This window comes from Heterodontus francisci, chromosome 1, assembly GCF_036365525.1.
Source record: "Heterodontus francisci isolate sHetFra1 chromosome 1, sHetFra1.hap1, whole genome shotgun sequence".
Classification (NCBI taxonomy): Eukaryota; Metazoa; Chordata; class Chondrichthyes; order Heterodontiformes; family Heterodontidae; genus Heterodontus; species Heterodontus francisci.
Window position 1 is genome coordinate 12,288,737 of NC_090371.1, and position 113,105 is coordinate 12,401,841.

At 48.5% G+C, this 113,105-nt stretch overlaps 2 protein-coding genes across 2 annotated transcripts; one reads left to right on the forward strand and one right to left on the reverse strand.

Moving 5' to 3' along the window:
• Positions 1 to 21,128: 21,128 nt before the first annotated feature.
• On the reverse strand, positions 21,129 to 21,550 carry LOC137373787 (small ribosomal subunit protein eS26). The gene has a single exon (XM_068039203.1). The coding sequence runs from the start codon at positions 21,539 to 21,541 to the stop codon at positions 21,191 to 21,193; it is 351 nt and encodes a 116-aa protein (XP_067895304.1). The 5' UTR covers positions 21,542 to 21,550; the 3' UTR covers positions 21,129 to 21,190.
• Positions 21,551 to 37,751: 16,201 nt separating this feature from the next.
• LOC137367776 (hematopoietically-expressed homeobox protein hhex-like) lies at positions 37,752 to 106,118 on the forward strand. Its single transcript, XM_068028671.1, has 4 exons — positions 37,752 to 38,180; positions 62,010 to 62,188; positions 72,193 to 72,243; positions 103,775 to 106,118. The coding sequence occupies exons 1-4, from the start codon at positions 37,841 to 37,843 to the stop codon at positions 104,045 to 104,047; spliced, it is 843 nt and encodes a 280-aa protein (XP_067884772.1). The 5' UTR covers positions 37,752 to 37,840; the 3' UTR covers positions 104,048 to 106,118.
• Positions 106,119 to 113,105: the final 6,987 nt, after the last annotated feature.

The following is a 113,105-nucleotide window of genomic DNA, read 5'->3' on the forward strand; positions in this document are numbered from 1 at the left end:
GACTGGGGTCATGAGTGAACAGTGCAGACTGGGGAATGAGTGAGCAGTGAGGACTGGGGTAATGAGTGAACAGTGCAGACTGGGCAATGAGTGAACAGTGCAGACTGGGGTAATGAGTGAACAGTGCAGACTGGGCAATGAGTGAACAGGGTAGACTGGGGTAATGAGTGAACAGTGAGGACTGGGGAATGAGTGAACAGTGCTGACTGGGCTGATCAGTGAACAGTGCAGACAGGGGTATTGAGTGAGCAGTGCAGACTGGGGTAATGAGTGAGCAGTGACGAGTGGGGGTATGAATAAACAGTGCAGACTGGGGGAATGAGTGAGCAATGCAGACTGGGCAATGAGTGAACAGTGAGGACTGGGGGAATGAGTGAACAGTGCAGACTGGGGTAATGAGTGAACAGTGCAGACTGGGGAATGAGTGAGCAGTGCAGACTGGGGTCATGAGTGAACAGTGCAGACTGGGGAATGAGTGAGCAGTGCAGACTGGGGTCATGAGTGAACAGTGCAGACTGGGGGAATGAATGAACAGTGCAGACTGGGGGAATGAGTGAACAGTGCAGACTGGGGAATGAGTGAGCAGTGCAGACTGGGGTCATGAGTGAACAGTGCAGACTGGGGGAATGAATGAACAGTGCAGACTGGGGGAATGAGTGAACAGTGCAGACTGGGGTAATGAATGAACAGTGCAGACTGGGGAATGAGTGAGCAGTGCAGACTGGGGTCATGAGTGAACAGTGCAGACTGGGGGAATGAATGAACAGTGCAGACTGGGGGAATGAGTGAACAGTGCAGACTGGGGTAATGAATGAACAGTGCAGACTGGGGTAATGAGTGAACAGTGAGGACTGGGGAATGAGTGAACAGTGCAGACTGGGGTAATGAGTGAGCAGTGAGGACTGGGGAATGAGTGAACAGTGAGGACTGGGGTAATGAGTGAGCAGTGCAGACTGGGATAATGAGTGAGCAGTGCAGACTGGGGGAATGAATGAACAGTGCAGACTGGGATAATGAGTGAGCAGTGCACACTGGGGAAATGAGTGAACAGTGCAGACTGGGGGAATGAATGAACAGTGCAGACTGGGGCAATGAGTGAGCAGTGAGGACTGGGCAATGAGTGATGCAGTGTAGACTGGGGTAATGAGTGAACAGTGAGGACTGGGGTAATGAGTGAACAGTGAGGACTGGGGGAATGAATGAACAGTGCAGACTGGGGTAATGAGTGGGCAGTGAGGACTGGGGAATGAGTGAACAGTGAGGACTGGGGGAATGAGTGAGCAGTGCAGACTGGGGTAATGAGTGGGCAGTGAGGACTGGGGAATGAGTGAACAGTGAGGACTGGGTGAATGAATAAACAGAGCAGACTGGGGTAATGAGGTGGCAGTGAGGACTGGGGAATGAGTGAACAGTGAGGACTGGGGGAATGAGTGAACAGTGCAGACTGGGGGAATGAGTGAGCCGTGCAGACAGGGGTAATGAGTGAGCAGTGCAGACTGGGTAATGAGTGAGCAGTGAGGACTGGGGAATGAGTGAACAGTGAGGACTGGGGAATGAGTGAACAGTGCAGACTGGGATAATGAGTGAGCAGTGCAGACTGGGGTAATGAGTGAGCAGTGAGGACTGGGGAATGAGTGAGCAGTGAGGACTGGGGAAATGAGTGAACAGTGAGGACTGGGGAATGAGTGAGCAGTGCAGACTGGGGTAATGAGTGAGCAGTGAGGACTGGGGAATGAGTGAGCAGTGAGGACTGGGTACATGAGTGAACAGTGAGGACTGGGGAGTGAACAGTGCAGACTGGGAAAATGAGTGAGCAGTGCAGACTGGGGAAATGAGTGAACAGTGAGGACTGGGGAATGAGTGAGCAGTGCAGACTGGGGTAATGAGTGAGCAGTGAGGACTGGGGAATGAGTGAGCAGTGAGGACTGGGTAAATGAGTGAGCAGTGAGGACTGGGGAAATGAGTGAACAGTGGGGACTGGGGAATGAGTGAACAGTGCAGACTGGGAGAATGAATGAACAGAACTGACTGGGGTAATGAGTGAGCAGTGAGGACTGCGGGAATGAATGAACAGTGCAGACAGGGGGAGTGAGTGAACAGTGAGGTCTGGGGGAATGAATGAACAGTGCAGACTGTGAGAATGAGTGAACAGTGAGGACTGGGGAATGAGTGAGCAGTGAGGACTGGGTAAATGAGTGAACAGTGAGGACTGGGGAGTGAACAGTGCAGACTGGGTAATGAGTGAGCAGTGAGGACTGGGGAATGAGTGAACAGTGAGGACTGGGGGAATGAATGAACAGTGCAGACTGTGAGAATGAGTGAACAGTGTGGACTGGGGAATGAGTGAGCAGTGAGGACTGGGTAAATGAGTGAACAGTGAGGACTGGGGAGTGAACAGTGCAGACTGGGTAATGAGTGAGCAGTGAGGACTGGGGAATGAGTGAACAGTGAGGACTGGGGGAATGAATGAACAGTGCAGACTGGGGTAATGAATGAGCAGTGAGGACTGCGGGAATGAATGAACAGTGCAGACAGGGGGAGTGAGTGAACAGTGAGGTCTGGGGGAATGAATGAACAGTGCAGACTGTGAGAATGAGTGAACAGTGAGGACTGGGGAATGAGTGAGCAGTGAGGACTGGGTAAATGAGTGAACAGTGAGGACTGGGGAGTGAACAGTGCAGACTGGGTAATGAGTGAGCAGTGAGGACTGGGGAATGAGTGAACAGTGAGGACTGGGGAAATGAGTGAACAGTGAGGACTGGGGAATGAGTGAACAGTGCAGACTGGGATAATGAGTGAGCAGTGCAGACTGGGGTAATCAGTGAGCAGTGAGGACTGGGGAATGAGTGAGCAGTGAGGACTGGGGAAATGAGTGAACAGTGAGGACTGGGGAATGAGTGAGCAGTGCAGACTGGGGTAATGAGTGAGCAGTGCAGACTGGGGTAATGAGTGAGCAGTGAGGACTGGGGAATGAGTGAGCAGTGAGGGCTGGGTAAATGAGTGAACAGTGAGGACTGGGGAGTGAACAGTGCAGACTGGGAAAATGAGTGAGCAGGGCAGACTGGGGAAATGAGTGAGCAGTGAGGACTGGGGAAATGAGTGAACAGTGGGGACTGGGGAATGAGTGAACAGTGGGGACTGGGAGAATGAGTGAACAGTGCAGACTGGGGTAATGAGTGAGCAGTGAGGACTGGGGAATGAGTGAACAGTGAGGACTGGGGCAATGAGTGAGCAGTGAGGACTGGGGGAGTGAATGAATGAAAATTGAGGACTGGGGGAGTGAATGAACAGAACTGACTGGGGTAATGAGTGAGCAGTGCAGACTGGGGGAATGAGTGAGCAGTGCAGAATGGGGTAATGAGTGAGCAGTGAGGACTGGGGGAATGAATGAACAGTGCAGACTGGGGGAATGAGTGAACAGTGCAGACTGGGGTAATGAGTGAGCAGTGCAGACTGGGGGAATGAATGAACAGTGCAGACTGGGGGAATGAGTGAGCAGTGCAGAATGGGGTAATGAGTGAGCAGTGAGGACTGCGGGAATGAATGAACAGTGCAGACAGGGGGTGTGAGTGAACAGTGCAGATTGGAGTAATGAGTGAGCAGTGCAGAGTGGGGAATGAGTGAACAGTGCAGACTGGGGGAATGAGTGAGCAGTGCAGAATGGGGTAATGAGTGAGCAGTGAGGACTGGGGGAATGAATGAACAGTGCAGACTGGGGGAATGAGTGAGCAGTGCAGAGTGGGGAATGAGTGAGCAGTGCAGACTGGGTAATGAGTGAGCAGTGAGGACTGGGGTAATGAGTGAGCAGTGAGGACTGGGGGAATGAATGAACAGTGCAGACTGGGGGAATGAGTGAGCAGTGCAGAATGGGGTAATGAGTGAGCAGTGAGGACTGGGGGAATGAATGAACAGTGCAGACTGGGGGAATGAGTGAGCAGTGCAGAGTGGGGAATGAGTGAGCAGTGCAGACTGGGTAATGAGTGAGCAGTGAGGACTGGGGAATGAGTGAACAGTGAGGACTGGGGAATGAGTGAACAGTGCAGACTGTGAGAATGAGTGAACAGTGCAGACTGGCTTAATGAGTGAGCAGTGCAGACTGGGTAATGAGTGAGCAGTGAGGACTGGGTAATGAGTGAGCAGTGAGGACTGGGGAATGAGTGAACAGTGAGGACTGGGGAATGAGTGAACAGTGAGGACTGGGGAAATGAGTGAACAGTGAGGACTGGGGAATGAGTGAACAGTGAGGACTGGGGAAATGAGTGAACAGTGAGGACTGGGGAATGAGTGAACAGTGAGGACTGGGGAATGAGTGAACAGTGAGGACTGGGGAATGAGTGAACAGTGAGGACTGGGGAAATGAGTGAACAGTGAGGACTGGGGAATGAGTGAACAGTGAGGACTGGGGAATGAGTGAACAGTGAGGACTGGGGAAATGAGTGAACAGTGAGGACTGGGGAAATGAGTGAACAGTGCAGACTGTGAGAATGAGTGAACAGTGCAGACTGGCTTAATGAGTGAGCAGTGCAGACTGGGTAATGAGTGAGCAGTGAGGACTGGGGAATGAGTGAACAGTGAGGACTGGGGAAATGAGTGAACAGTGAGGACTGGGGAATGAGTGAACAGTGCAGACTGGGATAATGAGTGAGCAGTGCAGACTGGGGTAATGAGTGAGCAGTGCAGACTGGGGTAATGAGTGAGCAGTGAGGACTGGGGAATGAGTGAGCAGTGAGGACTGGGGAAATGAGTGAACAGTGAGGACTGGGGAATGAGTGAGCAGTGCAGACTGGGGTAATGAGTGAGCAGTGAGGACTGGGGAATGATTGAGCAGTGAGGACTGGGGAAATGAGTGAACAGTGCAGACTGGGGTAATGAGTGAGCATTGAGGACTGGGGAATGAGTGAGCAGTGAGGACTGGGGGAATGATTGAGCAGTGAGGACTGGGGAATGATTGAGCAGTGAGGACTGGGGAAATGAGTGAACAGTGGGGAGTGGGGAATGATTGAGCAGTGAGGACTGGGGAAATGAGTGAACAGTGGGGAGTGGGGAATGAGTGAACAGTGCAGACTGGGAGAATGAGTGAACAGTGCAGACTGGGGTAATGAGTGAGCATTGAGGACTGGGGAATGAGTGAGCAGTGAGGACTGGGGGAATGAGTGAGCAGTGAGGAATGGGGTAATGAGTGAGCAGTGAGGACTGGGGGAATGAGTGAGCAGTGAGGAATGGGGGAATGAGTGAACAGTGAGGACTGGGGGAATGAGTGAACAGTGAGGACTGGGGGAATGAATGAACAATGCAGACTGGGGTAATGAGTGAGCAGTGAGGACTGGGGGAATGAGTGAACAGTGAGGACTGGGGGAATGAATGAACACTGCAGACTGGGGTAATGAGTGAGCAGTGAGGACTGGGGGAATGAATGAACAGTGAGGACTGGGGGAATGAGTGAGCAGTGAGGACTGGGGAAATGAGTGAACAGTGGGGATTGGGGAATGAGTGAACAGTGCAGACTGGGAGAATGAGTGAACAGTGCAGACTGGGGTAATGAGTGAACAGTGAGGACTGGGGGAATGAGTGAACAGTGAGGACTGGGGGAATGAGTGAGCAGTGAGGACTGGGGAAATGAGTGAACAGTGGGGATTGGGGAATGAGTGAACAGTGCAGACTGGGAGAATGAGTGAACAGTGCAGACTGGGGTAATGAGTGAGCAGTGAGGACTGGGGAATGATTGAGCAGTGAGGAATGGGCAATGAGTGAGCAGTGCAGACTGGGGTAATGAGTGAACAGTGAGGACTGGGGTAATGAATGAACAGTGCAGACTGGGGTAATGAGTGAGCAGTGCAGACTGGGGGAATGAGTGAGCAGTGAGGACTGGGGAAATGAGTGAACAGAGGGGATTGGGGAATGAGTGAACAGAGAGGACTGGGGAATGAGTGAGCAGTGCAGACTGGGGGAATGAGTGAGCAGTGAGGACTGGGGAAATGAGTGAACATTGGGGATTGGGGAATGAGTGAACAGTGCAGACTGGGAGAATGAGTGAACAGTGCAGACTGGGGTAATGAGTGAGCAGTGAGGACTGGGGGAATGAGTGAACAGTGAGGACTGGGGGAATGAATGAACAGTGCAGACAGGGGTAATGAGTGAGCAGTGCAGACTGGGGGAATGAGTGAGCAGTGAGGACTGGGGAAATGAGTGAACAGTGGGGATTGGGGAATGAGTGAACAGTGCAGACTGGGAGAATGAGTGAACAGTGCAGACTGGGGTAATGAGTGAACAGTGCAGACTGGGGTAATGAGTGAGCAGTGAGGACTGGGGGAATGAGTGAACAGTGAGGACTGGGGGAATGAATGAACAGTGCAGACAGGGGTAATGAGTGAACAGTGTAGACTGGGGTAATGAGTGAGCAGTGAGGACTGGGGGAATGAGTGAACAGTGAGGACTGGGGGAATGAGTGAACAGTGAGGACTGGGGGAATGAATGAGCAGTGAGGACTGGGGGAATGAATGAACAGTGCAGACTGGGGGAATGAGTGAGCAGTGCAGACTGGGGTAAAGACTGAACAGTGCAGAATGGGGCAATGAGTGAGCAGTGAGGACTGGGGGAGTGAATGAATGAACATTCAGGACTGGGGGAATGAATGAACAGAACTGACTGGGGTAATGAGTGAGCAGTGCAGAATAGGGTAATGAGTGAATAGTGAGGACTGGGGGAATGAATGAGCAGTGAGGACTGGGGTAATGAGTGAGCAGTGAGGACTGCGGGAATGAATGAACAGTGCAGACTGGGGTAATGAGTGAGCAGTGAGGACTGGGGAATGAGTGAGCAGTGAGGACAGGGGTAATGAGTGAGCTGTGAGGAATGGGGGAATGAATGAACAGTGAGGACTGGGGAATGAGTGAACAGTGCAGACTGGGGTAATGAGTGAGCAGTGAGGACTGGGGAAATGAGTGAACAGTGAGGACTGGGGAGTGAACAGTGCAGACTGGGAGAATGAGTGAGCAGTGAGGACTGGGGTAATGAGTGAGCAGTGAGGACTGGGGAAATGAGTGAACAGTGGGGACTGGGGAATGAGTGAACAGTGCAGACTGGGAGAATGAGTGAACAGTGCAGACTGGGAGAATGAGTGAATAGTGCAGACTGGGGTAATGAGTGAGCAGTGAGGAATGGGGGAATGAATGAACAGTGCAGACTGGGGTAATGAGTGAGCAGTGAGGACTGGGGAATGAGTGAACAGTGCAGACTGGGGTAATGAGTGAGCAGTGAGGAATGGGCAATGAGTGAGCAGTGAGGAATGGGGGAATGAATGAACAGTGCAGACTGGGGTAATGAGTGAGCAGTGAGGAATGGGGGAATGAATGAACAGTGCAGACTGGGGAATGAGTGAGCAGTGAGGACTGGGTAAATGAGTGAACAGTGAGGACTGGGGAGTGAACAGTGCAGACTGGGAAAGTAAGTGAGCAGTGAGGACTGGGGAATGATTGAGCAGTGAGGACTGGGGAATGATTGAGCAGTGAGGACTGGGGAAATGAGTGAGCAGTGCAGACTGGGGTAATGAGTCAGCAGTGCAGACTGCGGTATTGAGTGAGCAGTGAGGACTGGGGGAATGAGTGAGCAGTGGGGACTGGGGAATGAGTGAACAGTGGGGAGTGGGGAATGAGTGAACAGTGCAGACTGGGAGAATGAGTGAGCAGTGCAGACTGGGGTAATGAGTGAGCAGTGAGGACTGGGGGAATGAGTGAGCAGTGGGGACTGGGGAATGAGTGAACAGTGCAGACTGGGGGAATGAGTGAACAGTGAGGACTGGGGGAATGAATGAACAGTGCAGACTGGGGGAATGAATGAACAGTGAGGACTGGGGGAATGAATGAACAATGCAGACTGGGGTAATGAGTGAGCAGTGAGGACTGGGGGAATGAATGAACATTGCAGACTGGGGTAATGAGTGAGCAGTGCAGACTGGGGAATGAGTAAACAGTGCAGACTGGGAAAATGAGTGAGCAGTGCAGACTGGGGTAATGAGTGAGCAGTGAGGACTGGGGAGTGAGTGAACAGTGCAGACTGGGGAATGAGTAAACAGTGCAGACTGGGAAAATGAGTGAGCAGTGCAGACTGGGGTAATGAGTGAGCAGTAAGGCCTGGGAAAATGAGTGAACAGTGAGGACTGGGGAATGAGTGAACAGTGAGGACTGGGGAATGAGTAAACAGTGCAGACTGGGGGAATGAGTGAACAGTGCAGACTGGGAAAATGAGTGAGCAGTGCAGACTGGGGTAATGAGTGAGCAGTGAGGACTGGGCAATGAGTGAGCAGTGCAGACTGGGGTAATGTGTGAGCAGTGAGGACTGGGGAAATGAGTGAACAGTGAGGAATGGGCAATGAGTGAGCAGTGCAGACTGGGGTAATGAGTGAGCAGTGAGGACTGGGGAAATGAGTGAACAGTGAGGAATGGGCAATGAGTGAGCAGTGCAGACTGGGGTAATGTGTGAGCAGTGAGGACTGGGGAATGAGTGAGCAGTGAGGACTGGGGTAATGAGTGAGCAGTGCAGACTGGGGTAATGTGTGAGCAGTGAGGACTGGGGAATGAGTGAGCAGTGAGGACTGGGGAATGAGTGAGCAGTGCAGACTGGGGTAATGAGTGAGCAGTGAGGACTGGGGAATGAGTGAGCAGTGAGGACTGGGGTAATGAGTGAGCAGTGAGGAATGGGCAATGAGTGAGCAGTGCAGACTGGGGTAATGTGTGAGCAGTGAGGACTGGGGGAATGAATGAACAGTGCAGACAGGGGTAATGAGTGACCAGTGTAGACTGGGGTAATGAGTGAGCAGTGAGGACTGGGGAATGAGTGAGCAGTGCAGACTGGGGTAAAGACTGAACAGTGCAGAATGGGGCAATGAGTGAGCAGTGAGGACTGGGGGAGTGAATGAATGAACATTCAGGACTGGGGGAATAAATGAACAGAACTGACTGGGGTAATGAGTGAGCAGTGCAGAATAGGGTAATGAGTGAATAGTGAGGACTGGGGGAATGAATGAGCAGTGAGGACTGGGGTAATGAGTGAGCAGTGCAGACTGGGGGAATGAGTGAGCAGTGAGGACTGGGGGAATGAATGAACAGTGCAGACTGGGGTAATGAGTGAGCAGTGAGGACTGGGGTAATGAGTGAGCAGTGCAGACTGGGGTAATGAGTGAGCAGTGAGGAATGGGGGAATGAATGAACAGTGCAGACTGGGGGAATGAGTGAACAGTGCAGACTGGGGGAATGAATGAACAGTGCAGACTGGGGGAATGAGTGAGCAGTGAGGACTGGGGTAATGAGTGAGCAGTGAGGACTGGGGTAATGAGTGAGCAGTGCAGACTGGGGTAATGAGTGAGCAGTGAGGACTGGGGGAATGAATGAACAGTGCAGACTGGGGTAATGAGTGAGCAGTGAGGAATGGGGGAATGAATGAACAGTGCAGACTGGGGGAATGAGTGAACAGTGCAGACTGGGGAATGAATGAACAGTGCAGACTGGGGGAATGAGTGAGCAGTGAGGACTGGGGTAATGAGTGAGCAGTGCAGACTGGGGTAATGAGTGAGCAGTGAGGACTGGGGGAATGAATGAACAGTGCAGACTGGGGGAATGAGTGAGCAGTGAGGACTGGGGTAATGAGTGAGCAGTGCAGACTGGGGTAATGAGTGAGCAGTGAGGACTGCGGTAATGAATGAACAGTGCAGACTGGGGAATGAGTGAACAGTGCAGACTGGGAGAATGAGTGAACAGTGCAGACTGGGGTAATGAGTGAGCAGTGAGGACTGGGGAATGAGTGAGCAGTGAGGACTGCGGTAATGAATGAACAGTGCAGACTGGGGAATGAGTGAACAGTGCAGACTGGGAGAATGAGTGAACAGTGCAGACTGGGGTAATGAGTGAGCAGTGAGGAATGGGGGAATGAATGAACAGTGCAGACTGGGGTAATGAGTGAGCAGTGAGCACTGGGGAATGAGTGAGCAGTGCAGACTGGGGTAATGAGTGAGCAGTGCAGACTGGGGTAATGAGTGAGCAGTGAGGACTGGGGAATGAGTGAGCAGTGAGGACTGGGTAAATGAGTGAACATTGAGGACTGGGGAGTGAACAGTGCAGACTGGGAAAATGAGTGAGCAGTGCAGACTGGGGAAATGAGTGAGCAGTGAGGACTGGGGAAATGAGTGAACAGTGGGGACTGGGGAATGAGTGAACAGTGCAGACTGGGAGAATGAGTGAACAGTGCAGACTGGGGTAATGAGTGAGCAGTGAGGACTGGGGAATGAGTGAGCAGTGCAGACTGGGGTAATGAGTGAGCAGTGCAGACTGGGGTAATGAGTGAGCAGTGAGGACTGGGGAATGAGTGAGCAGTGAGGACTGGGTAAATGAGTGAACAGTGAGGACTGGGGAGTGAACAGTGCAGACTGGGAAAATGAGTGAGCAGTGCAGACTGGGGAAATGAGTGAGCAGTGAGGACTGGGGAAATGAGTGAACAGTGGGGACTGGGGAATGAGTGAACAGTGCAGACTGGGAGAATGAGTGAACAGTGCAGACTGGGGTAATGAGTGAGCAGTGAGGACTGGGGAATGAGTGAACAGTGAGGACTGGGGAATGAGTGAGCAGTGAGGACTGGGGTAATGACTGAGCAGTGAGGACTGGGGGAATGAGTGAACAGTGCAGACTGGGGAATGAGTGAACAGTGCAGACTGGGAGAATGAGTGAACAGTGCAGACTGGGGTAATGAGTGAGCAGTGAGGACTGGGGAATGAGTGAACAGTGAGGACTGGGGAATGAGTGAGCAGTGAGGACTGGGGGAATGAATGAACAGTGCAGACTGGGGTAATGAGTGAGCAGTGAGGACTGGGGGAATGAGTGAGCAGTGCAGACTGGGGTAATGAGTGAACAGTGCAGACTGGGGGAATGAGTGAGCAGTGAGGACTGGGCAATGAGTGAGCAGTGCAGACTGGGGTAATGTGTGAGCAGTGAGGACTGGGGCAATGAGTGAGCAGTGCAGACTGGGGTAATGTGTGAGCAGTGAGGACTGGGGGAATGAATGAACAGTGCAGACTGGGGTAATGAGTGAGCAGTGAGGACTGGGGTAAAGACTGAACAGTGCAGAATGGGGCAATGAGTGAGCAGTGCAGACTGGGGTAATGAGTGAGCAGTGCAGACTGGGGGAATGAGTGAGCAGTGAGGACTGGGGGAGTGAATGAATGAACATTCAGGACTGGGGGAATGAATGAACAGAACTGACAGGGGTAATGAGTGAGCAGTGCAGAATAGGGTAATGAGTGAATAGTGAGGACTGGGGGAATGAGTGAGCAGTGCAGACTGGGGGAATGAGTGAACAGTGCAGACTGGGGTAATGAGTGAGCAGTGAGGACTGGGGGAATGAATGAACAGTGCAGACTGGGGGAATGAGTGAGCAGTGCAGATTGTGGTAATGAGTGAGCAGTGAGGACTGGGGGAATGAATGAACAGTGCAGACTGGGGGAATGAGTGAGCAGTGAGGACTGGGGCAATGAATGAACAGTGCAGACTGGGGGAATGAGTGAACAGTGCAGACTGGGGGAATGAGTGAGCAGTGCAGACTGGGGAATGAGTGAACAGTGCAGACTGGGAGAATGAGTGAACAGTGCAGACTGGGGTAATGAGTGAGCAGTGAGGACTGGGGAATGAGTGAGCAGTGAGGACTGGGGTAATGAGTGAGCAGTGCAGACTGGGGAATGAGTGAACAGTGCAGACTGGGAGAATGAGTGAACAGTGCAGACTGGGGTAATGAGTGAGCAGTGAGGACTGGGGAATGAGTGAGCAGTGAGGACTGGGTAAATGAGTGAACAGTGAGGACTGGGGAGTGAACAGTGCAGACTGGGGAAATGAGTGAGCAGTGAGCACTGGGGAATGAGTGAGCAGTGCAGACTGGGGTAATGAGTGAGCAGTGCAGACTGGGGAATGAGTGAGCAGTGAGGACTGGGGTAATGAGTGAGCAGTGCAGACTGGGGTAATGAGTGAGCAGTGAGGACTGGGGAATGAGTGAGCAGTGAGGACTGGGTAAATGAGTGAACAGTGAGGACTGGGGAAATGAGTGAGCAGTGAGGACTGGGTAAATGAGTGAACAGTGAGCACTGGGGAATGAGTGAGCAGTGCAGACTGGGGTAATGAGTGAGCAGTGCAGACTGGGGTAATGAGTGAGCAGTGAGGACTGGGGAATGAGTGAGCAGTGAGGACTGGGTAAATGAGTGAACAGTGAGGACTGGGGAGTGAACAGTGCAGACTGGGAAAATGAGTGAGCAGTGCAGACTGGGGAAATGTGTGAGCAGTGAGCACTGGGGAATGAGTGAGCAGTGCAGACTGGGGTCATGAGTGAGCAGTGCAGACTGGGGTAATGAGTGAGCAGTGAGGACTGGGGAAATGAGTGAACAGTGGGGACTGGGGAATGAGTGAACAGTGCAGACTGGGAGAATGAGTGAACAGTGCAGACTGGGGTAATGAGTGAGCAGTGAGGACTGGGGTAATGAGTGAGCAGTGAGGATTGGGGGAATGAATGAACAGTGCAGACTGGGGTAATGAGTGAGCAGTGCAGACTGGGGTAATGAGTGAGCAGTGCAGACTGGGGTAATGAGTGAGCAGTGCAGACTGGGGTAATGAGTGAGCAGTGAGGACTGGGGGAATGAGTGAGCAGTGAGGATTGGGGGAATGAATGAACAGTGCAGACTGGGGTAATGAGTGAGCAGTGAGGACTGGGGTAATGAGTGAGCAGTGAGGACTGGGGGAATGAGTGAGCAGTGAGGACTGGGGTAATGAGTGAGCAGTGCAGACTGGGGTAATGAGTGAGCAGTGAGGACTGGGGGAATGAGTGAGCAGTGAGGATTGGGGGAATGAATGAACAGTGCAGACTGGGGTAATGAGTGAGCAGTGAGGACTGGGGGAATGAATGAACAATGCAGACTGGGGGAATGAGTGAACAGTGAGGACTGGGGCAATGAGTGAGCAGTGAGGACTGGGGGAATGAATGAACAATGCAGACTGGGGGAATGAGTGAACAGTGAGGACTGGGGTAATGAGTGAACAGTGCAGACTGGGGTAATGAGTGAGCAGTGAGGACTGGGGGAATGAGTGAGCAGTGAGGACTGGGGGAATGAATGAACAATGCAGACTGGGGGAATGAGTGAACAGTGAGGACTGGGGGAATGAATGAACAATGCAGACTGGGGTAATGAGTGAGCAGTGCAGACTGGGGTAATGAGTGAGCAGTGCAGACTGGGGGAATGAGTGAGCAGTGCAGACTGGGGGAATGAGTGAGCAGTGAGGACTGGGGAATGAGTGAGCAGTGAGGACTGGGCAATGAGTGAACAGTGCAGACTGGGGGAATGAGTGAGCAGTGAGGACTGGGGGAATGAGTGAACAGTGCAGACTGGGGAAATGAGTGAGCAGTGAGGACTGGGGTAATGAGTGAACAGTGCAGACTGGGGTAATGAGTGAGCAGTGAGGACTGGGGGAATGAGTGAGCAGTGCAGACTGGGATAATGAGTGAGCAGTGAGGACTGGGGTAATGAGTGAGCAGTGAGGACTGGGGGAATGAGTGAGCAGTGCAGACTGGGATAATGAGTGAACAGTGCAGACTGGGATAATGAGTGAGCAGTGAGGACTGGGGGAATGAGTGAGCAGTGCAGACTGGGATAATGAGTGAGCAGTGAGGACTGGGGTAATGAGTGAACAGTGCAGACTGGGGTAATGAGTGAGCAGTGAGGACTGGGGGAATGAGTGAGCAGTGCAGACTGGGATAATGAGTGAGCAGTGAGGACTGGGGTAATGAGTGAGCAGTGAGGACTGGGGGAATGAGTGAGCAGTGCAGACTGGGATAATGAGTGAACAGTGCAGACTGGGATAATGAGTGAGCAGTGAGGACTGGGGGAATGAGTGAGCAGTGCAGACTGGGATAATGAGTGAGCAGTGAGGACTGGGGTAATGAGTGAGCAGTGAGGACTGGGGGAATGAGTGAGCAGTGCAGACTGGGATAATGAGTGAACAGTGCAGACTGGGATAATGAGTGAGCAGTGAGGACTGGGGGAATGAGTGAGCAGTGCAGACTGGGGTAATGAGTGAGCAGTGCATACTGGGGGAATGAGTGAACAGTGCAGACTGGGGTAATGAGTGAACAGTGAGGACTGGGGGAATGAGTGAGCAGTGCAGACTGGGATAATGAGTGAACAGTGCAGACTGGGATAATGAGTGAGCAGTGAGGACTGGGGGAATGAGTGAGCAGTGCAGACTGGGGTAATGAGTGAGCAGTGCAGACTGGGGGAATGAGTGAACAGTGCAGACTGGGGTAATGAGTGAACAGTGCAGACTGGGATAATGAGTGAGCAGTGAGGACTGGGGGAATGAGTGAGCAGTGCAGACTGGGGGAATGAGTGAACAGTGAGGACTGGGATAATGAGTGAGCAGTGAGGACTGGGGGAATGAGTGAACAGTGCAGACTGGGGTAATGAGTGAACAGTGAGGACTGGGATAATGAGTGAGCAGTGAGGACTGGGGGAATGAGTGAGCAGTGCAGACTGGGGGAATGAGTGAACAGTGCAGACTGGGGTAATGAGTGAACAGTGAGGACTGGGATAATGAGTGAGCAGTGAGGACTGGGGGAATGAGTGAACAGTGCAGACTGGGGTAATGAGTGAGCAGTGAGGACTGGGGGAATGAGTGAACAGTGAGGACTGGGGGAATGAGTGAACAGTGCAGACTGGGGTAATGAGTGAGCAGTGAGGACTGGGGGAATGAGTGAACAGTGCAGACTGGGGTAATGAGTGAGCAGTGAGGACTGGGGGAATGAGTGAGCAGTGCAGACTGGGGTAATGAGTGAACAGTGAGGACTGGGGTAATGAGTGAGCAGTGAGGACTGGGGGAATGAGTGAACAGTGCAGACTGGGGTAATGAGTGAGCAGTGAGGACTGGGGGAATGAGTGAACAGTGCAGACTGGGGTAATGAGTGAACAGTGAGGACTGGGATAATGAGTGAGCAGTGAGGACTGGGGGAATGAGTGAGCAGTGCAGACTGGGGGAATGAGTGAACAGTGCAGACTGGGGTAATGAGTGAACAGTGAGGACTGGGATAATGAGTGAGCAGTGAGGACTGGGGGAATGAGTGAACAGTGCAGACTGGGGTAATGAGTGAACAGTGAGGACTGGGGTAATGAGTGAACAGTGCAGACTGGGATAATGAGTGAGCAGTGCAGACTGGAGTAATGAGTGAGCAGTGAGGACTGGGGAAATGATGAACAGTAAGGACTGGGGAATGAGTGAACAGTGCAGACTGGGGTAATGAGTGAGCAGTGAGGACTGGGGAATGAGTGAGCAGTGAGGACTGGGGAATGAGTGAGCAGTGAGGACTGGGGAAATGATGAACAGTGAGGACTGGGTAATGAGTGAACAGTGCAAACTGGGGTAATGAGTGAGCAGTGCAGACTGGGATAATGAGTGAGCAGTGAGGACTGGGGAATGAGTGAGCAGTGAGGACTGGGGAATGAGTGAGCAGTGAGGACTGGGGAAATGATGAACAGTGAGGACTGGGTAATGAGTGAACAGTGCAAACTGGGGTAATGAGTGAGCAGTGCAGACTGGGATAATGAGTGAGCAGTGAGGACTGGGGAAATGATGAACAGTGAGGACTGGGTAATGAGTGAACAGTGCAAACTGGGGTAATGAGTGAGCAGTGCAGACTGGGGTAATGAGTGAGCAGTGAGGACTGGGGAAATGATGAACAGTGAGGACTGGGTAATGAGTGAACAGTGCAGACTGGGATAATGAGTGAGCAGTGCAGACTGGGGTAATGAGTGAGCAGTAAGGACTGGGGAATGAGTGAACAGGGCAGACTGGGGTAATGAGTGAGCAGTGAGGACTGGGGAAATGATGAACAGTGAGGACTGGGTAATGAGTGAACAGTGCAAACTGGGGTAATGAGTGAGCAGTGCAGACTGGGGTAATGAGTGAGCAGTGAGGACTGGGGAATGAGTGAGCAGTGAGGACTGGGGGAATGAGTGAGCAGTGAGGACTGGGTGGTGAGTGAGCAGTGCAGACTGGGGTAATGAGTGAACAGTGCAGACTGGGGGAATGAGGGAGCAGTGAGGACTGAGGGAATGAATGAAAAGTGCAGACTGGGGTAATGAGTGAGCAGTGACGACTGGGGGAATGAGGGAGCATTGCAGACTGGGGTAATGAGTGAGCAGTGCAGACTGGAGTAATGAGTGAGCAGTGAGGACTGGGGTAATGAGTGAGCCGTGAGGACTGGGGTAATGAGTGAGCAGTGCAGACTGGAGTAATGAGTGAGCAGTGCAGACTGGGGTAATGAGTGAACAGTGCCGAATGGGGTAATGAATGAACAGTGCAGACTGGAGTAATGAATGAGCAGTGAGGACTGGGGTAATGAGTGAGCCGTGAGGACTGGGGTAATGAGTGAGCCGTGAGGACTGGGGTAATGAGTGAGCAGTGCAGACTGGAGTAATGAGTGAGCAGTGCAGACTGGGGTAATGAGTGAGCAGTGCAGACTGGAGTAATGAGTGAGCAGTGCAGACTGGGGTAATGAGTGAACAGTGCCGAATGGGGTAATGAATGAACAGTGCAGACTGGAGTAATGAATGAGCAGTGAGGACTGGGGTAATGAGTGAGCAGTGCAGACTGGAGTAATGAGTGAGCAGTGCAGACTGGAGTAATGAGTGAGCAGTGCAGACTGGGGTAATGAGTGAGCAGTGAGGACTGGGGTAATGAGTGAGCAGTGCAGACTGGAGTAATGAGTGAGCAGTGCAGACTGGGATAATGAGTGAGCAGTGAGGACTGGGGTAATGAGTGAGCAGTGCAGACTGGAGTAATGAGTGAGCAGTGCAGACTGGGGTAATGAGTGAGCAGTGCAGACTGGGGTAATGAGTGAGCAGTGAGGACTGGGGTAATGAGTGAGCCGTGAGGACTGGGGAATGAGTGAGCAGTGAGGACTGGGGTAATGGGTGAGCAGTGCAGATTGGGGTAATGAGTGAGCAGTGAGGACTGGGGTAATGGGTGAGCCGTGAGGACTGGGGAATGAGTGAGCAGTGAGGACTGGGGTAATGGGTGAGCAGTGCAGATTGGGGTAATGAGTGAGCAGTGAGGACTGGGGTAATGAGTGAGCAGTGAGGACTGGGGTAATGAGTGAGCCGTGAGGACTGGGGTAATGGGTGAGCAGTGCAGACTGGGGTAATGGGTGAGCAGTGAGGACTGGGGTAATGAGTGTGCAGTGAGGACTGGAGTAATGAGTGTGCAGTGAGGACTGGGGTAATGGGTGAGCAGTGAGGACTGGGGTAATGGGTGAGCAGTGCAGACTGGGGTAATGGGTGAGCAGTGAGGACTGGGGTAATGAGTGTGCAGTGAGGACTGGGGTAATGGGTGAGCAGTGCAGACTGGGGTAATGGGTGAGCAGTGAGGACTGGGGTAATGGGTGAGCAGTGAGGACTGGGGTAATGGGTGAGCAGTGCAGACTGGGGTAATGGGTGAGCAGTGAGGACTGGGGTAATGGGTGAGCAGTGAGGACTGGGGTAATGGGTGAGCAGTGCAGACTGGAGTAATGAGTGAGCAGTGAGGACTGGGGTAATGAGTGAGCATTGCAGACTGGAGTAATGAGTGAGCAGTGCAGACTGGGGTAATGAGTGAGCAGTGAGGACTGGGGTAATGAGTGAGCCGTGAGGACTGGGGAATGAGTGAGCAGTGCAGACTGGGGTAATGAGTGAGCAGTGAGGACTGGGGTAATGGGTGAACAGTGAGGACTGGGGTAATGAGTGAGCAGTGAGGACTGGGGTAATGAGTGAGCAGTGAGGACTGGGGTAATGAGTGAGCAGTGAGGACTGGGGTAATGAGTGAGCAGTGCAGACTGGGGTAATGAGTGAGCAGTGAGGACTGGGGTAATGAGTGAGCAGTGCAGACTGGGGTAATGAGTGAACAGTGAGGACTGGGGTAATGAGTGAGCCGTGAGGACTGGGGAATGAGTGAGCAGTGAGGACTGGGGTAATGGGTGAGCAGTGAGGACTGGGGTAATGGGTGAGCAGTGAGGACTGGGGTAATGAGTGAGCAGTGAGGACTGGGGTAATGAGTGAGCAGTGAGGACTGGGGTAATGAGTGAGCAGTGAGGACTGGGGTAATGAGTGGGCAGTGGGGACTGGGGTAATGAGTGAGCAGTGCAGACTGGAGTAATGGGTGAGCAGTGAGGACTGGGGTAATGGGTGAGCAGTGAGGACTGCATTAAGAAATGGGCAGATCTACTTTCGGGTAAACTTGCTTGGCAAGTTGGAGATAATGGAGTATGGAAGATGTGAGGCCAGCAAGGAAAGTATTGAAATAATTGAGTTTATCGGTAAGAAAGGCATGGGACCATTTCTTCAAGGAGGTGAGGTTGAGGCAGATGCAGAGACGGGTGTTGTTACACTGGAGGAGGGAGTGTTTGTGGTGAAGAGGATAGAGTATCGGAGGCTGAGCTCAGGTTTGAGTTAGACGGCGACTTTGTGAATGGTTCATAGCCAAAGACAGGGATGGTATCAGTTGAGGGATGGATTTTCTGATGGGATTTTGGAGTGATGTATTTACAACAATAACTTGCATTTATGTAACACCTTGATTGTAGTTAAATGTCCCAAGGTGCTTCAGAGGGGGAATATCAGACAATATTTGATACTAAGCCAGATATAGAGATATTAGGGCAGGTAAACAATAGCTTGCCTCAGTAATGGTGGCATGAAACTATTGTCAATTGTCATAAAAACCCATCTGGTTCACTAATGTCCTTTCGGGAAGGAAATCTGCTGTCCTTACCTGGTCTGACCTACATGTGACTGCAGACCCACAGCAATGTGGTTGCTGCAGTTGTATAGAGCCTTGGTGAAACTACACATGGATTATTGTGTACAGTTTCGTGTCTCCTCATCTAAGGAAGGATATCCTTGCCATAGAGGGAGTGAATTGGAGGTTAACCAGACTGATCCCTGGGATGGTCGGATTGTCCTATGAGGAGAGATTGAGGAAACTGGGCCTGTATTCTCTAGAGTTTCGAAGAATGAGAGGTTATCTCATTGAAACTTATAAAATTCTTACAGGGTGTGACAGGGTAGGTGTAGATAGGATGTTTCCTCTGGCTGGTGAGTCTAGACCAGGGGTTATAATTTCAGAATAAGGGATAGGCCATTTAATACGGAGATGAGGAGAGGGTGGTGAATCTTTGGAATTCTCTTACCCCAGAGGGCTGTTGAAGCTCAGTCATTGAGCATTGAGACAGAAATTGATAGATATCTGGATACTAAAGATATTCAAGGATATGGAGCTAGCATGGGAAAGTGGCGTTGAGGTAGATGATTAGCCAAAATCTAATTGAATTGTGGAGCAGGCTCGACGGGTCGAATGGCCTACTCATGCTCCTATGTTCCTGTGACTCTTTAGATTAGATTAGATTAGATTAGAGATACAGCACTGAAACAGGCCCTTCGGCCCACCGAGTCTGTGCCGAACATCAACCACCCATTTATACTAATCCTACACTAATCCCATATTCCTACCAAACATCCCCACCTGTCCCTATATTTCCCTACCACCTACCTATACTAGTGACAATTTATAATGGCCAATTTACCTATCAAGCTGCAAGTCTTTTGGCTTGTGAGAGGAAACCGGAGCACCCGGAGAAAACCCACGCAGACACAGGGAGAACTTGCAAACTCCACACAGGCAGTACCCGGAATCGAACCCGGGTCCCTGGAGCTGTGAGGCTGCGGTGCTAACCACTGCGCCACTGTGCCGCCCTTAACACCCTCTGAAATGACCTCGTAAGCCATTCACTTGTCAAGAACAATTAGGGATGGACAACAAATGCTGGCCTTGCCAGTGATACCTACATCCCATGATAGAATTTTAAAAAGTGTCTATGATAGGCATGTGAGCCTAGACTATGATGAGAGTTGTCTCTCCTATTCACACTCTGAAGGCCTGCCTGCGAAACAAAAATATAATTAAGCTGTCTGTCTGTGGAATGTTCGTTACCGTCTAATTTGCTGAGGCTGATTGCTTGCTCTGAGCTTGTCAGACTGTGCAAACATAGCAGAGAGGTGAACAGGGTGACTTGGCGTTGGTTTTAAGAGTAGCAAAAGCTCAATCAATCAACCATTTGATGAGCTATTAAAGCCTCAGTTGAGCAATGATTAGGTTCTTGTTTGAGTCTTGCACAGAAAGGCCCCACGGTGGGCAGGAACAGCCAGCTAATATTTAATAAAGGTGGGGGGGTGGAGGTGAATGATTGTCCTGTACTCATAAGCCAATCAACTCTATGCTAACAACTTCAATTACCATTGGCAGTGAGTGGAGTGAGACTAATGGAACTGTTGATATAGCTGCCTCTACATCGCCCCGTTTGTCAGTGTGTGAATGACAGAAATGTAAACTGTTTGCCTTGTGGGCAATTTTCTCAACACCTCTGAAGGTGTTGACCAACTTGCCATAGCTCAGTTCCGCAAGTCCTTCTCATACGTCACCCCAGTGGCTCTGTGTCGTGTGTGGGCCTAGACTGCAAGTGTCAAGGTACAGTGATAGGGATAGCATACATGATAAAAAAAAAACTAGATCTGAAGTCCAGAAGTGGTGAGTTCAATATCCCATCGTGGTATAGTGTAACAATGACTTCCACATGCTAATTTATGTGCTGGCACCAGGAATTGTGACTACATTACTATAAAAACATAATTGCTTCACTAAATACCTTTAGCGAAGGGAAACCTGCTGTCTTACCCATATGACTCCGGTTCCACATCAATGTGGTTGAGTCTTTAAAGAGGCACAGGATGACTAGGGATGGCTATTAAATATGAAATTGGCAGCAAAGCTCACATGCCAAGTATAAATTTTACAATCATAGGTTAACGAAGGGTCAAAGCCATCAAAGTCACTGTAGAACCTCCACACATTAACAACTTAGCACCAACTGTCACTAGAGTGATCAGGACCACTGGTTTAATTTCCCCTTGTTTCAAGGGAATAGGAACCCAATTTATAGCACCTCTACAAACATCCTGTCTGAGATCAGCTGGGAGTGTTTGATGGGGACAGTGTAGAGGGAGCTTTACTCTGTATCTAACCCTGTTTTTTTTTAAGTGGTCCAACATTTTTATTATTTCAAATCAACTTATATGATCTGCTAATGTTTACAGAGGCTTGGGAGGAGGTCCACGTGGGATGTTGGCGCCTGGCCTGAAACGTGGAGGCGGTGTTCGGTCCTTCCTGGCTTCTCGTGAACGATTTCTTACCACTTTGCTGTGGATGGCACAGCTGACACAGTAATGCAATTTCACGTACAGCTTGGGCAGCACGTATGCATCAAAGACGCTGGCCTCCGAAATATCACGAACTGCAGCAGCCTCCACAATGTTACGGATGACAAACTTCTTAATGGCTTTGTCTTTGGGGACGCAGCGGGCACAGTTCGTGCATCTGATGGGCTGGACATGGCCACGGCCTTTCTTGGCACGTCCGTTATTCCTTCGCTTCTTAGTCATCTTGAACACGAGTCAGCTGCCCTGGGAGTGTTTGATGGGGACAGTGTCGAGGGAGCTTTCCTCTGTATCTAACCCTGTGCTGTACCTGCCCTGGGAGTGTTTGATGGGGACAGTGTAGAGGGAGCTTTACTCTGTATCTAACCCTGTGCTGTAGCTGCCCTGGGAGTGTTTGATGGGGACAGTGTAGAGGGAGCTTTCCTCTGTATCTAACCCTGTGCTGTAGCTGCCCTGGGAGTGTTTGATGGGGACAGTGTAGAGGGAGCTTTCCTCTGTATCTAACCCTGTTTTTTTTCCACCTTTTTTTATGTGGCCTTTATACTCCAGGCCCCTTTTATTTTGCTAAGGGGGGTTTTATTCCCCAGGTCCCCTTTATATACATTTTAAATAAATAACTTTATTGTATCTAACCCTGGTTTTTTTTGATGGGAATAGTGTAGAGGGAGCTTTACTCTGTATCTAACCCCTGTGCTGTACCTGGGAGTGTTTGCTGAGACATTCATGCTTGCAACCCAGAAACTAATTGAAGTTTGAAATAACAATAAACTGCTATGAGCTTCCTCTTTTTGGTTTTTAACACTGTCTAAAGCCTGAAACGAATGCTTACTGTTCGCCACTGAATAGTTGGTGGATTCGAGATGAGCTCATTTAGTTTCATGATCTCCTGTGTTGCGGTTGACACCTGTTGCTGCGCCAAATTAAAATAATGCAGGGCATAGAACTAGATTGAAGTGCACTTTGAAGTGTACAAAATTATCAAGGAGTTGATCCCAGTATGTTGTTCATCAAGGGAAAAGGTTTAGTCAGAAAGAGAGAACTTGCATTTATAGAGCACCTTTCATCATCTCAGGACATTCCAAAACTGCTTACAGCCAACCTTTTTGTTTGAAGTGTAATCACTATTAAAATGTAGGGTATGTGGTAGTTAATTTGTGCACAGCAAGTTCCCAAAAACTGGAATGACATAATGACAAGATAATCTGTCTTTAGTGATTGTTGGTTGAGGGATAAATATTGGGCCAGGACGTCAGGGAGAACTCCCCTGCTCTTCTTTCTACTAATGGCTGTGAGATCTTTTACATTCACCTGAGACGGCAGAGGGTGGCCTCAGTTTATGGTCTCATCCAGAAGACAGCACCTCTGACAGTGCAGTGCTCCCTCAGTACTGCCCCTCTGACAGTGCAGTGCTCCCTCATTACTGCCCCTCTGACAGAGCAGTGCTCCCTCATTACTGCCCCTCTGACAGAGCAGTGCTCCCTCATTACTGCCCCTCTGACAGTGCAGCGCTTCCATAATATTGCCCCTCTGGCAGTGCAGCACTCCCTTAGTACTGCTGATCTGACAGTGTAGTGCTCCCTCAGTCCTGCCCCTCTGACAGTGTAGTGCTCCCTCAGTACTGCCCCTCTGACAATGCAGTTCTCCCTCAGTACTGCCCCTCTGACAGTGCAGTGCTCCCTCAGTATTGCCCCTCTGACAGTGCAGTGCTCCCTCAGTACTGCCCCTGTGACAGTGCAGTGCTCCCTCAGTACTGCCCCTCTGACAGTGCAGTGCTCCCTCAGTACTGCCCCTGTGACAGTGCAGTGCTCCCTCAGTACTGCCCCTGTGACAGTGCAGTGCTCCCTCAGTACTGCCCCTGTGACAGTGCAGTGCTCCCTCAGTACTGCCCCTGTGACAGTGCAGTGCTCCCTCAGTACTGCCCCTGTGACAGTGCAGTGCTCCCTCAGTACTACCCCTGTGACAGTGCAGTGCTCCCTCAGTACTGCCCCTCTTACAGTGCTGTAGTCCCTCAGTACTGCCCCTGTGACAGTGCAGTGCTCCCTCAGTACTGCCCCTCTGACAGTGCAGTGCTCCCTCAGAACTGCCCCCTGACAGTGCAGTGCTCCCTAAGTACTGCCCCTGTGACAGTGCAGTTCTCCCTCAGTACTGCCCCCTGACAGTGCAGTGCTCCCTCAGTACTGCCCCTGTGACAGTGCAGTGCTCCCTCAGTACTGCCCCTGTGACAGTGCAGTGCTCCCTCAGTACTGCCCCTCTTACAGTGCAGTGCTCCCTCAGTACTGCCCCTCTGACAGTGCTGTGGTCCCTCAGTACTGCCCCTGTGACAGTGCAGTGCTCCCTCAGTACTGCCCCTGTGACAGTGCAGTGCTCCCTCAGTACTGCCCCTGTGACAGTGCAGTGCTGCCTCAGTACTGCCCCTGTGACAGTGCTGTGGTCCCTCAGTACTGCCCCTGTGACAGTGCAGTGCTGCCTCAGTACTGCCCCTGTGACAGTGCTGTGGTCCCTCAGTACTGCCCCTGTGACAGTGCAGTGCTCCCTCAGTACTGCCCCTGTGACAGTGCAGTGCTCCCTCAGTACTGCCCCTGTGACAGTGCAGTGCTCCCTCAGTACTGCCCCTGTGACAGTGCAGTGCTCCCTCAGTACTGCCCCTGTGACAGTGCAGTGCTCCCTCAGTACTGCCCCTGTGACAGTGCAGTGCTCCCTCAGTACTGCCCCTGTGACAGTGCAGTGCTCCCTCAGTACTGCCCCTGTGACAGTGCAGTGCTCCCTCAGTACTGCCCCTCTGACAGTGCTGTAGTCATTCAGTACTGGCACCGGGACTATCAATGCTAGATTGCATGCTGATGTCTCCGGAGTGGGATGTAGACGCATAACCTTCCAACCCAGTGAGCTAACATTGAAGTAAGGGTATGATTGCTGGAGAGAGCAGACAACCCATTGTCAGCTGAAGGGTACCAACTGAGGAATAAGTTTCCAGGGATGGATGGTGACATGAGCAGCATAAATGGGTTCAAGAGAAACTTAAATCCGAGCAGAAAATGCTCAACAGGTCAGCAGTGTCTGTGTCGATATAAAGCTAGGGTTCACAATCGTGGTAATGGGGGAAAAAAACACTGAAGGGCTAGGAGGGGGAGGAATTCCTGAAATGTACATAGGAGAACTTTCTTAATTAGTATGTTCCCGTCCCGACAAGGGAGGAAGCAATGATGGATCTAGTTCTGGGGAATGAAATGGAGAAAATGGAGGGTGTTTCAGTGGCAGAGCATTTGGGAAACAGTGATCACAATATCTTCAGCTTTAGAGCAGTTATGGAAAAGGACAAGGAATAATCAAATGTGAAAAACAGGAGGAGAACTAATTTTGGTGAGTTGAAAAGGGGAATGGCTCAAGATTGGAATCAAAGACTGGCAGGTCAAAACAGTAAATGAACAATAGGAGGTCTTCAAATAAGAGATCAAAACCCAGGGGAATAAAGGGGCTGTGGCAGTGTGGATATGAAATTGACCCCTCTCTCTTCCTGTTTAGTATTGTTACCAGGCCCATCTCTCTCTCTTCCTGTTAGATTTGTTCTTGGATCCCCCTACATCTGCCTGCTTAGCAAGTTACTGAGTTCTGTCTAAGAGAGAGTAAGCCTGAGGGAGAACAGTGCTGCAGACCCACTGTTAGAAGGAACAGCTCAGGTTGAAGAAGCTGGGGGTGTTCAATTGGAGCAAATGAGATTGAGGGGAGATTTGATCAAGGTATACATGATTATGACAGGTTTGGATAGGGGAGACAAAGAAAAGCTGTTCCCGTTAGCTAATGGTACAAGGACTAGGAGATTTAAGATTTTGGACAAGAGATGCAGGGGTATGTGAGGAAGAACTATTTTTACACGCCGAGTGTAAAACCTGGAACTCGCTGCCTATGAGGGTAGTGGAAGCGGAGGCGATGAATAATTTCAAAAGGCACTTGGATAGGCACTTGAGGGAAATAAACCAGCAGGGCTAATGGGATAGATTGGGGGAAATAGGCCTGATTGATTGCTGTACAGAGAGCTGGCATGGACATGATGGACTGAATGGCCTCCTCTGTGCCTTAATGCCTCTATGACACTAACACTGATGCTCCCTGTTTTCCACTTCTGTCACTGGTTGTTTCAGGCCATGTGACCTGATGGCAGTTTTTCAGAATGGGAATGACGTTCATTGAGTGGCTGCTGGAACCGTTTCTAATTTGGAGGGTGCCTGAGGACAGCAGAGAATGAAAACTGTTCTCTGTGCTCCTCAGAGGGCAGATTTACTCTTTAAAAGAGATAGCTTGTTGGTGCTGATTAAAGTACAAACTGATAGCTGAGAATGAGTTTATTTATGAATGATTGTGCGAATCCCATTTTGGAATAGGTGAGAAGGTGGCTGAAAGCAGCATGCATGGTTGATCTGTGAGTATGCAGGGCCTGTTTAATCAGGTACTTATCTACGTTGGAAGGTTAACCAGAGCAGGAGTCAAAGGTTGAATCAGCTGCTGAAGCTTCCTTTCCAATTGAGGCCATTCCTGCTTATTGTGGAACTGAAAAGGTTTTTTAATTGTTTATGAATTTGCCAAATGGACCTTTCCTTGTCGTAGCTGTCCCCTCCCACACTCCCCATGCAGTCAGTGAGACTCAGTTATAAGACTGGAATATCATAGCCTCCCAAGCTCAGGATCACAACAGCATCAAATCATGTCCAAAGTTTTCCTCATGCAATAGAAAGTCTCAAAGCGTTTTGTCCGTTCACTCAAACAAATCTAGCACAGAAGGAGGCCATTCAGTCCAACATATCTGTGTTGGCTCTTAGATAGAATTAATCCTCCCCGTAGTCCTGTATCAATCCCAAACTAATCCTTCTATCCCACTTTTTCCCTGTATCCCTGCATCAATCTCAAACTAATCCCACTGCCCTGCACTCTCCTCATAGTCTGTATGAATCCCAAACTAACTCCGCTGTCCCACTTTCTCCCCATACCTCTGTATCAACACTGATTTCCCCCCCAAAAATAATTAGAGATTTAGCTTTATTTGGGACTCTTCTACATCGCCTGTGGAATCCTGCACTGTGTAGGCGCCTACCAAATCCCACCTAAAATGGTAATTAAGACTTATTTATGAAATATGACTCTGATTTATATCTTAAAAGAGATGTATTGGCTGAACCAGCAGGTGCTTTGGGCACCTAGAAGTCGGACCCTCTCAGAATATCACAAATGTTAACTGGGCAATAAAGCTGCCGACGCCAGTTTGAGGCTGATACTGTCTTGTTAACGTTAGGGGAAGGGAGTGAAATCAGGACTGCCATCTTATACTGGAGTACCCACTCCATTGGCAATAACATGCTCTCTTGTCGTCACCCCAGGGGTCATTCTTCCTGCGTGGCTTCTGTCAGTCAATAACCACCTTTTTGGATGCTCATAGGCCCCACTCACAGGGACTGCCTATGGAGAAACCAAGACGTTTATCTGTCTGTTCTTGATCATAATCATCCCTTTTAATGTTGGCAGGCTGTTCAAACACAGTAGGCATCGTCTCCAGTCCTGATACTGGACCGTGCTCACTCCCCATCTAAAAGGGTCACTTACTCTTTTACTATCTCTTTCTCTCATGGCCTTCCTGCTGCTGGGAAAAGTGAGGGCCATACATTGCAGAGGGCATTTGGGTGGGTCTTGGCTGAGGACAGGATTAGGCCCCATCCGACTGTGATTATCCACCACCACCACCACCCCTCAACTTTGAGGTCCAGCATTTGCCATCACTCACTGCGCACTTCCAGTAAGGAGCCAGGGCAGTGAGGTTAAAGGAATGAAAGACTTGCTGTTTGACCCAAAGCCCTTTAGAGCCATTGAAGTACTTTTGAAGTGTTACTGTTGTAATGTAGGAAACACGGCAGCCAATTTGTGCACAGCAAGCTCCCACAAACAGCAATGTGATGATGACCAGATAATTTGTTTTATTGATGTTGGTTGAGTGATAAATATTGGCCCAGGTCCCCGGGGAGAACTCCCGGCTTCTTCTGGTAATAGTGGCTGAGAGAGGGTATTTGGGGCCTTGGTTTCAAGTCTCATTTGCAAGTAGGCAGTTCTGACAGTGAATACGAACATACATACAAACATACGAATTAGGAGCAGGAGAAGGCCACTCGGCCCCTCGAGCCTGCTCCCCATTCAATAAGTTCATGACTGAACTGATTACTCCACATTCCCGCCTACCCCGATAACCTTTCACCCCCTTGCTTATCAAGAACCTATCTACTTCTGCCTTAAAAATATTCAAAGACTCTGCTTCCACCACTTTTTGAGGAAGAGAATTCCAAAGACTCACGACCCTCTGAGAGAAAAAATTTCTCCTCATCTCGGTCTTAAATGGGCGACCCCTTATTTTTAAACAGTGACCCCTGGTTCTAGATTCTCCCACAAGGGGAAACATCCTTTCCACATCCACCCTGTTGAGACCCCTCAAGAACAAAGAACAAAGAACAAAGAACAGTACAGCCATTCGGCCCTCCAAGCCTGCGCCGATCTTGATGCCTGTCTAAACTAAAACCTTCTGCACTTCCGGGGACCGTATCCCTCTATTCCCATCCTATTCATGTATTTGTCAAGATACCTCTTAAACGTCGCTTAAACGGAACTTATATGTTTCAATCAAGTCGCCTCTTACTCTTCTAAATTCCAGTGGATACATGCCTAGCCTGTCCAATCTTTCCTCATAAGATAGCCTGCCCATTCCAGGTACCTTCTCTGAACTGCTGCCAACGCATTTACATCCTTTCTTAAATAAGGAGACCAATACTGTACACAGTACTCCAGACGTGGTCTCACCAATGCCCTGTATAACTGAAGCTTAACCTCCCTGCTTTAGTATTCAATTCCCCTCACGATAAACAATAACATTCTATTAGCTCTCCTAATTACATGCTGTACCTGCATACTAACCTTTTGTGATTCATGCACTCGGACACCCAGATCCCCTCAGTACTGCATTGGGTGTGTAATTAGGACTGAAACCCATCACCTGTACCTCAGAGACAAGTCCTGTCCACTGAGCCATGGCTGATACAGGAGAGAATAGGAGACAGACCCATCATGCTCCCAGTTAATGATTGGATGCTTTGCTTTAACAGCAGGCTGTTTTTATTGTGGGTTTGACTGGCAGCGTACTGACGAGGGGAATTAGACTGTCATTAAAACAATGTTATCAAACTGATCCATTGCTCCTGATTAGAGATGTTTGTCTGAGGTCCTACAGTACCTTCACTGTGGCAGACAGTTTAATCACAGCCTCACCCACCCTTGATTTACTCCAGTTCTCTGTAAGCCCCTGATCCCTCGCAGGTCACAGTTCCTCATCGACCTACAGTATCACATCACTTCTCATGTGTGCCTACAAAGAAAGAAAGATAGACTTGCATTTATATAGGTAAATTGGCCATTATAAATTGCCCCTAGTATAGGTAGGTGGTAGGGAAATATAGGGACCGGTGGGGATGTGGTAGGAATATGGAATTAGTGTAGGATTGTGGGTGGTTGATGGTCGACACAGACTCGGTGGGCCGAAGGGCCTGTTTCAGTGCTGTATCTCTAAATAAATAAATATAGCACCTTTCACAACCTCAGGATGTCCCAAAGTGCTTTACAGTTAATTATATAGAGTTTACAGCACAGAAACAGGCCATTCAGCCCATGGTGGTGTTTATGCTCCAAATGAGCCACTTCCTACCCTTATCCATCTAACCCTATCAGCAATACCCTCTATTTCTTTCTCCCTCACGTACTTTTCTAGCTTCTCCTTAAAGGCCTCGATAATATTCGCCTCAACCACTCCCTGTAGTAGTGAGTTCCACATTCTCGCCACTCTCTGGGTAATGACGTTTCTCCTGAATTGCATATTGAATTTATTGGTGACTATCTTACATTTATCTGGTTTTGGATTCCTCCTACAAATGGAAACATTTTCTTTATACCCTATCAAGCCCCTTCACTTTTCTTGAGATAAGAACCCCAGCCTGTTCAGTCTTTCATGATTGTTATAACCAATGAAGTCTTTTTCAAGTGTAGTCACTGTTGTAATGTAGGAAACACGGCATTCAATTTACACACAGCAAGATCCCACAAACGGCAATGTGATAATGACCAGATCATCTCTTTTAGTTATGTTGGTTGAGGGATAAATATTGACCCAGGAAATTGGGGAGGGCAGACAGGACCTCGGTTTAAATGTCTCATCCAAAAATGGTTCCTCAAATGGTGCAGCGCTCCCCCAGTACTGCACTTTGAATATCAGCCTGGATTATGTGCTCAAATCTCTGCAGTACAACTTGAGCCATTATAGATCATTGGCAAAAGAGCACAATAGACTGAATGGCCTCCATCTATATTATAGATCTCTATGAATTGCAACCACTGTTGTTACGTAGGTAAACACAGCACTCATTTTGCACACAGCAAGACCCCACAAAGACAATGAAAGATAAATGACATGTTAATCTGTTCTGGTGGTGTTGGTTGGAAGAGGAGTGTTGGCCGGAACATCAGGAGAACAGCTTGCTCTTCCAATACTGCCATGGGATCTTTTACATCCACTTCAAAATGCAGATGGGCCTTCAGTTCAATGTTGCATCCAAGCAACAGCATCTCTGACAGTGTAGCACTCCTGTAAAACTGCACTGGAGTGTCAGCCTAGATTATGTTCTAAGTTCTAGAACCCACAACATTCTGACCCAGATGGGTAAGGGCAGTGTTTGGACAGTGTGTAGATATGTCTGATAGCTCAGTGCTCAAGAAGACATGTCACCTTTCACTCTCCCATTCCGACCTTCCTCTGTTGTTAAGTGCTGAGTGCAAGGTGCCATTTTTGATTCTTTCCATTCCTGCCTAGCTCTCTGTCTGTGATCCCAGGTAGATCTTACTGAAATTAGCAACTTCTCACCCACCACAATTTCCATTCCCTAGCCACCGACTCCATCCTTCTCTCTGGCAACTGTCTGAGTCTGAACCAGACTGTTCACAGCCTTGATGTCATATTTAACCCCGAGATGACTTCCCACCACATATCGATATCACATATCAGTAAGACCTCTTATTTCCACATTCGTAACATTATTAGATTCTACCCTGACTCAACTCATCTGCTGCTGATACCCTCATCCATGCCTTTGTTACCTCTAGACTTGACTATTCCAATGCTCTCCTGGCTGGCCTCCCACATTCTACTCTCCGCAAACTTAAGATCATCCAAAACTCTGCGCCCATGTTCTTACTTGCACCAAGTTCCATTCACTCATTACCCTGCTGCTCGCTGAAACTACATTAGCTACTGGCTAAGATGCTTTGATTTTAAAAGGTCGACCCTTGTTTTCAAATCTCTCCATGGCCTCGCCCCTCCCTTTCTCAGTAATCTCCTCCAGCCCCACAATCCTCCCACATATCTGCACTCCTCTAATTCTGGCCTCTTGAGCATCCCCGACTTTGCTCCACCATTGGCAGCCGTGCTGTCAGCTGCCTGGGCCCTGAGCTCTGGAATTCCCTCTCTAAAACCCTCTGCCTCTCTACCTCCCTTTCTTCCTTTAAGATGCACCTTAAAACCTACCTCTTTGGCCAAGGTTTTGCTCACCTGTCCTAAAATCACCTTATGAGGCTCAGTGCCAAATTTTGTTCAATGTTCCTGTGAGGCGACTTGGGACGTTTTACTACATTAAAAGGTGCTATATACAAGTTGTTGTTGTTGTTGTTGTTCTACAAATCATCCTGGCTCATCTGACCAATCAGAGGCACCCTCTCTCAATAAAAGGAAAATACTGCAGATGACGGAAATCTGAAATAAGACCAGAAAGTGCTGGAAATACTCAGCAGGTCAGGCAGCATCTGTGGAGAGAGAAGCAGAGTTAACGTTTTCAGGTCTGTGACCTTTCATCAAAGGTTGGAAAAGAATTAGGTTTTAAGCAAGTGAAGCTGGTGGGAGGGGGAGGTTTGGTCGGGGAGGGAACAAAAGAGAAGGTGTGTGATAGGGCAAAGGGCAGGAGAGATTAAATAACAAAGCTGCCATGGGAGATGACTCTCAATGTCTACTCCCCGACAGTGGCCTGTTTCCATAGGAACTCTCTGATTCCCAGACCAGGCCATGGACCAAGTCAAAGTTCCCATTGAAAGTATTTTGTATTTCCAGTGCTGGAGATGGATTCTCAATGGGATTGGGAGGGCATGACCTTCAGGGATAGCCAGATATTGGGATTGGCACTGCGATACAAAATTAAATAGGTAACGTTGTTATCTTATTCAGTGGGCCTGTCTGATCTTGGCATTGAGAAGGACTACATTCGTTTCTCAGGGGTAGAGCTGGATTTGCAGAGCAAAGAACATTTTAAGACTGTCAGATTAAATAAAATTGCAGTCATACAGTGCCTTTCACAACCTCAAGATGTCCGAAAGCATTTTGCAACCAATTGAGGTACTTTTGAAGTGTCGGCAGTGTTGTAATGTAAGAAATACAGCCAGCTCCCACAGTCAGCAATGAGATGAATGGCCAGATCATCTTTCAAAGAACAAACAAAGAACAGTACAGCACAGGAACAGGCCATTCGGCCCTCAAAGCCTGCGCCGATCTTGATGCCTGCCTACTTTCAGTGGGTATTGATTGAAGGATAAATGTTTGCCAGGACGCCAGTGATCTCCTCTGCTCCTTTTCAAGAAAAAACTGTGGGATCTTTTACATCCACCTGAGAAGACAGATGGGGCCTTATTCTCATTGACAAGACAGCGTTCAAGACACTCCCTCAGTTCTCCACGAAGATGTCGCCCTAGATTTTGTGCTCATCTCTGGAATGTAATTTAAACCTGTGACCCGCTGACTCAGAGGTAAGAGTCCTACCTACTGAGCCATGGCTAACATCTAGTTCCAAACTGGGAAGCGGGTTAATTCCAAAGGCCCCACACATACTGAGCACTGGACCAATGCAGATAGGAGCCCTACAGAAAAACACTGCTTTCTCGGGAGTGTCAGTTAATTAAATGAGGTAAATTCCCAGCTCCATTTCAGATAAAATATGCCAAAAAAGTTTGCATTTTTTTATTCATTCTTGGGATGTGGGCTTTGTCAGCATTTATTGCCCATCCTCAATTGCCCTTGAGAAGGTGGTGGTGAGCTGCCTTCTTGAACCACTGCAGTCCATGTGGGGTAGGTACACCCACAGTGCTGTCAGAAAGGGAGTTCCAGGATTTTAACCCAACGACAGTGAAGGAACGGCGATATAGTTCCAAGTCAGGATGGTGTATGACTTGAAGGGGAACTTGCAAGTGGTGGTGTTCCCATGCATCTGCTGCCCTTGTTCTTCTAGGTGGTAGAGGTTGAGGGTTTGGATGAGGCTGTCAAAGGAGCCTTGGTGAGTTGCTGCAGTGCATCTTGTAGATGGTACACACTGCTGCCACTGTGGACTGGTGGTGGAGGGAATGTTGGTGGTAGATGGGGTGCCAATCAAGCGGGCTGCTTTGTCCTGGATCATGTCAAATGTCCTGAGTCTTGTTGGAGCTGCACTCAAAGAATATGTGCAAAGAACGCAAGGTTTTCAGTGCTAGCTTTTTAATAGCTTTTTCCAATAGTGAAGTGAGGCGGAAGTTTTCTAGGGCTCTGGGGCAGAATTTAATGCGGGTATGGTGGCGTGTGGAAACAGAGAATCGCGTCGGAACCAACCGCCTTGAAACCCGGTGTGGTGATGTCGGTTCCGGATTTTGTCAGCGGTGGGAAAGAACCATGGCAGCATTGATGCCTCAACACGGTGGGAAGCTATTTCAAATTGCTGAACTGCGCTTTTAAATGCATTTTAAGGTAATTGTTTCCGATTTAATGATTGGCCCTCAATTTTGTGAACAGCGGGCAGCACACCTGTGCCTTCAGGTTCATGACCATTAAAACCTGGCAGCACTGAGGTGAGAGGCCACATTGTCGTGACAGGGAGGCGCCCTGTTGCATAGGGGAAAGGGAGGATTCGGAGGCCATTGTTAGACTGTGTTGCTGTGTGCTCTGCAAGGGGGTTCAGGGGTATCCAGGCTCTGTTAGGGGCTTCAGGGTCTTGGGGGCTCTGCAAAGGGATTTGGGTCTCGGGGGCTCTGCAAGGGGGTCCAGGGTCTCGAGGGCTCTGCAAGGGGGTTCAGGGGTATCCAGGCTCTGTTAGGGGCTTCAGGGTCTTGGGGGCTCTGCAAAGGGATTTGGGTCTCGGGGGCTCTGCAAGGGGGTCCAGGGTCTCGAGGGCTCTGCAAGGGGGTTCAGGGGTATCCAGGCTCTGTTAGGGGGTTCAGGGTCTCGGGGGTGTGCAAAGGGGTTCGGGCTATCTGGGGCCCTGCAAGGATTTATCATGGGTTGGGGGGCTATTTAGGGTTACCAAACTGCTGTGTGATGTGTTTGGTCAATCACGCTGCTGGAGGAGTAGGTCGGCTACCAGCAAGATCGGGCTCTGAGACCCATCAGTGACTCCACCGAGAGAATTGTGAAAAACTCACTTGCCAAGGCAGAGTCATCTCTGCTTAGACAGTAATCTTTAGGCTCACAGGTCACCTGGTGTGGGTCTCATACACCCTGTCGTTTTGGAACCCCGTGGCATGATGCGGTGCCTCTGATGGAGGGAGGACCAGGAGGTGGCTGCACTTGTCTGCGAAGCTCCACGATGAGAGCAGCCGGCCATGCCAAGAAGTGCCCACCTGCGCCGGTGAGTGTACAGGACTGGAATCAGCTACCTCCAAATGTCCAAGGGGCATTGTCAGCGAAGACTACGGCTCTGCAGGGAGGCCGTCACTGACTTATGTGCCCTGCTGCAGGACGGGTTGCGACCTATGGGATTTGAGGGGCGGGGGGGGGGGGGGGTGGGGGGTGGGGGGTGGTGGCGGTCACCCAATGGCAGTGGCCCTGTAGGTCACAGTGACACTAAACTTTAATGCATCTGGATCTTTCCAGGGATCCACCGGGGGCATGTGTGGGGTCTTCTCCCAGGCAGCAGACCACCACTCTGTCAAGGAAGTGACCAGTGCTCTATCCAAGAGGGCCAGCGACTATGTGCGCTACTGGACTAACCCTGACAGTTGGGAAGAGAGGGCCATTGGGTTCAGGGCCATCGCTGGATTTCCCCAGGTACAAGATGTGATAAATTGTACCCAATGGACTAGCCAGTCACCTTCATCAACAGGAAGGGTTTCCATTTCCATCAACGTTCAACTGGTCTGTGACCACTGAAAGTGTTTCCTGCAGGTGTGTGCCCACTTTCCAGGAAGCAGCCATGACACCTATATACTTCGACAGTCCCAGGTGCCACAGCTTTTGAAGCCCCCCCCCCGCTCACCATCAGGGATGGATTCTCAGGGACAGGGGCTACTCATTGAAGACATGGCTACTGGTTCTGTGAGGAACCCTTGCAATGCAGTGGAGGAGAGGTACGACAACTGCCATGGCTCCACCCGAGTGACCATCAAGCAGGCCACTGGGCTGCTGAAGATGAGATTCCGGTGCCTTGATCAATCTGGTGGAGCCCAGCAGTTTTCCCCAGAGAGGGTCTCACATATCATGGTGGTCTGCACAATCTAGCACTGCAGAGGGGGGAGGCCTTACAGGACAATGAGATGCCTGAGCGATACTCCTCCACTGATGAGGAGGATGCAGAGGAGGGAGGGGCGAAGCAGCACTGGATGGTGAAGACACGACACTGGAGGCCAGACAGGGTGAGCGACGTGTCAAGGAGGCAAGAGAAAACCTCATAATCATCCGCTTCATGCCACCCTGATGTCCACTCACACAGAAACCAATAAACTACCTCAATGCATGTAATTTATTACCTCATTTCCATTTGTGTTCACTGACTTGCGACCGGCTGCAATGTGCACTAGTGCTCATGGGAGAACATATGTTAATGAGGGCTAAGGTCACATTGGCATTTCACTAAGTGGGAAGGGTAAAGTCAGCAGCTCACAATTAGGGCATAATAGAAACTTGCTCTCAAACAACGATCATTAATGATTTGAACAGGTACAATATATGAATGAATTCCCACACATGTGAATCCCCATGTGTGGCCAGCTGGTTTTCTTAATATATTTGCAAGTGTTTTCTATGAAGTGTGATCACAGCAACAGCAGCTTGTCTGGAGGCAGGGCTGCTGATCAGGCTGCCCCTTTGGCCTGGGATAACATCGACTGCCGTCCCCTGACTGCCTGAGGCCCGGAGGGCCCCGGCTGCCTGAGGGTTTCCTGCGCAGGTGGAGGACTGTTCTCAGGTGTTGCGGCTGCTGGAGCTGGGCTCACTGATGACGGGGCTGAGGAGCCGGTGTCCACACTCGGAGTGCCCTCAGGGGAGTCCCCAGCTGTGGAGGTCAACCTCTCCTCCTCCCTCTTAAGGCTCACTTGAACTTCCCTGCTCACCAGAAAGGGACGAGGAGCGGGTTAAGAATCCAGGGGCCTTGTCCTTCTCTCGTCTTGTCACTGTTGCGTTGAGCTCATGGCCAAGTTGATGATGTGCAGATCTGTGTGCCACTGTGGGATCTGGCTCTCCATGAGGGTCGCTAACCCCTCGATGGAGGAAGCCATGCGCTCACCTGCCTGAGACACGGCATGGATGGACTCCTCTATCGTCTGTCCATGGCTGCACATTGCTTCTGACACCTCTGTTTCCTTATCTCTCTCTGCAACTCCAGCACGCTCTGTGCTGTCGACACCAGAGGCTCATCATCATCCTGGGGCTCAGCACAGGCCTGGACACCCACAGTCCTCCGACTATACGAGACCTCGGCTGTCTCAGCCTCAGCTAGCCACTCAGGCGTGCGCGTGGTGCTCTTACCAGCTTGAGGCTCTGATTCTAAAGCCAAGTAGTTACCCATCGAGGTGAAAGTATCTGTGCTGGTGGAAGATGCAGGAGTGTCATAGGATGGTGCAACCTGGGAGTGCTCCTCTCCTCATATAGCAAGAAAGTCTTGCATTTATATAGCGTCTTTTACTCCCTCAAGTTCTTTACAGCCAATTTTTGAAATATAGTCACGATTGTAATGTAGCAAACATGGCAGCCAATTTGTGCACAGCAAGCTCCCACAAATAGCAATATGATAATAACCAGATAATCTTGTTTTTTTTTGTAGTGATGTCGATTGTGGGATAAATATTAGCCAGGAGTGTCCTCCTGCAGCAGCAGTCTCCTGTGCATGCTGAGGTGCGTGAAACAAACATGTGTGGGTTAGGCTGTGCAGATCTCATCATGCTAACAATATGTGGTGTGGGTCTCCAGAAGTGAACTGTGTGTTGATGGAAGCCAATCCTCCCTTCCTTACATAGAGACTCCAGTCTCTCCGTCTGATATTGCGTGGCTGTCCTGAGTCCACACCAATTCCAAGGCCTCTTCCTCGGCTGGGGTGAGAGGAGGCAGATCCGATGTCCTCCACCTGGTCAGGCTCTCTCCCTCCTGTTATGGGCCCTCTTGTCCTGCACGAGGAAGGATGGAGATGGTAAGAATTCTCAGAGAGATCATCATGACAGTTCTGGTAATGACAGCCCCTCGTCCCCTACTGAGGGATCTGATATATCTCATGCTGAAACATGCTGTCAGGGGAGTTAATGGGAGTGAGCTATGAAAGAAGGTGACCTGTGGCTGGGATGCAGCCATGCAACTGTCAGGATGCAATGATGTCTTAGCCCATCGGCCATTGCCAAAGTAGTGTAACCCTCTCCATGTCGCACACCCGCCTGTGTGGTCACATGCGATTCGCAAAAAGGAGAGTGGTATGGATCACTCATCTTGTCTCAACGCTGGAGGTCCTTGACCCTCCTGCGGCACTGGACCCAGTTCTGGTCGCTGACCACCACGGCTGCTGACCTGTTCAGCAATCCCCACCCAGGCCTGCTTGGTCAGGCGGGAGGATCTCTTCTTGCCATCACTGGGGAAAAGAACCTCCCCCTTTTCCCTTGCAGCCTGGAGGAGCAGCTGCAGGGAGGCATCACTGAACTGTGGGGCCACCCTGTGTCTTGTTTTGGCCATCCCGTGCTGCCCTCGTTGGCGGTGTTGGGGGGTGGCGTGAATCAGTGCAACAAAGTTTTCATCAGTACACTGAAAGCTGCCAATGACTCTAAGGCAGGAGTGAGTACAGGGCTGGCAGGCCTTTAAATATGGTACCAGTACGTGCTCCAGAGTCATCTGACACCCCAATTGGCCTCTCGCCTTGCACCCGTGCCACATGATTGCTTGCGTTATGCCATATGGCCACTCAACATGTGATCGCGGTCGGCCATGTGACGGACGGGACATGGCAGCGGCACTAATTGCATAGCCCTTTCAAAGAGCTGGCACAGACACAATGGGCCGAATGGCCTCCTTCTGTGCACTGGTTCTCTGATTGCTATCTCTGGCCAGCAGTCCCCGCCCTGTTCTTGTAGTATTTGCACAGTAAAATAGCTGAGGCAGTAAGAGAGTTACTTGAGTCCAGCCCACTAATCAGTTAACAAGTTGATGTTATCTTCTTCCTATTGCTTGAATTCTTTATTCGGAAGATTGCAATGCAGTTCCACAGACCCCCGGCCCCTGAGATCACCCTGCACGCCCCCTCACCCATTCACCCCACGCCGTTTTACATCGAGGACATTCTGAGCCGGGAGGGCGCGGGTTCCCGTGGCCAGGCCGCCTGCTGCACCCCTTTCCCCGCTGCGCTGCCGCCGCTCTTCCCGCTGCCGCCACCGCCGCCTGGCTTCAGGAGCGGGCTCGCTGGGGAGGGCAGCCCCGGCTTCGCCGATCTGTCTCAGCATCTGTACAGGACTCCGCTCATCCCCCAACATCTGGCTCTCTACAACCCGACTGCTGCCGAACACCAGCATCCTATTTACAGACCACTACCCCTGGGTAAGAGACTGCGGCGGGACTGGAGGGGAGGGGGGGGAGGGAGAAATAGTGAGAGAGAAAAAAAATAAGAGAAACAGAAATGAAAACGAGCAGAAAGAGAAATAAAGAGATACAAGAGGCAGATAAAAGAAACACTGAGATGGAAGAAGAGATAGAGACAGAAAATAAGGAGATAGTTAAATAGATTCGCAATAAGAAAGTTAGGGAAGAGAAGTAAGGGCTAGACAGAAAGACCAGCAAAAGAGTGTTAGGGAAAGGAGAATGAGAAATGAGAGAGGCTGAGGAATTAAAATATAAATAATGAAAGACAGAAATGCCGGGTGATACAATACATGTGTAAGTCGGTCAGCCTGAGTATTAACGCAGGAGGTTGGAGAAAACTGGCCAGAAAGAAGTGGTAGATTTGCGGATAAGGGACTTTCGAAACATTAATTGCTAAAAGAGTATTAAAAACAAAACAGAATGCTTGTAAATTCCAATCGGAGCGGGAATATTGTGTGTGTAAAAAGATCAAACACTCAGACTTTGTTTTAAAAAAACACACAATCCCACCCGAAACAAGTGACAAACGCCCAGCGATTGTTTTGTTTGCGGATTTGACAAACACTTTGTTCCGCTTTCAACAAGGACACTGAATACTTTAAAACTTGTAGGATTTCATTTCTTCTTTTCGTTATTAAAAATAAGTAAAATTAAACACTTAGGAAGTGATGGGACGGACTGGACTTTTCTCCAGGTTGAAACAGAAGCTGCCTTTCGGAGTGAAGACTGGGACTGAAGTTCGCAGCAGTTTTGCAGATGATACAGCGCATCCCGAGGCTCACCTGTCGGCAATGGAAATCTCTGTCCCTCTTACTGTACAACTTATTCAACACTCAACAAGTTTCCTTTACCCTCCAGTATGTGTTTCTCGATTTGCAGCCCATTGCAACTGAATTTTAAACTCCAACTTACTGGGGAGAGATTTGCAAAGTTCTGGGCTTCCCTCTCGATCTCCCAGGCTATCTATGAGAATCATAAAATCATAGAATAATAACAGCGCAAAAGCAGGCCATTCGGTCCATTGTGCCTGTGCTAGCTCTTTGAAAGAGCTATCCAATTCGTCCCATTCCCTGCTGCACCGGGTTCGATTCTGGGTACTGCCTGTGCGGAGTTTGCAAGTTCTCCCTGTGTCTGCGTGGGTTTTCTCCGGGTGCTCCGGTTTCCTCCCATATGCCAAAAGACTTGCAGGTTGATAGGTAAATTGGCCATTATAAATTGCCCCTAGTATAAGGTAGGTGGTAGGGAAATATAGGGACAGGTGGGGATGTGGTAGGAATATGGAATTAGTGTAGGATTAGTATAAATGGGTGGTTGATGGTCGGCACAGACTCGGTGGGCCGAAGGGCCTGTTTCAGTGCTGTATCTCTAAACTAAACTAAAATCGATCAGTAAAAATACTTTAACTTATTTCCACGAGTTGCTTTTTTATACATGTTAAATATACCAGATACAACAGAATACATTATTTTCAGCATGCTTTTTATGATCTGTCTGATAGGGCAGTGGAAGCAGATTCAATAATAACTTTCAAAAGAGAATTGGATAACTATCTGAGAATGAAAAAATTGCAGGGCTGTGGGGTAAGAGCAGGGGAGCGGGATTAATTGACCATCTCCAATACGAGAGAATCTAACCATCTTCCCTTGACATTCAACGGCATTACCATCACTGAATCCCCCACTATCAATATCCTATGGGCTAGCATTGACCAGAAACTGAACTGGAGTAGCCATATAAATACCAGGTTAGAGGCTAGGAATCCTGCGGTGAGTAATTCACCTCCTGACTCCCCAAAGCCTGTCCACCATCTACAAGGCACAAGTCAGGAGTGTGATGGAATACTCTCCACTTGCCTGGATGGGTGCAGCTCCAACAACAATCAAGAAGCTCGACACCATCCAGGGCAAAGCAACCCGCTTGATTGACACCCCATCCACAAACATTCACTCCCTCCACCACCGACGCACAGTGGCAGCAGTGTGTGCCATCTACAAGATGCACTGCAGCAATGCACCAAGGCTCCTTAGACAGCACCTTCCAAACCCGCGACCTCTACCACTTCGAAAGACAAGAGCAGCAGATGCATAGGAACACCACCACCTGCAAGTTCCCCTCCAATCCACACTCCATCCTGACTTGGAACTATATCGCCGTTCCTTCACTGTCGCTGGGTCAAAATCCTGGAACTCCCTTCCTAACAAGAATGTGGGTATACCTACCCCACATGGACTGCAGCGGTTCAAGAAGGCAGCTCACCATCACCTTCTCAAGGGCAATTAGGGATGGGCAATAAATGCTGGCCTGATCAGCGATGCCCACATCCCATGAATGAATTTTTTAAAAATTAGCAAGCTCTTTCACAGAGCTGGAACTTGCACGATTGGCCAAACGGTCCCTCGAGCCTGCTCTGCCATGCCATAAGATCACGGCTGATCTCCCACCTCAACCACACTTCCCTGCACTATTCCCACATTGATTTCTCACCTACATTGGCTTCCAATCTGGCAACACCTCGATTTTAAAATCTCATCCATGTTTCCAAATCCATCCATGGCCTTGCCCCTCCCTATCTCTGTAACCTCCTCCAGGCCCTCCATGATATCTGCACTCCTCCAATTCTGGCCACTGGTGTTTCCCTGATTTCCTTGCCTGACAAATGGTGGCCAATTCCTTCAGCTGCTGAGGCCAGAAACTCTGGAATTCACCCTGTAGTTGGGCAGAGCAGAGGGAAATGGAATTTAATACAGAGAAGTTTGAGGTGATACATTTTGTCAAAAAGGATAGGGAGAGGCAATGTAGACTAAATGGCACAGTTGTAAAGAGTGTGCAGGGACAGAGGGCCTTGGGGGTTCATGGGCATAGATTTTTTTTATTTGTTTGTGGTTTGTTGGCATCACTAAGCCAGGCCAGCATTTATTGCCCATCCCTAACTGCCCTTGAACTGAGTGGCTTGCGAGGCCATTTCAGAGGGCATTTAAGAATCAACAACATTGCTATGAGTTTGGAGTCACATGTAGGCCAGACCAGGTAAGGATGGCAGATTTCCTTCCCTAAAGGACATTAGTGAAATAGATGGGTTTTTACAACAATCGACAATGGTTTCATGGTCACCATTAGACTAGCTTCTAATTCCAGACTTTTTATGAATTCAAATTTCACCATCGACATCTTTGAAGGTGGCAGGACATATTGAGAGAGTAGTTAGCAAAGCATATGGGATCGTGACCTTCATAAATAGAGGCATTGAGTCAAAAAGCGGGGAAGTTATGCTGAGCCTTTATAAAGCTCTAGTTCGGCCCCAACTGGAGTATTGTGTCCAGTTCTGGTCACCACACTTCAGGAAGGATGTGAAGGCCCGTGAGAGGGTGCAGAGGAGATTTACCAGAATGGTTCCAAGGATGGAGAATTTTAGCTATAAGGTTAGGTTGGAAAAACTGTGGTTGTTCTCCTTGGAGCAAAGGAGATTGAGGAGAGATTTAATAGAGGTGTACAAGATTATGATAGGATTGGATAGGGTAGACAAAGGAAAGCTGTTCCCCTGAACTCATGGTACAAGGACTAGAGGAGACAGATTTAAGATTTTAGGCAGGAGATGCAGGGGAGATGTGAGGAAGAACATTTTTACGCAGCGAGTGGTAATGACCTGGAGTTTTCTGCATACGAGGGTGGTGGAAGCGGAGGTGTTGAATGATTTCAAAAGGAAATTGGATTGGCACTTGAGGGAAATAAACTTACAGGGCTACAGGGATCGAGGGGGGGAGTAGGACTGACTGGATTGCTCTACGAAGCTGGCATGGACATGATGGGCTGAATAGCCTCTTTCTGTACTGTGATGATGCTATGACTTTATGACTCTATGACCTCCTTTAAAACCTACCACTTTGACCAAGCTTTTGGCCTGCTGTCCTAACATACCTTTGTATGGCTTGGTATCAAATTTTGTCTGATAATCGCTCCCTTGCTGAACCTGTTACGAGACTAATAATCGACATGAGCATGAGTTCAAATTCCACTATTTAAATCTAAAAAGTCTGGAAATAAATAACAGGTTTCCGTAAAAGTGACCCATGACAGCTTTTGGTGTAAAAACCCAACTGGGTCACTACCGTCCTTTTAAGGAAGGAAACCTGCCGTCCTTAGCCCGTCGACGCCTCTATGTCCCTCCCATCCCCACACCGACTTGGTTGCCTTTTAACGATCCTAGCAAGCCACTCAGTTGTATCAAACTGCTCTGGGGATTTGGGCATCTATGGACGGGCAATAAATCCCAGTGATGCCCACATCCCCAAGCATGCAACCAAAAAAAACCCTCTCTTCTCAACAGCTCCAGTGAGCCTGAATCAAGTATTGCTCTCTGCTGTCCAAAGCATTCGCGAGATGCGTTAACTTTGAGGTTTCCCTGATTCCCAGTGGCAGGTTTTCTTTGGGCCCTTTCGCTGGTTTGATGAAGCAAATGCCGCAAGAATTCAGCAGTTGCAATATGTCCGAACTCTGCACTCGAAACCCACAGAATCCACCTATTTCCAGCCAGTGAGGCTCAAGTGACTGCCTGGTTCCTCTTTCACACTGAGTAGGGTGTGATCTGATGGTGCATGTGTCTCAATATTAACTGTTGAGGCTCACACACTCATCACCCACCTCCTCTTCCATCCCCAGCTTTACTTAGAAAAGTCATTTTGTTTGTTGTAATTCTGGTAATCAGGACGTCTCTGGAGGGAGAAAAATAAAGCTGAGCTTTATGCGAAAATTGATTTATTATTTTAGACTATTTCAAAAGTGCAGCTTTGAATGTTCTTCCGGTTGGTAATTTTTAAAATAAATATACACACATATATATATATACATCAGTAATCTTCAATGCTCAGTATACAGGAAGTGTTTGGAAGTAAGTAACTGGCTGCCGAGGGTTGATAGGGGGACATTTCCTTTCCACTGGGCAGAATATGAGCAATTATAGCAATACTGTGTCGTTTGAGGATGTTGTGGTGAAGTAGGAAATGAGGAACTAAGTGCAAAGTGAGCATTGGGAGAGAAAAGTCACAAACAGCCACTCTGAGGCGGCAGGGTGTTGGGCAATCATTCAGTTAAAGGGTGCTGGAGGAGGAAGACAACAAGAGCAAAAAGAAAAAGGAAAAGTGGACTGTTAATGTGAAAGATGGCCAGAAAGCGCTTCAGATACACACAGCAAGTCACGCCAGTGCCTGAAATAGGAACAACAGGTTAATACTTTGGCCCTTAGAAACAGGAGAAGGCCATTCAGCCCCTCGAGCTTTAGCATAGGAACTGGAGGAAGCTATTCAGCCCCTAAAGCCTGCTTGGTCATTCAGTTAGATAGTTACTGACCTGCATCTGAACTCCATTTTACCCACCTGCGCTTCATATCCCTTGATACCCTTACCCTATAACAATTACATAGACTATGCAGACATTCAGCATAACAGGTCTATGCTGGTGTCTATGCTCCCATCCCTCTTCATCTAACCCTGTCATCTTAACAGAAATGTTCAACACACCTGTTTTTGTTGATGTTGTTTGAGGGAGGAATATTTTCCCGAGCCTCGGCTTAATGCCTCATTTGAAGAAAAATCTATCGATCTCAGTCTTAAAAGCTCCAATTGACTCCCAGCATCCACAACCTTTTGAGATGAGAGAGTTGCACTACCCTTTGTGTGAAGAAACATTTCCTGACATCGCCCCTGAACGGCCCCCCTGTTCTGGACTCCCCCGACCACAGAAAATAGTTTCTCTCTATCTACTCTAGTAACTCCTTTAATCATTTAAACAGCTCAATTAAATCATACCTCAGTCTTCTAAACTAATCCTTAAACCTACCTTTTTCTCTTCCAAATGCTGACAGATCTGTTGTGTATCCACAGAAGGCAAGTTCAAATCCCACCTTCGTAGTTTGAATTCTGGAAAAAAATGGAAATTAAAAAAAAGTGTAAATAAAAGAGACCGTGAAGCTGTTGGATTATTGTAAAAAAGCCCCCAACTGATTCACTAATGTCCTTTAGGGAAGGAAATTTGCTATCTTTAACTGATCTCAAGCACAAGAAGGGATGGGTACTAAATGCCAGTAATGCCCAAGAATTAATATTAAAAAAGTGCAGTATTTTCTATTTTTCCTTCCTAGAAATCGTCCTACAAAAGACATATGCAGAACCAAAGAAGTTTTCAGCACAACAGGAGGCCATTCAGCCCATCATGTCCATGCCAGCTCTTTGCTTGTCCAATCCAAAACTAATCCCACCACCCCATGCTAGACCTGTATCTTCCTCTAGATCAAATCATCATCCCATTTCTCCTCTATAGGTACAATGGTCTCTGACTTAACTATTCCTGTAGTAAAGTATTTCATGCTCCAACAACCCTCTGTGTAAAGAAATTTCTCCTCACTGTCTGGCAACTTTAGATTGATGACCCCGTCATCATTGACTCCCCAAACAGAGGATTGAGGATTGCCTCAATTACCCTAACAAATCTCTTCATAATTTTAGAAACTTCTATTAAATTTCCTCTTAACCTTCCCTGCTCCAGTGGGAACAGTCCCAGTATCTCAAGTTTCTCCTCACGCCTGTGGATTCCTATCCCTAGTGAATTGACACTGCATGCTCTCGATAGCTTGACTGTCCTTCCTCTAATAAAGTGCACCCAGCACTCTAACTAAAGAAAAAGAAGAATATATAATGTATTTTCACACCACAAAGACGTCGCAGTCAATACATTGCCTTTGAATTGCAGTAACTGCTGCTTAGAATGTACAGCACAGAAACAGGCCATTCGGCCCAACAGGTCTATGTCAGTGTTTATACTCCACACGAGTCTCCTCCCACTCTAATTATCTCTTCCTACTCTGTCCCCCACTATATCCCTCTGTTCCCTCCTCCCACAGGGGTGCATCAAACCTCCCCTTAAATGCATCAATGTTGTCTGCTTTAGCCACTCCATGTAGCAGTGAGTTCCACATTCTCACCATTCTTCGGGTAAAGATATGCTTCCTAAGTTCTTGATTTGATCTCTTAGTGATTATCACATTTATGCCCCCTTTGCTCTGGCCTCCCCCACAAGTGGAAACAGTTTCTCCACATTTACTCTATTAAAACCCTTCATAATCTAAACAAGTCTTCCCTCAACTTTCCCCTTTCCAGAGAAAAGAGCCTTAGAGTGCTCAATCTTTCCTGATATCCACATCCTCTCAGTTATGGTATTATCCAAGTAAACCTTTTCTGCACTTTCTCCAGTGCCTCTATCTTCTTTTTGAGACTTGACTAATCCAACACATCCTGACTGGTCTCCAGTTTTGTACCTTCTATAAACTCATCCAAAACTCTGCTGCCTGTGTCCTTAATTGCACCAAGTCTCATTCGCCCATCATCCGTGTACCCCCTGACCGACATTGTCTCCTGGATAAGCAACACCTCAATTTTAAAAATCGTATCCTTGTTTTCAATCCCTCCATTGCCTCCCTACCTCTGTCATCTCCTCCAGCCCGACAACCCTCTCTGTGCTCCGTCAATTCTTGCTTCTTGAGAATTCCCAATTTTAATCGCTCCACAATTGTTGGCCGTGCCTTCACAGCTGTCAAGATGCTAACCTCTGGAATTCTCTCCCTACACCTGCCCACTTCTCTACCTCTCTTTCCTCCTTTAAGATGTTCCTTAAAGCCTATGTCTTTTGGTCGTTTGCCCTTATATCACCTTATCTAGCTCGGTGTCCAATTTTGTTTGATAACACTCTGTGAAGTGCTTCAGGATGTTTTACCATGTTGAAGGTGCTATGTGAAGTAACAGGGAAGGCTGTTGAAGGGAATGCGGTGGATGTTGTCTATATGGATTTTCAGAAAGCATTTGATAAAGTGCCACTTAAAAGGCTGGTGAACAAAATTGAGGCTCATGTAATAGGACTGGATTTTTAAAAAATTGGTTTAAGGACAGAAAACAGCGAGTTGTGGTAAATGATTGTTTTTCAGACTGGAGGTTGGTAGACAGTGATGTTCCCCAAGGGCCAGTACTAAGACCACTGCATTGTCTGCTATATATAAATGACTTTGATTTTGGAGGACAGAGTATAATTTCAAAATTTGTTGATGATGCTAAACTTGGAAGACTAGCAAACATTCAGGATGATATGAACTGCCTGAAACAGGACATAGATAAGCTAGTAGAATGGGAAGACAGGTAGCAGATGGAATTTAATACAGGCAAGTATGAGGTGATGCATTTTAGCAGAAGTGAGGCAATATATACCACACTCGCAAGAGTGTGCAGGATCAGAGGGACCTGGGGATGCATGTTTGAAGGTGGCAGGACATTTTGAGAGAGTGATTATTAAAGCATATGGGATTTTGGGCTTCATAAATAGAAGCATTGAGTACAAAAGCAGGGAAGCTATATCATGTTGTGTGGTGACCACCGTGCTCAATGGGATAGATTTTGAACAGATCTAGCAAAGCAAAACTGGGAATCAATGAGGCACTGTGGGCCATCAGCAGCAGCAGAATTGTACTCAACCACAATCTGGAACCTCATGGCCCGGCATATCCCCCACTCTACCATTACCATCAAGCCAGGAGACCAACCCTGGTTCAATGAAAAGTGTAGGAGGGCATGCCAGGAGCAGCACCAGGCATACCTCAAAATGAGGTGTCAACCTGGTGAAGCTACAACCCAAACAGCATAAGCAGCATGCGATAGACAGAGCTAAGTGATGCCATAAGCAACGGATCAGATCTAAGCTCTGCAGTCCTGCCATGTCCAGCCGTGAATGGTGGTGGTCAATTAAACAACTAACTGGAGGAGGTGGATCCACAAATATCCCCATCCTCAATGATGGGGAAGCCCAGCACATCAGTGCGAAAGATAAGGCTGAAGCATTTGCAACAATCTTCAGCCAGAAGTGCCAAGTTGATGATCCATCTCGGCCTCCTCCTGAAGTCCCCAGAATCACAGATGCCAGAATTCAGCCAATTCGATTCACTCCGCGTGATATCAAGAAACGACTGAAGGCACTGGATACTGCAAAAGCTATGGGCCCTGACAATATTCTGGCAATAGTACTGAAGACCTGTGCTCCAGAACTTGCCGCGCCCCTAGCCAAGCTGTTCCAGTACAGCTACAACACTGGCATCCACCCGGCAATGTGGAAAATTGCCCAGGTATGTCCTGTACACAAAAAGCAGGACAAGTCCAACACAGCCAATTACCGCCCCATCAGCCAACTCTTAATCATCAGTAAAGTGATGGAAGGTGTCATCGACAGTGCTATCAAGTTACACTTGCTTAGCAATGACCTGCTCAGTGACACTCAGTTTGGGTTCCACCAGGGCCACTCAGCTCCTGACCTCATTACAGCCTTGGTTCAAACATGGACAAAAGAGCTGAACTCAAGAGGTGAGGTGAGAGTGACTGCCCTTGACATCAAGGCAACATTTGACCGAGTATGGCATCAAGGAGCTTTAGCAAAATTGGCGTCAATGGGAATCAGGGGGAAAACTCTCCGCTGGTTGGAGTCATATCTAGCACAGAGGGAGATGGTTGTGGTTGTTGGAGCTCAATCATCTCACCTCCAGGACATCACGGCAGGAGTTCCTCAGGGTAGTATCCTAGGCCCAACCATCTTCAGCTGCTTCATCAATGACCTTCCTTCGATCATAAGGTCAGAAGTGGGGATGTTTGCTGATGCTTGCACAATGTTCAGCACTCCTCAGATACTGAAGCAGTCCATGTAAAAATGCAGCAAGACCTGGATAATATACAGGCTGGGGCTGATAAGTGCAAGTAACATTCGTGCCACACAAGTGCCAGGCAATGACCATCTCCACCAAGAGAGGCATAGAACATAAGAACAGGGAGGTTCTGATGGAGCTGTATAAAACGCTAGTTAGGCCACAGCTGGAGTACTGTATACAGTTCTGGTCACCACACTATAGGAAGGATGTGATTGCACTGGAGAGGGTGCAGAGGAGATTCACCAGGATGTTGCCTGGGCTCGACCATTTCAGCTATGAAGAGAGACTGGATAGGCTGGGGTTGTTTTCCTTAGAGTGGAGAAGGCTGCGGGGGGACCTGATTGAGGCATACAAAATTATGAGGGGCATTGATAGGGTAGGTAGGAAGAAACTTTTTCCCTTAGCGGAGGGGTCAATAATCAGGGGGCATAGAAGGGTCAGGAGGTTTAGAGGGGATTTGAGGGGAAAAGAATTCACCCAGAGGGTGGTTGGAATCTGGAACACACTGCCTGAAGAGGTGGTAGAGGCAGGAGCCCTCACAACATTTAAGAAGTATTTAGATGAGCACTTGAAACGCCATAGCATACAAGGCGACGGGCCAAGTGCTGGAAAATGGGATTAGAATCGATAGGTGCTTGTTGGCCGGCATGGACCCGATGGGCCGAAGGGCCTGTTTCTGTGCTGTATAACTCTATTACTCTAACCATCTCTCCTTGACATTCAATGGCATTACCATTGCTGAATCCCCCACTATCAACATTCTGGGGGTTACCATTTTACAGAAACTAAACTGGAGTAGCCATATAAATACCGTGGCTACAAGAGCAGGTCAGAGGCTAGGAATCCTGAGGCGAGTAACTCCCCACCTGACTCCCCAAAGCCTGTCTACCATCGACAAGGCACAAGTCAGGAGTGCGATGGGATACTCTCCACTTGCCTGGATGGGTGCAGCTCCAACACTCAAGAAGCTCAACACCATCCAGGACAAAGCAGCCCACTTGATTGACACCCCATCTCCAAACATTCACTCCCTCCACCACTGACACACAGTGGCAACAGTGTGTACCATGAACAAGATGCACTGCAGCAACGCACCAAGAATCCTTAGACAGCACCTTCCAAACCCATGACCTCTACCAACTAGAAGGACAAGGGCAGCAAATGCATGAGAAAACCATCACCTGCAAGTTCCCATCCAATTCACACACCATCCTGACTTGGAACTATATCGTCGTTCCTTCACTTTCGCTGGGTCAAAATCCTGGAACACCCTTTCTAACAGCACTGTGGGTGTACCTACCCCGCATAGACTGCAGCAGTTCAAGAAGGCAGCTCACCACCACCTTCTCAAGGGCAATTAGGGATGGGCAATAAATGCCAGCGACACCCACATCCTATCAATGAATTTTTAAAAATGTTATGCTGAACCTTTATAAAGCTCTGGTTTGGCCCCAACTGGAGTATTGTGTCCAGTTCTGGTCACCACACTTTAGGAAGGATGTGAGGGTCCTTGAGAGGGTGCAGAGTGGATTTACCAGAATGGTTCCAGGGATGGAGGATTATCGTTACAAGGTTAGGTTGGAAGAGCTGTGGTTGTTCTCCCTGCAGCAAGAGTGATAGAGGAGAGTTTTAAAAAATTCTTTCCTGGGGTGTGGGCAACACTGGAAAAGTCAACATTTGTTGCCCACCCCTAATTGCCCTTGACATCTGAGTTTCTTGCTGGGCCATTTCAGAGGGCAGTTAAGAGTCAACCACATTGCTGCGGGTCTGGAGTTACATGTCGGACAGACCAGATAACGACAGCAGATTTCCTTCCCTAAAGGACATTTGTGAACCAGATGGGTTTTTTTTTAAAGAAATGATCAATGATAATTTCATTAGTACCATTACTGAGACTAGCTTTCAATTCCAGATTTTTATTAATTAATTGAATTTATTAGATTTTAGCAGCTAATATGGCGGGATTTGAATCTATATCTCTTAAGCATTAGCTTTGGTTTGTGGATTATTAGCTCAGTGATAGTACCACTATGCCACTGTGATAGAGGCGTGCTAGTTTATGGCAGGCTTCGATAAGTTAGACAAAAAAAAAGGTTCCCATTAACTGATGGTACAAGGATGAGGAGACACAGATTGAAGGTTTTGGGCAAAAGATGCAGGGGGATGGGAGGAAGAGCATTTTTACACAGTGAGTGATAATGACCTGGAACTCACTGCTCATGAGGGTGGTGGAAGCAGAGACAATGAATGGCACTCACTTATAGAACATAGAACAGTACAGCACAGTACAGGCCCTTCGGCCCACGATGTTGTGCCGAACCTTTAACCTACTCTAAGATCAAACTAACTACCTACCCTTCATTCTACTATCATCCATGTACCTATCCAAGAGTCGCTTAAATGCCCCTAATGTATCTGCTTCTACTACTACTCTATTCTCTAGACAGTTGTTGAAAGGAGCTACAGAGACAAGACGTGTTACCCTTCCTTCCCAGTATTGCTGTATATAAGTTAGTTTCTTCATAAAAGAATTTACCTTTTAGAAAATAAAAACAGAATGTGCTGGAAATACTCACCAATCAGGCAGCATCTGTGGAGAGAGAAACAGAGAACACAGGAACACAAGAAATAGGAGCAGGAGTGGACCACGCGGCTCTTTGAGCTACTCCACCATTCAATATGATCATGGCTGATCTTTCAGTTTCAACTTCCTCCCGCTCCCCATATCCCTTGATTCCCTGCCAGACCAAAAATCTATCTATCCTGGTCTTAAATGTATTCAATGATGGGGCACCCACAACCCTCTGGGGTAGAGAATTCCAAAGATTCACAACCCTTTGAGTGTAGTATTTTCTCCTCGTCTCAGTCCTGAATGATCAGCCCCTTACCCTGAGACTGCCCCTGCGTTCTCGATTCTCTGACCAGCAGGAAAAATCTCTCAGCTTCTACCCTATCAAGCCCTTTCAGAATCTTGTATGTCTCAATGAGATTGCCTCTCATTCTTCTAAACTCCAGAGAATATGGGCCCAATTAACTCAGCCTCTCATCATAGGACAACTCCCTCATCCCAGGGACCAATTTAGTAAATCTTTGCGGCACCTCCTCCAGTGCAAGTATATCCTTTCATAGAAACATAGAAAATAGGAGCAGGAGTAGGCCATTCGGCTCTTCAAGCCTGCTCTGCCATTCATTATGATCATGACTGATCATCCAACTCAGTAACCTGTTCCCGCTTTTGCCCCATACCCTTTGATCCCTTTAGATCCAAGAGTTATATCTAACTCCTTCTTGAAAACATACAATGTTTTGGCCTCAACTGCTTTCTGTGGTAGCGAATTCCACATTCTCACCACTCTCTGGGTGAAGAAATTTCTCCTCATCTCAGTCCTGAAAGGTTTACCCTGTATCTTTAGACTATGACCCCTGGTTCTGGACTCCCCCACCATCGGGAACATCCTTCCTGCATCTGCCCTGTCAATTCCTGTTAGAATTTTCTAGGTTTCTATGAGATCCCCCCTCAATCTTCTGAACTCCAGCGAATATAATCCTAACCGATTCAATCTTTCCTCATACGTCAGTCCCGCCATCCCAGGAATCAGTCTGGTAAATTTTCACTGCACTCCCTCTATAGCAAGAACATCCTTCCTCAAATAAGGTGACCAAAACTGCACACAATACTCCAGGTGTGGTCTCACCAAGGCCCTGTATATTTGCAGCAAGACATCCTTGCTCCCGTACTCGAATCCTCTCACTATGAAAGCCAACATACCATTTGCCTTTTTTACCGCCTGTTGCACCTGCATGCTTACCTTCAGCGACTGGTGTACGAGAACACCCAGGTCTCGCTGCATATTCCCCTCTCTCAGTTTATAGCCATTCAGATAATAATCTGCCTTCCTGTTTTTGCTACCAAAGTGGGTAACCTCACATTTATCCACATTATACTGCATCTGCCATGCATTAGCCCACTCACTCAACTTGTCCAAATCACACTGAAGCCTCTCTGCATCCTCCTCGCAACTCACCCTCCCACCCAGTTTTGTGTCATAAATGTGGAGGCCAAAACTGCACACAGTATTCCAGGTGCGGTCTCACCAAAGCCCTGTACAATTTTATTAAGACTTTTTTTAATCCTGTACTCCAATCCCCTCACAATAAAGGCCATTTGCCTTCCTAATAGCATGCTGCACCTGCATGTTAACTTTGTGCGTTCCTTGTACGATTACCCCCAAGTCTCTCTGAACATCAACACTTGCCAGTTTCACACCTTTTAAAAAATATTCTGCTTCTCTATTTTTACGACCGAAATGAACAACTTCACACTTCCCTACATTGCACTCCATTTGCCATCTTGTTGCCCACACGAGGTAACGTTTCAGTTCAATGACCTTTCGTCTGAACACACTGACACACTGTTACGGCTGACACTATCTGGGCTCACACATGAGGAAGGACATAAAATACACTGGGGAGATTAAGGAATGTAAAATCTGTGGTGCAGAGATTGATGAAAAATAGTCTGGGCAATTCTGAACAGGCGAATGTGTTGGGGGAGATAAGGCACAGATCAAAAATACGCTGGAGATACGATAAGCGATTTTAACCATCAAAAATCAGTTGGCGTGTAGAACAGGCAGCCTATCCACTGCTGCTCACTTTATTACCACTGCAAGTTAAAATCAGCTGTTAAATATTGTATTGTGTATGGGGTGTGGGTATAGCCGGGTTGACAATTCATTGTGTTCAATGAGTGGCGAAGTTGATCAGCGATAATACAACATTGTTCCATCAGTCAAGCCACCGAGAAGAAAGAAAGAACTTGCATTTATATAGCACCCAGCCAGTAAAGTACTTTTGAAATGTGGTCACTGTTGTAATGTAGGAAATGCAGCAGCCAATTTGCGCACAGCAAGCTCCCACAAACAGCAATATGATAATGACTAGGTCACCTGTTTTAGTGATGAATGATCCTGTGAAGTACCTTGGGATGTTTTATTATGTTAAAGGCACTATATAAATGTGATTTTTGTTGTTGTTGGTTGTGGGGTAAATATTGGTCAAGTGCGCAAAGGCTGCAACAGGTATGAAGGCTGCAGTTGCAGTGCCTCTGGGTTTGCAGCACGACAGTGAGATCGGCGGAGGGTGGGCTGAATTTTACTCGCGTGCCGCATTTTGAGGCGGCATGCCCGCACTCAACGCCCACCGCAGAGCCCCCCCCGATATTATGCGCGGGGGCTCATTAGCATGACTGCGACGACTGCCCCCCCCTCCATATTACATGGGGAGAGGCGGGACATCCGGCGCAGTGAGGGAACGTTTGTCAGCTGTGTAGCAGGTGCTGGGGCCCTATTTTAAGCGCCCCAGCACCTGCTTCCTGACAGCTGCCAAAGAAATACTTACCTGACTGCTGAAAAGTGGGGCTGCTGTCAATCTGTCAGCAAAGCAGAAAGTGCTGGAGAAACTCAGCAGGTCAGGCAGCAGCTGTGGAGAGAGAAGCAGAGTTAACGTTTCAGGTCTGTATCCAAGTTCACCATATTTATCCAGGCAATGGAAGCACATTTTCAGCATGCTGCTTGCCTGCTCAATGGTGGCTCTTGTAGCTCAGTATTTCCTCTGCAGCAGTGGTCAAGCTTAAGAGCCGCTGCCAATATAAGGACCGCAGTCATAGGATGTCCACCGAAGCCCATGGGCTGCAGGTCATCATTGAGCAGCGCACAGAGACGTGTCACCACCCTCTCTACCTGCGCAATCTCCTCTGACACTGGTGCTCTGACATCCGCTGGCATGTCATGTGGGGCCTGTAGATACACAGCAACCGTAATGGCGAGCTCCCCTTGGGGCTGCTGCTCACCACCAGGGGCCTCTAAGTGAACCGCACCTGCCTGTTGATTTTTTCTCCAGCACATATGGATCCTCAGGAGAAGGGGATCACACAGTCTAGGATGAGACAAACCCATTTCCATGTGTTAAATGAAGTTGTATCCTTCATTTATTTGAAGGTTCCTAACAGAGCAGGCATTGGTGTTGACGGGTACATCAGCTGCTTTCATGGATCAACTATGTGACGTGGCATGGCATTGCCCATTTTGGCTAACACTCAGTGTGGCACAGCATGACCACATCAAGATCCTGCCAGCGTCGATTGCCCCCACCATCCATATAACCTTAATGCTCCTGCCCTTTCTGGCACCCTCCCCACACACAGGGTGACGAGAGTGCCATTGCTCCTTCACACACACAAACAAACACAGAGCGTACACTGTTTACGGAGGGAGGGTACACAGTACCTCCTTTCATGCCTGCAGAGCTTTCCCACCAGGAATACCAGACCCCCTCCCACTTCCGTTTCATAGTGCAAAGCTGAGACCCCGATCATCCTAGTCCCCTTCCCACCTCCCTTTCACAGTGCGAAGCTGAGATCCCGATCATCCTAGACTTACCTGCACTGTTGTCCCGTCTGGGTTTCATATTCGTGAATGGGACAGCATGTGATATCCCATGTTCAGTGAAAAATGGGGAAGTGTGGAGCAGCAGATAGGGGGATGCATAATCAGAAAAGGTAGGTAGCACTTTACATATGGTAATTGGGGTCCCACCACCGAGCGGCGGAGGGGCAGCTCCAAGGTCCCGCCGCCGCCAGAAAAATGGGGCGTGACCTTCTCTATATCGGGGGTTGAGGTGGGCCTCTCCCCCCGTCATGACCCCCGACGTCAAGGGACTGGTAAAATTCTGCTCATGGATGAGGGTTTCAGCAGCAGATGAGCTGAGATAAGCAGATAAGCCAGAGTCGGGCAATGTTATGGAGGTGGAAATAGGTGGTCTTAGTGATGACACGGTGATGGCAGTGTGGTTGGAAGTTCATCTCAAGTCAGATATAACACTAAAGTTAAGAAAAATGTCTTTGCGAGTGAGAGGGCTTGCAGTACAGTACACTTCCCACCACTTATAGTGAGAGCATTTGTGCCAGTACGATTTTCCTGTTACATGAGATGGCTGTATGAGGTAACCATTTGGATTTCCTCCCACTTCATGCATTTACAGATTAGAACCTCAGATAGATAATCCCTGACCACACTGTGAATTTCCCTCCACACAAGATCAGATGGCAGGTTGTTCAACCTTGCCCGTCTAAGAGCGAAGACCAAAGTATGGAAAGTCCTCATCAGGGAACTCCTCTTTGCTGACGATGCTGCATTAACATCCCACACAGAAGAGTGTCTGCAGAGACTCATCGACTGGATTGCGGCTGCCTGCAACGAATTTGGCCTAACCATCAGCCTCAAGAAAACGAACATCATGGGACAGGACGTCAGAAATGCTCCATCCATCAATATCGGCGACCACGCTCTGGAAGTGGTTCAAGAGTTCACCTACCTAGGCTCAACTATCACCAGTAACCTGTCTCTCGATGCAGAAATCAACAAGCACATGGGAAAGGCTTCCGCTGCTATGTCCAGACTGGCCAAGAGAGTGTGGGAAAATGGCGCACTGACACGGAACACAAAAGTCCGAGCGTATCAAGCCTGTGTCCTCAGTACCTTGCTCTACGGCAGCGCGGCCTGGACAACGTATGTCAGCCAAGAGCGACGTCTCAATTCATTCCATCTTCGCTGCCTCTGGAGAATCCGTGGCATCAGGTGGCAGGACCATATCTCCAACACAGAAGTCCTCGAGGCGGCCAACATCCCCAGCATATACACCCTACGGAGCAAGTGGCGCTTGAGATGGCTTGGCCATGTGAGCCGCATGGAAGATGGCAGGATCCCCAAGGACGCATTGTACAGCGAGCTCGTCACTGGTATCAGACCCACCGGCCGTCCATGTCTCTGCTTTAAAGACATCTGCAAACGCGACATGAAGTCGTGGGAGTCAGTTGCCAGTGATCGCCAGAACTGGCGGACAGTCATAAAGGCGGGGCTAAAGAGTGGCAAGTCGAAAAGTCTTAGCTGTTGGCAGGAAAAAAGACAGAAGTGCAAAGAGAGAGCCAACTGTGTAACAGCCCCGACAACCAATTTTATCTGCAGCAACTGTGGAAGAGTTTGTCACTCTAGAATTGGCCTTTATAGCCATTCCAGGCGCTGCTTCACAAACCACTGACCACCTCCAGGCGCTTACCCATTGTCTCTCGAGACAAGGAGGCCAAAGAAGAAGATACTGTGCCTTTAATGCAAAGGCAGCACTGAATATTCTGAAACAGAAAGAGGATCAGAAAGTGCATTCATAGAGGCTTGAATAACTTGGAAAGGAAGGTCACTACAAGCAACAGATTTCCCAATCACTGTCCTGCAGCTTCCTCTCTCCCATGACACACTGGCCTCCCACCTCTCTACTTTGCAAACTTTCTTTCTCTGTCTTTTACAATTAATGGTCACTTGTTTCCGCCATACCCCTTTGCACATTCTCTCCAGCCTCCCTATAACCTCCCTGTGCTGAAATTAAACTCATCGCCCTTCTTCTCCTCTCACTCATTCAGAGGGGAAGTAGATTGTTACATGAAAAGGAAGAATGTGCAGGGTTATGGGGAGAAGGGGGGGAGGGGGAGTGGCATTATGTGAATTGCTCATTCGGAGAGCCTGTTCAAACACAAAGGGCCGAATGGCCTCTTTCTGCGCTGTAACAATTCTGTGATTCTGACCCAGCAACAGTGAAGGGATGTCGCTATAGTACCAAGTCAGGGTGGTGTGGCTTGGAGGTGTCAGTGTTACCATGTACTTGTTGCTCTTGTACTTCTAGGTGGTAGAGGTCACAAGTTTGAAATGTGCTGCCAAAAGAGGCTTGCTGAGTTACTGTAGTGCATCATGCAGCAACACTGGTGCCACTGTTATCGTCAAAGAGTCATTTATGATACAGAAGAAGGCTATTCGGCCCATCAAGTCCATGCTAGCTCTCCACAGAGCTACTCTGATTGTCTCCACTTCCACCTTCCTTGTGAGCAGCGGGTTCCAGGTCATTACCACCCACTGCGTAAAAAAAGTGCTTCCTCATATTTCCCCTGCATCATTTGCCCAAAACTTTCAATCTGTGTCCCCTAGTCCTTGTACCATTAGTTAATGGGAACAGCTTTTCCTTGTCTAACTTATCTAAGCCTGTCATAATCTTGAACACTTCTATTAAATCTCCACTCAAACTTCTTTGTTCTAAGTAGAACAAACCCAGTTTTTCCAACCTAATCTTGTAACTAAAATCCCTCATCCCTGAAACCATTCTGGTAAATGTCCTCTGCACCCTCTCAAGAACCCTCACATCCTTCCTAAAGTGTGGTGACCAGAACTGGATGCAGTGCTCCACTTGAAGCCTAGCCAGTTTTATAAAGGTTCAGCATAACTTCCCTGCTTTTGTACTCAATGCCTCTATTTATGAAGCCCAAGATCCTATATGCTTTACTAACCACTCTCTCAATATGTCCTACCTCCTTCACAGATCGATGCACAAGCACTCCCAGGTCCCCCTGTTCCTGCACATTCTTTAGAACTGTGCCATTATGTGTATCTTGCCTCTCCCTATTCCTTCTGCAAAAATGCATCACCTCACACTTTTCAGTATTAAATTCCATCGACTACCTCTTTGCCCATTCTGCTAGCCTATCTATGTCCTGTTGTAGGCTATTCATATCATCCTCACTGTTTGCCGCATGTCCAATTTTGGTGTCATCAGCAAACTTCGAGGTTCTACTCTGCATTCCAAGATCCAAGTCATTTATAAAAAGTAAAAAAGCAGTGTGCGCCGGTGATGGATAAAGTGAATGTTTAGGGTAGTGGATGGAGTGCCAGTCAAGCGGGTTGTTTTGTCCTGGATGATGCCGAGCTTCCTGAGTGTTGTTGGAGCTGCACTCATCCAGGCAAGTGGAGGGTATTCCATCACACTCCTGACTTGTGTCTTGTAGATGGTGGACAGGTTTTGAGGAATCAGGAGGTGAGTTACTCACCGCAGAATTCCCAGCCTCTGACCTGCTCTTGTAGCCACAGTATGTGGCTGGTCCAATAAAATTTCTGGTCAACGGTAAGCCCCAGGGCGTTAAAAGTGATGGATTCAACGATGGTAATGCCATTGAACATCAAGGGGAGATGGTTAGATTCTCTCTTACTGGAGATGGTCATTGCCTGGCACTTGTTTGAATGTTATTTGCCACTTATCAGCCCAAGTCTGAATGTTGTCCAGGTCTTGTTGCATGTGGACATGGCTGCTTCAGTATCTGAGGAGTCGCGAATGGTGCGGAACATCGTGCAATCATTAGCAAACATCCTCATTTCTGACCTTATGATGAAGCAGCTGAAGATGGTCGGGCCTAGGACACTACCCCGGAGGAACTCCTGCCACGATGTCCTGGGGCTGAGATCATTGGCCTCTAACAACCACAACCATTTCCTTTGAGCTCAGTATGACCCCAACCAGCGGAGAGTTTCCCCCCTGATTCCCATTGACTTCAATTGTGCTAGGGCTCTTTGATGCCATACTCAGTCAAACGCTGCCTTGATGTCAAGGGCAGTCACTCTCACCTCACCTCTTGAGTTCAGCTCTTTTTTCCATGTTTGAACCAAGGCTGTAATGAGGTCAGGAGCTGAGTGGCCCTGGCGGAACCCAAACCCAGCATTGCTGAGCACACTTTTGCTTAGTAAGTGCCGGTTGATAGCACTATTGACAATACATTCCATTCACTTTGCTAATGATCAAGAATAGACTGATAGGGCGGTTATAGGCCAGATTGGATTTTGTCCTGCTTTCTGTGGACAGGACATAGCTGGGCAATTTTCCACATTGCAGGGTAGATGCCAGTGTTGTAGCTGTACTGGAACAGCTTGGCTAGGGGCACGGCACGTTCTGGAGCACAGGTCTTCAGTACCAAAGCTGGCATGTTGTCACGGCCCATAGCCTTTGCAGGATCCAGTGCCTTCCGTCATTTCTTGATATCATGTGGAGTGATTTGAATTGGCTGAAGACTGGCATCTATGATGCTGGAGACCTCAGGAGGTGCCGAGATGGATCATCCACTCAGTACTTTCAGCTAAAAATGTTTGGAAATGAATCAGCCTTGTCTTTTGCACTGATGTGCTGGGCTCCCCCATCATTGAAGATGGAGATGTTCGTGGACCCTCTGGTTAGTTGTTTAATTGTTCTCCACCATTCTTTATTTTTTTATTTATTATTTAGAGATACAGCACTGAAACAGGCCCTTCGAGTCTGTGCCGACCAGCAACCACCCATTTATACTAACCCTACAGTAATCCCATATTCCCTACCACCTACCTACACTAGGGGCAATTTACAATGGCCAATTTACCTATCACCTGCAAGTCTTTGGCTGTGGGAGGAAACCGGAGCATCCGACAAAAACCCACACGGTCACAGGGAGAACTTGCAAACTCCGCACAGGCAGTACCCAGAATTGAACCTGGGTCCCTGAAGCTGTGAGGCCGCGGTGCTAACCACTGTGCCACTGTGCCGCCCTTGACTGGATGTGGCAGGGCTGCAGAGCTTAGATCTGATCCATTCGTTGTGGGATCACTTCGCCCTATCTATTGCATGCTGCTTCTGCTGTTTAGCATGCAAGTAGTCCTGTGTTGTAGCTTGACAAGGTTGGGACCTCATTTTTAGGTATGCCTGGTGCTTCTCCTGGCATGTCCTCCTGCACTCCTCGTTGAACCAGGGTTGGTCCTCCGGCTTGATGGTAATGGTAGAGTGGGGGATATGTCGGGTCATGAGGTTACAGATTGTGGTTGAATACAATTCTGCTGCTGCTGATGACCCACAGCACCTCATTGATTTCCAGAGATTATAGATTAATCTCCTGGATTCTGCAGAGAGCAAACCCAAGATAGAAAAATATCATGGGGCACTAAATAAAATTGTATTTTCTTCATTTCATTGAATGCTCTCTTTTATTAATTGTAAAACTATTAGAGATGCAGAAAAAGGACTGTTTTACTTAGTGGGACTGCTGTGAGTGGGAGATCATGCAAACCTCTGACAGGATTTGACAGGGTAGACACTGAGGGGTTGTTTCTACTGGCTGGAGAGACGAGAATTAGAGGGCACAGTCTCAGGTTAAAGGGGTCTCCCATTTTGGACAGAGATGAGGAGAAATTTCTTCACTCGGAGGATTGCAAATATTTGGAATTTTCCAGCCCAGAGAGGTGTGGATGCTCTGTCAATGAGCATATTCAGGATTGACAGCGATAGATTTTTGGACACGAAAGGAATTAAGAGATGTGGGGATCAGCGTGAAGGTTGAGTTGATGTAGAAGATCAACTATGATCTTATTGAATGGTAGAACAGGCTTGAGTGATCATGTGCCCTACTGCTGCTCCTAATTCTTATGCCCTTGTTACGAAACCTCCATGTGACCAGGTGTGTAGATGATGGTAGTGCAGTTGATGTCGTTTACATGGATTTCAGCAAAGCCTTTGACAAGGTCCCACATGGGAGACTTATCAAGAAAGCAAATGCACATGGGATACAGAGTCACTCGATAAGGTGGATTCAAAATTGGCTTAGCTGTAGGAGACAGAGAGTGAAGACAGACGGCTATTTTAGTGACTGGAAGCCAGTGTCCAGTGGCGTACCACAGGGATCTGTGCTGGGTCCCCTATTGTTTGTCATTGATATAAACGACATAGATGACTATGTGGGGGGTAGGATCAGTAAGTTCGCGGATGACGCAAAGATTGGCCGAGTGGTTAATAGTGAGGTGGAGTGTCTTGGGTTACAGGAAGATATAGACGGGATGGTCAAATGGGCAGAAAAGTGGCAGATGGAATTTAATGCTGAAAAGTGTGAGGTGATACACTTTGGAAGGAGTAATGTGACACGGAAGTATTCAATGAATGGCCTGACATTGCGAAGTTCCGGGGAACAAAGGGACCTTGGCGTGTTTGCCCATAGATCTCTGAAGGCAGAAGGGCAGGTTAATAGGGTGGTGAAAAAGGCATATGGGACACATACCTTTATCAATCGAGGCATAGATTAGAAAAGCAGGGAGGTCATGTTAGAGTTGTATAGAACTTTGGAAAGGCCACAGCTGGAGTACTGTGTGCAATTCTGGTCGCCACATTATAGGAAGGATGTGATTGCATTGGAGGGGGTGCAGAGGCGATTCACCAGGATGTTGCCTGGGATGAAACATTTAAGCTATGAAGAGAGGTTGGATAGGCTTGGGTTGTTTTCGCTGGAGCAGAGAAGACTGAGGGGTGACCTGATCGAGGTGTACAAGATTATGAGGGGCATGGACAGGGTGGATAGGGAGCAGCTGTTCCCCTTAGTTGAAGGGTCAGTTACGAGGGGACACAAGTTTAAGGTGAGGGGCAGGAGGTTTAAGGGGGAATTGAGGAAGAACTTTTTTACCCAGAGGGTGGTGACGGTCTGGAATGCCCTGCCTGGGAGGGTGGTAGATGCAGGTTGCCTCACATCCTTTAAAAAGTACCTGGATGAGCACTTGGCACGTCATAACATTCAAGGCTATGGGCCAAGTGCTGACAAATTTCTGTCCTGCCAGTGTGAGAGCTCTGGCCCTCAGTCCATAGCTTCACTGGATGGTCTACTAGGCAACTACTCGAACATCATTGCTCCATTGGTATATCACTGCTGATTGCATATCAGTTTGAATCTGTTCATGACCTGTGACGCTTGGCCTCAGTTCATGACCCTCAGCCTCAGTTCCTAACCCTCAGGCTCAGTGCATAACCCTTGGCCTCAGTTTATGACCTTCATTATTAAAACAGGGTTTTTTTGTCATTATCACAATACTGTTTGTGGGACCTTATTGTGTGCAAATTGGCTGCCGTGTTTACAACAGTGACTGCACTTCAAAAGTGCTTCATAAGAATTTGATTGACCGTAAAGGGCCTTATGACAACCAGAAGTCACGAAAGGCGCTATATTTAAAGCAAGGCTTTCTTTCTTCACCTGATTTGTTCATCTGTCTTTTCTATGTTCAGATACTGACTGACATTCTATAAAATGTCAGCATATTTGATTTATTCTCTTTTTTAATTGTCAATGTTTCTACTTTTTTCTAATTTATTTTCTTTCTATTTACTTGGCATTTTCTATTTGTTCTCCTCAGGTAAGGAGTATTTTTGGAATCCATTCACTCAGCGTTCCTCCCACAAGAGGAAAGGTGGTCAGGTCCGATTTTCAAACGATCAAACTCTGGAGCTTGAGAAGAAGTTTGAGATTCAGAAATACCTCTCACCCCCAGAGAGAAAGCGACTGGCCAGAAGTCTACAGCTCAGTGAAAGGCAGGTGAGTGATGGATTGTGTTAGAGAACAGAACGGGTTAGTTACAGAGTAAAGCTCCCTCTACACTGTCCCATTAAACACTCCCAGGACAGGTACAGCCCGATACGGAGGAGCTTGGGCCGGGAGGAGGATCTCCTCGTCGGTCTGCACCTGGGCCTGGCCAAGGTGGCAATTCACAGGTCCAGGTTGCGGGCCGTCCGGGGGTCCGTCCTCCCTGATTGCCTGCCACTCTTCCGCGGTTACGTTCACGCCCGGGTGTGCCTGGAGAAGGAGCATGCGATGTCCGCCGGTACGCTTGAGGCCTTCCGCGACCGGTGGGCACCGCAGGGACTGGAGTGCATTGTCGACGCCGAGAATGGCATTTTAATTTGAGTTTTTTGTTTATTTATCTGGTTTTAATAAAGTTATTTTAAAACTGTAAATATGTGACGTGAAAAATATAAAAGGGGCCTGGGGTAAAAAGGCCACCTTAAAAAAAAAAGTGGGGTTGGCTGCTGGCGAAGTGGAGTGTTGACTGCTGATTGCAGCTGACAGTGCTGGTGGCAGTTGGAGGTTGCAGAGGTGCAGAGAGGAGCTACAACTAAGCAGAGGTGAAACTTCAACAACAATCTCCATTAAAGAGAAGAAAGAGACATTTTTTGGAAACAAGGCTTTGTCTGGAGGTGGGTGCTGAACACCAGTAATTTACTTTGGACTGTTGGGGGAGGAACAAGTGGCTGGAACAACAAGGGGTGGGGCTGCCAATTCAACAGGAATCTGTGCTGCTGCACAAGCACACAGGGAAGCTCCCTCCCCACCCCAATTGCCAAGCCTGGGTCAGCTGAAGCTGCCCGGCTAAACAGATGGAAGGGGATAGATAGTGTCTGGGCAGCTTCAGCTGACCCAGGTAAAGACGACTCCCCAGACCAGAAGACCAAGTTCAAAGACTGTTTTAAGTGTGCTGTGAGCACCACCTCCAGAAAGCAAGTCATCCCTTACAGCCTGCCTTTGCCTCTCCTCTATTACCTCAGCCTCTCCACTAACCTGTTGTTTGTTTGCTTGTTTTTAATACATATTCAATATTTTCGGTGAATCGCTGATATTTGGTGTACAAGCCCACAATTTGGGGTGGGTTTAGCTCTTAGACCCATGGCAAGCCCTTCATCACCGGTGGCGGGGCCCTCTACTACCTATGCAGCTGCAGCTTCTGTGGCTGCCCACGTGGCCCCGTCACCCTTTAAATTGCTAACATCCAGCCATGGGGTGAAGAGCTATCCCCACCCCAACATGTCTATTGAGGCCTGCGTAAAGGCAATGGCCGAGGTTGTCGGCCCCTCGGCCATTGTTGCGGCCTCAAAGATGTATGGGAAGGCTGTGTTCTTTTTGAGGACTGAGCGGGCGGTGTCCCTGGCCCTGAGTAAAGGGCTCACTGTGGGGAAGACCTTCCTGCCAGTGGACCCTCTGGGGGCCACTGCGCATCGGATAATGTTGTTCAACGTCCCACCGTTCATTCCCAGTGAGCTCCTCCTCCCCCACCTGCACCATCTGGGGGAGGTGAGGTCGGGGATCACCCCAGTCCGGCTTGGTCTCCAGGAGCACAGTCTCCAACATGTCTACTCCTTACGCCGCCAGTTATTTATGCAGCTGGCGTGGGAGGAGGACACGGAGGGCCAATTTAATGTGGAGTTCCAGGGGACGGCCTACCACGTCTTTTGGACCTCGGATGGGGCGCGGTGCCACATCTGCAAGGGGATGGGGCATGTTAGTAAGAACTGCCCCAACCTCCCGGCCGCCAGCTCCACCTCGGCAGCCCAGGGTGGTTCCACAGCACTTCCTCCCACTCCTCCCACACATCCAACAGACACTGCTCAGTCGGTTCCAGAGGCTGTGGTATTCACAGCCTCCAGCGAGGAGGGGAGTGCCCGTCCGAGTGGAAGGAAGACGTGGAGGCAAAAGAAACATCAAGAGGCGCGTCCCCTGGACACATTGAAACAACCCGAGCCTGAGCTCAGCCCAAAGCCCGTTCTCATGGAATCCACCTGTCCCAGGGCTGGGCTCAGGCCCAGGGTGACTAAAAAGAAGGAGGGTGCGGAGGCGGAGGCCTCTGATGACATGGAGGTCTGTGAGCCTCTGCGCCCTAGTGGAAAAAAGAGGAGAAGGCACCCCTCCACAGACGTAACGAGGGGCCCTGAGGCGCAGGGCCCATCTGTTGGAGGGGAGCTGTGTCCTGTTTCGGGTCCCCAGGTTTCCCCTACCGCCACCACCAAAGCTACAAAGTCCGGGCAGGAGCTCCCTATTCCTCAGGATGGAGGGGAGCGGAAGGCCCCGGTACATGAGGCCCCTCCTGAAGGAGTAAGTGGGGCCCTGCTTGTGGTGGGGGAGCCTGAGGACACCGCCCATTCTGCTACTGGGTCGGGTGCCCTGAGTGAAGGGGAAGGCGAAGCCCCAGTGGGTCAGCCCTCCCAGCCGGAGTCCATCACCAACCAGGAGACACCCGACCCGGTTATAACTGAGAATGCTGCCCCATCTGCTGGGCCTGTGGGTGCTGGCGGAGCAGGAGATGGCCTCCTCTCTCCGCCTCCGGTCTCGGCTCCGGCTGGATTTCCGGAGTTGAACAAAGAACAAAGAAAATTACAGCACAGGAACAGGCCCTTCGGCCCTCCAAGCCTGCGCCGATCCAGATCCTCTATCTAAACATGATGCCTATTTTCTAAGGGTCTGTATCTCTTTACTTCCTGCCCATTCATGTATCTGTCTAGATACATCTTAAAAGACGCTATCGTGCCCGCGTCTACCACCTCCGCTGGCAACGCGTTCCAGGCACCCACCACCCTCTGCGTAAAGAACCTTCCACGCATATCCCCCCTAAACTTTTCCCCTCTCACTTTGAACTCGTGACCCCTAGTAATTGAATCCCCCACTCTGGGGGAAAAAGCTTCTTGCAATCCACCCTGTCTATACCTCTCATGATTTTGTACACCTCAATCAGGTCCCCCCTCAACCTCCGTCTTTCTAATGAAAATAATACTAATCTACTCAACCTCTCTTCATCGCTAGTGCCCTCCATACCAGGCAACATCCTGGTGAACCTCCTCTGCACCCTCTCCAAAGCATCTACATCCTTTTGGTAATGTGGCGACCAGAACTGCACGCAGTATTCCAAATGTGGCCGAACCAAAGTCTTATACAACTGTAACATGACCTGCCAACCCTTGTACTCAATACCCCGTCCGATGAAGGAAAGCATGCCGTATGCCTTCTTGACCACTCTATTGACCTGCGTTGTCACCTTCAGGGAACAATGGACCTGAACACCCAAATCTCTCTGTACATCAATTTTCCCCAGGACTTTTCCATTTACTGTATAGTTCACTCTTGAATTGGATCTTCCAAAATGCATCACCTCGCATTTGCCCTGACTGAACTCCATCTGCCATTTCTTTGCCCAACTCTCCAATCTATCTATATTCTACTGTATTCTCTGACAGTCCCCTTCAGTATCTGCTACTCCACCAATCTTAGTGTCATCTGCAAACTTGCTAATCAGACCACCTATACTTTCCTCCAAATCAGTGGTCCCAGCATGGATCCCTGTGGAACACCACTGGTCACACGTCTCCATTTTGAGAAACTCCCTTCCACTGCTACTCTCTGTCTCCTGTTGCCCAGCCAGTTCTTTATTCATCTAGCTAGTACACCCTGGACCCCATGCGACTTCACTTTCTCCATCAGCCTACCATGGGGAACCTTATCAAATGCCTTTCTGAAGTCCATGTATATGACATCTACAGCCCTTCCCTCATCAATCAACTTTGTCACTTCCTCAAAGAATTCTATTAAGTTGGTAAGACATGATCTTCCCTGCACAAAACCATGTTGCCTATCACTGATAAGCCCATTTTCTTCCAAATGGGAATAGATCCTATCCCTCAGTATCTTCTCCAGCAGCTTCCCGACCACTGACGTCAGGCTCACCGGTTTATAATTACCTGGATTTTCCCTGCTACCTTTCTTAAACAAGGGGACAACATTAGCAATTCTCCAGTCCTCCGGGACCTCACCCGTGTTTAAGGATGCTGCAAAGATATCTGTTAAGGCCCCAGCTATTTCCTCTCTCGCTTCCCTCAGTAACCTGGGATAGATCCCATCCGGACCTGGGGACTTGTCCACCTTAATGCCTTTTAGAATACCCAACACTTCCTCCCTCCTTATGCCGACTTGACCTAGAGTAATCAAACATCTGTCCCGAACCTCAACATCCGTCATGTCCCTCTCCTCGGTGAATACCGATGCAAAGTACTCGTTTAGAATCTCACCCATTTTCTCTGACTCCACGCATAACTTTCCTCCTTTGTCCTTGAGTGGGCCAATCCTTTCTCTAGTTACCCTCTTGCTCCTTATATATGAATAAAAGGCTTTGGGATTTTCCTTAACCCTGTTTGCTAAAGATATTTCATGACCCCTTTTAGCCCTCTTAATTCCTCGTTTCAGATTCCCGATATTCTTTCAAAGCTTCGTCTTTCTTCAGCCTCCTAGACCTTATGTATGCTTCCTTTTTCCTCTCAGCTAGTCTCACAATTTCACCTGTCATACATGGTTCCCTAATCTTGCCATTTCTATCCTTCATTTTCACAGGAACATGTCTCTCCTGCACACTAATCAACCTCTCTTTAAAAACCTCCCACATATCAAATGTGGATTTACCTTCAAACAGCTGCTCCCAATCTACATTCCCCAGCTCCTGCCGAATTTTGGTATAGTTGGCCTTCCCCCAATTTAGCACTCTTCCTTTAGGACCACTCTCGTCTTTGTCCATGAGTATTCTAAAACTTACGGAATTGTGATCACTATTCCCAAAGTAGTCCCCTACTGAAACTTCAACCACCTGGCCGGGCTCATTCCCCAACACCAGGTCCAGTATGGCCCCTTCCCGAGTTGGACTATTTACATACTGCTGTCTCCCCTGGACCACCCATTGGCCCGGGGACAGAGGTGGAGGGGGGTCCTGAACTGCTAGCGCCCACAGGCTCTAGTTTCATTGTAAAACCCAGAGAGGACTCCTCCGCCATCGATCCTGACGGGTGGGATCGTGATGGAGGCAGGACCAGCTGGCGCGGCCGGGACGTCTGCCCCACCGTGTGTGGGGGATGTGTCGGCCGCTGGCGGTGATGACCCGGAGGAGGATGGGGATTCGGTGTGGGGCACGGAGGATGACCTTGATTCCATCGCCAGTGAGGTGGTGGAATCCCTCGTGCCTCCCACCGAATCTCCTCTCATCCCCTCGGCGGAACTCCGGGATTTCCTCGCGGTTTGCAGGGGTTGCCGCAATAACGTTCAGCTGGCCCTCAGCCGTTGGTTGAATCTGGCGCTGATCATCCAGTCCGTCCGTGCCGCCCTTAAGATAGCAGGCAAGCGCGCGGGCGTGAAACTGGTTGAGAGGCGCAGTTTTAATGTGTTCCTCAATGGGTTGCTGGGGGAGTGGAGGGCCAGGTGCACTTCCACTCCCTCCTCACAGTGAGGTGTTGGTGACGGGTTTTAAGTACCTTTGACATGAAGATAACCATAGCCAGCCTCAACATCAACGGCAGCATGGGGGCTCACCGCAGATTTCACAATCTCTCTGTCCTCAGGGAAGGGAGATATGCGGTGAGCTTTCTGCAGGAAACCCACACCGTTCCGGGTGACAAAGCCACCTGGCTCCTGGAGTGGCAGGGTGGGGTCTACATGAGTCACCTCACCCCTATTTCTCGTGGGGTGGCTATCTTGTTGGCCCCGATTTTTCAGCCGGAGATCTTGGGGGTCAAGAAGCTAGTGCCGGGCCGCTTGCTCCACCTCGCCGTTCGCCTGGGTAGCGTGCCGCTCCAATTTGTGAACATGTATGCACCCAGGCCCGGCGCGTTGCAAGCGCGCTTCTTTGAAGAAGTGTCCGCTCTCTTGAGCTCCATCGATAGTGGCGAGTGCATCATCCTCAGGGGGGATTTTAACTGCACCCTCGAGGTGGGGGATCGCTGCGGTCCCCAGCGTGGCCAAGCGTCGGTGGAGAAATTGAGGGGACTGATCAGCTCCCTTAACTTGGTGGACGTCTGGCGGAATCTCCATCCCGTCTCCAGCACCTTCACGTGGAGGTCTGGAGGAGGAGGGTCGCGAATCGACCGCCTCTACTTTTCGCAGGCGTACGTCTCCCGCGTCTCGGCGGCCTCCATGCGGCTGGTGCCGTGCTCGGACCACCGCCTCGAGTGAGCGGAGTTCATTCCGCTCCGCACGCGGGCTGGGTCCGCGTACTGGCACTTTAACAACCGGCTGCTGGAGGAGGAGCGATTTCGGGACTTGTTCTGTCGATTCTGGGCCGACTGGAGAAGGAAGCAGGGGGGCTTCCCCTCCTTGAGGCTATGGTGGGCTGTGGGCAAGACTCACATCCGCGTCTTCTGTCAGGAGTACGCGAAGGGGTCGACCAAGAGGCGGGAAGCCGAGATCGGGCGCCTTGAGAGGGATGTGCTCGACTTGGAGTCCCGCCTCGGTCATGCCGTCGTGGACCCGGCCCTGTGCAGGCGTACAAAGAGAAAAAGGGCGCGCTGAGGGACCTGCAGCTCATCGGGTCCCGAGGCGCGTACGTGAGGTTGAGGATCCAGATCCAGGAAGATTTGGACCGCGCCTCACCCTTCTTCTACTCGCTGGAAAAATGGCGGGGGGTCCGTAAGCAGCTCAACGAGCTGCTAGACGGCGCCGGATCCTCCATCACGGATCTGGAGGGAATGGGCCTCCTGGTCCGTACTTATTACAGTGCGTTGTTCTCTCCGGATCCGTCCAGCGAGGATGTGCGCAGAGTTTTGTGGGAGGACCTGCTGCAGGTCAGCCCGGAGGGCGCCGAAGGATTGGAGGCTCCGCTCAGGTTGGCGGAGCTGACTGGCGCCCTCCACCAGCTCTCAAGGGGCAAATCCCCAGAGCTGGATGGGTTGACTGTGGAGTTCCTCAGGGCGTTCTGGGACGTCCTGCGGGACGATTATGCGCGGGTCCTGGGGGAAAGCCTGGCGACCGGGGAGATGCCCCTCTCGTGGCGCAGGGCGGTCATCGTCCTGCTGCCAAAGAGGGGCGACCTCCGCCTGCTTAAAAACTGGCGTCCTGTCTCCTTCCTCTGCACGGATTATAAGATCTTTGCTTGGGCTATGTCTACCCGCTTGGGCTCCGTGCTGGTCCACATGATCCACCCCGACCAGTCCTACACGTCCCGGGCCACTCCATCCAGGAAAACATCCACCTGGACAACTGGGTGGCACAGTGGCGCAGTGGTTAGCACCGCAGCCTCACAGCTCCAGTGACCCGGGTTCAATTCTGGGTACTGCCTGTGTGGAGTTTGCAAGTTCTCCCTGTGTCTGCGTGGGTTTCCTCCGGGTGCTCCGGTTTCCTCCCACATGCCAAAGACTTGCAGGTTGATAGGTAAATTGGCCATTAGCAATTGTCCCTAGTATAGGTAGGTGGATGGGAAATATAGGAACAGGTGGGGATGTGGTAGGAATATGGAATTAGTGTAGGATTAGTATAAATGGGTGGTTGATGGTCGGCACAGACTCGGTGGGCCGAAGGGCCTGTTTCAGTGCTGTATCTCTAAACTAAACTAAACACCTGGTCCGGGACCTGATCCATCTTTCCCAGAGGACTGGTCAGTCGGTCACCTTTCTCTCCCTCGATCAGGAGAAGGCGTTCGACAGGGTGGATCACGAATACCTTTTCGGGACTCTGCGCGCTTTCGGACTCAGGCCGCATTTCATGGCCCGGGTCTGACTTTTATACGCCGCCGCAGTGTGTCTAGTCAAAGTTAACGGTTCCTTGACCGTGCCCCTTCACTTTGGGAGAGGAGTGCGTCAGGGATGCCCCATGTCCGGCCAATTGTATACCATCTGCGTGGAGCCCTTCCTGTGCCTGCTTCGCAGGAGGTTGACAGGATTGGCTCTGCGCGAGCTGGCCATGCGGGTCGTCCTCTCGGCTTACACCGACAACGTGCTCCTCGCGGTCACAGATCCCGTTGACTTGCGGAGGATGCGCGACTGCCAGCAGACCTTTTCTGCCGCGTCCTCCGCAAGTATCAATTGGGAGAAATGTTCTGGACTCCTGGTAGGTCAGTGGCGGGTGGACTGCCTGCCGGAGGAGATGACACCTTTTGCGTGGAGCACCACGCACCTCCTCTATCTGGGAGTCCACCTTAGCCCCGCTGAGGAAGCCTGGCCGGCAAACTGGCAGGAATTGGAGGCGAAAGTCACCGCTCGGCTGGGGCGCTGGACAGGACTGCTCCAAGTGCTTTCCTACAGGGGCCGAACGCTGGTCAGAAACCAACTGGTGGCCTCCATGCTGTGGTGCCGGTTGGTCACTTTGGCCCCGCCCCCTGTATTTGCCAACAAGATCCAGAAGAAACTCATCGATTTCTTCTGGGGCAAGAGGAAACACTGGGCCTCTGCTGTGGTCCTGAGTCTCCCGATTGAGGAGGGCGGCCAGTCGCTGGTATGCATCCGCACCCAGGCTGTGACTCTTTGCCTTCGGACCCTGCAGAGATACCTGTACATTGAGCATCCTCCTAGATGGTGTGCGCTGGCGACGTATTTTTTCCGCCAGTGTCACTGCCTTCAAGACGACACGCAGCTCCCGGTGGAGTCCGTTAGCCGTGCCTCTCTGAGGGAGTTGCCTGTCTTTTACCAGGATCTATTCCGAGTCTGGAAAATGGTCGCCTCCAGTCAGGGCGCTCCCCCGCCGGCGGAGGAGAGCACCTCGGCTGTCCGGGCGGCCGACTCCGGGGACGGACCGGCGGGCGGAGGAGTAGCTGAAGCCCCTGGGACGCCCCTCACTGCGTGTGGCGAGGTGGCTCGGGAGAGCGGAGCGCTCCCGGCTGAGCTGACTCCCGCTTGGCCGGAACTGCTCAGCGGACCCAGGCCCCGAATCCCTCCTCGGGAGCCGGTCCAGCACAACCCGAGCCGCGTCTCGGAAAAGCCCTCCGTGCCATTCCAATTGGCACGGAGGGGTTTCCTGTATGGCCTGCTCCTGCACACTCTTCACTTCCTCGCCCTCGTCAGCTGGCCGGACACGCCCTGGCGGTCCGCGTTGCCATCTGGCGGCAAGGGGAAACCCCGATGGAGGTCTCTCTATGCGGGAGTCCTGCCCCTTTACATCGGGGACCTGGGGTGGAGGGTGTTGCACAGGGCAGTCCCATGCAATAGACTTTTAGGTAGGTTCACGGACCCCTAGGCCGCCTGTACTTTCTGCGGCCTGGATGAGTCCGTGTTCCATGTATATATGGAGTGTGTAAGGTTGCATCCCCTCTTTGAGTATTTGAAGGGGTTGCTCCTCAAGTTCTGGCTGCACTTCAGTCCCACGCTCCTGATCTTTGGGCACCTGGTGCGGAGGGGCATGGGCCGGGAGGAGGATCTCCTCGTCGGTCTGCTCCTGGGCCTGGCCAAGGTGGCAATTCACAGGTCCAGGCTGCGGGCAGTCGGGGGGATCCGTCCTCCCCGATTGCCTGCCCCTCTTCCGCGGTTACGTTCGCGCCTGGGTGTCCCTGGAGAAGGAGCACGCGGTGTCCGCCGTTACGCTTGAGGCCTTCCGCGACCAGTGGACACCGCAGGGACTGGAGTGCATCGTCGACGCCAAGAATGGCATTTTAATTAGAGATTTGGTTTATTTCTCTGTTTTTAATAAAGTTATTTTAAAAATGTAAGTATGTATATCAAGGGGGCCTGAGGAATAAAGGCCCCCTCGACATGAAATATATAAAAAAAAATGGGGGTTAGATACAGAGTTAAGTTCTATCTACATCGTCCCTATCAAACACTCCGAGCACTGGTACAGCACAGGGTTAGATGCAGAGTAAAGCTTCCTCTACCTTGTCCCATCAAACACTCCCAGGGCAGTACTGGATGCATTGGACACTGGAGTAAAGCTCCCTCTACACTGTCTCCTGAATAGGTGGCTTGGAGGTTCTCCTGTCTCCACCACTTTGCTTTTCTTTTCAGTTTATCTCTTGCACTTTCTTGTTTATTCCACAGGTGAAAACATGGTTCCAGAACAGAAGAGCAAAATGGCGGAGACTAAAACAGGTATGAAACTAACCTTTTCCCACCTCGATTGGGCAGATCCATAGGTGGCTGTTTATTTGTGCTATACCTGTCAGACAATATACAGAGGCAATCGGTGGTTTCTTGATTCACCAGAGAGATAACCCAGTGACATGACACTTATTCTCAGTCCCTGAGCCCGCTGAGACAGAAAGACTGAAAGAACTTATATTTCCACAGTGCCTTTCACAAACGCAGGATGTTCCAGAGCACTCTGCAGCCATGGAGTATTATTGAAGTGTTGTAATGTCGGAAACGCAGAAGGCAAATTCTGCATGATCCCACAAAGAGCAATGTGTTAATGACCCAGATAATCTGCTTTGATGTGGTTGGTTGAGGGATAAATATTGTGCAGCACACTGGGGAGAATTGTCCGACTCTTTTTCAAACAGTGCCGTGGGATTTTTTTACATCCACCTGAGAGGGTTGATGGGGCCTTACTTGGATCCGATTTGTCCGAAGCTTACATAATTTTAAACACTTCGAACCTCTTCCCTCTCGGGGTCAAGATGGATATTGTAGGATTGTGAAGTTAGAGCGAGATTTCCTGGTGGTTTCTTTGTTTCCTCTTTTGTGGCAGGAATTCACAGGAATTTTTTTCTTCAGATAAGAACAATGAGTACAGATCATGATAGAAAGGATCACACATGACCTTCGACCCCTACCCAACCCTGCTCGAATCAGTGGAGGTCCAAAGAGACTTGGAGGTAGTTCCAGGATTGTGATCTAGTGGTGATATATTCCCTCGTCAGGATGGTGTGTGACTTGGAGTGGGAGCTTGGGTGGTGGTCGTGTTCCCATGCAGCTGATGCCCTGTCCTTCTAGATGGTGGAGGTTTGACTTTATCTTGTTATCTCCCTACTTAGGGAGCTGAGTTCCACCCCGGCTGCGCTTTAACTATTAAGCCACAGAAGCAAACACATTTTGACGTGCACCTCAAAGTGTTATAACACACACCAAAGGTTTTCAGTACAAGTGTCAAAAGAAGAGGTAGAAAATAGCATTTTTCATGCCTGCTGTCTGTTATCTGTTTCACTGACTCACTCAGAAAACACAAGGACCATCGAGAGCGTGAGGTCGGGGAGGGGGCTAGGGGCGGTGGATTTGTCTCACTTGTGCTGCAAGGATGGAATTGAGCCTCCTAGTTCAGAGAAATGTCACAGCAAGCCTCAGAAGGAAATATTAGGAAAGGTGACCATTAACGTCATAGAATCATAGAATGATATAAGAACAAAGAACAAAGTAAATTACAGCACAGGAACAGGCCCTTCGGCCCTCCAAGCCTACGCCGATCCAAATCCTCTATCTAAACCTGTCGCCTATTTTCTAAGGGTCTGTATCTCTTTACTTCCTGCCCATTCATGTATCTGTCTAGAGGGAGACTAGCTCAGAGGGAGACCATTCAGACCATCATACCCGCTCTTTGAAAGAGCGATCCAATTAATCTCACTCCCCTACTCCTTCCCCATAACCCTGCAAATTTTTTCCCTTCAAGTTTTGATTCCATTATCTTTTCAAAGTTACTATTGAATCTGTTTCTACTGCCCTCTCAAAACAGCATCAGGCTGCAAGTTGGTGGCAGGCTTTAAAAATATTATATTTCGCGGCTTTCCCCCATTCACAACTGAAAAACAGGACAGGGGTTGGACCACAATCACCACACACTTCGGGGTCTGACATTGTCCTGCAAAAAGCCCATCATATTCACCATAATATACACAGGGGCAGCTATTCTCCATAATGTACACAGGGATTGCTATACCTTAAAATATACACAGGGACTGTTATTCTCCATAATGTACACAGGTATACCGTTTTGGATACTGTTGAGGGAGATGGCTCACCAGGGGGAGGCAGCAGTAGTCAGGTTCATGGCATCGTGGCTGGCTCTGCTGTTCAGAAGGGCGGGAAAAAGAGTGGAAGGGCTATAGTCATCGGGGATTCGATTGTAAGGGGAGTAGATAGGCGGTTCTGTGGTCGAAAACGAGACTCCCGAATGGTATGTTGCCTCCCAGGTGCACGGGTCAGGGATGTCTCAGATCGGCTGCAGAACATTCTGAAAGGGGAGGGTGAACAGCCAGTTGTCGTTGTGCACATAGGCACCAATGATATAGGTAAAAAAAAGGGATGAAGTCCTACAAGCAGAATTTAGGGAGTTAGGAGCCAAGTTAAAAAGTAGGACCTCAGAGGTAGTAATCTCAGGATTGCTACCAGTGCCACGTGATAGTCAGAGTAGAAATGAAAGAATAGTCAGGATGAATGCGTGGCTTGAGAGATGGTGCAGGAGGGAGGGGTTCAGATTTTTGGGACATTGGTACCGGTTCTGGGGGAGGTGAGACTATTACAAATTGGACGGTCTACACCTGGGCCGGACTGGAACCAATGTCCTTGGGGGTGCTTTTGCTAACGCTGTTGGGGAGGGTTTAAACTAATGTGGCAGGGGGATGGGAACCAAAGGAGGTCAGTGGAGAGTAAGGATGTAGTAACTAAAGCCTGTAAGGAACTAGATAATGAAGTCAGCGTGACTAAGGGAAAGAGTAGGCAGGGAGCAGATGATGAAAGCAAAGGGACTGGTGGTCTGAGGTGTATTTGTTTTAATGCAAGAAGTGTAATAGGTAAGGCAGATGAACTTAGGGCTTGGATTAGTACCTGGGAGTATGATGTTATTGCTATCACTGAGACTTGGTTAAGGGAAGGGCATGATTGGCAACTAAATATCCCAGGATACCGGCGGGATAGAGAGGAAGGTAAAAGGGGTGTAGGAGTTGCATTACTAGTCAAAGAGGATATCACAGCTGTGCTGAAGGAAGGCACTATGGAGGACTCGAGCAGTGAGGCAATATGGGCAGAACTCAGAAATAGGAAGGGTGCGGTAACAATGTTGGGGCTGTACTACAGGCCTCCCAACAGCGAGCGTGAGATAGAGGTACAAATATGTAAACAGATTATGGAAAGATGTAGGAGCAACAGGGTGGTGGTGATAGGAGATTTTAATTTTCCCAACATTGACTGGGTTTATCTTAGTGTTCGAGGTCTAGATGGAGCAGAATTTGTAAGGAGAATCCAGGAGGGTTTTCTAGAGCAGTATGTAAATAGTCCAACTCGGGAAGGGGCCATACTGGACCTGGTGTTGGGGAATGAGCCGGGCCAGGTGGTTGACGTTTCAGTAGGTGACGACTTTGGGAATAGTGATCACAATTCCGTAAGTTTTAGAATACTCATGGACAAAGACGAGAGTGGTCCTAAAGGAAGAGTGCTAAATTGGGGGAAGGCCAACCATACCAAAATTCGGCAGGAGCTGGGGAATGTAGATTGGGAGCAGCTGTTTGAAGGTAAATCCACATTTGATATGTGGGAGGCTTTTAAAGAGAGGTTGATTAGCGTGCAGGAGAGACATGTTCCTGTGAAGATGAGGGGTAGAAATGGCAAGATTAGGGAACCATGGATGACAGGTGAAATTGTGAGACTAGCGAAGAGGAAAAAGGAAGCATACATAAGGTCTAGGCGGTTTAAGAAAGACGAAGCTTTGAAAGAATATCGGGATTGTAGGCGCAATCTAAAACGAGGAATTGAGTGGGCTAAAAGGGGTCATGAAATATCTTTAGCAAACAGGGTTAAGGAAAATCCCAAAGCCTTTTATTCATATATAAGGAGCAAGAGGGTAACTAGAGAAAGTATTGGCCCACTCAAGGACAAAGGAGGAAAGTTATGCGTGGAGTCAGAGAAAATGGGTGAGATTCTAAATGAGTACTTTGCATCGGTATTCACCGAGGAGGGCGACATGACGGATGTTGAGGTTCGGGACAGATGTTTGATTACTCTAGGTCAAGTCGGCATAAGGAGGGAGGAAGTGTTGGGTATTCGAAAAGGCATTAAGGTGGACAAGTCCCCAGGTCCGGATGGGATCTATCCCAGGTTACTGAGGGAAGCGAGAGAGGAAATAGTTGGGTCCTTAACAGATATCTTTGCAACATCCTTAAACACGGGTGAGGTCCCGGAGGACTGGAGAATTGCTAATGTTGTCCCCTTGTTTAAGAAGGGTAGCAGGGATAATCCAGGTAATTATAGACCGGTGAGCCTGACGTCAGTGGTCGGGAAGCTGCTGGAGAAGATACTGAGGGATAGGATCTATTCCCATTTGGAAGAAAATGCTCTTATCAGTGATAGGCAACATGGTTTTGTGCAGGGAAGGTCATGTCTTACCAACTTAATAGAATTCTTTGAGGAAGTGACAAAGTGGATTGATGAGGGAAGGGCTGTAGATGTCATATACATGGACTTCAGTAAGGCGTTTGATAAGGTTCCCCATGGTAGGCTGATGGAGAAAGTGAAGGCGCATGGGGTCCAAGGTGTACTAGCTAGATGGATAAAGAACTGGCTGGGCAACAGGAGACAGAGTGTAGCAGTGGAAGGGATTTTCCCAAAATGGAGACGTGTGACCAGTGGTGTTCCACAGGGATCCGTGCTGGGACCACTGTTGTTTGTAATATACATAAATGATTTGGAGGAAAGTATAGGTGGTCTGATTAGCAAGTTTGCAGACGACACTAAGATTGGTGGAGTAGCAGATAGTGAAGGGGACTGTCAGAGAATACAGCAGAATATAGATGGACTGGAGAGTTGGGCAGAGAAATGGCAGATGGAGTTCAATCAGGGCAAATGCGAGGTGATGCATTTTGGAAGATCCAATTCAAGAGTGAACTATACAGTAAATGGAAAAGTCCTGGGGAAAATTGATGTACAGAGAGATTTGGGTGTTCAGGTCCATTGTTCCCTGAAGGTGGCAACGCAGGTCAATAGAGTGGTCAAGAAGGCATACGGCATGCTTTCCTTCATCGGACGGGGTATTGAGTAAAAGAGTTGGCAGGTCATGTTACAGTTGTATAGGACTTTGGTTCGGCCACATTTGGAATACTGCGTGCAGTTCTGGTCGCCACATTACCAAAAGGATGTGGATGCTTTGGAGAGGGTGCAGAGGAGGTTCACCAGGATGTTGCCTGGTATGGAGGGCGCTAGCTATGAAGAGAGGTTGAGTAGATTAGGATTATTTTCATTAGAAAGACGGAGGTTGAGGGGGGACCTGATTGAGGTGTACAAAATCATGAGAGGTATAGACAGGTTGGATAGCAAGAAGCTTTTTCCCAGAGTGGGGGATTCAATTACTAGGGGACACGAGTTCAAAGTGAAAGGGGAAAAGTTTAGGGGGGATATGCGTGGAAAGTTCTTTACGCAGAGGCTGGTGGGTGCCTGGAATACGTTGCCAGCGGAGGTGGTAGACACAGGCACGATAGCGTCTTTTAAGATGTATCTAGACAGATACATGAATGAGCAGGAAGTAAAGAGATACAGAACCTTAGAAAATAGGTGACAGGTTTAGATAGAGGATTTGGATCGGCGTCGGCTTGGAGGGCCGAAGGGCCTGTTCCTGTGCTGTAATTTTCTTTGTTCTTTGTTCTTTGTTCTTTGATTGCTATCCCTTAAAATATACACAGCGACTGTTATTCTCCATAATGTACACAGGGATTGCTATCCCTTAAAATATACACAGGGACTGTTATTCTCCATAATGTACACAGGGATTGCTATCCCTTAAAATATACACAGGGACTGTTATTCTCCATAATGTACACAGGGATTGCTGTCCCTTAAAATATACACAGGGACTGTTATTCTCCATAATGTACACAGGGATTGCTATTCTCAATAATATACACAGGGGCTGCTATCCCTTAAAATATACACAGGGACTGCTATTCTCCATAATATACACAGGGACTGCTATTCTCTATAATATACACAGGGGCTGCTATTCTCTATAATATACACAGGGATTGCTGTCCCTTAAAATATACACAGGGACTGCTATTCTCTATAATATACACAGGGATTGCTGTCCCTTAAAATATACACAGGGACTGTTATTCTCCATAATGTACACAGGGATTGCTGTCCCTTAAAATATACACAGGGACTGTTATTCTCCATAATGTACACAGGGATTGCTGTCCCTTAAAATATACACAGGGACTGTTATTCTCCATAATGTACACAGGGATTGCTGTCCCTTAAAATATACACAGGGACTGTTATTCTCCATAATGTACACAGGGATTGCTATTCTCAATAATATACACAGGGGCTGCTATCCCTTAAATTATTCACAGGGACTGCTATTCTCCATAATATACACAGGGACTGCTATTCTCTATAATATACACAGGGGCTGCTATTCTCTATAATATACACAGGGACTGCTGTACCTTAAAATATACACAGGGGCTGCTATTCTCAATAATATACACAGGGGCTGCTATTCTCTATAATATACACAGGGACTGCTATACCTTAAAATATACACAGGGGCTGCTATTCTCAATAATATACACAGGGACTGCTATTCTCTATAATATACACAGGGGCTGCTATTCTCAATAATATACAGAGGGGCTGCTATTCTCAATAATATACACAGGGACTGCTATTCTCAATAATATACACAGGGGCTGCTATACCTTAAAATATACACAGGGACTGCTATTCCTTATAATATACACAGGGACTGCTATTCTCTATAATATACACGGAGAGACTGCTATTCCTTATAATATACACAGGGACTGCTATTCTCTATAATAGACACAGAGAGACTGCTATTCTTTCTAATATACACAGGGACTGCTATTCTCAATAATATACACAGAGAGACTGCTATTCCTTCTAATATACACAGGGACTGCTATTCTCTATAATATACACAGAGAGACTGCTATTCCTTAAAATATACACAGGAACTGCTATACCTTAAAATATACACAGGGACTGCTATACCTTAAAATATACACAGGGACTGCTATTCCTTATAATATACGCAGGGACTGCTATTCTCTATAATATACACAGGGACTGCTAATCTCAATACTATACACAGGGACTGCTGTTCTCAAAATATACAGGGACTGCTGTTCTCAATAATATACACAGGGACTGCTATACCTTAAAATACACACAGGGACTGCTATTCTCTAATATACACAGGGGCTGCTATTCTCAATAATATACACAGGGACTGCTATACCTTAAAATATACACAGGGGCTGCTGTTCTCTAATATACACAGGGGCTGCTATTCTCTATAATATACACAGGGACTGCTATTCTCAATAATATACACAGGGGCTGCTATACCTTAAAATATACACAGGGGCTGCTATTCTCTATAATATACACAGGGGCTGCTATTCTCAATAATATACACAGGGACTGCTATACCTTAAAATATACACAGGGGCTGTTATTCTCTATAATATACACAGGGGCTGCTATTCTCAATAATATACACAGGGGCTGCTATACCTTAAAATATACACAGGGGCTGCTATTCTCTATAATATACACAGGGGCTGCTATTCTCAATAATATACACAGGGACTGCTATTGGGGATGTTTGGTAGGAATGTGGGATTAGTGTAGGATTAGTATAAATGGGTGGTTGATGTTCGGCACCGACTCGGTGGGCCGAAGGGCCTGTTTCAGTGCTGTATCTCTAATCTAATCTAATCTAATACACAGGGGCTGCTATTCTCTATAATATACACAGGGGCTGCTATTCTCAATAATATACACAGGGGCTGCTATTCTCAATAATATACACAGGGACTGCTATTCTCAATAATATACACAGGGGCTGCTATACCTTAAAATATACACAGGGGCTGCTATTCTCTATAATATACACAGGGGCTGCTATTCTCAATAATATACACAGGGACTGCTATACCTTAAAATATACACAGGGGCTGTTATTCTCTATAATATACACAGGGGCTGCTATTCTCAATAATATACACAGGGGCTGCTATACCTTAAAATATACACAGGGGCTGCTATTCTCTATAATATACACAGGGGCTGCTATTCTCAATAATATGCACAGGGACTGCTATTCTCAATAATATACACAGGGGCTGCTATTCTCTATAATATACACAGGGGCTGCTATTCTCAATAATATACACAGGGGCTGCTATTCTCAATAATATACACAGGGACTGCTATACCTTAAAATATACACAGGGGCTGCTATTCTCTATAATATACACAGGGGCTGCTATTCTCAATAATATACACAGGGACTGCTATACCTTAAAATATACACCGGGGCTGCTATTCTCTATAATATACACAGGGACTGCTATTCTCAATAATACACACAGGGGCTGCTATTTTCAATAATATACACAGGGACTGCTATACCTTAAAATATACATAGGGGCTGCTATTCTCTATAATATACACAGGGGCTGCTATTCTCTATAATATACACAGGGACTGCTATTCTCTGTAATATACACAGGGGCTTCTATTCTCTATAATATACACAGGGGCTGCTATTCTCTATAATATACACAGGGACTGCTATTCTCAATAATATACACAGGGACTGCTATACCTTAAAATATACACAGGGGCTGCTATTCTCTATAATATACACAGGGGCTGCTATTCTCTGTAATATACACAGGGGCTGCTATTCTCTATAATATACACAGGGGCTGCTATTCTCAATAATATACACAGGGGCTGCTATTCTCAATAATATACGCAGGAACTGCTATTTACCATAATTTACACAGGGACTACTATTCCTTATAATATGCACAGGGGCTTTGAATACGCTATTTAGAATACCCAGTATGCACATCACCTTCCGCAAGCTTTATTCCCTTGACATCTCAGTTTTAAAAATTTGTGTTCCTGAAGCCTTACTTTCACTTCACATTTCTCAGCATTAAATTCCAGTTGGTATCTCGCTGTTAACTTGTCCATGCCCTCTTGTGGTTGCTTACTGCCTTTTTCACATTTAACCACATTTCTTGGTTTTGAATTACTTATAGAAATATAGGAACATAGAACCAGGAGTCATTTAGCCCCTTGAACCATTCAATGAGGTCAAAGTTGAGTTGTGACCTAACTCCATATACCTGCCTTTGCCCCATATCCTTTAATATTTTCAGATCAAAAAATCAGCTATTCTCAGATTTAAAATCATCAACTGATCTCACATCAACTGCTATTTGTGGAAGAGAGTTCCAAACTTGTGTAGATGTATTTCCTAATTTCACTCCTGAAAGGTCTGCCTCTAATCTTTAGACTGTGTCCCCTAGTCCTAGACTCCCCAACCAGCAGAAATATTTTCTCCCAATTTACTCTATCTGTTCCCCTTAATATCTGGAAAACTTTGATCAAATCACCTCTTAGCCATCTAAATTCAGGGAATACAACCCTAGTTTGTTTAATAAAAGCAAAATACTGCGGATGCTGGAAATCTGAAACAAAAACAAGAAATGCTGGATTCACTCAGCAGGTCTGGCAGCATCTGTGGAAAGAGAAGCCGAAAGCAGAAGCTGACCCCCGCTCGGCCGGAACTGCTCATTGGACCCAGGCCCCGAAACCCTCCTCGGGAGCCAGTCTCGCACAACCCGAGCCGACTCTCGGAAATGCCCTCCGTGCCATTCCATTCGGCGCGGAGGGGTTTCCTGTACGGGCTGCTCCTGCACACTCTCCACTACCTCGCCCTCGTCAGCCAGTCGGACACGCCCTGGCGGTCCACAATGCCAACTGGCGGCGAGGGGAAACCCCGATGGCGGTCTCTTTACGTGGGAGTCTTCCCCCTTTACATCGGGGACCTGGAGTGGAGGGTGTTGCACAGGGCAGTCCCGTGCAATAGACTTTTAAGCAGGTTCACGGACTCCCAGGCCGCCTGTACTTTCTGCGGCCTGGACGAGTCCGTGTTCCACATATATACGGAGTGTGCGAGGTTGCAGCCCCTCTTTGAGTATTTGAAGGGGCTGCTCCTCAAGTTTTGGCTGCACTTCAGTCTCACGCTCCTGATCTTTGGGCACCTGGTGCGGAGGGGCTTGGGCCGGGAGGAGGATCTCCTCGTCGGTCTGCTGCTGGGCCTGGCCAAGGTGGCAATTCACAGGTCCAGGCTGTGGGCCGTCGGGGGGGGTCCATCCTCGCTGATTGCCTGCCCGTCTTCCGCGGTTACATTCGCGCCCGGGTGTCCCTGGAGGAGGAGCATGTGGTGTCCGCCAGTACGCTTGATGCCTTCCGCGACCGGTGGGCACCGCAGGGACTGGAGTGCATTGTCGACGCCGAGAATGGCATTTTAATTTGAGTTTTTGGTTTATTTATCTGTTTTTAATAGGACGTCTTGCTGTGCAGCAGCAGTGATGTCAACAAGCATGTAGGCAACTAATCAAACTGAAGAATTCACACATAGCAAATCAGATAAGAAGAAAGACTTGCATTTCTTAAGCACCTTTCACAACACAGGATGGCCCAAAGCACTTTACAATGAAGTACTTTTAAAGTGTAATCACTGTTGTAATGCAGCAAACACAGCAGCCAATTTGCACGCAACAAGCTCCCACAAAGAGCAATGTGATAATAACCTGATAACCTGTTTTTGTGATGTTGATTAAGGGCTACGATTGGCCAAGACACCAGGGAGAACTCCCTGCTCGTCTTCAAAGCACTGCCAGCAGATCTTTTACATCCACCTGAGAGGGCAGACAGGGCCTCATTCTAATGTCTCACCTAAAAGACAGCAGAGCACTCACTCAGTACTACATGGAATATCAGCATAAATATTTCTGCTTAAGTCCTAGAATCCACAACCTTCTGATTCTGATATAAGAGCACGATCAACTGGGCCACAGCTGACACTACAGAGCTATAAAGCACTTAAAATCATTCACTTTTAATTTAAATTTTCAGATTGTGAAAGAAATGTATGTTTGCATTAACAGAAGCTGAAATAAAGATAGACGTTTTTTAAAAAAATTGTGCTTTTAAAAATATTTGAATTTTTTTTATCATTGTGGAGAAATTTGATATTCCACAAATATAAATTTAGCTTTTTTGGGCCACTTTAGCAGTAATTATGAAGTTGGTACAATTAAAAACCTCATTAACAAGGTGTAACTTTATCAAGGATTTTCACAGTGTAGCATTGGAAGTTTTCTACAAATCATAATGCAAGGGAGATTGTACTTTGTGGGAATTTTGACAGTGTGTCCTATGTGACAGCATACACTCACTGATGGCAACCTCTGGATTTCCGTGTTGTTCTGCTCATTTCCAAACTCTTGATATTGCTGACATTTTCAGTTTTGCTGTCATTGCCACCACAAAATCTGAAGGTCTAATTTTAACCAGGGAGTGGTGAGAATATGGAACTCGCTACCACAGGGAGTAGTTGAGGCAAATAGCATAGACCCATTTAAGGGGAACTTGGATAAACACCTGAAGGAGAAAGGATTAGAAGGATTTGCTGACAGGGTGAGATGAAGGGGTCTTTTGTGAAAAGTAAATGCTGGCAGGGATCAGTTAGGCTGAATGGTCTAATTCTGTGCTGTACCTGCTCTGTAATTGAATGTGATATTATTTCCACCAAAAAACGATTACATTTATCAGATTTGACTGGACCAGACACAAATCCATGGATTTCAATATAGGCACGTGTGAGGCCATCCACTTTGGACCTGTAAAGAGTAGATCAGAGACCAAAACTGGCCTCTTCAGCATCCCCCACTCCATTGTCCCACCATTGGTGGCCATGCTATCAGCCGTTTCGGAGCTAAGCTCTGGTGTTTCTTCTCTAAATCTTTCTGCTTTTCCATCTATTTCCCTTAAGACATTTTGAAATGCTCCTCAAAACCAGTATCTTTGACCAAGCTTTTGGTCATCTGCCCTAAGGTCTCCCTCCTTCTTTGGTTCAGTATCAATTTTTGTCGAATTATGCTCCTGAGAAGCGCCTTGGGAAATTTTACTACATTAAAGGCACTATATAAATGCAAGCTGTTTATGTTGGGCTATTTCCCTTTTTTGTCACACCTAATTTCCTAGAATTAGATTCAGCCCTGACGCTTAACTTTTTGGGCTAAAAAGAGACTGAGAAAGCAATCCCGGACACATTGTGAAAAATCCTTGCCTCTTCTTGGCCCCTTCTAACTTTGAATAATTAAAGTTAACCATGATTATGCCCCTGTTGTTCCTAATTTTTTTAAATAATGGTTCCTTTCCACTATGTGATTGCCCCTTTGTCATGCCTTTCAAAGCCAGCCTCATCACCTCACTACTTTCCCCCCTCCTCAAAATACCTACCCTTGAACCCCCTCCCTGGTCTTTGTGAACTGTCCTGTCTCCAACCCTCCATTCTTCTCCAAAGTCCTTTAATATGTTGTTACCTTTCAAGTTCATGCTCACCTTTCCTGCAACTCCCAGCTTGAACCTCTCCAATCAGGCTTCACTCCCCACCAAAGCACTGAAACTGCTGTTACGACCAGGTGAGAAAGGGGTCTGGGGAGTTCACTCTCAGCCTTTGCCTGGTTTGACCATAACAGGGTTTAATTTTTAAAACACTGTTTTTAGCGCCCCCTCAGTGAATCCTTGTTCGCTGCTTTCCAATTGTCTTCTTCTTTGGCCTCCTCGTCTCGAGAGACAATGGGTAAGCGCCTGGAAGTGGTCAGTGGTTTGTGGAGCAGCACCTGGAGTGGCTATAAAGGCCAAATCCAGAGTGACAGACTCTTCCACAGGCACTGCAGATAAAATTGGTTGTCAGGGCTGTTACACAGCTGGCTACAGAATCAATGGCATCACTGAGTTCTGATTTTGTTGGCTGTACGTCCAGCTCATCCATGACTGGCAGAGACTGGGCTGCATTGAGGGCGGTCTCAGTGACAGCATTCTCCCTGGAGTACAGTTCTAGGTAGTGCTCCACCCAGCAGTCCATTTGCTTGCGTTGGTCAGTGATTGTGTCCCCTGATTTATATTTGAGGGGGGCGATTTTCTTGATGGTTGGCCCAAAAGCTCTCTTAATGCCATCATACATTCCTCTGATGTTTCCGGTGTCAGAGACCAGCTGAATATAGCTGCACAGGTGTTGCCAGTAGTCATTTGCACAGTGCCTAGTTGTTCTTTGTGCAGCGCTTCTGGCTGCTTTAAGTGCTACGGATGTTAACACGCTGGGGGCTTTCTTGTAGTTCAACAGTGCAATGTGCTTAGCGGCTATGACAGGTTCCAGCTCTTGAAAGTGAGATTGAAACCAGTCTGCATTCTGCTTCACACATTTGCCATAGGTGGTCATAGCTAACTCATAGATGGCGTCTCTGATGTGGGCCCACTTGGTCTCTGCATCCCCTGTGGGAGTGTTTGAAGGGCTTTTTCAAGTGAATTTAGAAATTTATGTAACATCTGTGGATAAGAAATTCTGCTCGTGTTGATGCACGTGTGGCCCTTCTGCTTGGAGTGATGCAGCTTCCTTGGTTTGAGGCTAACCTTGCTGCACACCAGGGAGTGGTCGGTGTCGCAGTCCGCACTGTGGAAGCTGCGTGTGGTTTGAACGCTGTTTAAAGAGGCTCGCCTTGTGACGATGAGGTCCAGCTGGTGCCAACGATGTGATCTTGGGCACCTCCAAGAAACCTGGTGACAGGGTTTAGTGTGAAAGAATGAGTTGGTGATGCAGAGGTTATGATAGGTACACAACTCAAGCAGTCTCTGTCCAATTGTAAGGCAAAGAAATCAACCAGACAGGTTTTCTTAGATTTAAACAAGAAAGGTGGAAGTTATAGAGTCATAGAGTTATACAGAGAGAGAGAGAGAGAGAGAGAGATAGGTAGGAAGGAGGAAGGCTCTCTTCTTCCAAGTTCAGTTGCAATCAGACCCAAACTGGTCTGTGAGCAGTTCAAAACCTAGGCCAGCAGGTTAGTCATATAACTTAACAAACTCCTGCATTTGTGATTCTCCATCTTAGCAGACACCCTGGAATGTTGGCTTTCTTACACATTCACTGTCTGGTGATCAAAATCCATTTGGGTTAAGTGGATCAGGTAGCAGTTCTGTTGTCTCTCTAGGCAACTGTCTCTTAGTATGCAAAAATGTTTCCAGCCACTATTGTGGCTTCTTTAAACAAAATTAATCTGCCTCATTCTTGGCAGGTGGAGTCTTCATGACACTGCCCTTATCTAAGTCACAAATGCCACCCCTCCTCATCTAACCCTGTCAATAGATTCTTCTTTTGTTATCGTCCCTCATCTCGTTATCTAGCTTTCCCTGGCAACTACTGTATCTCAAAATGTTCTGCTCAGGAAGGAACCCTATATCATTTCCATTTCACCTCACTCACTTTGTCACTCTGCTAATGCCCCTTTTCACCGGAGCAGGTTTGTTCACTCTTTGAGGTAGAAAGTGCTGGTAAAGTTTGAAGACAGCAGAAGGGGGGATGTGGTGAAAGGATCAGCTACTGTCACACTATGGTCTTCTTGTGGGTATCACACACACTTGGCAGAGTGATGATTTACAGTATGTTCGCACGTCTTGACATTTGCTCCGAAAACCACAGGCAGCATAAAGTTTCAATCGGTAGGGTTTGACTCTCAGTAACCCGTGTTGAAACTGTAATCAACACTGTGTTCTTTAGAAAGCAAAGTGTTTATTCTCCACTCGTTTCACCCTCCAAATTTCTCACCTGTAAGTGCAGGTTCTTTCTTTTCTTTCAATAATGCACACTGTGCTATTCTGAACCTCTTTATTCAGCTGCTGTGGTTTGAGTTAAGCAGAACTTTCCCTTTTCTCTTCGAGGTATTTCCTATCAACTTCCCCTGCAGGTAGCCATGCTCTCGATTGCTCACTTCACTACCTGATGTGGCATTGAACCATGCAGAGTTTGAAGATCTGTGGTTTGGTCCCCAGTCTGTGCAGTTATCCTCATGTTCGAATTCCCCCATGTTCTCACCCTTCCCCATTGTGGTGGCATAGCGGTAATGTTACTGTACTACTAATCCAGTAACTTAGGTTAATGTCGTGGGGTTCCAGGTTCAAATCCCCCATGGCAGCTGGTGGCATTTACATTCAATTAATTAATAAAGAAAAGCCGAGTATAAAAAGCTAGTCTCAGTGATAGTGCTATGCAACAATCATTGATTGCTGTCAAAACCCATCTGGTTCACTAATCTCCTTTAGGATAGGAAATCTGCCACCCTTACCTTGTCTGGCCTACATATGACTCCAGACCCAGAGCAATGTGGTTGACTCAACTTTCCCCTGAAATGGCCTAGCAAGCCATTCAGTTGTCAAGGGCAAATTGGAATGGGCAACAAATGCTAGCCTTGCCAGCAATTCCCACCTCCCACAAATGAATAATAACTCCTTCAGTTGCTGAAAATAGAATTATACTGACAACCAATTTAAGATTGTCAGTAGGGCTCGCAGTGTGGTGCATTTGTGCGTACTGGAAACTACATATATGAATACACAGGGCTCTGTTCTTTGCAGACAGAAAGAATATGTACAAACATTGCGCCTGTTTCAGCTGAACAAAATAAGTGACAGCCATTTGCCGGCTCATTCCTCAGGGCCAATCAGAGTCAAGTTGCCTGGTTTAAATTTTAAACAAAGCTTGGCAGTTAACTGTCAGTCACTGTAAACTGGTGCATTCGCCATGGCAACACCTCTACCAATCAGAGTTCACTTGCCAACCAATCAGCACTCTCTTCTCATGCAGTATAAGTTGTTGTTTTCCCTTACATTGGTTATTCTTGTGTATTGTCCTGATGAGTGCAAGACGAAAAGCTTTGACAACATGTCTCTATTTTCAGCAGTCCTCAAGTTCTGTACTACTAAATGATTATTCCTGCAATTCTCTGCACTCCTGCAATTCTGGCCTTTTGCAACACTGTCTCCTATGATTTCCTTTGCACCACCATTGATGTCTATGGCTTCATTTGTTTAGGCCCTAGTTGTGGAATTTTCTCCCTCTTTAAAATGCTGCTTGAAGCCTACCTCTTTGACCAAACTTTTGGTCACCTGTCTTAATGTCTCTTTATGTGGATTTTCCATCAATTTTTGTCCGATTACGCTTCTGTGAAATGCCTTTGGACGTTTTGTTAGGTTAAAGCTGTTGTTGATGTCTGGCCCTTCCCTGCCTCCCACTATGTTTTACTTCAGCACCCATTGGCTGAGACTTCAGTTACAGATTGCTATGCAGCACTGGCAAGTGCAGGTATATGTGCAGAACTGCTCCAAAATCCTGCCCATGGTGGGACTAGCCCATCCGCACTCACCCGCATGCACCCCAGCACATCCTGTGGAACCATTTCACAAGAGAGGGGTGGGATTTAAACATGGACGAGAGTGAGCTTCAGCGAGGTGTGTAATGACAGGTCTCAATGTGACCGGAGTGGGACGATGTGAATTTGGTGAGAGTGGGAATTCAGTGCAGAGGGGAGAAGGAGGAGCTCCGTTTTCCCTTTAATACTTGTAATGGAATTTGAAGACTTGAAGTATTAAGTAAACAAAACTAGGAGCCCGTAACTAACACTTTACTAAATTAATAATGTAAACTAGTTAGATTAATTAGTAAAAAAACTAAAAATAAACTAAGTGAATTAATTAAGTCAAATTTTAATTAATTAAATCTATAAAACATGGTTATATAAGGATGGCAGGCCAGGGCGTGTGCTGCATTTGCAGCATGTGGGAGTTTGTAAAAGCCGTGCGATCCCAGGCAACTCCATCTGCAGTGAGTGTCTGCATCGCAAGAAACTTTCGCTCAGAGTAGTTGAGCTGGAGTCTGAGGTGTAGACGTTACGGGGCATCAGGGAGGAAGAGTGGTGCAGTGGTTGGCACCGCAGCCTCACAGCTCCAGTGACCTGGGTTCAGTTCTGGGTACTGCCTGTGCGGAGTTTGCAAGTTCTCCCTGTGTCTGCGTGGGTTTTCTCCGGGTGCTCTGGTTTCTTCCCACAGCCAAGGACTTGCAGGTTGATAGGTAAAATTGGCCATTATAAATTGCCCCTAGTGCAGGTAGATGGTAGGAGAATGGTGGGGATGTGGTAGAAAATATGGGGTTAATGTAGGATTAGCATAAATGGGTGGTTGTTGGTCGGCACAAACTCGGTGGGCCGAAGGGCCTGTTTCGGTGCTCTATCTCTAAAAAAAAAAGAGTGCGATCTGGACACTTTGATGCTGGAGCCAGTCACACCCCTGAGGTTAGGTAGTGGTTTAGATTTGGTTAGTGGGCACGGACATCAGGATATGACTGTGACTCAGGTAGGTATGAGGCTTGCAGATGCAGTGCTGGAGGAGTTGTGGCCATTCTCATTTTTAAACTGATATGAGGTTCTTGCTGCCTGTGTGGATGAGAACAAAGTTTGCAGGGTTGATGAGCAAACGGACCTTGGCACTGCAGTATTGGAGGCCATTCAGTTGGGACAGTGATAAGGAATGTGATAGTGATTGGGGACAGTGTAGTCAGGGAGATAGATACTGTACTTTGCAGCTGGGAGACTGGGAGTCCCAGAGTTAAAGGCATCTCCTCAAAGCTGGAGAAGAACTTGGAGCGAGAGGGGACGATCCAGTTTTCGTGGTTCATGTAGGAACTAACAGCATAGGTAGAACTAGTTTTGATGTTCTGCTGAAGGAATTTGAGGAGCTAGGTCCCAAATTAAACAGCAAAGGTAATAATCTCTGGATTATACCTGAGCCACACGCGATTTGTAATCAGGACAAGCAGATTAGAGGTTTAAGTGCATGGCTGTAACAGTGGGGTGGGAGGCAGTGGTTTCAACTAATGGGGCACTGACACCAGTACTGGTGAAAAGGATCCATTGCATCCAGTCTCATGATGCAGAGAACCATCTCCTTCATAGGACTAAGGAGATGCAGACATCCTTGTGCCCCACCGGTTCTGCTCTACTCCCTTCTATTGTATTCCATCTTGTCCTGCAAGAGAGAGAGAGGGCAGAATGTCTGTGGCTCTGTAACACTGTTTGGGTGATGTGCCTGCCACGGCTGAATAGCTGGAGGCAGCAAGAGACGGGTGTGAGACTGGCAGCATTGCTAGGTGTGTGAGAGTGAGATAGAGTATCTGGATGATAGGCATGAGTCCTGAGTGCCAGGGATTGGTGCTGGGTGAGTGATGGGGGCGTGATGTATTGAGCAGTGTCAGAGGTTGGTGGTGGGATAGGTAGGAGATGTGATGTGAAGATGCATTCACTGACCTTGACTACCCGTATGAGATCATTGAACTTCTTGTGGCAGTGTTGGTAGGCCCACGGATCCAGAATCTGGGATTTGGCCTTCCTGGCCACCTCTGCTCCCATTCCCTTCAAAGGGTGGTCCTTGAGGACCTCCTGGCCCCCACGGAACCATGGCGTCACTCCTCCAGCCCACCTCCAGCAATCATCTGTCACTCAGGAGCCCTCTCAGTGCCTCGGTGTTCAGTTTGCCATAAATTAAATTCCAGTAATATTATTCAGCGCTGCTTCCCTTTTAAAGGGACAACTTGCCTTTAATAAGGGAAGGTTGGCTGTATCGCATGGTTTGCTAACAATGCTGCCTGGTCCCCCTTGCAGAGTGCAGAGGCAGATGGCAGAGATGTTGGTTGAAGCAGCAATAGCAGAGTGGTAATGCTGCTGGACTAGTAATTCAGAGGCCTGGGCAAATGCTCCAAGACATGAGTTTAAATCACCTCATCTGAATGTTTGCCTAAAGCAGCTCCCACACTGCTCTCTTGCTGCTGACTGCCTCTGCGCTCTGCAAGGGGGGGTGGGGGTGGGGGTGGGGGTGGGGGAGGGGCATGCTGGCAGCGTTGTTAGCAAACCACAAAATGCAGCCAGCCTTCCCTTGTTAAAGGCAGGCTGTCCGCCTTAAAGGGAAGCGGCATTAAATAAAAACAGAAAATGTTGAAAATACTCAGCAGGTCTGGCAGCATCTGTGGAGAGAGTTAACATTTCAGGTCGATGTCCTTTCATCAGAACTGATCCAACACGAGAAAGGAAATAGAAATCAACAAAGGCGAACAAGGTAAAAGGGATCTACAAAAATCGTGTCGGAGAGAAAAGCAGAACTTCTTCAAAGCTGGCATTCCTGGAAGAGAAGTGCCAGTGAATTAAGCACTAAAATAAAAGCAAAATGCTGCAGCTGCTGGAAATCTGAAATAAAAACAGAAAATGCTGGGAAGACTCGCTGGCTCTGGCAGCATCTGTGAAGAGAGAAACAGAGTTAATGTTTCAATTTGATGACCCTTCATCAGCACCAAATAACATTGCTGGGGAATTTAGATTCAATTGCTTAAATAAATCTGGTTAAAGTTGGTATCAGCAATGGAGACTAGGATGTACAAGATTGTCGAGAAAGCACATCTTCCTTTAGGGTAGGAAATCTGCTGTCATTACCAGGTTTGGCTTATGTGTGACTCCAGGTCAAAGCAATGTGTTTGACTCTTAACTTCCCTCTGAAATGGCCAAGTAACAGACTCATTTGTATCAAACAGCTACTTAAAAGTCAAATAGGAATAAAGTAGAGTGGTCGACCTGGCACTGACCTAGACATCGAAGATGACAAATGCATACCCAACCCTTTGACCCTGCAAAGACCTAAATATATCGCTGTTCCTTCACTGTCACTGGGTCAAAACCCTGGAACCCCCTCCCTAACAGCACTGTGGGTGTACCTACACCGCATAGACTGCAGCAGTTCAAGAAGGCAGCTCATCACCACCTTCTCGAGGGCAAGGGAACCTCCTGCTGATTACCACCTACTGCCCTCCCTCAGCTGATGAATCAGTATTCCTCCATGTTGAATACCACTTGGAAGAATCACTGAGGGTGGCAAAGGTATAGAATATACTCTGTGTGGGGGACTTCAAGGTCCACTACTGACTGAGCGGGCTGACTCGTGAAGGACTGGGCCTGAAGCAGATGGTGAGGGATTCAACAAGAGGGAAAGACCTACTAGAGCTGGTCCTCACCAATCTGTACGTCGTAGATGCATCTGTCCATGATAGTATTGGTAGGAGTGACCACCGCACAGTCCTCGTGGAGACAAAGTCCTATCTTCACACTGACTGAAGACACCCTCCATCGTGTTGTGTGGTACTACCATGAGGCGCTGTGGGCATCAGCAGCAGCAGAATTGTAGTCAACATAATCTGTAACCTCATGGCCCGGTAGATCCCCCACTCTACCATTACCATCAAGCTGGGGGATCAACCCTCGTTCAATGAAGAGCATGCCAGGAGCAGCACCAAGCATACCTCAAAATGAGGTGTCAACCTGGTGAAGCTACAACCCAGGACTACTTGTGTTCCAAACAGCAGAAACAGCATGTGATAGAGCGAAGCGATCCCATAACCAACGGATCAGATCTGAGCTCTGCAGTCCTGCCACATCCAGTGGTGAATAGTGGTGGACAATTAAATAACTAACTGGAGGAGGTGGCTCCCAAAATATCCCCATCCTCAATGATGGGGGAGCCCAGGACATCAGTGCGAAAGATAAGGCTGAAGTATTCGTGATCACCTTCAGTCAGAGGTGATCCATCTCGGCCTCCTCCTGAAGTCCCCAGCATCACAGATGCCAGACTTCAGCCAATTCGATACACTCCGCGTGATATCAAGAAATGACTGAAGGCACTGGATACTAAATATGCTATGGGCCCTGACAATATTCTGGCAATAGTACTGAAGACCTGTGCTCCAGAACTTGCTGCGCCCCTAGCCAAGCTGTTCCAGTACGGCTACAACATTAGCATCTACCCGAAAATGTGGAAAATTGCAAGGGGTGGGGTGGGTGGTATGTCCTGTCCAGAAAAAGCAGGACAAATCCAATTTGGCCAATTATCACCCCGACAGTCCGCTCTCGATCATCAGCAAAGTGATGGAAGGTGTTGTCGACAGTGCGATCAAAGTTCACTTAAATAGCAATAATCAGCTCAGTGACGCTCAGTTTGGGTTCCACCAGGGCCACTCGGCTCCTGACCTCATTGCAGCCTTGGTCCAAACATGAACAATAGAGCTGAACTCGAGGTGAGGTGAGAGTGACTGCCCTTGACATCAAGGCAGGATTTGACTGAGTATGGCATCAAGGAGCCCTAGCAAAACTGCAGTCAATGGGAATCAGGGGGAAAACTCTCTGCTGGTTAGAGTCATATCAAGCAAAGAAAGTTGGTTGTGTTGTTGGAGGTCAATCATCTCAGCCCCAGGATATTGCTGCAGGGGTTCGTCAGGATAGTGTCCTAGGCCCAACCATCTTCAGCTGCTTCATCAATGAATTTCCCTCCATCATAAGGTCAGAAGTGGGCATGTTCGCTGATGATTGTATGATCTCCAGCACCATTCACAACTCCTCAGATAATGAAACAGCCCGTGTCCATAAGCAGCAAGACCTGGACGACATTCATGGCTCTATTTTGACAAAGAGCAAAGCATCTGTCCTGGTCAATATTTATTTTTTCATTCATGTGATGTGGCCAGCATTTATTTATTATTCATTTTCATGGGATGAGGGCTATGCCAGCATTTATTGTCCATCCCCAATTGCCTTTGATGAAGATGGAGATGAGCTGCTTTCTTGAACCGCTGCAGTCCATGTGGGGTAGGTACACCCACAGTGCCGTTGGGAAGGGAGTTCTGGGATTTTGACCCAACAACAGTGAAGGAACAGCGATATAGTTCCAAGTCAGGGTGGTGTGTGGCTTGGAGGGGAACTTGCAGGTGATGGTATTCCCAGGCATTTGCTGCCCTTATTCTTCTCGGTGGTAGAGGTCACAGATATGGAAGGTGCTGTCGAAGGAGATGTGGTGAGTTGCTGCAGTACATCTTGTATATGGTATACACTGCTGCCACTGTACGTCAGTGGTGGAGGGAGTGAATGTTGTGGATGGGGTGCTGATCAAGTGGGCTGCTTTGTCCTGGATGGTCTCAAGCTTCCCGAGTGTTGTTGGAGCCCCATCCATCCAGGCAAATGGAGAGTATTCCATCACACTCCTGACTTGTGCCTTGTAGATGGTGGACTTGCTTTGGGGGGGTCAGGAGGTGAGTTACTCACTGCAGGATTCCTAGCCTCTGGCCTACACTTGTCGCCACAGTATTTATGGGGCAGCTCCAGTTTAGTTTCTGGTCAATGGTAACCCCCCAGGATGTTAATAGTGGTGGATTCAGTGATGGTAATGCCATTGAACATCAAGGGGAGATGGTTAGATTCTCTCTTATCGGAGATCGTCATTGCCTGGCACTTGTCTGGCGCGAATGTTATTTGCCACTTATCAGCCCAAGCCTGAATGTTGTCTTTTGGAGTATGACATGAACCCACGACCTTTGAACACAGAGGTAAGAGTTCTACCTACTGAACCACAGCCCCAGCCTGCAAGCAAGCCAGAGCTAATGCTAATGGTTTGGAGGCTGCCTGCTTATCTACAGAGACTTCAGACTATTTTGCGCAAGCCTCCACTGTGCCCCTGCCCATCTGATTCTTGGTATTTGTGAGCTGGTGAGTTTTAAAATGGGTGAGTGTGAAAAAAGATAGATCGCTGAAGTATAAATGGAGTCACACCATGGTTAATCACAAGACTAGCACAACGGATGAGGCCTTGACTTCAAACACGCTCTTTGCTTCACACCTCTGTTTCCCCTACCTCGATAGGGGCTGACATCACTTGGTTAGTTGAAAGTAGGGCTCCTTTCAGTCTCCAGGCCGCAGCTTTCAAAAGAAGAAAACAAATCTTTTATATGACTTGGCATTCATCCAGATGAGGAGTCAGCACTGAATACCAGGATATTCCAGGGGAGCTGGGGAAGGGGGCAGGAAGAGTTGCAGGGGGGAAGGGTGGGGGAAGGAAGGGGAGAGAATGCGGGAGGATGTGGGAGGGCTGGAGTGCGGGAGGGGAAGGGAGCCTGTGAGAGAATGAAAGGCAGCCCGGAGCAGGAGGCAGGGAGTGGGGGGGAAGGAGTGAGGGAGGGGAAGGGAGCAGGAGGGAGGGAATTGGGGAGGGACAGGGATCCTGAGAGGGAGCTTGGGGAAGAGCTTTCAAGGCCAGGGACTTGGAGGCCTCACCAACCTTCGTTGCCTGCCCACCAGCTGATCAGATTGAGAGCGAGTGGGAGCATAAGCTAGAGACAGACTCCAGGGCATTGTGGGGTCTGGCGGAGCGATGCTTGCCCACATGTAAACCTGAAAAATAAATTTAAAACTTACCTTCCTGGCCTCTTTTGTCCCAGACGCCCCCTCCCGATTGGTGTGCCCCAGGATTTGCTCATATGGCTTCGACCCAGTTTTGTTTTATAATATTCCTGTGAAGTGCTTTGGGATAATATACTATGTTAAAGCACACCGCACTATATAAATGAAAGTTGTTGTTTATGATGGGACGAATTGTCTCCTTCTGCACTGTATCATTCTGAGTCTTAAGTGTGTATATTCTGAAATCACAGGCCATTGGCCATGGTTTTCTGTCTGTTCTGGGATGGAAAGTAAGGTGTGAATCAGTCCCATGACTTCCTTATTAGTCAGCACCGAGTGTGAGGTTCCTTTCCAACAATAACTATATATCACACTATAACCCTTCAGAATCTTCAAGACTCTACCAGCTGCAGTGGTGTTGTGGTTATGTTACTGGACGCGTGATCCGGAAAACCCCCATGCTCTGCTTATTCAGTGGAAAATTCAGGTACAGAAAATAACCAAAAAGGCTAATGGAGTTCAGAGATACAGCACTGAAACAGGCCCTTCGGCCCACCGAGTCTGTGCCGACCAACAACCACCCATTTATACTAATCCTACACTAATTCCATATTCCTACCACATCCCCACCTGTCCCTATATTTCCCTACCACCTGCCTATACTAGGGGCAATTTATAATGGCCAATTTACCTATCAACCTGCAAGTCTTTGGCATGTGGGAGGAAACGGAGCACCCGGAGAAAACCCACGCAGACACAGGGAGAACTTGCAAACTCCACACAGGCAGTACCCAGAATTGAACCCGGGTCACTGGAGCTGTGAGGCTGCGGTGCTAACCACTGCGCCACTGGCCTTGATCTCTAGAGGATTGGAATACAAGGGGTAGAAGTCATGCTTCAACTACACAAAGCTCTGGTTAGACCATACCTGGAGTTACGGTGAGCAGTTCTGGGCATCACACCTTAGGAAGGATATACTGGCCTTGGAGGGAGTGCAATGTAGATTTACCGGAATGATACCTGGACGCCAAGGGTTAAATTACGAGCAGAGATTACACAATCTAGGTTATATTCCCTGGAATTTAAAATGTTAAAGAGGTGATTCGATTGAATTTTTCAAGATAATGAGGGGAACTGATTGGTAGGTGGAGAAAAACCATTGCTGCTGGTTGGGAAGTCTCGGACACAGAGGCATAGTCTAATAATTACAGCCAGGCCCCTCAGGAGTGAAATTACTAAAACACTTCTACACACAAAGGCCTGGATTTTGTGCAGGAGATGAAGCACCCGTGCTGGGCTGAAGATGAACCCCGCCTCTGCATCTGTGGAGAGAGAAACAGAGTTAACGTTTCAGGCCTGTGACTTCTCATTAGAACTGGCACAGGCACCGAGCTGGCAGCTCAGCAGTATCCGCTGCATTACTGGGAGCGGTGGCCACTATCGGTACTGCAGAGGCCTCGGACCCAGGCCCAGCGGTAGAACCCCGGAGAAGAGTTTGGCGAGGTAGGGTTGCCTGAGCCAGTCTGGCAGGTCCTGGTTGGAGTGGGGGGTGGGGGGGGGTGGTGGGCGTTCAGTCCAAGGGGAGGGCGATCCCGGAAGGTACAGTTGTTTATTGAGGGGGTCCTCCATGGGCCATAAGTTGCTCACGAAGGAGGGACTCCCCCAAGCCCCCAGGGAGGGCGCCTCATTTTACAAGGGATCCTCCCTGTGCGGCGGAGGCCCCCCCACCCGCTGATGGTAAGATCCCAGCGGCAGTGGGATGAGGCCCTTAATTGACCATCAGTAGGCCACTTAATGGCCTCAATTGATCTGTGGGCGGGAAGGTCGTCTAGTTTAGTTTAGTGATACAGCACTGAAACAGGCCCTTCGGCCCACCGAGTCTGTGCTGACCATCAACCACCCATTTATACTAATCCTACACTAATCCCATATTGCTACCACATCCCCACCTGTCCCTATATTTCCCTACCACCTACCTATACTTGGGGCAATTTATAATGGCCAATTTACCTACCAACCTGCAAGTCTTTTGGCTTGTGGGAGAAAACCCACGCAGACACAGGGAGAACTTGCAAACTCCACACAGGCAGTACCCAGAATTGAACCTGGGTCGCTGGAGCTGTGAGGCTGCGGTGCTAACCACTGTGCCACTGCGTCATCGGCCTATCCTGCCCCCTGGGAGAATCGGAACCGGGAATCCCAGTGTCGGGTTCTATGGTGAGCGATTCTGCCTCGATTCTGTGACCCCCCCCGCCTGCCTTGAAACCCGCCGTTGGGATGAGAACAAGATCCAGCCCAAGGTGTGGTAGAAGTTTGGAACCCGCCTCCTCAAATGGCAATTGATGTTAGATGAATTGTTAATTTTAAATCTGTGATTGATATAGTTTTGTCATCTAAGGCAAAGGTGGATACGTGGAGTTAGAACACAGAGCAGCCAAGATCTCCGTGAATGGTGGAACAGGCTAAATGGCCTCTCTTGTTCCTATGTCCCTATAAAATAGCTGTCAGTAAAACTAACCATGAAACCATTGGTTTGTTGTAAAAAAATCCATCCAGTTCCTTAAAACCTACCCTTTTTACCAAGCTTTTGATCACCTGTCCGAATATCTCTTTATGCAGCAAAGCATTGAACTTTGCTCCTGCGAAGCTCACTGGGATGTTAAAGGTGCTACATAAATGTAGGTTGTTGTGGTGATATCAGACTGCAGTGTATGATCTTTGAGCAATGCTGTCATGCTTAATTAGTTCACAGTTTCTTTTTATTTCCTAGTTGTGGGCAAAACCGCATCATTAACCAGACAGCTGAGTGGCTTGGATGGTCTCTTCAAAGAGTATTCAGAGTCAACCACATAATGTGGGACTGAATTCACGGGTAGGCCAGACTGGATCCCTGAAGGTTATTGATAACCCAGTTAGGTTTTTACGATGTCAGCTCACAACATTTATTTAATTCAGTTCCATGCTTTTCCATGGTGGGAGTTTTAACTCGATGACTGGACTACTAGCTCATCACTGTATCCAATACACTACTCTAATCTGTAGTGTGTAAGGGCCATTGGCTTGGCCATGTGAGCCGCATGGAAGATGGCAGGATCCCCAAGGGCACATTGTAGAGTGAGCTCGTCACTGGTATCAGACCCACCGGCTGTCCATGTCTCCGCTTTAAAGACGTCTGCAAATGCGACAAGAAGTCCTGTGACATTGATCACAAGTTGTGGGAGTCAGTTGCCAGCGATCGCCAGAGCTGGCGGACAGCCATAAAGGCGGGGCTAAAGAGTGGCGAGTCGAAGAGACTTAGCTGTTGGCAGAAAAAAAGACAGAAGTGGAAGGAGAGAGCCAACTGTGTAACAGCCCCGACAACCAATTTTATCTGCAGCACCAGTGGAAGAGTCTGTCACTCTAGAATTGGCCTTTATAGCCACTCCAGGCGCTGCTCCACACAACACTGACCACCTCCAGGCACTTACCCATTGTCTCTCGAGACAAGGAGGCCAAAGAAAAGAGAAGTAAGGGCCATTGATACTCTCACCCTGTAGCTATTGCTGGCTCATTGCTTCAAGAGCACAGACATGATCAAAATGTCAGCCATAGTTAAGTTTAGCACTGTTGCTTCTGGCTTTAAAGGTTGTGTGTTACAAACAAAGGAACATATGAATTAGGAGCAGAAGTAGTCCACCCAATTCTTCAAGCCTCCGATCATGGCTGATCTGATTGTAACCTCGATTCCACATTTCCACCTACCCCTGATAACCTTTCACCCCCTTGCTTATCAAGAATCTATCTACCTCTACCTTAGAAATATTCAAAGACTCTGCTTCCACCCCCTTTTGAGGAAGAGAGTTCTAAAGACTCACAACTTTGAGAGAAAATATTTCTCCTCATCTCTGTCTTTAATGGGGGACCCCTTATTTTTAAACATTGACAATCGAGGCTGAAACTCCAGTGCAGTATTGAGGGAATACTGCGCTGTTGGGGATGATTAAATTCCCATCTCTATTCACAACCTCAGCATGACCCAAAGCTCTTTCCAGCTAATTAAGTACTTTTGAAGAGGCTGTTGTAACGTAGGAAACTCAGCAACCAATTTGTACATATAAACTGCCACAACCAGCAAAGTGATACTGACCAGATAATCTGTTTTTGGTGATGTTGGTCGAGGAAACTTCCCTGCTCATCATTGAAATGATGCAATGGGATCTTTCGTGTGCACCTGAGAACGCAGACGGGGCCTTGGTTTAAAGTCTTACCCAAAAGACAGATTTGGCAATACTCCCTCAGCACCCAACTGAGAGTAGCACCCTAAATGATATACTCATATCTCTGGAGTGGGGATTAAACCCATAACCTTATGACTCCGAGGCAAGAGTGTCACCCATTGAGCCATCATAGATTGTTATAATTAACCAATAACTTCGGGTGGCACAGTGGTGCAGTGGTTAGCACCGCAGCCTCACAACCCTCCAGCAACCCGGGTTCAGTTCTGGGTACTGTCTGTGCAGTGTTTGTAAGTTCTCCCTGTGAGAGTGTGTGTTTCCTCCCACAGCCAATGACTTGCAGGTTGATAGGTAAATTGGCCATTGTAAATTGCTCCTAGTGTAGGTAGGCGAATGGGGATGTGGTAGGGAATATGGGATTAATTTAGGATTAGTTTAAATGGGTGGTTGTTGGTTGGCACAGACTCAGTGGGCCGAAGGGCCTGTTTCAGTGCTGTATCACTAAATAAATAAAAACTCATGTTATACCGGGACAGTAGAATGCAAACTAGATGGACCTTGATCTTTTGTCACCTAATGATTCCTATTGTTTCCTATTATTATGACCAGGTTAGAAAGGTGTCTAGGGTTCCCTTTTTGCCATCACCTGGTCTTACCGTAACAGCATTTAATCTACAAAGTGATTCATGACAACGCTTCGTCAGTGCTGACGTCATCAGGCTGCGCCGCGGTACGCACATGCGCAGACGGTCTCCTTCTCTCTGCGCATGCGCTGCAGTCCGGCTTGCCACGGCCGTTTTGCGCATGCGCAGATGACGTCATCGCGTTATGTCGTCTTCCTCGGGCAACGCGCCAGGTTGGCCTCTGCGCATGCGTCAATCTTCGGATATTCACGCATGCGTCAAAGCTTCGGCGCGACTTTTTGAAAGTGGAAGGAGGAGAGGTTTCGTCGGGCATTTTCTCGCATTTTATCTGAATTATTTAGTAATTTTGGGGATTTGCTTCATTTTTATTAGACACAGGAGATTGTTCCAAGGTAAGTTGCTCTGCCTTTGTAAGTTGCTTTGAAAACATTTCCATTGTCTGGGGCACCGCATGTGCTCCAGTCCCTGTTGTAAGCTGCTCTGAAAGCATTTCCATTGTCTGGGGCACCGCATGTGCTCCAGTCCCTGTTGTAAGCTGCTCTGAAAGCATTTCCATTGTCTGGGGCACCGCATGTGCTCCAGTCCCTGTTGTGAGTTGCTGTGTGCAGGCAGTACATGTGCTGCAGTCCAGCGAACAACCTTCCATCTAAACAGTCACTTTTGTTTTTGTAACGTTTCAATGGAGTGCATTCCGTATTTCTTATCTCATCTCATGTTTCCCGTGTGGTCCCTTAATAGCCTTTTTTTCCCCTCCCTCCCTCTTTTCCCCCCTCCACCCTCTCCCCCTGCTCTCCCCCCCTCCCTCCACCCTCTCCCCCCGCTCTTCCCCCCCCTCCCTCCCCCCTCTCCCCCAGTTCCCCCCCCTCCCTCTTCCCCCCTCCCCAGTTCCCCCCTCTCCCTCCCTTTCCCCCCTCCCCAGTTCCCCCCTCTCCCTCCCTTTCCCCCCTCCCCAGTTCCCCCCCTCTCCCTCCCTCTTTCCCCCCTCCCTCTTTCCCCCCTCCTTCTTTCCCCCTCCCTCTTTCCCCCTCCCTCTTTCCCCACTCCCTCTTCCCCCTCCCTCTTCCCCCCCTCCCTCTTTCCCCCCTCCCTCTTTCCCCCTCCCTCTTTCCCTCCTCCCTCTTTCCCCCCTCCCTCTTTCCCCCCTCCCTCTTTCCCCCCTCCCTCTTTCCCCCTCCCTCTTTTCCCCCTCCCTCTTTCCCCCTCCCTCTTTCCCCCCTCCCTCTTCCCCCTCCCTCTTGCCCCCTCCCTCTTTCCCCCCTCCCTCTTTCCCCCTCCCTCTTTCCCCCCTCCCTCTTTCCCCCCTCCCTCTTCCCCCCTCCCTCTTTCCCCCCTCCCTCTTTCCCCCCTCCCTCTTTCCCCCTCCCTCTTTCCCCCCTCCCTCTTTCCTCCCCCCTCCCTCTTTCCTCCCCCCCCTCCCTCTTTCCTCCCCCCTCCCTCTTTCTTCCCCACCCTCCCTCTCTTTCCCCACCCTCCCTCTTTTCTTCCACCACCTTCCCTCTTTTCTTCCACCACCCTCTCTCTTTTCTTCCACCACCCTCTCTCTTTTCTTCCACCACCCTCTCTCTTTCCCCCCCCCCCCACCGTTCGCATTGTCAACAAATGCAGTCTTTAATCTTCGGCTGCATTTGCTGACAATGCTACCACCAGGCGGCGCTGCTGTGGCACATGCACAAATGCAGCATGTGCCACTAAAACGTCACAGTCTGCGACTTCAGGCAGCTGCCGGTGGGGGGGTGGGGTGGTGGTGGGGGAGCGGAGCGGGCCAGGGCTGGGGGGATGGGTGGGGTGGGGACGGGGGTGAGGTGGGGTGGTGGTGGGGGAGCAGAGCGGGCCAGGGACGAGTGGGGTGGGGACAGGGGGGTTGGGGTGGTGGGGGAGCGGAGCGGAGCGGGCCAAGGACGGGGGGGGATGGGGGGAGGTGGGATGGGAATGTGGGGGGAGGTGGGGTGGTGGTGGGGGAGCGAAGCGGGCCAGGGATGGGGGTGGGGGGGGGGGGGCGGGGTAGCGGAGAGGGCCGGGGATGGGGAGCAGAGCGGGCTGGGGACGGGGATGGGGAGGGGTGTGGAGTGGGATGGGGAGGTGGGGGAGCGGAGTGGGCCGGGGACGGGGGTGTGTAGTGGAGAGGGCCGGGAACTGGGGGGGCGGGAGCGGAGCGGGCCGGGGCGGGGGGAGCAGAGCAGCCACAAAGAGCAGACCGGCGGATTGAGCAGCGAGGGGGGGAGCAGAACAGCCACAAAGAGCGGACCGGCGGATTGAGCAGCGAGGGGGGGAGCAGAACAGCCGGAGAGAGCAGCGAGGGGGGGAGCAGAACAGCCGGAGAGAGCAGCGAGGGGGGGAGCAGAGCAGCTGTAGAGATATAGCGAGGGGGGGAGCAGAGCAGCCACAAAGAGCGGACCGGCGGAGTGAGCAGTGAGGGGGGGAACGGCGGGGGAGAGCAACGAAGTGGAGGGGGGACGGAGCTTGACACATGGGTGAATACCCGTTAGCGTTGCATTGCTGTACGCGTAAAACGCATGCGCAGAGGCCGATCAGGTGCGTTGCCTGAAGATGCACACGTCACGCGATGATGTCTTCAGCGCATGCGCTAACCAGTCCTGGCAAGTCGGAACGCAGCGCACGCGCAGAGAGCAGGAGCCCGTCTGCACATGTGCGCACCTTGGCGCAGTCTGATGACATCAGTGGAATCACTTTGTTAATTTGAAACACACCGTGTTTTTAGCTCCCCCTTGGTGAATCCTTTTCACTGCTTTCCAATTGTAAGGCAAAGAAGCCAGCACAACAGGTTTTCTCAGGTTTAAAGAAAAAAAGTGAAATTTATTAAACTTCAACTCTAATTTGGTTGACGCCTACGGAGACACGACACGCCCATGCTAGCACGCACATGCAATGCACACATGCAACTAGATACAGAAAAGAGCAGAAGAAAAATAAAGTGGAAAAGTTTGAGGCAATATCTGAAGAGTTTTTGTTACGGTTCTTAGCGCTCACTGTAGAGTCCTTGATTGTAGGTAGATCTTGCTTTTCGTTGGGGCCCAGTATTCAGTTTTCTTATTAAACCTTGTTTGCTGTAGGAGACTTTTCTCTCTTGGGGTTCATGTGTCTTCAGTAGATTCAGAGGCTTGTGTGAAAGAGATGGGAGCAGGCAGACAGGAGAGGCTGTGGTGAGCCAGCTGGGAGAGATGTTCTCAGTCCAGGAGCATTCTGCTTTCTGTCCAAACTGTTTGTACAAATTCAAAAAAACTCAGGTTGCCCAGCAGGTTAGTCATGTGACTAGCTGGTTTGACCACTTCTGTTTGTGTATTTGGCCATCTTAGCAGTCAACCTGGAATGCGAGCTCCCCCACCTTCAACGTCTGGTGATCAAAGGTCCATTGTGGGTTGAATGTGTCAGGGAATGGCTGCTTTGTCCTTCCAAACACTGTCTGTTAATATGCAAATATCTTTCCAGCCAAAATCTGGTAAATTTTTTTAAAGCAAGTCCTTTCTTTACTTTAACGAAAGTTTGAAATTTAATGTCCATGGGGCAAAATTAATATGCCTCATGCTTGCCAGGTGGGGGCCTACATGACACTTTATCTTTTGATTGGCCCCTTGACTTTTCATTGACAGTAAACCTCCAACTTCTTCCTGTCTCACAGGATCTGCCTGAGGAGGAGAAATCCAACTGGTGCAAAGGTAAGGAAGGAGATCTCATTGTCCCAAGCACTGAGGCAAGTGCCAAAGGGACACCACAGCAAATGAAAGTGGTTACTACACATCAGGAAAATTCAGGTCAATCTTCTCGGAGTCCCAGGGAATCAGATTCACAAAGCACTGAGCAGGACAGTGATGTTGAGGTGGACGTTGATTGCGATGAAGACCAGGATTTCAACCATCTGTCATGTGAAGAGGAAACAAACCCCATGAAGTAAATTACCGCTCAGTTCTGTAGCTGTTGAACTGTGTTTAAATGCACTTTATATCTCGCTTTCATTCCTTATAAAATGTGAATTATGTCAGTGTTAAGACAAAAGGGAAGACCATTAAACCCTGAGTGAACTGTACAGCACAGCAGAGAGTCAATTCAAGAGCGCCTCTTTAATATTTCTAAACTTCAAGAAGCAAATAATGATAATGAACAGGGCTATTAGAACTGGCACTGTTAACAGTTTGGAGATTAAGAGGGGATGGGGCACTATTAATGATGTGAAGGGTGCTGGTTGCAACAGAAATGGCAACTGTATTTCTGTTCTTGAAAATTAAACAGAAAATTATTTTCAGTACAATTCCTTGGTGAAATGAGTTTGGCCTGTCTCACTGTCTGGCTGAGTGAGCACAGGCCCAGAAATCAAATCTGCATCTAACTTAGAATCAAATGAAGCAGACACACTCAAAGCTGTAGTATGGGGCAATCACCTGAAGTTGGGGGCTCAGGCATATTCTTGGAATGAAAGAGAATACGCTGGAAATACTCAGCAGGTCAGGCAGTATTTGTGGAGAGAGAAACAGAGTTAATGTTTCAAGTTAACTTGCATCAGAACTTGGACAGTGTAGAGGGAGCTTTACTCTGCACCTAACCCTGTGCTGTACCTGTCCTGGGAGTGTTTGGGACAGTGTAGAGGGAGCTTTACTCTGTATCTAACCCCATGCTGTACCTGCCCTGGGAGTGTTTGATGGGACAGTGTAGAGGGAGCTTTACTCTGTATCTAACCCCATGCTGTACCTGCCCTGGGAGTGTTTGATGGGACAGTGTAGAGGGAGCTTTACTCTGTATCTAACCCCATGCTGTACCTGCCCTGGGAGTGTTTGATGGGACAGAAGAGGCACAATGGACTAAATGTGTTCTGTAAAATTCTATGAAGTCTGGCATCACCCCTGTTCTATTTCTGTTAGCAGACAGTGTTCTGTTCAAACTGCTCAAACCCCCAAGCCACACTTCTCGGGGTCTGTTTTGATATGAACAGGTTACGACCTCTTCAGAACCTTCTGCAGATCTGAACTGACATCACTGGTATTGCTTTTTCAAATGAGTGGGGCTTTCAGTGCAGCTAGGCTGGAGCAGGTTCGCTGCTGGTCACCAGGCAGACGGGAACTCTCCAAGGGTGAAGAGTATCAAAAAAACCCTCTGCTTTTTGGGTCCAGGAGTAGCAAGAGTGGCCATGAAGCTATTGGATTGTCTTTATAGTCCCACGCTCAGTGTGGTTGAAACTTAACTGCCTTCGGAAGTAGCCTAGCAAGATGCTCAGTTGTATCAAACTGCTACAAAGAGTAGCAAGACCACATTGATAGCAGTGGTTCAAGAAGAAGGCCCACATCAACCTCAGTGCACATATAGGGATAGGCAATAAATGTCAGTGATGCTCAGATTTCGAGGATGAATATAAGCCATGACCTCCCCTTTACTCTAAACTCCACCCCCACCCCCCCACCCCAATCCATTACCCACTTTGCCTTCCGCAAGTTCCTCTCAAATTGCCCCCTAGCTACTTGCTTGCTGGCTCGCTGCCAGTAGCTACCCAATTTTCACCTCTCAGTAGCCGATCTGTGCTCTCCTCGCACCTGCTCTGTCAGGTAGTGGACCATTGGCATTGAAATTGGGCTCATGAGTTAAAAATACCCCCGGGTCTTAAGCTTATGGCAGCTCGTGTCTTTTCCGCTGACCCGCACTCACTCCCCAACTCCCCAAAACCCACAGGCAATTAAAATGCATTAAATGTTCTTCGATCCAAGTATTCTTTTAGAAGTTCATTGAATCTTGCTCCACCCAACCTTCCAACTCGAGGTCAGGTTGGAGCTTATTTCCTGAGGACAGACTCAACAACAGTGAAAGAAATCAGGGAGCATTCCCATGACTTATTAATCTCAGGGGGGCTAAAACTGTCCATTGGAAGCAATCCACAGGCTATACCCTCAAACAATGGTCCAATGTTTGCTATTTTTCTATTTGTATTTGCTAACATGTTTTGAATATTTTGAATAAATGGGTTGAGGATATACTGATAACTTTGCTCTCGTTTCCCACTTTCCTAGGTTCTCTTTGGTGAGTTCCTCCAAAATTCAAACTATATTTTGGTGGAACGACATGGGGGTATGGGTTTGGTGGACATTTGTTGGCCTCTGATATGTCGCCCAAGTTACCATTCTTCACATGTCAGCAGGTCACTCAACCAGGGGGAGCATCACAGTGAAACCTGATCCCAACTTCAAACACAAAGTTCACACATTCTCGTATAGACATACGAGCACATGGCCACATGCACATGAGCACGTGCACACACAGACACACGCACCAACATATGTGCATGTATATGCGTACGTACATGTCATAATTGTAATAGAAAAACATCTAGAAACTGAAAATCTATTAGAGAAGTCAGCACGGATTCCAAAACCAAAGGTCACACTTGACCAACCTCATTGAATTCTTTGAAGTAATGGAAAAGGTAGAAGAGGGAAATGCAGTCGACACAATGGGCCAAATTATGCTGCGAGGGTCGGAACCTGATGTTGGGGCCATTTCCAATCCCGACTCCACACATTTCCCACATCCCTGACAAGTTACCAGTTTTGCTTCCCCCTCCAATCGGAGCTCCCTCTCAGGTTCCCATCCCCATGACAATCTAGTTTAAACTCTCCCCTAGTTAATCTCCCTGTGAGGATATTCATCCCAGTCTCGCTAAGATGCAACCCGTCCATCTTGTACAGGTCCCATCTGCCCCAGAACCAGTCCCAATGTCTCAGAAATCTGATGCCCTCCCTCCTACACCAGTTCTCCAGCCACGTGTTCAATCACTCAATCCTCCTATTCCAATGCTCACTGGCACGTGGGGCTGGGAGTAATCCTGAGATTACTGCTTTTGAGGTCCTGATTTTTAATCTCTTTCCTAGCTTCCTAAAATCTGCTTTTAGGCCCTCATACCCCTTCCTACCTATTTCATTGGTACCAAAGTGGACCATGACCTCTGGCTGCTCACCCTCCCCCAGAAGAATGCCCTGTAGCTGCTCTGTGACATCCTTGATCCTGGCACCAGGGAGGCAACACACCATGCTGGAGTCACGTCTATCACTGCAGAAATGCCAGTCTGTTCCCCTAACAAACGAATCCCCCTATCGCTATTGCTCTTCCACTCTTCTTCCTCCCCTCCTGTGCAGCTGAGCCACCTGTGGTGCCACAAACTTGGCTCTGACTGCACTCCTCTCAGGAACCATCACCTTCACCAATATCCAAAATGGAAAACCGATTAGTGAGAGAGATCGTCTCAGGGAACTCCTGCACTATCTGCCTGGTAAAGGCACAGGTTAATAAGGCCATGAAAACCATTCTGGTCTCCATGTTATAAACAGGATAAATAGAGACACTGGAGAAGGTGCAAAAAAGATTTACAAGAATGGTACCAGAACTGGGTTATAGCCATCAGGAAAGACTAAACAGGCTGGGGTTCTTTTCTTTAGAGAAGAGAAGACTAAGGGCTGACCTGATACGGCTCCTCAAGATTGTGAAAGGGTATTTATAGGGCAGACAACAACAATAATTTTTATTTATATAGTACCTTTATCATAATAAAACGCCCCAAAACACTTCCCAGGAGTGTTATAAAGCAAAAAATGACATGAGGAGATTTTAGAACCATAGAACCATAGAAAAATTACGGCACAGAAGGAGGCCATTCAGCCCATTGTGTCCGTGCTGGTCAAAAAAACTAGCCGCCCAATCTAACCCCACCTTCCAGCACCTGGTCCATAGCCTTGCCGGTCACAGCACTTCAGGTGCATGTCCAGGTACCTTTTAAAAGAATTGAGGGTTTCTGCCTCCACCACCATTCCTGGCAGTGAATTCCAGACACCCATCACCCTACAGGTAAAAAAGTTTTTCTTCATGTCCCCTCTAATCCTTCTACCAATCACCTTAAATCTGGTAATTGACCTCTCTGCGAGGGGAAACAGTTCCTTCCTGTCTACTCTATCTCGGCCCCTCATAATTTTGTAAACCTCAATTAAGTCACCCCTCAGCCTCCTCTGTTCTGAGGAGAATATCCCTAGCCTATCCAATCTTTCCTCATTGCTGCAACTTTCAAGCCCTGGCAACATTCTTTTAAATCGCCTCTGTAATCTCTCCAGAGCAATTATGTCCTTCCTGTAATGTGGTGACCAGAACTGTACGCAATACTCCAGCTGTGGCCTAACCAGCGTTTTATACAGTTCCAGCATTACATCCCTGCTTTTGTATTCTATACCTCAGCCAATAAAGGAAAGCATTCCATCTGCCTTCCTCACCACTCTGTCTACCTGTCCTGCCACCTTCAGGGACCTGTGGACATGCACTCCAAGGTCTCTCACTTCAATCCTCCCAGTTATTGTGTATTCCCTCGCTTTATATTGACCTTCCCAAATGCATTACCTCACAATTACCCAGATTGAATTCCATTTGCCATTTTTCCATCCACTCAACCAAACCATTGATATCATTCTGGAGTCTACGGCCATCCTCCTCACTATCAACTACACGGCCAGCTTTTGGGTTAGATAACCAAAGGCTTGATCAAAGATGTAGGTTTTAAGGAGTGTCTCAAAGGAGGAAAGAGAGGTCAAGAGAGACAGGGAGGTGTGGGGGAGGGAATTCCAGAGCTCAGGGTCTTGACAGCTGAAAACCTGGTGGAGTGATTAAAATCGGGGATGTTCAAGAGGCCAGGTTAGAGGAGCACAGTTATTTCAGACGGTTGTGGGGCTGGAGGAGCTTGTAGAGAAAGGGAGGGTAAGGTTATGGTGAAATTTGAAAACACGGATGAGAATTTTAAAATCGTGGCGTTGATTAAACGGATGCCAATGTAGGTCAGCGAGCACAGTGATGGGTGAATGGGACTTAGTGCGAGTTAGGACACAGGCAGTAGAGTTTTGGATGACGTCAAGTTTATAGAAGGATGATGATGGGAGGCTGGCCAGGAGTGCATTGGAACATTAAAATCTATAAGTAACAAAGGCATGAATGAGGGTTTCAGCAGCTGAGGCAGGGGCGAAATCGGGTGATATTACAGACATGGAAATAGGTGGTCTTAGTGATGGCATAGATATATTTTTGGTCAAATATGACACCGAAGGTTGTGAACAGCCTGGTTAAGCTTCAGACAGTTTCCAGGGAGAGGGTTGGAGTTGGTGGTTAGGGAATAGAGTTTGGAATGGGGATTGAAAATAATGGCTTTTGTCTTCTCAATATTTAATTGAAGAATTTCCACTCATTCAGCACTGTACGCCATTGAGAAGTTGTTTCCACTTGTGGGCAAGATCAGAACTAGGGGCCAAAACCAGAAATACAAGCTAATCACTAATAAATTCGATAGGGAATTTAGGAGGAAGTTCATTATCAAGAGAGTATTTAGAATGTGGAACTCGCTACTACAAGAAGTTGAGGCAAGTAGCATAGATTCATTTAAGGGAAAGCTAGATAGGCATGAAGAAGAATTGAATAGAAGGTTATGTTGATGGGGTTAGATGAAGAAGGGTGGAGGAGGCCCATGTGGAGCAAAAACAGCAGCATGGACTAGAAGGGCTGAATGGCCTGTTTTTGTGCTGTGCCTTAAATACTTTGTAATGTGCATGTGTGTTTGCGTGATTATATGTGTGTGTACCCGTACATGTCTGCATATGTGTGTAAATATGTGTTCGTGTATATGTGCATGCAGCAGGGGCCGTGGCCACAGCTGGAGCTGCACCTGGAGGAAGAGGATGCGCTGGTGGACTGGCGCCCTCACAACCAGGTGAGTGGGGTATGGGGGTTCCAGGACCAGTCAGGCAGATCTGCTGACCCTGGTGAGGTGGTGGTGGGGAATGGTCACTGAGGGCAGGTGGTGCCAGTGCTGCGGGGGCCGGCATTTGCCAGCAGCAGGCTCCTTCGTGGGCCAAACAGTGCTCAAAAAAGGAGAGCCTCCCCTGGAGACCGGTGGGAGGCTGCCAGCCTTTACCTGATGCTCCCCCCATGCTGTGGAGGGCCCTCCCCCCCCCAGCCACTGCCGCTGATAAAATGCCAGCGGAGGCTGGAAGAGGTCCTCAATTGGCCACTTACGTGGTTCAATTGGGATCTGGGCAGGTAGGCCTTCTGCCACCTTTCCCGCTGCAAGATGGTGTGGAAAGATGTCAGTATAAAGTACCCGATGCCTTCCCACCGCCATGCCATTTTGCCAGCCTTCATGTCTTCCCCGGTCTCCAAAATGAGTCCCTGTATTGATGAGGAGTAGGAACCCAGTCTGATATCCCTGTCTTGGCAGTTTATGGATTTTCACAGAGCACTAGAGCTAGTGACTGAGATCAATATGTGGATCGAACACTGAGCATCGAACAAGTTGATAAAACCCATGAGGCTCAGTGACCCAGAAACCAAGGTCACGACCGACAAAGCAGAACTGGCTGAGACGTCAGTCATGCCCGAAAGCAGAACTATGGTGCCCTGTGCAAATAAGATGCATGCTTCAGGATCAATATGTACAGGGCCCCAGACCGTGAACACCAGATGTGCAGGCTGATTTATTCATCCCGGCTTCTTCATTCTGTTGAAATCAAGACTTGTCACAGCATTTCATACTCTAACCTATTCTTTCCCAAGGCCTCACAACTGTCCAACTCCTCAGTCCTTTTTTACCCTCATAGAGGGTATGCGCTAGGTGTCAGCCACGGCTCAGTTGGCAATTTCTTGCCTCTAACTCCAGAAGGTTGTGGGTTCAATCAGGGAAGTGTGAACTTCAAAATCCAGGTTGACACATCCACTGCAATACTGAGGGAGTGCAGCACTGTCAGAGGTGCTGTCTTTCAGATGAGATATTAAACCAAGTCCCCGTCTGCCCCCACAAGTGGATGTAAAAGATCCCATGGTGTTATTTTGAAGAGCAGCAGAGTTCTCCCTGGTATAAAACAAGAAATGCTGGAACCACTCAGCAGGTCTGGCAGCATCTGTGAAAAGAGAAGCAGAGTTAACGTTTCGGATCAGTGACCCTGGTGTTGTGGCCAATATTTATCACTCAACCACCAACAGTAAAACAGATTATCTGGTCATTATCACATGGTTGTTTGTGGGATCTTGCTGTGTGCAAATTAGCTGCTGTGTTTCCTACATTACAACAGTGACTGCACTTCAAAAGTACTTCATTGGCTGTAAAGAGCTTTGGGATGTTCTGAGATTGTAAAAGGTGCTGTAAGAATGGGAGTTTTTTCTTTTCTGTTACAGCCTGTCTGTTTTAGAACTCCCTGGCTCCTCTTCAAAATAAAGTCATGATATCAATTGACAGAGCAGACAGGGTCTCACTTTAACATCTCACTGGAAATACAGCACCTCCGACAGTGTCGCACTCTCTCAACACTGCACTGGGACTGTCAAGTGCACCAATTTCTGGAACAGTATTTGAACCCATGATAGTTTCACTCAGATGTGAAAATGCTGTTTTATTTTATTTTTATTTAATTTTATTTAAAGATACAGCCCTGAAACAGGCCCTTTGGCTCACTGAGTCTGTGCCGACCAACAACCACCCATTTATACTAATCCTACATTAACCCCATATTCTCTATCACATCCCCACCATTCTCCCACCACCTACCTACACTAGGAGCAATTTATAATGGCCAATTTACCTAACAACCTGCAAGTCTTTGGCTGTGGGAGGAAACCGGAGCACCCGGAGCAAACCCATGCAGACACAGGGAGAACTTGCAAACTCCGCACAGGCAGTACCCAGAATTGAACCCGGGTCGCTGGAGCTGTGAGGCTGCGGTGCTAACCACTGCGCTGCCCATTTCATTAACTTCATTTTGACTCAGATATGTGATCCTGCCTCATAGGGACAGTGGAGTGTGTAAGTGTAAGAATCACGGATAGTTTAAGCACTGAATGAAGCCATTTCATTGGAATAGATCAAACAGCATCTATGCAGAGGTAAAATTAGTTCCAGTATAAATCTTTCATCAGACCAAAGATTAAGAGATAACTGGCACTTTCTGTTTTCATTTCAAATTTTCAGTGTTTGTATCTTTGAATTTTAACATTTCATCCCATGTTCCTGGTGCTATTGGTAACTAACAACTTTTATTTATATCGTGCTTTTAATGTTATAAAATATCCTAAGGTGTTTCACAGGAAACAAAAGCAAAACCAGCCACAGAACCACATAAAGCAAGATTAGGGCAGATGGCCAAAAGCTTGGTTAAAGCGGTAGGTTTTAAGGAGGAGAGCTAGAGAAGTGGGTATGGGGAGAGAATTCCAGGCAAATTGGCAGTGTGTGGTGTCAGCTGTGGAGCAATGGATAACACTCCCACCTCTCAGGCAGAAGGTTGTGGGTTTAAGTTCTACTCCAGGACTTCAGCACAAAATCCAGGCTCATATGTTCAGCTCAGTACTGAGGGTGTGCCGCACTGTTGAAGGTGTCGTCTTTCAGATGAGATAATAGTAGATGTAAAATCCCATAGCACTATTCACTGAAGAGCATGGGGAGTTTGTCCCCGTATCTTGGGGTCAATCTTTATTCCCTAATCAACACCACCAAAACGCAGATTATCCGGTATTTTGTAGAAAGAATGAGGAGAGGCAATATAAAATAAAGAGCACAATTCTAAAGGGGATGCAGGAAACGAGAGACCTGGGGTTAAATGTGCACAAATCATGAAGGTGGCTGGGGAGGATCAGAAAGTGGTTAAAAAGGCATGTGAGATCCTGGGCTTTATAAATACAAGCATAGCGAACGAAAGCAAGGAGGTTATGATGAAACTTAATAAAACTCTGGTTCGGACTCAACTGGAGTAATAGGCTAGATTTTATGCAGCCAACAGGGGTCCCAATGCTGGGCCAAAAAGGCAAGGGGAATCCCGTCTCGACCATTTTGGGAACTCCTGGCTGCATGTTATGGTGCTTTGGCAATTAACTGCCCGGCACCAGGGTCCCCGTCCCTTCATTTATGGGGTTCCCCTCCAAGAGCTGCCAGCCTCAGTAGCTCTCAGCAGTGCCACTGGGAG

Coding starts and splice junctions, on each gene's coding strand:
- LOC137373787 (XM_068039203.1), bottom strand. CDS start 21,541: ATGACTAAGAAGCGAAGGAATAACGGACGTGCCAAGAAAGGCCGTGGC.
- LOC137367776 (XM_068028671.1), top strand. CDS start 37,841: ATGCAGTTCCACAGACCCCCGGCCCCTGAGATCACCCTGCACGCCCCC. Junction 62,189..72,192: donor TACAGCTCAGTGAAAGGCAG/GTGAGTGATGGA, acceptor TTTATTCCACAG/GTGAAAACATGGTTCCAGAA. Junction 72,244..103,774: donor AATGGCGGAGACTAAAACAG/GTATGAAACTAA, acceptor CCTGTCTCACAG/GATCTGCCTGAGGAGGAGAA.